The sequence below is a fragment of the Nicotiana tomentosiformis genome, chromosome 7, assembly GCF_000390325.3.
Source record: "Nicotiana tomentosiformis chromosome 7, ASM39032v3, whole genome shotgun sequence".
NCBI classification, from domain to species: Eukaryota; Viridiplantae; Streptophyta; class Magnoliopsida; order Solanales; family Solanaceae; genus Nicotiana; species Nicotiana tomentosiformis.
In genome coordinates this window covers 106,088,202-106,232,380 of record NC_090818.1, presented here as the reverse complement: position 1 = coordinate 106,232,380, position 144,179 = coordinate 106,088,202, and the positions used below count along the sequence as shown (strand labels likewise).

Genomic DNA, 144,179 nt, shown 5'->3' with positions numbered 1-144,179 from the left:
CAATAATTAAACTAGCAAAAATCTCATGAAAATGATCAAATAAACAATAATAACTTAAGCACGAATATCTTAATTAAATAGGTAATTATTCATAATAAACAAATTCCACCTGCATGCTTTGACTCAACCACAACACAAAAGTACTCGTCACCTCACATATACGTTGTACCCGCATATTAAATCAAGTAGCAAATAGACAAACAAGTCCTACTCCCTCAAGTCAAGGTTAACCACGATACTTACCTCGATTTGTAACCAACTCAAGATTCCAATACACATTTGCCTCGCGAATTAGTGTCTGAATGCCTCGAATCTAGTCACAAACAATTCAATATACTCAACACGAATTATAGAAACCAATTCTATATGAAAATACTAAATTTTCCAATTAAAAACCGAAATTCAATTCAAAAATAAATAGTGGGGCCCACGTCTCAAACCCTAACAAACGTTACAAAATGTGAATGCTCATTCAACCACGAGTCCAACTATACAAATTTTACCAAATTCCGACATCAACTCGACCTTCAAATCCCAAAATCTTTTTTTCAAATCCCTAGGGCCTTATCCTCAAATTTCACCTCAAAAATACGTAATCTAGTCGGAATAATCGATGATAATTCAATATTTTTGACTAACAATGATCACAAGTGACTTACCTCAAATTTTTCCGTGAATTCCCTCTGAAAAATCGCCCAAACCGTGCTTGAAATGTTAGAAATGAAGTTAAAATCGCGAAACCTTATTTTTAACATTCTCCCCAGGATTTTCATTTCTGCGGCTCACTAAGATGCTTCTGCGGCTAATCACGCTTCTGAGAAATTCAGTCCGCTTCTGTGGACACGCTTCTGCGAAGAAGCTGTCCGCTTCTGCGATGGAGCTTGCCCCTCATACGTTCCGCTTCTGCGATCACAAAGCCGCTTCTGCTGCTTCGCAGATGAAGCGAAATCTCTGCACCTGCGTACACTACCTAGCCATACCCTCCCCTCTTCCACGCTTTCCCATCTCACTTCTGCGAGCTCACACGTACGAGAAAATGTCCGCAGGTGTGATTACACTAGAAGGGAAAATTTTTAGATTTTTCCTTATGTCCAAATTTCGATTCGTTAACCATACGAAACTCACCCGAGGCCCCCGGGACCTCAACCAAACATACAAACAAGTCCTAAAATATCATACGACTTAGACAAAACTTCAAATCATATTAAACAACGCTAAAACGATGAATCATACCCCAATTCAAGCTTAAGGAACTTAAGAAGTTTCAGCTTATACATTCAATGCCGAAACCTATCAAATCAAGTCCGGTTGACATCAAATTTTTCACTCAAGTCATAAATGATATAACTAACCTATTCAAATTTTCAGAACCGGATTTCGACCCCGATATCAAAAAGCCAACTCCCCGGTCAAACTTCCAAACTTAAAATTTCTATTTTAGTCATTTCAGGCCTAATTTAAGTACGGACTTCCAAATAATTTTTCGGACATGCTCCTAAGTCCAAAATAACTATATGGAGATATTGAAATTATCAGAACACTGGTCCGAGTCCGTTTTCTCAAAATATTTTAATCACATTTTAATCAATTTTTCAGACAAAACTTTTCGAAAAAATTTACAGACTACACACGCAAGTCGAGGAAAGCTGAATGGTGTTATTTGAGGTTTTAGAACACAAAAATAATTATTAAATTTAAAGATGACCTTTCAAGTCATCACAATGGTATAACCACCCTGAAATTCTCCCTATTGTACAAGATAGTTTCTCTACTGAGTACAACATTCATAGGGCAACTGAGATCTTCAAAAGTAGGGTGACCATCTAGAATAAGAATGTGTTTGGCAACATATTCCATAAGAAAAATGCATATCCCTGCTAGATTAAATGGCATTCAAAAATCCAATGAATACCCTTTTAGCGCATTTCTCCAGACTCTAGAAGCTAACCTGCAGCAGGAGTTTAATGTTGTCCTAAAGAATGAAGAGGACTTCTGTAAACTCAAATCTAGGATTAACTGGTTGAGTGAGGGAGATGCCAACACCAGGTTTTTCCACACTTCAACACTCAACAGAAGAATGAGGAACATAATCCTATATTTGAAAGATGAGGTAGGAAACCTAATCCAAGAACCTCACCACATAAAAGAGGCCATCCCTAAGTACTTTTCCAATACCTTCACCTCTGAACATCATCACTCCAGTAGGAATCCCTCCTATAGTGAAGATAGACCTCATGTCCTTGATAACAATGAGAAAGAAACCTTGGATTCCCCCTGAGATTGTCTGAAATTAAATGTGCCCTAAACTCCTTTAAGCCTATGAAGGCTCCAGGTCCAGATGGGCTTCATTCTTTCTTCTATCAGAAGCATTGGCATATTCTGTCCAACTAGATAAATAATTACTGCATGTTAGTATTTTCATCGGGTGCCATGCCCTCTAAGGTTAGAAGAACCTACCTCTGCCTAATCCCCAAATGTCCTAATGCTAATATGTTGAGAAACTTCAGACCTATAGGACTGTATAACACTATGTAAAAGCTAGTCACTAAGATCATTGTCAATAGAATCAAGCATGTCCTTAACAATATCATTGGTCCAACTCAAGCCAGTTTCCTATCCAACAAAAGAGCTGGTGATAATACAATAGTGGTTCAGGAGTACATAAATCACTTTCAGAAGTTGAAGGGGGGAAATGTTAACATGATCTTAAAAGTAGACCTAGAGAAAGTATTTGATAGACTGGAATGGTCATTCATCAGAGAATCCCTGTTCTTCTTTAATTTTTCAAGTAGACTAATCACCCTGATTATATCTTGCATAAATACCAGTTCTATCTCTGTCCTGGTAAATAGAGACCATACTAATTTTTTCAACCTAACTAGGGGTATTAGGCAGGGTGGCCTTATCTCCCCTACCTCTTCATCATTTGCATGGAGAGACTCTCAATGAATATATAAGAGGCTATTAGGAATAACTCATGGTTCCCAATCAGCATCAGCAGGACTGGGCCTAAGAACTCTCACTTGTTTTTTGCTGCTGAACTCACTCTATTTGCTAGGGCAAACAATAAAAAACTGACATGCTATTTTAAGTGCACTAGGGGAATTCAACAATGCCGCAAGTTAGAAGATCAACATCCTTAAGTCTAAGGTCTTTTTCTCTGCCAACTGTAAAGAGGAATGGGCTAGTCAATGCAGCTCAATCCTAGACATCAAGACTGGCCCAAAAATAAAAATTTCCAATTCATCTTGGACAACCTTAACACCAAGCTGACAGGTTGGAAAACAAAATTCCCTAACATGGCTGGCCATACTACTCTAGCTAAAGCTAGTCTGAGTAGCATCCCCACCCATGTAATGTAATACATTAAGTTTCCCTCAAAATTAACCAACCAGATAGATAAAGTTAAAAGGGATTTTATCTGGGGCACTACTGCTGAAAAAAGGAAACTTCACATGGTAAAATGGGTCACAATCACAAAGCCTAATAACATGGGGGGCCTGGGTTTGCAACAAGCTCATATGAAGAATAAAACTTGACATACTAGCCTAGCATGAAGAATGTACAATAACACCAATTCCATCTAGGCTAGAGTGTTCATGGGTAAGCACTACAGTAAGACTGGTAACAGGGGAAAGCCCAAGTGTCACGACCCAAAATTCACTAATCGTGATGATACCTAACCCAACCCGCTAGGTAATCCCAATAACAGTCAACGCAGTCCAAATGAGATTTATAAGAAAAAAGTGAAGAATTATCTGAACATTTATACAATAACCCAAGGACTAATAATATAAATCATGAGCTTCTAAGACTTAGAATTTACAAAAGTTGGTTGAATAAATACATCACATGTTTGAAGTTTACATAAACAGATTAGCAAAATCTAAAGTTACCAAGGACAAGTGGCAGTTATAACCGAAACGCATGTACATATTCAATGCCAGCTCCCGCCATACACAGCGACTCCAGCTCCAAAATTTGCACGCAAGATGCAAAAGTAGTATGAGTACAACTGACCCCATGTACCCAGTAAGTATATTGTCCAATCTCGTTGAAGTAGTGACAAGGCTTTTTAGTTAAAAGATACTCACGGTTATAACCTGTGTAGTAGAATAGTAATAGAAACAGTTCTAGAACATAATAGATAAGAGCACAAGAAAATAACTATGCGAGGCAGTAAATGATTACTAGAAGAAATCACTGTAGTAAATTTATAACTTTCATAGTATGAGAAATGTATTCAATATATCAAATCAAATGACACGGCAACACCCTTCGTGCATTTATCTCATCCTCACCAAATATATGACTATAGGTCAAATCAATTGGTACGACAACACCCTTCATGCATTTATATCTTCCTCACCAAGCACACGTATAACAGTACCAACTAGGTAAAAGAAATGCCCATAACAATAACGATAAAGTGGGAGATACACAGGAAGCAATAACGAGCAATGCAGTGCATATGGGAAACAATAACAGACTATATAGAAGGCATAGAAATAATGATAGCATTTAAGATAAAGGAACATAAATTTTACTAGCTAACAGGGTAGAAGTCTTAAATGTAGTTATAACAGCCGTGAAGGAAAGCATGATCTTTATAAGCTAAACAAATAGAAGGCATGATAACTAACATGGTAGAAGGCTTATACGAAAGTGCAACAAATGAGAAATGGCATATATGTAGATATAACAAACAATAAGAAAAGCATGATATTTGCAAGTTAAACAGATAGAAAGCATGGACAACACAACAACAATTGAGATAGAGGATAAAGATAGAACAACAACAATAAGTCACATAGATGACGTAGATGCAAAAGTAACACCTCAAGATAAAGGCATGTATGTATACACAAGGAAAATATATCACCATATAATGCATGTCTCGTCCTCGTCTGCACGGAAACACCCTTCATGCCATGAAAAAAATAATAACATAAAAATATGATAATGCAAATAAAATGGCATGGCATCACCCTTCATGCTTTTACTATCGTCCTCACATGATAATGTAAACAAAATGGCACAGTATCACCCTTCGTGATTTACATTCTTCCTCGCATGATAATGTATATGCATTGGAACTGCATCACCCTTCGTGCTTTACACTCTTCCTCATATGATAATGTATATGCAATGGCATGGCATGACCCTTCGTGTTTTACACTCTTTATCACCAAGCACATGTATATCAATAACAAGCAAGGTAGGAAGCATGAATAACATCAAAGAGTTTGATTAAGCGAATATTCCAAATGAACACCAATCACAACTTTCAAGCCAATAACAATTCAATAAACCTTAAGAACCTTATTATTCAAGTATTTCAACAAGTCTCAAATATGATCTTTAACTCAAGTATAGAATCCAATATCTCAAGAATAGTAGTCGTAACGATGTATTTCTGATTAAGTATAATAACAACCTAATTTAGCACATCAATAATTTTACAAAAGTCCTTCAAATTTTAATCAAATTACAATAAGATAAATCATGGTTTCTAGCATTTAATTTCATATTCATAGTAATCTAGAAGTCAAGGAAGACATGAAATAAGAAGGTCACATAATTCTACAAGGCACAATTAATCGTATAATTTACCCCGAGCATAATTAATCCTAGCACATGCATATACGCCCGTCACCTCATATATGCATTACCCCCGCATGTCACAAACAATATCAATTAGTATCAAACACACTTACCTCAAACAAGCCAAATCGATACACTAGAAGCGCCATCCCAGTCAAATCATCCTCTAAACGGCTTGAAACTAGCCAAAAGCAACTCAAAATCATAAAATAATGCCATAGGAAGCAAACTCAATAGATAAAGGTCGAATCTTTACACATTTAGTCAAAGTCAACCAAAAAGTCAAACCCGGGCTCACACCTCAAAACCCAACAAAACTCACAAAATCCGACAACTCATTCAATTACGAGTCCAACCATACTAATTTCACTCAAATCTGACTCTGAATCATTATTCAAAACTCAAAATTTCACTTTAGGAAAGTTTAGACAAAACCCCCCAATTTCCCTTTTGAAATCATCAATCAAATGCCAAAAATTAAGATGGAATCACGAAATATAATCAAAACCGAGTAAAAAATACTTACCCCAATCCATGTGGTAAAACTTCTCTCCAAAATCGCCCAAATTCGAGCTCCAAAATCAAGTGGAAAAAGTGACTAAATTCTGGTATAAGTAAAACAATGCAGCAGTAGTTATAGCTCGAATTATATGCTATATGACCTCAAAACTCAGATTTGATAAGCCCAATATAATTTTTGCGATATTACACCCAAGATAGCCTTTTGAATCATCAAATTTGGCCTTAAAATAAGGGAGATATGATGTATTGAAATTTTAAAGAAAGTATGAAAATTTAAGAGACAAAAATGATATTTTTGTAATTATTTTACACTAAAAAATCAGCAACAAAAGAATCTTCGTTTTAGCATCCAAAAATCATTCGGGACCTCCCGGACACAAATTATATATGCATTTCAATCATAAAATGAACTATTAATCTGCTCGTGCGCTCAAAACACCGAAAAGATGTCATCTTGATTAACTAGTTTCTCGACCAATGATCCAAATCACACTTGATCCCCTCGACCAAGTACAAATACATTATCCAAACTTATCCTAAGCCTTAAAATACCCACATGAATATCACAACAAAGAACCGAGACTCAAACTGAATAGAATTTCTCTTAAGTTGTCAAATCTTCATTCTTTCAAAAGAGTGTCCGAATCACACTTAAACACTTCGGATTATATCTAAATTTTGCACATAAGTTCAATTCAACTATAGAGACCTCTCCAATAACATCAAAGTCAACTCTTGGTCAAACTTATTAACTCTTAAGTTCTTCAAATTGTCAATTTACAAATAGTGTCGAATCCTTCTAGGAACCTCCAAAACCGAATCCGAACATACGTACAAGTCCAAAATCATCATACGAACCTATCGGAATCATCAAAACTCTATTCCGAATCCATTTACCCAAAAATCAAACATTGGTCAACTCTTCCAACTTAAAGCTTCCAAATCGATAGTCATTCTTCCAAATCAATCCTGAATCACTCGAAAACTAAAACTAACCATAAACGCAAGTCATAATATAGCATATGAAGCTATTCAAAGTTTCAAACTATCGAACAAAACACTAGAGCTCAAAACGATCGATCGGGTCGTTACATTCTCCCTCACTTAAACATATGTTCATCCTCGAACGTGCCAAGAGTCGTTCCAAAGCCATCAAATAACTGTGTAAACTCACCATGGACAAACCTGAGGGTGATCCTACATCACCCTAATCCATATAAGCCTGTCAACACAACATAACTAATGATCATTACTTCAACCTTAGTCCGGAAACCTTAGAACCAAATTTCCAACATCCGAAATTCATTACAAGACCCGAATCTCACATCTACATATTGTATAAGTCTGAACAAGTTGTGTCAAGCCATAACTATAACCCAAGATGTAATCACATAATATACCACAAACCTTGCATACTCGTAGCAGTAATTTTCGATCACAGTAGTTTCCCAAAGGACAAATATGGTATCGGTAGTAAACCTCATATCAAATAAAACCTTGTTCAAAATCTTCGTACACTGCCGATAATGAAAGAAACACGCAGAAACTCATAGCACTCATCAGATCAAAAAGTCAAGAAACTCACTCATCCTACAAGGACTATTGCCTAATTCTGAGCGGAAATATGGTATCATTCTCCCAAACAGTCCTCATCCAAATACGATAGTGCAAATCTCAGGTCTAGAAACCACATATCCGCCAATACAAGCAGCCCAACCGACAAGTCACACCAGAAGCCATACGGAACCCCACAAAATGCGATCGTACACCAAACAAGTAATAATTCAGACATGACAGATAATAGTAAGAAAGTTAAATAGAAGGTTACTAAGCAAGTTAAGCACGCGGGGTAATATTAACATCTTCCCATGAACTATTTTCCACAAAGTAGAAGCAAAATACACGAAATAAGCATAAGGAATTATATCTTATTATTATATCATTGCGGCGTGCAACCTGATCCCACAAACTACCGTTGGGCATGCAACCCGATCCAATCATATAACTCCACATAGGGGTACTCATCGAGACATAATGCTCGGGCTCACTTATCACATGTGTGTCAACATCAAGCACAATAGAGTAAACAAATATAACCGTGGAAAGATTATTAGCCATAAATAAATACTGATAAAGAAAAGCACAACTATGGTGGAATAAGCAAATCATCATCACGAGGGCCATCTCGCCCACAACGCCATAAGGTCAAAATAAAATTACAATATGCTTGCGAATAATCATGTAATCCCCACAACTCGTCATAGCATAAGAGAGAAACACATAACATAGACCAAGGCATGAATAACATCCATTACGCCAGATGATATACCTGTGGAAACAGTTGCGCAAGAGCAAGCAAGTCTGATCCGATATAGAATACACATTCTCATTAGGCTCACAAATAATTCCGAAACCAAATTTCGATCATTCCCAAATAGGTAAATAACCTTTTAAAAGTCCATAGCAACCTATCCATAATACATATGATCAACTATCTAATCTTCATCATTTCTTCACAATTCGCAATCAAGTATTAGTCTACCTACGAGAACATCAGTCTCTGAATCTCATGAATACCAGAATATCTATATCTGATCTCAACACCGCTACTCAAATGGCTGATACGTCACTCACACTCCATCATCTTACAAAAAAATACCCGCAAGCCAAAACACAATGCACCTGCCAACATGCGCACTCTCCTCATGTGACATCAAATAGTGTCAGCATTCTCTTAAATACATGAAATCATCTGTGTCATCAAGAAATCATATCCTTCCCTTCAAAACTAAATAGCAACCTTGAATTCGCAACTTTCAACCCCACACGGCGCACTGCCACTAATATGCTAACTCATGAAAATACACAAATCTCATAATCAATTCTAAACCACAAGCAAGTTGAACACCTCATCAACCGAGACCTTTCATTGAACTCAATCCAGGAGAATATCACCACGTGCAATATATTTTCTATACTTGTAGAAAACATCAACTCCGGGTTGTGTCCATAACCATGGTGAATTCTTCGGAACTCCTTAACTCATAATCAAGTCATCAGAACTAATCTCCTATAACTTAACCGAGTCAAGCAGACTGCCAACCCGAAAGTAACTCAATCTGATATGCTCGCTCTGAAGGAGCCTTCTGCAAATTCGAAGTCGTTTCTTGCATCTATATAATCTTGCCATGTAGAATCATTCTTAACATAGAAATGTCGCAGATACGGTCTCCATTCACTATCGATCTCAAGCCCTATTCTTTCACAGATTTAGGAGTCCTTAAATGCCATATATGATATGGAACTCATCAGAACCTTCTCGATAACCACTCACCTTACTATGATCTTTAATACACAGCCAATATGCACCGAGTAACCTGCGATTCACCAGTACATGACTATTCAAAGAAACAACCGAGCAATCCTTTAGTCTGAAAACTGATACAACGTATGATCCTGCAATTTGATCGTCCATAGCATACTCCTTCACTAATCTCGAAGCCATAGAACACACCATCGGTAATCCAAAGAACCATATCTTCATAGCTGCCCCGATCTCGCACAACTATTTAGTTGAATACTTCAAAAACTCATGCAATACACTCCGAAGACACTGCCAAGCGCATACCCATCCTTGCAATAGTAAAGCAAAGTTCCCCAAATGCTCTAAAATGATAATATATCTATTCTACCAATGGAAACCTGGTATGAAACACACGATCCAAACTCATCACGTAGGAAATAACCCTCCTGTTGTACTCAAATCAACACCTTACCATGAACCCACCATAATCACAATAACTAGGCCACCAGCTAGTCTTCCTAAGTCTGTGCTTACCAACCAGATACAAGAATCTGCTCTGTATCACAAATGAACGATTGAAATATCTATCACTACATCACCTCCCAAGACTAGACAGTACATCGCGACGATAATCAAGCATCCATATCCCTTCGTAATCCATCTGTAGCATCACAAACCGTCGGCGCATAGATGATACCGAGTGCGCACCATCACATATGAGTGAATAGGAAGAAATCAAAGATATAGGTGCCAAGCTGATACAAAGTCGCACGATGAGGAAAGAAAGGGCAAGTTTCCTTGATGCCATGTAGCCTCTCGAAGATAGGTATGGACATCATCATACCGATCTGCAAGACTCTACTAGACACTTGCTCATGATATATAGAACCTACGAACCTAGTGCTCTCATACTAACTTGTCATGACCCAAAATCCACTAATCATGATGGCGCCAAACCCAACCCTCTAGGTAAGCCCAAAAACAATCGACGTAGTCCAAATGAGATTTATAAGAAAACATTGAACAATTATCTGAACATTTACACAATAATCGAATGACTGGTAGTACAAATCATTAGCTTCTAAGACTTAGAATTTAAAAAAGCTGGTACGAATAAATACATCATCTGTTTGAAGTTTACATAAATAGATTAGCAAAATCTAAAGCTACCAAGGACAAGTGGCAGCTATAGCCGGAATGTAGGTACATCTTCAATTCCAGCTCCCGCCATACACATCGACTCCAGCTCCAAACTCTGCATGCAAGGTGAAAAAGTGTAGTATGAGTACAATTGACCCCATGTACCTAGTAAGTACATTGTCTAACCTCGTTAAAGTAGTGACGAGGATTTTAGTTAAAAGATACTCACGGTTATAACCTATGTAGTAGACTAGCATTAGAAACAGTTTTAGAATAAAACAAATAAGAGTACAAGAAAACAACTATACGAGGCCATAAATGATTACTAGAAGAAATCACGGTAGTAATTCATAACTTTCATAGTGTGAGAAATGTAATCAAGATATCAAATAAAATGGCATGGCAATACCCTTCGCGTATTTATCTCATCCTCGCCAAATATATGAATGTATGTCAAATCAATTGGCACGATAACACCCTTCGTGCATTTATCTCTTCCTCATCGAGCACACGTATAACAGTATCAACCATGTGAAAGAAATGCTAATAACAATGACGATAAAGTAGGAGATATACAGGAAGTAATAACGAGCAACGTAGTGCATATGGGCAACATTACCAGACTAGATATAAGACATAGAAGTAATGATAGAATTTAAGATAGAGGAACATAAATTTTACTAGCTAACATGGTAGAAATCTTAGATGTAGTTATAGCAGCCGTGAAGGAAAGCATGATATTTATAAGCTAAACAAATAGAAGGCATGAATAACTTACATAGTAGAAGGCTTATACGAAAGTGCAACAAGTGAGAAACGGCATAGATGTAGATATGACAAACAATAAGGAAAGCATGATATTTGCAAGTTAAAAAGATAGAACGCATGGACAACGTAACAATAATTGAGATAGAGGATAAATACAAAACAACAACAATAAGTCACATAGATGACGTAGGTGCAAAAGTAACAGCTCAAGATAAAGGCATGTATGTATACACAAGGAAAAGATATCACCACATAACACATGTCTCTCGTCCTCGCCTACACGGAAATACCATTCGTGCCATGAACACATGATACTATAACAACATACTAATGTAAATGAAATGGAACGGCATCACCCTTCGTGCTCTTACTCTCATCCTCACATGATAATGTAAATGAAAACATGATAATGTAAATAAAAAGGCACAACATCACCCTCCGTGATTTTACTCTCATCCTCACATGATAATGTAAATAAAATGGCACAACATCACCCTTCATGATTTACACTCTTCCTCACATGATAATGTATATGCATTGGAACTGCATCACCCTTCGTGCTTTACACTCTTCCTCATATGTTAATGTATATGCAATGGCACAGCATGACCCTTCGTGCTTACACTCTTTCTTACCAAGCACATGTATATCAATAACAAGCAAGGTAGGAAGCGAGAATAACATCAAGGAGAGTGAATAAGTGAATATTCCAAATGAACACCAATCACAACTTTCAAGCCAATAACAATTCAATAAACCTCAAGAACCTTATTATTCAAGTATTTCAACAAGTCTCAAAGATGATCTTCAACTCAAGTAAAGAATCCAATATCTCAAGAATAAAATTCGTAACGATGTATTTGTGATTAAGTATAATAACGACCTAATTTAGCACATCAATAATTTCACAAAAGTCCTTCAAATTTTAATAAAATTATAATAAGATAAATCATGGTTTCTAGCATTTAATTTCATAATCATAGTAATCTAGAAGTCAAGGAAGACATGAAATAAGAAGGTCACATAATTCTACAAGGCATAATTAATCGTATAATTTACCCCGAGCATAATTAATCCTAGCACATGCATATACGCTCATAATCTCATATATGCATCACCCCCGCATGTCACAAACAATATCAATTAATAGGAAAACTCCCCCTAACAAAGTTAGGCAACACACTTACCTCAGACAAGCCAAATCGATACACTAGAAGTGCCATCCCGCTCAAATCATCCTCTAAACGGCTTGAAACTAGCCAAAAGCAACTCAAAATCATCAAATAATTTCATAGGAAGCAAACTCAATCGATAAAGGTCGAATCTTTACACATTTACTCAAAGTCAACCAAAAAGTCAAACCTTGACCCGCACCTCAGAACCTAACAAAACTCACAAAATCTGACAACTCATTCAATTATGATTCCAACCACACTAATTTCACTCAAATCTGACTCTGAATCGTTGTTCAAAACTCAAAAATTCACTTTAGGAAAGTTTAGACAAAAACCTTCAATTTCTTTTTTGAAATCATCAATCAAATGCCAAAAATTAAGATGGAATCACGAAATATAATCAAAACCGAGTAGAAAATACTTACCTCAATCCATGTGGTAAACCTTCTCTCCATAATCGCCCAAATTCGAACTCCAAAACCATGTGAAAAGTTGACAAATTTCAGGTACAAGTAAAACAATGCAGTAGTTATTATAGGCCGAATTAGATCCTATATGACCTCAAAGCTCAGATTTGATAAGGCCAATATAATCTTTGCGAGATTACACCCAAGATAGCCTTTTGAATCACACAATTTGGCCTTAAAATAAGGGAGATATGATGTATTGAAGTTTTAAAGAAAGTATGAAAATTTAAGAGACAAAAATAATATTTTTGTAATTATTTTACACTAAAAAACCAGCAACAAAAGAATCTTCGTTTTAGCATCCAAAACTCATTCGGAACCTCAAGGACACAAACCATATATGCATTTCAATCATAAAATGAACTATGAATCTGCTCGTGCACTCAAAACACCGAAAAGATGTCATCTTAATTAACTAGTTTCTCGACCAAAAATCCAAAACACACTTGATCCCCTCGGGACCCATTCAATCATACAACAAGTACAAATATATTATCCAAACTTATCCTAAGCCTCAAAATACTCACAGGAATGTTACAACAAAGAACCGAGACTCAAACCGAATAGAATTTCTCTTAAGTTGTTAAATCTTCATTCTTTCAAATGAGTGTTCGAATCACACTTAAACACTTCGGATTACATCTAAATTTTGCACACAAGTTCAATTCAACTATATAGACCTATATAAATTCTCAAAACAGCAATTGGTGTCCAATAACATCAAAGTCAACTCTTGGTCAAACTTATGAACTCTTAAGTTCTTCAAATTGCCAGTTTACAAATAGAGTCGAATCCTTCTAGGAACCTCCAAAACCGAATCCAAACATACGTACAAGTCCAAAATCATCATACGAACCTATCGGAATCATCATACGAACCTATCGGAATCATCAAAACTCTATTCTGAATCCATTTACCCAAAAATCAATCCTTGTCAACTCTTCCAACTTAAAGCTTCCAAATCGATATTCATTCTTCCAAATCAATCCCGAATCACTCGAAAACTAAAACTGACCATAAACGCAAGTCATAATATAGCATATAAAGCTATTCAAAGTCTGAAACTACCGAACATAACACTGGAGCTCAAAACGATTGATCGGGTCATTACATTCTCCCTCACTTAAACATTTGTTCGTCCTCGAACATGCCAAGAGTCGTTCCAAAGCCATCAAATCACTGTGTAAACTCATCATGGACAAACCTGGGAGTGATCCTACATCACCCTAATCCATATAAGCATGTCAACACAACATAACTGATGATCCTTACTTCAACCTTAGTCCGTAATCCTTAGAACCAAATTTCCAACATCCGAAATTCATTACAAGACCCAAATCTCCCATTTACACACTGTATAAGTTTGAACAAGTTGTTTCAAGCAATAACTATAACCCAAGATGTAATCACATGATATACCACAAACCTCGCATACTCGTAGCAGTAATTTTCGATCACAGTGGTTGCCCAAAAGACAAATCTGGTATCGGTAGTAAACCTCATATCAAATAAAACCTCGTTCAAAACCTTCGTACGCTGCCGATAATGAAAGAAACACACAGAAACTCACAGCACTCATCAGATCAAAAAGTCAAGAAACTCACTCATCCTACAAGGACTATTGCCTAATTTTGAGCTGAAATATGGTATCATTCCCCCAAGCATTCCTCATCCCAATACGATAGTGCAAATCTCAGGTCTAGAAACCTCATATCCGCCAATACAAGCAGCCCAACCGACAAGTCACACTAGAAGCCATACGGGGCCCACACAATGCGGTCCGTACACCAAACAAGTAATAATTCAGATATGATAGATAATAGTAAGAAAGTTAAATAGAAGGCTACTAAGCAAGTTAAGTAGGCGGGGTAATACTAACATCTTCCCATGAACTATTTTCCACAAAGTAGAATCAAAACACACGAAATAAGCATAAGGAATTACATCTTATTATTGTACCATTGTGGCGCGCAACCTGATCTCACACATTACCATTGCGGTACGCAACCCGATCCAATCATATCAATCTACATAGAGGTACCCATCGAGCCATAATGCCCGGGCTCACTAATCACATGTGTTTCAACATCAAGCACAATAGAGTGCACAAATATAACCGTGGGAAGATTATTAGCCATAAAAGAATACTGAGAAAGACAAGCACAACTATGGTGCAATAAGCAAATCATCATAACAATGGCCATCTCGCCCATGATTCCATAAGGCCAAAACAAAATTACAATATTCTTGCGAATAATCATGTAATCCGCACAACCGGCATAGCATAAGAGAGAAACACATAACATAGACCAAGGTGCGAATAACATCCATTACGCCTGATGATATACTTGTGGCAACAGTTGCGCAAGAGCAAGCAAGTCCGATCCGATATAAATACACATTCTCATGAGGCTCACAAATAACTCTGAAACCAAATTTCGATCATTCCTAAATAGGTAAATAACCTTCCAAAAGTCCATAGCAACCTATCCATAATACATATCATCAGCTATCCAATCCTCAACATTTCTTCACAATTCGCAATCAAGTATTAGTCTACCTACGAGAACATCCAGTCTTTGAATCGTATTAATACCAGAATCTCCATATCTGTATCTCAACACCGCTACTCAAATGGCTGATACGTCACTCACACTCCATCATCTTACAGAAAAATACCTGCAAGCCAAAACACAATGCACCTGCCAACATGCGCACTCTCCTCATGTGACATCAAATAGTGTCAGCATTTTCTTAAACACATGAAATCATCTGTCTCATCAAGAAATCATATCCTTCCCTTCAAAACTAAATTGCAACCTTGAATTAGCAACTTTCAACCCCACACGGTGCACTGCCACTAATATGCTAACTCGTGAAAATACAAAAATCTCATAATCAATTCTAAACCACAAGCAAGTTGAACACCTCATCAACCGAGACCTTTCATTGAACTCCATCCAGGAGAATATCACCACGCGCAATATATCTTCTATACCTATAGAAAACATCAACTCCGGGTTGTGGCCATAACCATGGTGAATTCTTCTAAGCTCATTAACTCATAATCAAGTCATCAGAACTAATCTCCTATAACTTAATCGAGTTACGCAGACTGCCAACCCGAAAGTAACTCAATCTGATATGCTTGATCTGAAGGAACCTTCTGCAAATTCGAAGTCATTTCTTGCATCTATATAATATTACCATGTAGAATCATTCTTGACATAGAAATATCGCAGATCCGGTCTCCATTCACTATCGATCTCAAGCCCTATTCATTCAAAAATTCAGGAGTCCTTAAATGCCACATATGATCTGGAACTCATCAGAACCTTCTCGATAACCACTCACCTTACTTTGATCTTCAATACACAGCCAATACGCACCGAGTAACCCGCGCTTCACCGGTACATGACTATTCAAAGAAATAACTGAGCAATCCCTCAGCCCGGAAACTGATATAACGCATGATCCTGCAATTCGATCATCCATAGCATACTCCGTCACTAATCTCGAAGCCATAGAACATATCGTCGGTAATCCAAAGTACCATATCTTCATAGCTGCCCCGATCCCGCACGACTATTTAGTTGAATACTTCAAAAACTCGTGCAATACACTCTGAAGACTCTGACAAACATATACCCATCCTTGCAATAGTCAAGAAAACTTCCCCAAATGCTCTAAAATGATAATATATCCATTCTACCAATGGAAACCTCATATGAAACACACGATCCAAACTCATCACGTCGGAAATAACCCTCCTGTTGTACTCAAATCAACACCTTACTATGAACCCACCATAATCACAATAACTAGGGCACCAGCTAGTCTTCCTAAGTCCGTGCTTACCAACCAGATACAAGAATCTGCTTTGTATCACAAATGAACGATTGAAATATCTATCACTATATCTCTTCCCAAGACTAGACAGCACATCGCGACGATAATCAAGCATCCATATCCCTTCGTAATCCATCTGCAACATCACAAACCGTCAGCGCATAGATGATACCGAGTGCGCACCATCACATACGAGTGAATAGGAAGAAATCAAAGATATAGGTGCCAAGCTGAAACAAAGTCGCACGATGAGGAAAGAAAGGGGAAGTTTCCTAGATGCCATGTAGCCTCTCGAAGATAGGTCTGGACATCATCATACCGATCTGCAAGACTCTACTAGACACTTGCTCATGACACGTAGAACCTACAAACCTAGTGCTCTCATACTAACTTGTCTCAACCCAAAACCCAACTCGTTAAGTAATCCCAATAAAAGTCAACGCAGTCCAAATGAGATTTATAAGAAAATAGTGAACAATTATCTGAACATTTATACAATAATCCAAAGATTAATAGTACAAATCATGAGTTTCTAAGACTTAGAATTTACAAAAGTTGGTACGAATAAATACATCATCTGTTTAAAGTTTACATAAGTAGATTAGCAAAATCTAAAGCTACCAAGGACAAGTGGCAGCTATAGCCGGAATGCAGGTACATCTTCAATTCCATCTCCCGCCATACACAGCGACTCCAGCTCTAAAATCTGCATGCAAGGTGCAAAAGTATAGTATGAGTACAACTGACCCCATGTACCTAGTAAGTACATTGTCTAACCTCGTTAAAGTAGTGACGAGGATTTTAGTTAAAAGATACTCACGGTTATAACCTATGTAGTAGACTAGCATTAGAAACAGTTCTAGAATAAAAGAAATAAGAGTACAAGAAAACAACTATACGAGGTCGTAAATGATTACTAAAAGAAATCACGGTAGTAATTCATAACTTTCATAGTGTGAGAAATGTAATCAAGATATCAAATAAAATGGCACGGCAATACCCTTCGCGTATTTATCTCATCCTCGCCAAATATATGAATGTATGTCAAATCAATTGGCACGATAACACCCTTCGTGCATTTATCTCTTCCTCACCGAGCACACGTATAACAGTATCAACCATGTGAAAGAAATGCTAATAACAATGACGATAAAGTAGGAGATATGCAGGAAGTAATAACGAGCAACGTAGTGCATATGGGCAACATTACCAGACTAGATAAAAGACATAGAAGTAATGATAGAATTTAAGATAGAGGAACATAAATTTTACTAGCTAACATGGTAGAAATCTTAGATGTAGTTATAGCAGCCGTGAAGGAAAGCATGATATTTATAAGCTAAACAAATAGAAGGCATGAATAACTTACATGGTAGAAGGCTTATACGAAAGTGCAACAAGTGAGAAACGGCATAGATGTAGATATGAAAAACAATAAGGAAAGCATGATATTTGCAAGTTAAAAAGATAGAACGCATGGACAACGTAACAATAATTGAGATAGAGGATAAAGACAGAACAACAATAATAAGTCACATAGATGACGTAGGTGCAAAAGTAACAGCTCAAGATAAAGGCATGTATGTATACACAAGGAAAAGATATCACCACATAACACATGTCTCTCGTCCTCGCCTACACGGAAATACCATTCGTACCATGAACACATGATAATATAACAACATACTAATGTAAATGAAATGGAACGGCATCACCCTTCGTGCTCTTACTCTCATCCTCACATGATAATGTAAATGAAAACATGATAATGTAAATAAAAAGGCACAACATCACCCTCCGTGATTTTACTCTCATCCTCACATGATAATGTAAATGAAATGGCACAACATCACCCTTCATGATTTACACTCTTCCTCACATGATAATGTATATGCATTGGAACTGCATCACCCTTCGTGCTTTACACTCTTCCTCATATGTTAATGTATATGCAATGGCACAGTATGACCCTTCGTGCTTTACACTCTTTCTTACCAAGTACATGTATATCAATAACAAGCAAGGTAGGAAGTGAGAATAACATCAAGGAGAGTGATTAAGCGAATATTCCAAATGAACACGAATCACAGCTTTCAAGCCAATAACAATTCAATAAACGTCAAGAACCTTATTATTCAAGTATTTCAACAAGTCTCAAAGATGATCTTCAACTCAAGTAAAGAATCCAATATCTCAAGAATAACAGTCGTAATGATGTATTTGTGATTAAGTATAATAACGACCTAATTTAGCACATCAATAATTTCACAAAAGTCCTTCAAATTTTAATCAAATTACAATAAGATAAATCATGGTTTCTAGCATTTAATTTCATATTCATAGTAATCTAGAAGTCAAGGAAGACATGAAATAAGAAGGTCACATAATTCTACAAGGCATAATTAATCGTATAATTTACCCCGAGCATAATTAATCCTAGCACATGCATATACACTCGTCACCACATATATGCATCACCTCCGCATGTCACAAACAATATCAATTAGTAGGAAAACTTCCCCCTAACAAAGTTAGGCAACACACTTACATCAAATAAGCCAAATCGATACACTAAAAGTGAGATCCTGCTCAAATCATCCTTTAAACGGCTCGAAACTAGCCAAAGGCAACTCAAAATCATCAAATAATGCCATAGGAAGCAAACTCAATCGATAAAGGTCGAATCTTTACACATTTACTAAAAGACAACCAAAAAGTCAAACCCGGGCTCGCACCTCAGAACCCAACCAAACTCACAAAATCCGACAACCCATTCAATTACGAGTCCAGCCATACTAATTTCACTCAAATCCAACTCCGAATCATTGTTCAAAACTCAAAAATTCACTTTAGGAAAGTTTAGACAAAAAATCCCAATTTATCTTTTGAAATCATCAAACAAATGCCAAAAATTAAGATGGAATCACGAAATATAATAAAAATTGAGTAAAAAGCACTTATCCCAATCCATGTGGTAAAAATTCTCTCCAAAATCATCCAAATTCGAGCTTCAAAACCATGTGAAAAAAATGACTAAATTCTGGTACAAGTAAAACAATACAGCAGTTGTTATAGCTCGAATCAGAGCCTAGATGACCCCGAAACTCAGATTTGATAAGTCCAATATAATCCTTGCGAGATTACACCCAAGATAGCCTTTTGAATCACTCAATATGGCCGTAAATGAGGGAGATATGATGTTTTGAAGTTTGAAAGTAAGTCTTAAAATTTAAGAGACAAAATAGCATTTTAGTAATTATTTTACACCAAAAAATCAACAACAAATGAATCTTCATTTTAGCACCCAAAACTCATTCGGAACCTCCCGTACACAAACCGTATATGCATTTCAATCATAAAATACACTATGAACCTGCTCGCACACTCAAAACACCGAAAAGAGGTCATCTTGACTAACTCGTTTATCAACCAATGATCCAAAATACACCTGAGCCCCTCGGGACCCCATTCAATCATACAACAAGTACTAATACATTATCCAAACTTATCTTAAGCCTCAAAACACCTACGTGAATATCACAAAAAAGAATCGAGGCTCAAACCGAATATAATTTCTCTTAAGTTATTAAATCTTCATTCTTTCAAAAGAGTGTCTGAATCACACTTAAGCACTTCAGATTACTTCTAAATTTTGTACACAAGTTCAATACAACTATGTAGACCATACAAAGTCTCGGAACATCAACTGGTGTTCAATAACATCAAAGTCAACTTTTTGTCAAACTTATGAACTCTTAAGTTCTTCAAATTGCCAATTTACAAATAGTGTCGAATCCTTCTAGGGATCTCCAAAACCGAATCCAAAAATACGTACAAGTCCAAAATCATCATACGAACCTATCGGAATCATCAAAACTCTATTCCGAGTCCGTTTACCTAAAAATCAAACTTTGGTCAACTCTTCTAACTTAAAGCTTCCAAATGGATAGTCATTCTTCCAAATCAATCCGGAATCACTCGAAGACTAAAAGTGACCATACACGCAAGTCATAATATATCATATGAAGCTATTTAAAGTCTCAAACTACCGAACGGAATACTAGACCTCAAAACGATCGATCGGATCATTACACCAAGACTAGGGTCTAGCAATACATTCAAAAGGGTTGGAAATTGTGCACTAAAGCCTCCAGGTGGATTGTCCCCAAAGGGGACAGGATCTAATTTTTGGAAGACAATTGGTTACCCAATATACATCCTCTTAATTCTATCCTAAGAGGGCCTTGGCAACTGACTAACTTGAACAGGAAAGTCAATATTGTGCATTGTAATGGGATCTGGGACCTCAACTCAATCAGCTACCGCATTCCCCATGATATATCTATTATTATCCAAAGCACTTTCATCCTTGTCAATGCAAGGGCCAATGATAAACTAATATGGAAACCCACACCTACTGGGATGTTCTCCTCTAGGTCAACTTATGATTTCATTGCCTCTAACTTCACCAGCAATCCTGGTCAACAAGACCTCTATGGCTGGATATGAAAACTGAAGTTTCCAAATAAGATCAAGTTCTTCACATGGTTGATGCATCAGAATAGACTTCCCACTGGAAGTTACCTCCATCATATTGGTCTGAATATTAACCCAAATTGCTCATACTCTGGAGTACATGTGGAAGACATCAACCACATTTTCTTTGAGTATCCTAATGCCAAGGTATTCTGGCTCAACCCGGTAATGACTAGCACTAACAGTCAATCCATTCCACCGTCTTCCTTCACTATGCAAAACTGGGAGGATACTTGGCATACGCTCCAACATATCCCCTTTAATGCTTGTATTGATTGGAAGATGCTACTCCCCTTCTGTTTTTTGAGCATCTGGAAAACTAGAAACACCAACGTGTTCGAGAAGAGAAAGACCCACACCTCTATCCGCCAAATAATTGCTATGGCAATTGAGTACTGTCATGTAGCTGCTAATCAAAAACTAAATCCTAGAAAAGTTATCCACCACTTCAAATGGCAACCACAAAGGCTGGGACTCTCAAGCTTAACATTGATGGGGCTGCTTGTGCTTCAACTGGGCCAGGGTGAATATGTGGTGTCTTTAGGAACAATAGAGGGTATGTTTTAAGAACAATAGAGGCGATTGGGTTATGGGCTACATGAAAGGGATACCCCCATACAAATAGCATTAGAGTTGAGCTTCAAGCTCTATGGCAGGGCTTAAGAATTGATATTGATCAAATGCTTGTTCCCCTTTGTGATAGATACATACTCCACAAAGGTAATAAACATGACAAGAAATGGTAACTTGACTCACAACCCTATAATCCATGATTGCAGGTGAATGATGGAGTAGCTAGGGAATCCAGCCATGGGGCATAGCTACAGGGAACACAACCAAGTGGTGGATCTCCTCGCAAAGGAAGGAGCGAAACTTTGAAAAAACACAGTTTTTGACAATTTCTCCGGTGTTTGCTAACGAATCAGTGTTGGCATACATCTTAGGATCTGTTTTCAAAAGGAAAATCAATATTTGCAATATTGACACATTTTCTGTTAATACTACTACTCAGGGGAACTCACATTCCCTTACTAATAATGTAATTTTTTTGACAAACGCCTTTAATATATTAAATATATCCAGTTTACCAAAAAAATGATTAGTTTAACCAAATGATATGTGCGTGTGTATATAAAGTATATATTAAATTTGATAAAAATGGTTAAAGTTAACTAAGTCAAATTAAAGTGATTTTTCCATGATTATTGATCATATAAGCATGGGCTACTTTTAAACTTGGCACAATTTTCTCATTGTTCCACTCTTATAATATGTTGATAATTAATTTTTTATTCTTGTGACTGAAATCCCCACTAAAGATGTTTAATCAAGCACCCGACGAGAATAATTCGAAATTCTGAATTGAGTTTGAATCTACAGAAAATACCTCATAACTTCACAACCCATAGTTTCACCAAATAGTTGTGATGAAAAGCTAAATAGTTTAAAACTATAGAGTTGGACTCATATAATGCCTTTAGTTCGAGCTCTCTCTTTATATATATATATATATATATATATATATATATATATATATGATGTATGGCTATAATTCAATATTTTTGTACATTATATGCCTTGCATTTTACATGCTTTAATGAATAATTACACTTTATTTGCGCATAATGGAATCTATTTTATGTGTAGGTGAATTGGAGATGAAAGTAGAGGAAAAGGGATACTTAAACGTTGAAAGTGTGCTCGAGAATAGTGAAAAGGAGAGACCTGGCGAGGCCAGCCAAAGGCCAGGCTGAACCAGGCTTTAGCCTAGCGAGGCCAGCCAAAATCCAGGCGTTAGGCTGGCAACGCCAGGTCCAATCCGAGTTTTGAAGACTTAATTCATTTTCGAGTTTGACTAGAACTTGGGCTACACGTTTAGGGTTTCTTCTACACATATAAATAGACCTAAAAATATCACTTGGGGGGACTTTGCCAGCCAGTGGCAAGAAGAGCTGGTGGAATCACCCCTTGGGAGTTAGAATCATCAATTTCTACATCTTTTCATCTTTACTCTGTATTTTAATTATGCAAAATATTTGGGATATTGTTACTATGAGTATGAGTAGCTAAATTCCTAGTCTAGGTTTTTTATGTAACCTATTGAAGGATGATTTTCTTGTTACGTTAATATAGATTTGCCGTAGTATTTTCTCTATTTATTCAACTATATTATTCTTGTGGTTGATTGAAGGGCCCTCAATTAGCTGTGCCTATTTAGTATGTATTACTCTGGAGAGACTGCATATTTAGGTAGTTGTTGAACAATATCACTCCTAAATGTATATGAGGGATCAATGCGGAGGTTTAAAGGTGGGATTAGGGATAACGAAACCTTGGTGCGATCTGAGTGAGATGTACTTAATGCCAGCTAGCGTAATTTGGGAGAATATGTCTAGTAAATTGTGGTAATTATTGGGGAGAGAGTTACGACAGTTAGAGTGTTCATGGTCGATAGATAAGACTTAGGCAAATTTGTATAAAATGTAACGGAAAAGATTCCGACAATAGGGAAAATCACAACCTTAGATCATTCCAATTCTTGCTTACAACCCATTCGTAGTTAGTTATTAATTATTACATTTTTATTACGTAATATTTAGTTAATAAAAAACCTAAATTGTTACTTAAATATTTCTGAAGATTGATTGTGTGAATTTTTGCGAGTCTAGTAGGTGTGTTTGATAGGTTAATTCCCTGTGGGATTCGACTCCGGACGTTTACACCGGAATATATTTGCAACGACCGCTTAGTCCTTTTTATAAGGAATAGTTGGTCGTGATCAAATTTTGGCGTCGCTGCCGGGGAATTAACGGTGTTATTAATTGCAGCTAAAAGAAGTGCTAGAATTCTTATAGTCAATTTTCTCCATTCTAAATCAAATACATTGAAATTTTAACGTTTGTAGTCTTGGGTGTTACAGGTGCATGCCTAGGAACTCCTCAAGAACTGTATGAATTGCTTGAAGCGTTATCAGATCCTCAAAAAGTTTTCAAGGCACTAAATCGTGCAAACAAGAAAAGCAAACAGCAACGAAACTCGACAGAACAAATCGAACCAAACATAGTTGACGGAATAGAAAATCCAATCAACAACAGAAACAATTAGAATGAACCAAACATTCGGGGTGTGGTGCCTCTTGTACTGGAAACAGCATTATATGATTGGGCACAGCCCACCGCCGACAATCTGGCAACCGCAATTGCAGTCCCTCAGATAGAAGCAGAATCATTCCAAATCACAAATAACATGCTACATTTGTTGCAGAACAAAAGACTGTTCTCAGGGTCACACATTGAAGATCCTCAACAGCACCTGAAGAATTTCCTGTCAATATGTTTAACGCAAAGGCAACCTAACGTAACACCGAACGCAATAAAGCTTTAGTTGTTCCCATTCTCGCTGACAGGAGAAGCTCAGACTTGGCTTAATTCACTCCCCGTAAATACCATCACTACTTGGGAGGAATTAGTCAAGCAATTATTGAACAAATTCTACCCACCAAATAAAATTGCCCAACAGATTGATGATATATTGAGCTATAGGTAGAGACCAACAGAATCACTACAAGAAATGTGGGAGAGGTTCAAGGGTATGCTGGTTAAGTGTCCACATCATGGTATTCCAGATCAGATGTTGGGGTAGAGATTCTACATGGGACTGGCTAACAGCTTAAAAGCCAATGTTGATGCTTCAGCAGGTGGAGCATTTCTGCGTAAAACATTCGCAAAATGCAAGATCCTACTTGATAAGATGGCACAAAACTTAGGATGGATGACAAGAGCCTTCACGATCACTCTGGTAGTTCACTCAGTGGCGTTGGGCCAAAACAACTCTATAGCTGAGAATGTGGCCACTCTAATGACACAAATGAGTATCCTCACCAAAAGGATTGATGAATTAGGCCAGAAGCAGCAGGTTCACATAGTTGACACAACTAATGGGGGCTTACGTACACCATGCATTAACCAACCATATGTTTGCTCGTGGAGTACGGAAGGTGACAACCAGCAATATCAGGAAGAAATGAATTATGTAGCCAGTTATGGGGGACAGAAGCAAGGTGGTCAGAATTGGGGTCAACATAATCAACAATATAGACCAACACAGCAGTAGTACAATAACAACAACAATCATGGAGCTATGCGACCACTCGGTCAAGTTGCGCCTTACCAAAGGTAACAGGGCTACATTCGGCAAAATCAGCAGCTGACTTATCAACAACCTCAATAACAACAGATTATGAAACCAGATGATGGGTTTACTAAACTTGAGGGAATGCTGGACAGCAACAACAAAATGCTGCAACAATTGATTGGGTCCACAGGAAAAATACAACAGAGGGTAGACTCACATGAATCAGCGATAAAGGGTATTGAGATTCAATTAGGACAGATTTCTGTGGCCCTAAACAATCATCCCCAAGGGACGTTACCTGCAGATACACAAGTCAATCCAAAAGAACAGGGCCCGAAATAGCTTATGGCAGTGAGTTTACGAAATAGTAGAGACCTAGATCTGGAGCAAGAGATGGATTGCAAAAGACGGCCTACTAAAATACTTGTGCCAGTACCCATCGAGATAGATGACTCAACAGGGTTAACAGAGGTGACGGTACAACATGCGCCAGCTCAAACAAGCAAAGAAAAAGAAGTCGCGAAGGAAACTGAGTCAGATCAAGAGAAGGCAGCAGAAACAGTACCAAAGCAGGTTCAAAATCAAACCACATTAAAGAAGCGGGCTCCAGCACCCTTCCCCCAAAGATTGGCCAAATATCAAAAAGATGAGAAATATAAGAAATTCTTAGAGATGTTGAAGCAAATTCAGGTAAACATTCCATTGATTGACGCCTTAAAGGAAATGCCTGGTTATGCAAAAATGATGAAGGACTTGATGTCTCGTAAGTTCGACTTTCAAGACTTGGCCACGGTTACACTAACTCAGACATGTAGTGTTGTTGTGACAAGACCCATAGCTGAGAAGTTATCTGATCCAGGGAGTTTCACAATCCCATGCACAATAGGCAACTATACGTTTGCTAAGGCACTTTGTGATTTGGGGGCAAGCATAAACTTGATGCCCTTGGCTATCTACAAAAGGTTAGGCATTGGAAGAGCTAGACCCATGTCTATGTTATTACAGTTGGCCGACCGGACAGTGAAGAGGCCATCTGGTATCCTTGATGATGTATTAGTACATGTGGGGAAGTTTGTTTTCCCAGCAGATTTTGTCATTTTAGACTGCCGGGTTGACGAGGAGATTCCCATAATTTTGGGAAGGCCATTCTTGGCCATTGGGAGAGCCCTAATTTATTGTGAAACTGGAGAGCTAAAGATGAGACTGAACGATGAAGAGATAACGTTTAATGTGCAAAAATCTATGCAGCGACCCAGTGAGTTTGCTAACTGCTCTCTAATAGAAGATGTGATCTTGGAGGAGGAAGATGAGACTCTGAATGAAAAAGACCCTCTAGCAGCATGCCTCGTGAACTTAGAAGAAATGAATGGTAAAAACTTGGCAGAGTGGGTTTTGGCCCTTAAAGGGCGAGGGTACTGGAAAAGAGAGCTCGAATTCAAGCCCTTACACTTAGAAGAAAAAAAAACACCTTCAGCTAAGCCGTCAATTGAAGAGCCACCACAGTTAGAACTAAAACCGTTACCGTCTCACCTCAAGTACACTTTCTTGGGACCTAAATCCACTTTACATGTTATTATCTCATCCAGTTTGTTAGATGTGCAGGCAAAACAGCTTTTGCAGGTGTTAATGGAATGCAAGACTGTAATTGGCTGGACCATTTCATATATTAGGGGGATCAGCCCGACATTTTGTATGCATAAGATTCTTATGGAAGATGGGAACAAACCTTCCAGAGAACATCAAAGAAGGCTAAACCCCAACATGAAAGAAGTGGTGAAGAAAGAAGTGATCAAGTGGTTAGATGCGGGAATCATCTTCCCAATCTCTGACAGTAACTGGGTTAGCCCAGTTCAATGTGTGCCAAAGAAGGGTGGAATGACTGTAGTGCCCAAAGAGAATAATAAGTTAATCTCAACTCGTATAGTTACGGGTTGGCGAATTTTTATGGATTATAGAAAACTGAACGCAGTCACCCGGAAAGACCATTTTCCTTTACCACTCATTGACCAAATGTTGGATAGACTGGCAGGGAGGTCTCACTTCTGCTTTTTGGATGGGTATTCGGGGAACAATCAGATTTCCATAGCCCCTGAGGATAGAGAGAAGACATCATTCACTTGTCTGTATGACATCTTTGCCTTTCGGAGAATGCTGTTTGGCTTATGCAATGCACCGGCCACAATTCAGAGGTGTATGTTAGCCATTTTCACTGACACGGTTGAAGATATTATGGAAGTCTTTATGGATGATTTCTCTGTGGTGGGGGATTCGTTCGAAGACTATCTGCACAATTTAAGAAGAGTGTTGTAAAGGTGTGTGGAGACAAATTTAATGCTGAACTGGGAGAGGTGCCATTTTATGATACAAGAAGGTATAGTGTTGGGGCATCGAGTGTCCAGTAAGGGTATTGAGGTTGACCATGCTAAGGTTGAGGTGATTGAGAAGTTTCCACCGCCCACTTCAGTTAAGGCAGTAAGAAGTTTCCTCGGGCACGCCGGGTTATACTGGCGATTATAAAGGATTTCTCTAAAATTGCTAACCCCTTATGTAAACTCATTGAAAAGGATCATTCTTTTGTGTTTTTTGATGACTGCAGGTTAGCATTTGAGGAGCTGAAGAGGAGACTGGTGACTGCACCCATCATCGTTGCACCCAACTGGGAGCAACCATTTGAGTTCATGTGTGATGCGAGTGACTATGCTATAGGAGCAGTCCTGGGGCAGCGGAAGGACAAACTGGTGCACCCAATTTACTATGCAAGCAGAACGCTAAGCGGTGCACAACTCAATTATACCGTAACTGAGAAAGAGATGTTGGATGTGGTGTTTGCATTCGACAAATTCAAGTCTTATTTGATTGGTTCAAAAGTGATTGTTTATACTGACCATGCAGCACTTAGTTACCTCATAGTAAAGAAGGAGTCAAATCCACACTTGATCCGTTGGGTTCTTTTGCTACAAGAATTTTATTTGGAGATCCGCGATAGAAAAGGGGCAGAGAACCAAGTGGTAGACCACCTTTCAAGGTTGGAGGGAGCTGAAAAGAAAGTCGAGGTAGAAGATACTGCCCAGATGAACAATTGCTAGCAGTGACATTGGAGGAAGCGCCATGGTATGCAGACATTGCAAACTACCTGGCAAGCGGTATTGTCCCATATCATCTTTCCTCTGTTCAAAAGAAAAAGTTCTTTCATGATTGTCACATGTATTAATGGGATGAGCCTTACCTATTCAGGATTTGTGTTGATAACATGATCCGGAGATGTATCCCCTAGATAGACCAATCTTCTGTTTTGCAGGCTTGTCATGCATCACCATATGGTGGCCACATCAGAGGAGTAAGGACCACCGCGAAAGTGCTGGAATCGGGCTTCTACTGGCCGACAGTGTTCAAAGATGCACACTTATGGGTGAAAGGTTGTGACGAATGCCAACAAACCGGGAATATTTCCCGCCGACATGAGATGCCTATGAACCCAATTCAAGAGGTTGAAGTGTTTGACGTGTGGGGAATAGATTTCATGGGGCCTTTCGTCAGCTCATATAGCAACAAATACATACTTGTAGATGTGGACTACGTGTCGAAAAGGGAAGAGGCTGCAGCGCTCCCGACAAATGATGCTAAGGGGGTAATTGGTTTTTTGAGAAAGAACATATTCACCCGATTTGGCACACCAAGGGCGATAATCAGTAATGGAGGCACTCACTTCTGTAATCGAGCCTTCGCAAAACTGTTAAAACTGTATGGTGTACGTCACAAAGTTGCCACCCCATATCATCCACAAACGAGTGGGCAAGTAGAAGTGTCGAACAGAGAGATAAAGAGTGTTTTGACAAAGACTGTGAATGCTACAAGAACGGATTGGGCAAGAAAGTTAGATGATGCACTCTGGTCTTATCGTACCGCTTTCAAAACTCCGATTGGTATGACGCCATATAAATTGGTATTTGGGAAGGCATGTCACCTACCAGTGGAGTTGGAGCATAGAGCTTTATGGGCACTGCGACAGTTGAATCTCGATATAGAAGCTGCGAGCACAAGTAGAGTCACAGAGCTGCACGAGCTTGATAAATTTCGTTACCAAGCTTTTGAGAGCACAAGATTATACAAGGAGAGAATGAAAATAATGCATGATAAAAATATTCTTGAGCGGAGTTTGAAACCCAGAGATAAGGTATTGCTATACAACTCAAGGTTGAGGTTATTCCCGGGTAAGTTAAAGTCACGACGGTTGGGACCATTTAGTGTGGTGGAGATTCACCCCACCAGAGCCATAGAGATTGCTGCATCAAATGACTCTCGCACGTTTAGAGTCAATGGGCACAGGTTAAAACATTATTTGGGCATGAAAGAGGCAAAAGTAGTGTTGCTGACTCATTTGCTCGAGCCACCAAGGTTAAGCAAGCCTTATGTGCAATTATCTGCGTCGTGCCACGATGTTAAATCAGGAGCTCGTTGGGAGGCAACCCAATTTGTAGTTGATTTTTAGTGTAGTTAGAATTTTTCTTTGTTTTGTTTTGTTTGTAGGTACTAACAAGTTTGCATGCGAGTTTGGGCAAGTCAAATAGGGTTTCAGCATCACCTGACGTATACCAGGCGATGGGGCTAGCGAAGCCTGGCTAACGCCAGGTTCTGCTTTGCCTTAGGTTGGCGACGCCTGGCTAACGCCAGGTTCTGCTTGGCCTTAGGCTGGCGATGCCTGGCTAATGCCAGGTTCTGCTTGGCCTTAGGATAGCGACGCCTGGCTAACGCTAGGTACTGGGCAAGGTGATGTCAGGTAAGTTATTTCGGCCTAGATTAAGTTATTTTAGTCGAACCTCCTCACATTACACTCCCTAAACACTGAACACAATACAGACAACCCTAACCTCACTTAAACCAAACACACATCAAGCTTTAGAAAAGAAATTCACAAGCACACACATCTTCTCATCAGCGTTGCTCTCAACCAAACACATTGCATGAATTGCCCTCACCCACAAACACTCAACAACACATTGTCATAGTGGTCTCCCCCATACCCATTGAAGTCAAGTTTAGTCTTGCTATTCTTTCACACTCATCAAAAATTCTCAGGTAGCTCCCTCCTCTCAAAAGCTTCAAAGGTATGATTTGATCTCTTTCCTTTGTAATTTCGAGCGAGGTACATGTATACAATTACACACAAAAATTGGTGGTTGTTCTTCATTGTAGTATTGAGTTTGTGTGCCCCCAACCCCATGAAACCCCATAGGAATGGTGTTGCGATTGGGGAAACATGTGGTAGTACGGTACCCCCAAGCCGATTTGGGAGGATGAGGCAATCCCTCATTTCCATAAGAACACCCATGGCACTAATGCATGTTAAGTGTTTGATATAATGACTCAATGGCATTCCTTGTCCCCATTGGAGCTCGTGTCTCCGGGATTAATAGACTAGTATTATGAAGTCATACACCACGATAAAATCTTAAGTGTGGGGTGGCTCGCGGGTAGCCCATGTATTGTTCTTTGATTCTAATATTAAGAAAATACGAGGTGAAGTTTGAGTAACCTCAGAAAGTCGGGAAAACTTATGTGTGTAGTGTGTAATGTAGTTTTATCTGACAACTGCTTATTTGTGTAGGAACAACGATGCCTCCCAGAAAAGACACAGGCAAAGCCAAGGCTACTTCCACTACGCCGACTAAAGTAAAGGCGACCTCAACACCTCCCCCAAAGAAGAGAAAATGGGGAGAAGCTACCTCCAATATAAGTGGAGTACAAGTTGTGGCAGCTATAGCAGCCATGCGTCAACAACCACACGGCATACGGGAGTTTGGCATCAACAGCATACCACCGCATACTAAGGATTGGTACAGGCGTTGTAGGCCTAAACATGTACACCCGGAAGCAGCTATCAATGAACGCAGCTTGAAAGCAAAGTATCAGGCAATTTGGAGGGGCATTCAGGATATGGGGTTGAGTTATGTATTCAAGAACACATGGAACAATAATCTCAACTTAGTCCGAGAATTCTTTGCAGGGTTTGATCCGCAGAGTACTAAACAGCTGGTGCCGATTCGTGGACGATTGATAGATTTTTCACCCACGGCCATATGTAACTTTCTAGGTGCTTCGGATGTTACTGTGGAGCCATTGGACCACTTCATTCGCCGGCCTACATACAGAGAGTTGAGACACATGCTTTGTGGTGCCGATTCTATGGCAACATGGGTCCGGGATAAGATAAATAATCGGCACAAGAGGTTTCCCAAGAAGAAGATGAGGGCATAGGCTCAAGTGTGGTTTAAACTGATAAATGCACGGCTCTTACCGTGCAATCATGACACACTCATTAGCCGTGATAGGACCTGGGTACTCTACTTCCTCATGATGGGTCAAAGGGTAAATGTGGGTCATCTGATCCACTACCAGATGTCAGTAGTAAGAACGAGTAAAAAGATCGATCGAATGCCATTTGCCAATTTTCTAACTCAGTACTTAAGACACGAGGAGGTTGAGGAGGAGTCAGAGTTTGACCACACCATCGATTAGCCCCTACGACAAACGGACATCACTAGCCTCCGGCTGAAAGAAGAGACTGCCATGACATCGTTGATAAGTACCAAGTGCAATGCTCGGGATGATAGTTGTATGGCCTATCTCTATGGGATGATGGATTTGAAGCTAAGGATAGGAGGTCGACAGGTCACATCTGAGGAGAGGACTGAATTGGAGCACCGGTACCCGCTCAATGCTCATGCTCAGCAGCTGGTTGGGTTAGGAGATGGATATAAACTCCCCGATGATGAGGATATCAACACACCGGAGCAGTCTGAGGCTGATCCAGAGTAGTCAGATGGTGAGGAAGATGATGAGGAGGAGGAGGATGAACATGATGAGGAGTGGAGAGCGTCAGAGGATGAAGGAGTTGCTTGATCATGGAGTTTCTTTTACATCCCACAATACATGAGCTAAGTGTGGGGTGGGGACTTGTACATAGTTAATTTTAGTTATTTAGTTATTTAGTGTTAATTGTTTTAGTATGTGTTTTAGTAGTTTATTAAATGATTTGGCTATGTGTTTTAGTTATTTAGTGTCGTTAAAAAAATAGAAAAATTGGACTCATCCCGACGATGGATCCCCCAGACAATTTTCTTAAGGGAAGTAAGTCAAAAAAAAATACTAAAAAGATTTTTTTTTATGTAGGTAGTGTAGTAATTCCCCCTTGGTTTTTCTTTGGGCCGCGGTTCTTTTCTAGGGGTATTTAGTTGAATCGGGTGTAGTTAGTTTTAATTTTTAGGAGTAGAAACCATGAAGCTATGCATTTAATTGTAGCAATATCTCTTAACTTTGTTATGCCTTGAGAATAGTTAGTACTATGGTTGTGACGCTTAGGCTCGGTTTTTGACTCTCGCATAAGTACCTTAAATCGTAAATTCCTAATTTTGCTTAACTGCTTTGACTGGAGTGTCGCGATGAAACCAATCATGAGTGAGTTATGTTCCATGTGTGTGTGAGTTTTGTATGTATTATGTGCATTGCATTTGATGTCTAGAACTTGCCATGTGTGTGTGCAAAGCGAAATAGTAGTCTTGTACAGTTTGAGAAGTGATATAGGTGTTTCTTTGTTAAGCCAGATATATATAGTCTACCCACCTAAAAGTTATGTAACGTAGTTAACCCCTTTGAGCATGTAATCATGTTTCTTTGGAAACCACACTACAAGCCTTTCCCAATTATTTGAAGTAGCCATCTATTTGAACCTTTTCACATCTAATGAGCACTTGAATTGTTATGAACTTTATAAAAGTTAAAGTGTGGGGTGGTTGGTTTGGTTTTTGCGTGGAACTAATGAAATAAGGAGAAAGGTGAATTGTTTTGAAAAGAAAAAAAGTAAGAGCCCTTTGAATTGAAAAAGAAAGAAAGAAAGAAAAAAAAAATTGTATTGCTGGGAAAAAGAATATTCTTTGATAAGTGGAGACTCTTAATGTAATTATGCTTAAAGAAATATGGGGTAATATAAATTGAAGTGAAGGTGGAATATTTGGTTTGGCATAAGTATGGGATGTGTGTCAAAGTATATGTATTGAAGTGCTTAAGGGAGGTGTAATCACTCATATCCAAATGTATCCTACCCGACCCGCAGCCTACATTACAACCAACGAAAGTCCTACTTGATCTTAGACTGGATGAACTCGATTAGTAGAGTATTACACTACGGGCAAGCCTATGGTGCTTCATTTGTGGCATATGAATGTTATTTTCTGAGAGCGAGTGAATTTTGTCTATCTTGAGTTCCTATGTTCTTAAAATTCATTGTGTGTGGAACTAAGCTCTTTGATTGAGTGAGGGCATATGATTCATGAAGGAAAGGTAATGTTGTTGACATCTATGTTAGAGTAAGTAAGTGAATTGTGAATAAGGCATGGTATTTGTGAGTCGAATCTTGAGGCGAGGATGCCACACTTGTGTACTTAAACTATTTTATTTTAAAAAAACAAATCTTGGTATAATGAGTTAGGAGAATTGCTTAAAAAGGTCGTGTCTATAAGTGTAGTTTGATTGCTCGAGTACGAGCAATGTTTAAGTGTGGGATATTGATGTGTGGCTATAATTCCATAGTTTTGAGCATTATGTGCCTTGCATTTTACATGCTTTAATGATAAATTATACTTTATTTGCGCATAATGGAATTTATTTTACGTGTAGGTGAATTGGAGATGAAAGTAGAGCAAAAGGGATACTTAAACGTTGAAAGTGTGCTCGAGAATAGTGAAAATGAGAGACCTGGTGAGGCCAGCCAAAAGCCAGATTGAACCAGGCTTTAGCCTGGCGAGGCCAGCCAAAAGCCAGGCTGAACCAGGCTTTAGCCTAGCGAGACCAGCCAAAATCCAGTCGTTAGGTCGGCGACGTCAGGCCTGAGGCTATGAGTTTTGAAGACTTAATTCGTTTCCGGGTTTGACTAGGACTTGGCCTACACGTTTAGGGTTTCTTCTACACATATAAATAGACCTAAAAACACCACTTGGGGGGACTTTGGCAGGCAGAGGCAAGAAGAGCTGGTGGAATCACCCTTTGGGAGTTAGAATCATCAATTTCTACATCTTTTTATCTTTACTCTGTATTTTAATTAAGCAAAATATTTGGGATATTGTTACTATGAGTATGAGTAGCTAAATTCCTAATCTATGGTTTTGATGTAACCTAGTGAAGGATGATTTTCTTGTTACGTTATTATAGATTTGTCGTAGTACTTTATCTATTTGTTCAACTATATTATTCTTGTGGTTGATTGAAGGGCCCTCAATTAGTTATGCCTATTTAGTATGTATTACTCGGGAGAGAGTGCATATTTAGGTAGTTGTTGAACAATATCACTCCTAAACGTATATGAGGGATCAATACGGAGGTTTAAAGGTGGGATTAGGGATAACGAAACCTTGGTGCGATCTGAGTGAGCTGTACTTAATGCCAGCTAGCGTAATTCGGGAGAATATGTCTAGTAAATTGTGGTAATTACTCGGGCGAGAGTTACGACAGTTAGAGTGTTCATGGTCGATAGAGAAGACTTAGGCAAATTTGTAGAAAACGTAGGGGAAAAGATTCCGACAATAGAGAAAATCACAACCTTAAATCATTCCAATTCTTGTTTACAACTCGTTCGTAGTTAGTTATTAATTATTACATTTTCATTACGTAATATTTAGTTAATAAAAAACCTAAATTGTTACTTAAATATTTCTGTAGATTGATTGTGTGAATTTTTGCGAGTCTAGTAGCTGTGTTTGATAGGTTAATTCCCTGTGGAATTCGACACCGGACTTATACACCGGAATATATTTGCAACGACCGCTTAGTCCTTTTTATAAGGCATAGTTGGGCGTGATCAATATATATAGAAATTTTTTAAAAATATACATCCAAATATTAAATCTGAATTGTTTGTCACAATAGTGGGCAATTGGATACTCACATACTTAAAATTCTAAATCTGCGATTTTTTCTTTAGAGTTCTCTATCCTATTGATTCTAAATCTTTTCCATTTTCAATTTTTATTTTCTTTTGAGGGATGACAAGCAGACTCAACTTAGGCGTTAAGTCTAGCCAACAAGAAACTGACCAGGATTGTGCAGTTGGGAAATATTATAGTACTATTTTCTCTTGTAACACAAATGTAAAACCTACGTGATTTATTCTTCTTTCTCCTCCACCTGTGACTTCATTATTAAGGTGTTATATTTTTAATTTTTTTCTTATCCATACATTTGTCAAATTATTATTTATAACGTACAAAAATGGGAAAATCCTCTCTCTCTCTCTCTTGCTTAATGTACTAGTTTTCACAACAATAGCTATTTTTCTATCTCTCTTACATCAGAGATAAATTTCAGATAAACACACCAGCTAATTCAAAATTAAGTGTATACCTAACTATATATCTCCAACAACGTCTATCTTGACTTTAATCAGGGTTCAGAATTAGATATCGTGAATTTGAGTTATATATATATAGAGAAGTAAGTATACACTTGTTTTTTACACAAGTACGTATACAGAATCCAAGTTGAAAGTCGGGAGTTTCGCATAAAATCTACGGAAAAGGTTCAAATGTGCTATCGAACTTTAAGAAATGATATATCTATACCATCAGTTAAAAATTGGATGTATTCATGCCACTAACATTACATTATTGGCTCATATATGCCCTTTTTACTAACGGAACTCTACTACTACCGGATTTTGCCATGTGGCATCATCTAAACCTTTTATCACTTACCAGCCCGCTCCACTCTCAAGCCCCCTTACGAGTGGCATATATGAGCAATGTTATTAAGTTCAGTGGCATATTTGAGCCTTTTTATTAAGTTAAGTGGTATATTTCAGCCTTTTCCCAAGCCACAACTACGTCATAACCATTGTAATACCCCAAATTTCACCATAAAAATAAATAATACTCTTAATTCACACACTCATATGTACTTGCCATACGCGGCTACACCTCATTAGTGTTCTTTGAAGCCCGACGCTTTTTTTTCTAAATAAATTTTATGTCATTTTCCCAAGCCATCACCATGTCTCATGCACTTTAACACTCCAAATTCCACCATAAAAACACATACATACTCTTAATTCACACACTCATATATACTTTCATGCTCAAACATACCTCACTAATGTACTCTCTTTTATGCTCGTCTCTTTTTAAAATAAAATAAAAATTATGTGTTTTTTAAATCTTTTTAAGAGCTAATGTACGAGCAATTTTTGATGATGTAAAATAGGATTAGATTCCTACTCCAATTAAATTAAATAACAACTTATAGTTTTTCATGTAAAATAATAATGTTATAGTACAAGGACTAACTTGTCCTTATAAGTTTGTTATATAAAAATATAAGTTTATTACATTAAATTAGAAAAAATGAAGGTTTCATATAGGAATATGATTCTAAAAGGTTGAATGTCATACATCAAATGATAAATAAAAAATTTTACCCAAGAGAGTTATGTAATATAGGAATAGAAAAAAAGTTTAAATATGCCGTTGAACTTAATGAAATGACTCATATGCACCACTCGTAGAAGGGGTGAAAGAGGAGGGGCTGGTAAGTGATGAAAGGTTTAGATAATGTCACGTGGCAAAAACTGATAGTAGTAGGATTCGGTTAGTAGATAATGGCATATGAGCCAATAGTGTAACATTAATAGCATAAATATGTCCAACTTTTAGTGGACGGCATAAATAAGCTATTTATTAAAATTTAATGGCATATTTAAGCCATTTCCATAAAATCTATTACTATGGGTTAGTCTTAATACGTATACAGATAGATTAAAAAGTGGCTTTCTGATGCTCAGACGAAGCAGCACTAAAAGTAAAGTCCTGTGTATTTGGATTGGGACTTTTCAACTACTCCAAAAACTTTCCATTTGACACTTCAAAAATCCTAACTTTATTTTAGGAGGGACCTTTGTATTCTACAGTGATGAGGAGTTATCTTAGAGCTGAGAAATCATAATCAATCACCTTTATCAGTATTTGAAAGTTGCTCTTTTCCAGGTATTAAAACGGTCTGAGAATAATTTTTAAATTTTAATAAATATTAAATTTTGATTTAATAATTTTAAAAGTATAATAAGTTCGGTAGTAAAAGTATTTTAAAAGTCACATCAAATTAACAACTGCATCGTGGAGTGTAACGTTTTACTTCTTTTGGTTATAAAACATTCATTTAAATAAATAATTGTGATGAACTTTTAAGTTTCCAAAAAAATGCAATATGCAGCAGTGATATTGTATTTTTTGTTGACAAGAGTCATTGATCATGATATATATTATTGGACCCATCAAAATCTTAATTCGTTTTCTAGGACCAATAGTCACACTCCAAAAACATAACAGGTATATATTAGGACCCATTGATAGATTTCATAATCTGCAATTCAATTAAGTTGGCCAGAAAAAAAGTTATGATTTGGTCCATACGCAGTGGCGCAGGTACATTATTCAAAAGGTGGTCAAGCGAACACCCTCAAAAAATTATATTGTGTATATAGGTCAAATATCATATATGAGTAAATATTATATTTTGAACACCCTTGAAATAGTTAAGAGAGGCAGCCGCCCGTGAATGTTAAAGTGAGGTGGAGTTCTTGGGTTTGAATCCCTATCTTAACATTTCTATATGCTCATTTTGTTTTCTAAAACTAAACTCTCTATTTTCTTTGGCTCTATAATTACTTTTATTAGTAATTAAATTTCTTGTTATTGTCTTTTTTATGTTAGTTTTGATTTATAAACTATAGTTCTATCACAAGTATTTTTATGATTTAGCCAAATATTGCATAGTTTGTTTTAATTGTTGCACTCATTCATCAAAAAAAATATTAACTTTTTAAAAGTTTGAACACCATTTGCAAGATTTCTCTCTACACCACTATTGCTGACACGATGTACCATGACCCATTTTGGAGCAAAAAGCTTTTTTTCTCTTTGGCATAATATAGCGGTACAGCCTGAACTTGATACTTCTTATTTATGTGCAAACTTAATTATTTTTAGTCTTAATTACCCCCTGCAATTGTCAGTTTGATAGCCTCCGCCCCCTCCCGAACAATGATACGGAAAGAAAGTGGATACATGCTTTTTTTAAGAGCGTGAGAGTGACTAAAAATTAAAAAAATCAGCTTCCAAGTGGGGTATTTTTTAATTAGTGATGGCAAAATGATTTTTAAAAAATAGTTATCCATTCATATTATACACAAATAAATGGGTTGGATAATAAATTTTTTAAAAACGGGTCAAACATGAATAAGAACTGTATTATCCATTTAGAAAATGAATAACTAATGAGTTTAATGTTTACATTTGTAAAGCCTCAAATTGGAGATTCCTCTTGGGGGTAAATTTCACAAATGATCATATAACTATAACTTGTTTTTATCAAAGTCATATAACTTTGTTTTCTCACACAAAAATCATACTATAACTATGACTTTTTTTCATCAAAGTCATATAACTTTGTTTTCTCGTACAAAAATCATAAAACTTTCACTAAATCATACAAAAATCATAGTGGTCAAAAAATAAATTTTTCGGTAGTATTTTCTTATTTTAGGTTTTTTTTGTTTTTTATTTTCAGTCTAATAAATAATTATCCAATTAAAATAGGAGAAATATGAGTATATTTTTGGTCGTTCCCAAAAATAATAACATATATATATATATATATATATATATATATATATATATATATATATATATATATATATATATATATATATATATGCTAGAAAATGCAATTAATTTCGGACGGCCGATTAATTTAATATTTTTCCTTAAAATAGGAATGACCCAACCCAGCTTAATCCAATACTCATATACGTAAGTTAAAGTAATACTAAAAATGAATTCTTCCCCCATAAGAAACTTATTTCAGAATGCATGGGATTCTGACCAAAAAAAAAAGGAAATAAAAGGAATAATTAGAGAGCACTTGAAATAAAAATGCTATCGATTTGAATAAAAATCTTGAAAAGAAAAATAAAAGATAGAAGTATCATGTTTTGAAGGATATACTATTCACTTTTAGTATTATTTTAATTTTTATATATGAGTATTGGGTTGAGTGGATCAGGTCGGGTTGGCTCATCCCTATTTTAATTAGATTATTATTTATTAGACTGAAAATAAGAAAATGCTACTGAATAATTATATTTTTCAATCACTATGATTTTTTTGTGAGTTAGTAAAAGTTTTATGATTTTTGTGTGAGAAAACAAGGTTATATAACTTTGGTGAAAATAAATCATAGTTATATTATTTTTTGTGTGAGAAAATAAAGTTATATGACTAGTTATCCATATTGTGTGAAAAAACAAAAGTGATCATATTCAAGAAGTCATAGATAATATAGATATCCATATTATCTGCTAGTTAACCCATTTTTTAATCGTATTAAATATGAATCGGGTTGAATAATTTATCCGTTTTTGCATTACTCATTTTCGACCCAAACGATATCCGACCCGCCGTTTGCCACCCTACTTTCAACCATTAATTGTCGCATAGTTATACACAATGATTTTTTTTTTCTAGTTGTATTTCTTGCTTCTTCTTAATATGCCACACATTTACCTCAAATTTGTGATTTTTAATTTTTTTCTTTTGGTGCAATGACTTTGTTCTTATTGTATATTTCTTCTTTTTCGTGTCAAATATATAAATAAAACTTGATTAAATTTAATTATTTTTAGCCAGATAAAAAGTTTCGCCAAATTAATGATGTTCGAAGTATGTATTTTCATTTTATTTTCTTCTTTATATGCAAGATATTTAATCTAATTGTATAATTTTTTCTTTATCGCACCAACTATGTACTCTTTTCCAGCAAATTTCATTAAAAAAATCGGGTGAAACTTCATTATGTTTAGTCAAATAAAAAAGCCCAAAAAACAAAGTTCTTAACATGTTTTTACAAATTTGACTCGAAAAAATAATTTAAAAAATTAATGAATTTTAAAAGATAAAAATATACTTTTATTATTAAAAAATACCACATAAAAAGTTATATCCACGTGAAAGTGAATGTATCACATCTCCTTAGGCTGAGGTCGTCCATCGAGGCAAAGGCTATCAAACTGCCAAGTTGATAGGAGTAATTAGGATTAGAACGAGTTTAGGTGTATATCTAATAAAAGGTGTCAAATTCAATAGGATTCAGATACATTATACCTTTTTCTTTTGAGTTTTTAAGAAAAACTCAAGTAAAGGTGCCGCTAAATACATAGATCCCACTTAAAGTTGACACCAATTTTTATTGGATACTAAACTAAAATATTTACCTATTGAACACTCTAATCTTATGTGTGTCTATTAAACACGAATTTGACAATCTCACAAAAAACAGAGAGCATGATTCACGAATGTATCTGATGTGGCAGATGAGCCAATAAGTAAATAAAGCGTCGCTAATCATAAATAAACTAAAAAAAAGAGGAAAAGTTCTCAAAATAATTTTTCCCTTTTATCCTCCCAGTTTGGAAGGAAACCTTGAACATCGATTAAGTTGTCTTCATCTGACCTATAGGTCATGATTTTGAATCGTAAAATCAATTATTGATTCTTGTATCAGAGATTGTTGCCTACGTCAAACCCCACAAGACCTCCTTCTTGCTTGAAGCTTTATCAAAGAAGCATTCTACTCCAAAAAGGATTAAGTTATCTCCATCTGACATGTAGGTTACGATTTTGAGTCGTGAAATCAGTCATTGATTCTTGCATCAGGATAGGTTGCCTACATCATACCCCCACGAGGCCTCCTTCTTGCTTGAAGCTTTATCAAAGAAGCATTCTATTCCAAAAAGGATTAAGTTGTCTCCATCTGACCTTTAGGTCACGATTTTGAGTCGTGAAATCAGTCATTGATACTTGTATCACGGTAGGTTGCTTACATCATATCCCACGAGGCCTCCTTCTTGCTTGAAGCTTTATCAAATAAGCATTATATTCCAAAAAGGTTTAAGACTAGGCTAAACCTCCCTCAAAGCCATGAAGTCCCACGGGATAACAGCCTCTCACGCCGGGCTTGCCCATCAATCTACTTTGCCAAGAGGTGGCAAGAGCGCAACGACCTTAGTCCAAATCTACTTAAACAACCCAAAGGCTAGGCATGGGCTGCCCTTCTCCGAACCCTACATAAACGCGAGATACTTTGTGCACCGGACTACCCTTTTTACCCTCTCTGTTTGTCTTCCTCAGAATTTCCCATGGTAAATAACTATATATACAAAAGTTTAGCATCTCAATTTAACCCAATACTGAAACTTTTTTCATCCGAAAAGCAAAGTAATGATATAGTCTTTCCTCTGTAATTCTATGTTTTGTGAGTGATGATATTCTGAATTAAAATGACTAGTTCAGGAAGAGAAGAAGAAGAAAGAAAGAAAAAAACGTAGCAGATCCGTTGGGGTACTACCCGTAGATCTCGTTTTTTGTAACAGAGTCATCGACATTGATAAATGCTGATGTTAAGATATTTTGATACTTGAGATTTTAATGTGGAGATTTAAACATTTTAATATTTATTTATATGATAAACAAACCTCGGTTCCTTTGTCCAAGTTTTATCAAAAAGCCTTTTCAAAAGAAACAAAAATTCAGAATTTTCTTACAAAAAACTCTTTCTTACTCACATAACCATAGTAAGTTTTTTTTTTTTTGAAAATCCTCAAGAGACCTAAAGCCTCTATTCTTCGGGTGTGCAATGAGTAATCTGTTCATTGTGCAATAGCTTGTAAACCACACATGAGATGTAAACCGCACTAGGCATACCCGGTACGACGAGTTCTGACTGAGAAGGCTGCTGGTGAGTGGAATTGATCTCAGGTCTCCTATGTGAAAAACCACTCATTCAATCAACTCAATCAACACTTACGAGTTAACCATTGTAAGTTTTACAACCATCCAAACAGCACAATATTTTTCTTTTCTCTAAGAAGTTCATTGAAAAAACCCTTTTCCGATAATTTCCAAACGGCTCAAAATTAGCATCTTCGAAAAGAAAGGAATATGGAAAAAAAGTCGTGGTCACGTTGAAGAAACCGCCTAGGCGGCCAAGACCAGTCTCCACATTCCAAAATCCAAACTCTACAAAATATTCTTTGGAATTTAAGTCTAACTTATTAAGAGCCTGTTTGGATATAAGAAGATTTTTTTTTAAAAAAAAATAAATTACTTTTTTTTGAAATAAACGTTTGTTCATAAAATTTCCAATTTTTATTTGAAGATGCATTTTGAAAATTTTCGAAAATTTAAAAAAACTCCAAAAAACTGTTTTTCAAAATTTTAACTCAAATCACTCACAAAACTTAAAAAACAACCCAAAATTATATTCATATCCAAACACAACTCTAAATTTCAAATACCATTTTCAATTGAAAATTTTTTTTCTTTTATTTTGAAATTTTACAATTCTTACTTCCAAACGCCCACTAATAATGTGTATTGTCCTTTTCGATTCGGTGACACTGCCATCCGGAAACGAGTCGGCTCGTGGAATTAACGTCCATTTTGACCATTGACTCCTTCAACTTGGCTGTCATTTAAAAAGAAATTACAATCGAATTAAACAAAAAATACTTGTGGCTTAGTGTAACATGCCATCATGTTGCATGATCAGTGTGTATCTAAATCTCTGTCTCTCTAACGACTTCTACTATTTTAATTTCTTTTGCTAATCCAAAAACGTCATCAATGAGGTTTAGCAGTAATGTCACAATCAATAAATCCTAGGCCTCTTTAGGTATAAGGTTCATTTTCTTCCTATGATATCATAATTAAATTAATTTGACTCTTAAATCTTGATATATTTTAATATTAGACGGTGATGTTATATTATACATACTCCAGTATCCGTCCTTGAATGTGCGAGTGTTAAAATATCGCACACTCCAGTATCCGTCCTTGAATATGCGAGTGTTAAAATATCGCACACTAGTTGATAGAATGAGTTGTCTACTTACATGTTATTGAAAAATTGTCGCGTCGATCATAAATGAGCTTTTTAAGGTGAAGTGGATTCAATGGCAATTTCGATCGCATGATACTATTATTTCGTTGATTTTTTCCCTTTTTGTCGTTAACAATATTAAAGAAAATATCCAGTACTGCATCTTAACAAATAATTGATTACAAGAAGTTGAGGGAATATTATCGAAGGTGTCATTTAACTTTATCGAGTCATCCAATTGCCAAATTACGTAAATTTAAATAAAAACCACATGCTTATTGTCGGTCCAAAGAAAGACCACTTGTCACCTTAATAACATTGGCCTTGCACGTACATTTCACATATTCAGACATAATTATCCATCTAAATCATAATAATCCAGTCATTGTTTCTTTATTCATAATATAGGAAAAAAATGTCCTCTTCTTTTAAGTTTTAGTCATAGTTTACGTATAAATTATGAAGAAACTTTGATTTCACATGTCAAATGTCTTATTCATCAATTGAGGTACCAATGGAAACTTCCTTAGTTCCCTAGAACTTTCTTGCCATTTGAGTACATTTTGTTCAAATTTCAATCTGGAAGCTGAGATTGACGTCTTATTTGTGTTTATTAAAGAAATTTCAAGAGAGAGATGGAAAGATATTGAAAAAACAAAAACAAAAAGTAAAATGAGGCACCCATGTAACGACGTAATGGGATTTTAAAATAGACCCCATGAAAATGAAAGTTGTTTGCCTATCCCCCCCACAGATTTAGCCTTCACCATCGAATAAGATCGCAATTATTCCTTTTTAATTTAGACTATATATCTGTATAAAAAATGTTAAAATAAAATAAATTTAAAATTTTATTAATATTAAATTATATTTGACTTTGCTTTTATATTTCAGTCGATTTGGTCAAAAATGATTTCTTTTCAATCGGAGTTTAATAAACAGATTGTATTTGATAAATTTTTTAGAAAATATTCTGAGTGACGAATTAGTACAATTAGCGTTATTATTCTGAATTTGTGTATATTATACTTGCTCGGAGTCATATTAATACTTTCTAGCCTTTGGATTGGATTAATAACACAAAACCCTAGAAGACAAGAAATTCTTAAAAAAGATAAGGTATATAGAAAATTCTTGATTTCATGTGATGATAAAAGTATGAGTTGACGCCACCACTAGTTTGACCATGGAACCCAATTTAGACTTTTTAGGTTTCGGAAAATGTGCTTTCTTTGAAAATCTTTAGCACTTCAAAATTTCAACCCAACTATTTCACTTCAAAGCATTTGAGCGCGCAGACATTTGGTGCTCTTTTCCGTTTCATTATAGTTGAAACTCAATACTACTCCGATCCATAATAAGTGATGTTTTAGCTAAATTTTTTTGTTCAAAATAAGTAATTTTTTTAGATTTCAAGAATAAATTAATTATTTTTTTCCTATATTGCACTTGGACTAAATAGTATTGGAGTATGTGTTATGAGTGTTTATGTGAAATGATAGTACAGATTAATATGGTCAATTTCATTACTAATTAATGTTAAAAGATGGATTTCTTAATTTGTGTGAAAATAATCAAAAAATTTAATTATTGTAGACCGAAATAAGTACTTTATTAATCATATAATTGGTGACAATACACTCAAAATAAAATAATGTCATAAAACTTTGACTACTCAACTTTGCTACAAACCATGAAACCAACTTAAGGCAAAATAGTAAATCAATTCTCTGTGAGAGGAGGAGGATACCAATTTCCCATTTGGTTTCAACCTTTCCTACAAGAAAACCGGGGAACACATGAAAATTATTGGAAGAAATAATCTAAGTCATACTAGTTATTTTATTAATAGAAAAAAAAACTCCATTTCTTAACACTTGTATGGACGAAAATTATTCCAGTTATGTGAGGACCACGTCAACATTAAGAGAGCCTTTGAAGGCTAACACGCGTCATCCATATAATTTTAACAAAAGACGAAGACGGGGTCGAAGTGATCTAACAAAGGATGAAGGCGAGGTCGAGGAATCAACAGAGATCCAAGTCGAGGATGAGTACTCTCCTTAACAGAGTAGTAACGGCTAGTTTAAAGGATAAAACTGTAAAAAGAATATTCCAGCGAATATTTCCAGAATATGTATTATTAGCGTTTTGTGGCCTGTATCCCTTATAAATAGAAAGATATGTAGTTAAAGGAGGGGATTGGACACTCGTTAAAAATAACGATACATTGATATTCTCCAAATTCTTGTTTTATTACATACATATAAAATACACCTTTTCTTGATATCTTTGTCTAACTTTTTCCCTACAAGCCGAGGAGAATTTGAATATTCAAAGGCTCATTAATCATTTATCATTGTTAGAAGAAATATCATAAGATTTCATCCCTTTACGGTTATCTCACTTGCATTTATTTACATAAATACCATTATATTTTATTTATTAACATTGAATACTATCTTCTTAGTTCTTGGGTCATTAAATATTGTTGTTGTTGCAAATTTATTGATATTTGACGGAACTAGCTACATTTCATCACGAAATCAGTTAAACTACCATTTGGATATTAATATTGGCTAACATAAACTCTATTTTATTAGAAAATCTAATTGTTTAAACCTAAATCTAAATTTTGGGTCAAACAGTTTGGCGTTGTCTATGAGGATTTTCTCAACCAATTTTTTTAGTTTTCACTAGATCTACAACTCACGTGACTTATTAATCTAACAAACCACAAAGTTTATCTCTCTTCTATGTGCGTACAAAGTTTTCATGGCAGGTAACTAAGGAAACGAAACGAGGGCAACAGATAATATTCCCCTCAACCTCATGAACGCTATCAACGAAGACTATGACACACATGGTGAGGGGATAAATCCCACGGCCTTCCCCACACGAGAAAGATCACCTCCACCTTTCTGCAGTACGATAAAACCAAATGGGAAAGGACCCTCCACGTCCGCGGGAGAGGGGATGCCATCCACTATCAAAAAGCTCCTCGAAGCATGGATAACTGATACCCTAGTAAGCATGCTCAATAAACAAGCTCCATGTACGACCACAGAAATCACGAGACCCCGAGCAGTACAGCGAGGGGACGAACAGGGCGACCAACCAGATCCTCCGGCTTCAGGTAAAACTCACAATGTTACTGACAAATGCAGGTGACAACGTCCTCGCCGCCGTGCTAAAAAGAATGGAAGAAATGAAAAACGGAAATAAGGCGCTCAAAGACCAAATGAAAGAGCACCAGAAATAAGTAGACAAGATACCATGCGCCCCCAAATTACTGCAGAAAGGGATGCCGATAGATTAATAGAGCAGCCATATAGCGAGGAAACGCCTTCACACGCCATACCAAATACTTTCAAGATGCCCTCATATCTCAGAAAATACGATGGGACAACAGACCCTGAAGACCATGTGACTTACTATGTCACAGTTGTGAAGGGCAACGACCTCACCAAGGAGCAGGTGTCCTCTATTTTGCTGAAATAATTTAGCGAAACCCTCACTGGAGGGACATTAACATGGTATTCATAGCTGCCATCCTGTTCCATAGAAACGTTCGAAGAGATGGCCGATAAGTTCATGACAGCACATGCTGGGGCCAAGAAAGTCGAATCAAAAGTGAACGAGACTTTTGCCATCTAATAATCTCCAGGAGACGGACTGAGGGACTTCCTCGCCCAGTTCAATAGGGTAAGGATGACCTTACCAAATGTCTCCGAATGAATGGTCATCGCAAGGACGAAATCCATAATGCCTATTGTGCCGAGGTCACAGCTGACGACGACGACCTCAATGGACCAACTCGACGACTCATCTCGGTACAATATGAGCCCAGGAAATAACACAAAGATAACATGAGGAGAGATTACCCAGTCTCGCGGTCAGGCAGGGAACGATACCAGTCGTATGTCAGGATGCCCGCTCTTCTGCCCTTTCGTTATGAAGATGGCCCATCTAAGCCGAGATGAGGAACTCACAAGAACGATAGAGGTATGCCCCCCTATTATTTGCTCAAATTTGTGTGTTTCACCTACAGAGGTGGTCTACGCCTCGAGAAGCTAGGAACAAAGGTGAAATAGACACCAAAGATGAGGTCCCACCCCAACACCAGGAAATCTGACGCCCTCTGCGAATTCCACCAAGAACACAGACACAAAACAGAAGATTGCATCATCCTACGACTAGAGGTAACGAACCTACTACAGCAAGGGAACCTCAAGGAACTGCTCAGTGACAAGGGCAGGAACACCTTAGCAAGGGGTCGAGAACGTCCAAGCCCGTCGAAAGCACATTCACTAACTCATACCATCAATATGATTATTGGTGGTAGCGACGACGCCTCCATCAATGGCATCAAGTTCACCTCCACCCACAAACTATAAAGATCGATCACCCACAAATGATATGATGGACTCGATTAAAGTATCATCTTCGATGAGTCAGATGCTGACAGTTTGACTTTTTCTCACAATGATGCATTTGTCATTACTTTACGAATTTTAGATACTTGTGTTAAAAGAATCATGGTAAATGACAAAAGTGGAGCGTGCATCATCCATCCCCGAGTCCTCACACAGATGAGGCTCGAAGATAAGATAGTGCCACACAGCATAACACTAACCGGGTTTAACAATGAAGTTGAACGGACTTAGGAAGAAATTACACTCCTCGTCCTCGCCGGTGGGGTGACTTTAGAGACAACATTCCACATCATGGACCAGGCACCGCATATGCTATCGTGGGACAACCATGGATACACCCTATGAGAGTCGTCCCCTCCAGTTTATGAGGGGAACAACGCACGTCTCAGGAGTGCTATCGAATCGTCATGGATAGTCTGACAACTCAACAAAAAAAAAGGAGAGGAAAAAGAAGCGTATTAATCAGCAGTGTCGAGGTCGCCACAAGATGAAGTTAAGGAAGTCATCATGGACCCCGAAATGGTCGAAGTCGCAGAGTCAACCATAAAAGACCTCGACCCCCTCCATTTAGATCATAAAGACCATATCAAAAAGGCCTACATCGGCTCCAAACTCCGAGAACCATGTAAATTTAGTCAATTCTTAATAACTAACGCGAATTTGTTTGCTTTTAGTCATGCACACATGCCAGGTATCCTCAAAGAATTCGCCACGCATAAGCTGAATGTCGACCCCTTCTACCCACCGGTAAGGCAGGTCCAACAAAAGTTCAACCCCGCCATCAACGAGGCTATCAACAAAGAAGTGGAGAAGTTATTGGCGAACGGCTCCATCAAGGAAGCGAAGTACCCCAAATGGATCGCCAATGTGGTGTTGGTTAAAAAAAAGGGAAATGGAGGATGTGTGTGGACTTCACATACCTAAACAAGGCATGCCCAAAGGATTCATTCCCACTAACACACATCAACCAACTCATTGATGCGACGGCCGAGCACGAACTGTTGAGTTTTTTGGACGTTTATTCTGGTTACAACCAAATACTCATGGAGGAAGAGGACCAGGAGAAAACCACGTTCATCACCCACATGGGGGTGATTGTTATAGGGTCATGCCGTTCGGGTTAAAGAACGTGTGGGCCACCTATCAAAGGTTGGTCAAAAAGATGTTCAAAGACCAACTAGGCAAAACCATGGAGGTGCATATCGATGACATGATGGTCAAGTCCGTAAAGGCAGAAGATCATATCGACCACCTAAAGGAAGCTTTCGATATTCTGAGGCAGTACGGGATGAAACTAAACCCCGAGAAATGCGTGTTTGTCATAGCCTCGGGAAACTTTGTTGGCTTCTTAGTGTCGCAGTAAGGAATTGAAGTTAACCCATATCAAATCAAGGCTATTGACGGGATACTTGAACTATTGACTACTAAGAAACAAGTCCAAAGATTGACTGGTCGGATTGTCGCTTTGTCTAGAATTATCTCGCGATCATCCAATAGATGCCACAGGTTTTTTAACGTACTCAAAAACAATAACAGCCTCGAATGGACACCAGAATGCGTACAAGCATCGCGAGAGCTGAAGGCATACTTGCCATCACCGCCCATACTCTCGAAGCTCGAGCCCAGGGAGCACCTCCTCGTTTACCTTGCCATCTCCGAAGTAGCAGTAAGTGCAGTCTTAGATCGAAAAAATAAAGGTACACAATCTCCTATTTATTATATCAATAAAACACTTATCGATGCCGAGACGAGGTACCCACACCTCGAGAAATTGGTCCTGGCTCTGGTCGTAGCTTCACAAAAGCTTAGACCCTATTTCCAGTGCCACCCTATCTCGGTCGTCACCATTTTTCCTTTAAGAAGTATTTTACATAAACCTGAGTTGTCGGGGAGGCTGCCCAAATGGGCCAACGAGTTAAGTGAGCACAACTTCATATATTAGCCTCGAACAACGATAAATTCTTAAGTGCTCATCGTCTTCGTCACAGACTTCAGCGTAAAGGTAATGCTTGAGTCCGAGAAGGAAGCCACTCAAGCTTCTCTTCCAACACGGGACCTCTGGGTCCTATACACCGATAGCGCATCCAATGCTTTCGGGTCCGGAATGGGACTTGTACTTGACGTCCCTACCGACGAAGTTATCGCCAGTCCATAAGGTGCACGGATATGACTAACAATTAGACCGAGTACGAGACCTTAATCGCAGGGCTGAGACTAGCACTTAAATATGAGGCGAAGCGGTTGAAACTCCGCTGTGATTCTCAACCGTAGTCAACCAAGTTACAGAGACTTTCCAAATAAAAGAACAAAGGTTGCAAAGATATCAAACCGAGATCTACAAACTGCTGCCCAGTTTCGACGAATGCCAACTCGACCAAATCCCCCGAACTCACAACATCGAAGCAAACAGCCTTGCCAAATTGGTCGCCGCCACCAAAAGCATAACATCATGCGGTAGGAGCGTACTCCACCTCCTCAACTCATCATTAGACCAAATCGAGGTAAAGATCTGTAAACATAACGTAGGATTGGCACAATTATATTATTTCGTATTTGCAGGATGACACCCTCCCAAACGACAAAAAGGAAGCTAAAAAACTAAGAATGCATGCGGCTAGATACAACCTCATTCATAACAACTTATACAAAAGAACGTATGGCGGACCTTTGGCAAAATGCTTAGGCCCAAACCAGACCCAACGCGTTCTCGAAGAAGTCTACGAAGGCCATTGCGGTAGTCACTCCGGCGATCGAGCACTAGTTAGGTGCCTCATACGGGTCGGATATTATTGTCCCACCATGAAAACAATGTTAATAGGATTTGTAAAGAAATGCGAGCAATGTCAAAAGTATGCTCCGATAATTCACCAAGCAGGCAAGCACCTTCACTCCGTCACTTCCCCATGGCCTTTCATTAAATGGGCGATGGCACTAGGACGAGGTAACATAAAATTTCTTTTAGTTTTAATTGACTATTTCTCTGAATGGGTGGAAGCAGGAGCATTCACCCAAGTGTGCGCATAAGAACTAATAGCCTTTATATGGAAAAATATCATTTGCCGATTTGGCCTTCCCAAAGAAATAAGCTGCGACAACGGCCCCCAGTTCACAGGGACAAAAATCACTGAGCTCTTCGAAAAATGGCACATTAAGAGAATACTTTCAACTTCCTATCACCCAGCTAGCAACGGACAAGCAGAATCCTCTAATAAGTCCATACTGAACATCGTGAAAAAAAGCTCGAAGAAGCCAAGGGACTGTGGCCAGAAATACTCCCAAAAGTATTATGGGCGCACAGATTCACCCCGAAATCGAGCACAAGATAGACCCCTTATTCCCTTGTCTACGGAAAAGAAGTAGTTATACCGGTCGAGGTCGGAGAACCCAGCATGAGGTACTCCCATAAAAGCGGCACCAACAACGACGAGAGTAGGAAGGAAATATCATAGGATTTCATTGTAATAACCCCCTCGTATGCTGAATATTCCCAAGGGTGTCAGGAATTTGATCAGTTGGTATAAACTATAGGGGACGACTCTCATAAGGTGTATCCATGGTCGTCCCACGATGGCATTGTATGTGGTGTCCTGGTCCATGATGTGGAACGTTGTCTCTAAAGTCACCCCACCGGCGAAGACGGATAATCTAATTTCTCTCGAAGTCCGTTCAACTGCATTATTAAACTCGGTTAGTGTTATGCAGCATGGCACTATCTTATTTTCGAGCCTCATTTGTACGAGGACTCGGGGATGGATGATGCACGCTCCACTTTCGTCATCTACCATGATTCTTTTAACATCAGTATCTAAAATTCGTTAAGTAACGGCAAGTGCATCATTCTGAGGGAAAGTCAAATCGTCGGCATCTGACTCGTCGAAAATGATACTTTATTCGAGTCTGTCATACCGTTCGCGGGTGATCGATCTTTTGAGCTTGTGAGTGGCGGTGAACTTGATGCCGTTAATGGAGGAGTCGTCGCTGCCACCAATAATCATATTGACGGTACAAGCTGGTGAATGTGGTTTAATGGTGAAGGGGAATATCATAAAAGCGGCACCAACAATACATTGACATTCTCTATATTCTTACTTTATTACATACATACAAAATACACTTTTTTCTTGAGATCTTTATCTAACTTTTTTATCACAATCCGAGAAGAATCCGAATATTCAAAGGCTCATTAATCATTTATCATTATTAGAAGAAATATCATAGGATTTCATCCCTTTACGGTTATCTCATTTGCATTTATTTACATAAATACCATAATATTTCATTTACTACCATTGAATATTGTCTTCTTAGTTCTTGGGTCACTAAATATTGTTGTTGTTACATATTTATTGATATTTAACGAAATTAGCGACATTTCATCACGAAATCAGTTAAATGACCTTTTAGATATTAATATTGGCTAAGATTAACTCTATTTTATTAGAAAATCTAATTGTTTAAACATATACCTAAATTTTGAGTCAAACAATACTTAAATTATTTTCCACGAAGATGGCGTGAGCTATTCTCTTTATGTTACATGACACTCTTCTTCCTCTGCTCAATGCTATGTTTTTATAACCATATAAGTATCCTTGATGGTTTAAAATTACATGTTTCAAATTATAAAATCCTTTTTTAAAGTTTATGTTAATTCAAATAATATCGTATAAAATGAGACGAAATAAATATTCAATTATTAGTTTTGCAAGGGAATGTGGATAATTTCCCTAGCACGTATCGTTTAACGAATGAAAGGGTCAAATGCTTTCCCCCTCCACATTAACCTGCAAATGTTTACTTCTTTTGAGATGGTGAAAACCCAAAAATTGGAGAATACACATGTTTAAATCTTTGAGCTTTTAATTCCTAAACTTTCAATAGCAAAAATGAACACTTTTGTTAAGAAATACTCCACAACTTATTTGGTTTGTGAACCGACCAAATTGATTGAAAGCCAAACTTCTTAAATGTTGAATTGAGTTCTCCGACTTTTAGAAAATTTAATTTTCATTAATCCTGATATAGAAATGTTAAAAACTGAAAAAGGAAAAGGTGAAACGCAAAATAATTTCTTTAGGAGATAATTCATTAATTTAAAATAGATATTTCATTATTTTCGAGAAAGATACTTTTTTTGAGCCGAAGACTTTCCGGAAATAGTTTCTCTACCTCCACAAGGTGTAAGTCAGAGACGGATTCAGAATTTAAACTTTACGGATTTAACTTTTAAGGGTTTTTAGCATTGAACTAATTATATTTTTACAGTTATGAGTTCATATTTAATATTTTTGCAACTTTAACAAATTTTATATATAAATTTTTATTTTCCGTCGAAAGTTATAAGTTCAATTAACCCGGCATTAACACACTACATCCGCCTCTGTGGTAAAATTTGCGTACACATCATTATATCCGAACCACAATATGTAAGAATACAGTTGGTATTGTTATTAGTGTTGATGTATTCCATTATTTCCGGTCAAGCTCAATAAACATTCCAAGATGTTTATTGAAAAAGAGAAGGCAAAACAGATAGATAAATAATTTAAAATAGTATTATTCTGCTGGCCGGCTTTATTTGAACTTTCAAGTTTTGTAGATTCCTTTACATTAGGTGCCAGAGAGATTGGACTTCTTTTTGAAATGCCATTTAATTTATTTACATTAATTGTGCAAAGTATAAAATCATTTTTTGGCTTTTTTTGAGTGGGACACAACGTTTCATCAATTTGTGCCCAAAAGAATAGTAAAAAATTTGCAGAAATGCAGAGACAGACATGCCAAAAAGTGGAAGATTAACGTAGTGGCCCCAGAATTAAAGCTTTAATCTTATCAGTTAAAACGGTTTTTAAAGTAAATTAATGATGCCCACGTGGACCTCAATTGGTCTCAGCATTTCTGAGTTGTCTCGTGCCTGGCTTCTAGGCTGTTTGTTCCCTTCCTCCGCACTATAGATAGGCTCAAATAATATTTGAAATTTTTGAAATTGAAAAGAAAAAAAAAACCACTTATTCTGGAGTAACGACGGTATTCAGCCAGTTTGGCAACTCAAATAATTTGGCGAATATTTATTATATTTTCCTAGCACAAATATCATGTAGCTTTATCAACGTGAGATGAAAAAAGTCGCGAGCTATCACCTATAACATGTGAAAATAATTTAAATATCTTATTAAAAATATTTGTGTTTAATGTCAGATCTTGGTAAAATCTCTTGAAATATTTGTAATTATAGTGGACCACGAAATCAATTGACTCCCACCTAAGCTTATTTGCCAAAACAGCTTTTTATAATGTCAAATTAAATTTTTCTAAAAAATATTTTCAATATTAAATATTTTAATGCCGTATTTTAATTTTATATTAGTCTTAATTAGGGATGTCAATGTCGACTGCAGTTTGTACAAAGCAACCATTCCTCTTCTATTTTTCTCGCATTACTTTTTAGCTACAACTTGTAAGCATTTTCTTGTTTAATTTTACTTCTTTGTTTTTAAACCTTTTTAAGTAAAGATTTCTTTTATCATTAACCCATGATTATATTATTTAAATTTTTTTCAATGTGCTATGTAAAGTATCTTGATATCAAGAAAATCGAATATCGGTATATTAAGAAAATTCAAAAAAAAGTAGTACGTATATTTTAGTTGTAAAAGATGCGGCATTTAGAAATATGAGTTAGCACTATATGACACAAATTTATAATTTGTTAGCACAAGTTTTTGTTTGATTTCCTTCATAAAAAAAGTATTTCCACTGAAAGTAGAAAAAATGAGAAGAATAACTATTTGACTATTGTATCATAAGACAAAAAAAAAAAAATCACCATCGAATAAATAAAGAGTTGAGTCATAGCATACGAGGGATTTAACAATTCGGAGAAAAAAAATATTAACTTGTGCTAGTTCATTATTTTGGTATAGGGCGGGTTGAAAACATAAAACTTTGTTATGCGGGGCGGGTTAAAGTCTTTGCGGGTTAAGGCTAAACCCGCCCCATTGCCAGGTCTTAATACACACCAAATATTTGAATATCTCATTGAATATTCATAAACAACATATTAGTTTATGTTGTGTTCCCACTCTTTTAATTTATATTATTTTTCTGGTTTCTGTTGTCATTACGGATTTATTGTCTCTTTTCGTTATTTTTTAGTCGATGATCTTCCGGAAATAGTTTATCTATCCCTTGGGGGTAGGGATAATATTTATGTATAATTTATTATTCTCAGACTCCACTGATAAAATTATACTGAGTTTTGTTGTTGTCGCTGCTTATTGATAAATTAGAAAAAAGAAAAGACGAAAACGACGAAGAAATGATAAAATTGGTCAGTTCTGATCTGTTAGAAAATTTGAGTTTTTTCTCTCGGTCGTCGGGCCGTGAGCCTCGTGACTCCGAATTCCGCCAAAACCATTACAAACAAATTACTTTTATTTTATTTTATTTTTGCTAAGAACACTTTTCCTACTTTAATTATTTCTTATTTCCCTCGAATTTAACGTTTTATTATATTTTATTTGAAGAAACAGAAACAAGTTGGTCAATCATCCCTTCCATGTGCAATGTTTATAAAGCGTTAAAAAAGGATTTATTATATTTTTTTAGTTACAAAGATTTGAGGAGATCATGCTTGTACTAAAATTAATTAACTAGCACGTCATACCTAAATGTATCACCATTAACTTGTTAATGAGTACTTATCAAAACTTGCTGTTTTTTTTAAATAATGTTTTAGTTATATATGGAGGTAGGGTAAGGGAAAATAGGTGTTGCAATAGAAAGTAACAAGCGTCATGCGAAAGCTAACAAAATAAATTTTGATGATACTAAATCAGACAATAAAAGAAAATTATGCTGAAAGAGGCATAATATACTACTATAATATAATTGATCAATTGATCTACATTAATTTTTACTAATATAAAAGAGAAAAGTAACTTATTCGAAAGAATTAATTCTCCCACTAAACAAAAATCTCTTAACTGCTATATTGTGGATGCTATTATGTTATTTTATGAATGAGGAATTCTCAATATATAGAGTTCCACAATCTTTTCCTCCAAGAAAATGAACTATCAAATATAAAAAATATTTATATTTCCTTTAAGGAAAAGTAAAATCAATCATGGTAAATATTTTATCTTTCCTTCCATCTTGCTTGAATTTTCTTGGCAAAACTTGATCCGCCTTCTTCACATAATCTTCATCAATATTTCTTGCCATGGTTAAAAGTAGATATGGGTTGAAAATAGGAAAAAGGGTCAAATATACCCCTATACCTTGGTATATTATTCACATCTATCATTTGTTATACTATTGGGTCATATTTACCCTTACCGTTAACCAAACTTTTTAAAAATACCCTTCACCTAACGGAAAGCTACCAGATTAAAAATAATGACCCGTTTTCTATTTTAAAAAGCCCATTAACTCATAACCCACGACCTTTGAGCTCTAATACCATAATGTTGAAAATTAAAGCTCAACACGTGTTGGTACTGGATTCCTATATATATATATATATATATTATTTAAATTGAAGGCATTATTATGGGAGGAGATTAGAAATTATTTTCATTTTATAAATGATGTTGAACCAAAACTCAACTAATTGTATATGGACTGGTTTTTATCTTATCCAAGATGACTAATAATTCTTCAGATTCAATATTCAAATGTAGAAATAAGTTCCTCTCTAGCTCTGGCTGCCACCTCAACACGTTGAGAGAAATTTAAGTGCTTGTAGCATTTTCTCATTGTTACTAAAAGTTTTAATATAATATACAAAGATGAATTAGAAGAAATCATCTATAAGTGTGACTCATTTCTAATGTGTTGGTCCATCAATTATGAGCCTGATTTTTTCGACTTTGTTCTTGCAAATATGGTATTTTCTATCTCTCGATTGAAGTTTCAAAAAAATGGTATTTATTCGAGTCATTTAGGTTAATGAATTTTATAAAAAAGAAAACGGATCTTTTTTTTAAATATGGTAGCTTTCTGTTAGGTCGGGGGTATTTTTAAAAAGGTTGGTTAACGGTAAGGATAAATATAACCCAATAGTATAACAAAGGGTAGATGTGAATAATATACCAAAGTAGAAGGGCAATTTTGGCCCTTTTCCCTTGAAAATAAGAGCATGTGCGTTAAAAGTGAGCACCGGTTAAAAATCATAGAGCCCTGCATTAAAAGCGCGTAGGGTTAAAAGTCGAGTCATGCGTTAAAAGTGAGCAGAGTTAAAGTGAAAGTCCATACAGTAGAAGTAAGCATGAGTTGAAAATAGGAGCTCATGCGTTAAAAATGATTTTTTGTTTTTAAAAGATGTAACAAGAAGAATGTTAAAAATATAGTTCAAAATTTTATCTCCACATGTAGCACTCGGGATTTTTTCTTTGACAAAAATCTTCATTATCGTCAAATTAAACGTTACTTGATCTGAACCCGATTTGAACCTGTCTTCAAGCTCGCTTTGAACCATTAGTTCTAATACCACTTGTTGGAATCAAAAGTAACAAGGAATCATTCGAAAGCTAACAAAGCAAAACTTTGATAACGATAAATGAGACAACGAAAAAAATTATACTAAAAGAGACATAATATACTACTATAATATAGTTTTGATCAGTTGATCCACATCAATCTACTAATATAAAAGAGAAAAAATAACTTATTCAAGAGAATAAATTCTCTCCCTAAATAAAACTATCTTAAAGACTACATTTTGAATGCTATTATATGTTTTATAAAGGAATGATTCTCAAATTATATAAGTCCGAAATGATAATCTATCAAATATGAAACATAACAATAACAACCACATATTCAATATAATTCTACGAGTGATGATTTGGGAAGTGTAGTGTGTGTGCAAATCTTACTCCAAGAACAATATATGCTTTTTGTGAATTTTATTCAAAATATTCAATAGTCACAATTCAAAATGTAGTGTATAAGTTCAAATCCCACAAATTGCTGCTCAATCAGATATTTCTTATTTTCCCGTTATTTGCATGATTTTATATTTTTTTTCATGTTTTCGAACAAATAATATAGTTTATGGAAGGTCTTTATCAGTCTCCAATTTCCTTCCCTTTTCGCGAAGGGAGAATTTTCTTTATTTCTCTTCTTTTGAAATAAGGGGAGGGGCAAAGGCTTTATATATATATATATATATATTTGTTTCAATCTCTCTTCTTTCTTCTCAACTGTCCTCCGTGTTCAACTCGCGTTTTAGCAGCCACTGGAGAAATCAAATAGGAGAGAGAAGGTAGTTTCTAGAGAGAGAAACCAAACAAAACAACACCAGTTTTTAGAGAGAGAAAAAAAGTAAACCGGACTATTCTCGAAGAAAATTTTCCGGTGACTGTATAAATTATTTTCAAGTGAAGTTTCCATATTTGTACACTCATTGTCAATTGATTGCGTTGCCGTCTCCAGATTCTCCATTACCGATTTGGTAATTAGGTTTTCGAGATCGGTTGGTTATCATCCTTCGATTCGTTAATTCGGGTTAACAGGAATTTTTTGGTTTCGATTCGATAATCGGGTTCAAGTATTTCAGAAAGAGAACAGAAAAAGGAAAAAGGAGGTCTTAAATCTGTTTGGAAGTGAAGGGGGTTTTGGTTGAAAGATGTTGACCACCATGGTTGGTTTGTGATGTAATATGGCACGGGTTGTTACAGATAAAGATATGTCGTTTTACATTGGTCGCGAGGCTTCAAAGGTTCGTTTTTTATTTGTTCTCTCTTTTTGCTTCTGGAAGTTTCTTAATTTGGATTTCTGGAGATCCTTTTTTCCCCTGATTGTGTTGTTGTTGTTATGGAGAGCAGTTGTGGAAGAGATTTTGTGCGGAGATAACAACAGAGATCAATCTTCTTGCTGAGAATTGGAAATATATTCTTGGCGGTTTGATTTGTCAGGTTTTTACATGTTCTTCCTTTCCATCAATTTCAGTTTCTTTTTTCTTTTTCATACTTTTTTAATGGTTATTTGAGGGTGCCTGATTTCATGTATTTTACAGTGCTGCTACAAAAATTCTTCAATTTGTAGTCAATTAGCTTTTAAAATTTGGGTTACAAAATCTTATTCGTCTTAGCTTTTGGCAGTGCACCGGGCTGCCCAAGTCTTAGCTTTAGGCAAAATGCTTAGTTTTTCTGCTTTGGACTTGCAGGAGTAGCAAGTACTGTAAGTTTAGGTTGAAATATAACTGCTTTCGATTTGTAAGAGTAGCTAGGTGGTATAAGTTATGTTGAAATTCACTGCTTTTACACAAGGCTCGATGTTTCTTTTAGCAATATGCTATGTTTCCCCTGTCTAGGCTGGGACGAAGGTTGAGCAGAGAGACGGGAGGTTGGGAGCTGCCAATTTTTTTCTTGCCAACCTCTTACTGAATTATAGCGTTTGTTATTAGTTTTTTTATGGTTGTTGAATATGATTTTTGGCGAATAAATGAGGATTTATGTTCCTTTGTTTGATCATCGTTTTTTGTTCCTGTTCTTATTGCTTTTTGGGTTCCTGAGTTATGAAATCTCTATATTCATTTCTTCAGTACATCCATGGACTTGCGGCTAGAGGGGTGCATTACTTTCATCGGCCTGGACCAATTCTTCAGGACGTCGGCTTCTATCTTCTTCCGGTTGGTTTTCTTGTTTTTTTTCTCATCTCCCCCACTATTATGGTAGATGCAAACTGACCTTTTCTCTTTGGATTGAAATTCCAGGAGCTTGGACAAGATAGAGCTTACATAAGTGAAACTTTATTTACCACCATCTTTCTATCTTTTGTCTTGGTGAGTTTGTTTCTCTATAATTTTTCTCATCTTTTGTCTTTTGTCTTTGGCAAGATTGAGCTTACATAAGTGAAACTGGATTCTTTGTCTGTCATTACTGTATTTATTCCCTTGACATTTAAGTGTATAAAAGCACACATGCATTACTTTTAGGCAAACCCTGAGGCCAAGCTGCTTCAGGCTTTGGAATCAGGGAAATCCTTGATATTAGTTTAAGTTATGTTGATGTGGTGGTCAAACCAGTGTTTCCTTTATCCATGAATGGATGTTGGAGATGTAGTGGTTGGTCTTAATCTTTTTTTACTTGCTGCAGAGTTAATTTAGCATCTTTTATTCTAATGGTTTTCTCTTGCTTTGCTGCAGTGGACCTTCCATCCTTTTATTTTTAAGACCAAAAAGATCTATACAGTTCTGATATGGTGCAGGGTCCTGGCATTCTTAGTCGTAAGTGCCCCCTTTTCTTGGCCAGGATTACTTTTCTCTTGTACCCCTTCAATTACTATTCATTCTTATCTACAAATAACAAACATTTGGAGAGAAATCCTAGATATCCATTACATTTTCTAAGTTGGTTAATTGTTTGCCACAGGGTTGTCAATTCCTTCGGATCATAACATTCTATTCTACGCAGCTTCCTGGTCCAAATTATCACTGTCGTGAGGTAAAAGCTGTTCTCCTTTAATTGATGCTCTTTTTGTTTCAGCTTTTGCTGTTTTGCTGTCTGTCAGCTGTGCCTCAGCTTACTTCATTCTCTTTTTTGTCATTGCCTCAACTAATTTTACTCTGCAAATTACCAGGGTTCAAAGCTTGCCACGCTTCCTCCTCCTGACAATATTTTAGAAGTGCTATTGATTGGTAAGTTGCAGTCTCTTTTACTAAATGCTCCTTCTGGTTCCAAAGTGACATTCTTTAATTTAGACACTTACATGGCGTTTATGAAAGTGCAGTTCCTCGGGGCGTGCTTTATGGTTGTGGTGATCTCATATTTTCTTCTCATATGATATTCTCTCTCGTCTTTGTGCGGACATACCAGAAATATGGAACACGAAGGTACTGCGGTAGTGCTGATTAAATGACTTTTGATATCTGTGGGTATTGGGGTGATAATCATTCTAGTATTAGCTCTGGTGACAATGAAACTATGCAAATCATCCATTACTTGGTAGGGAAGGGAGTTCAGTGTGCGGGTAATGAAAGTACTCAACCTAGTTAATGGATGGTGCTCCAACTCCCTCTCTCTCCTTTTGCTTTGTTTTCTCCTGTTATTTCAATCATCTACCTAGAAGATAAGTTCTTCGAGGGTTCTGTAAGTTCATTTTTCTAAGGGCGACTTTTGAACCTTTTTCTATTTTTGTGTTACAATAATTAATTTTATTTGTATGGTACAGAAATTTTATGTTTTAACTGAGTGACTGGAACTTTCTCCTTTCCTTGCATATGCTGCATTGCTATATTTTCTTAAGTGTCTTGGCGCAGCTTGTATTTGTAACTGATTGCTAGAGTTTATTCTGCAGGTTCATAAAACAGTGTGCTTGGTTAGCTGTTATTGCACAAAGCTTATTGATTCTTGCATCGCGCAAACATTACACTGTTGATGTTGTGGTGGCATGGTGAGTTGGTGTTTGTGCTTGCTGTGCTCTTTGGTGCATTCTTGTTCACAACCAAGCGTGTGACTTGATTGAGTCTCTTTTATTTTTTCTGAGAAAGGGTAATCGCAACTTAATTGAGCCATATTAATTTGCTACAGGTACACAGTCAACCTTGTAGTGTTCTTCATTGATAAAACGTTGCCAGGTTAGTTTTCAGTTTACAGATGAGTTACTTTATCTGATTTTCATCCTCTTGTTATTACACAAAAGAAATGTTAAAAAAGCTAAAGCGCTGAGGTGTATCTTGCAGAACTTCCTGATCGCACTAGTGCCTTGTTGCTTCCAGTGACCAAGGATAGCAAGTCCAAAGAAGAGAATCACAAACTGCTGAACGGAAATTCTGGAGATCCTGCAGAATGGGTATAGAGATTTATGCATTTCCATCTTAGGGATCATAGCTTTGTCACTACTGAGATTAGTTTTGACACTGTTTTCTGCATTATGTGCAGAGGCCTCGAAACGGGAAGATCGTGGAAGATGGGAAAACAGTGCACGTTGAAGCAGTAATTAATGGTGCATAGACGATAAACTTCATGCAACACCACTAACTGATGCTTGCGACCTTGGTACAGAGATTGGTAACAATGCCATTATAAGTTGTGTTAATATAAATCGTTCCGGGTGTTCTTCCAAGTTCAATAGTTTTGGTTTTAGCGTAGGATACGAAATCAAAGATTGAGATGCTATCGATGTCTCCACGGTCCTCTGATTTTATCAAATGTATCATGGAATTTATTTTATTTTTTGGTTAATGCAATTATTTCCTCATTCTGTTAGCGCATTTCTTTATTTCCAAAAGAGTATGTGTTGTTCCTTTATGCGGCAGTAGCATGGGCGTGAGCTGGTGTGTAGTAGATCCAACTGAATACTTTCGGTCCCTAGGACCACACGCATTCGCATTCCCTTTGTCCATTGTCAAATTCTCCGCCCATTACCTGTTTGTACATTTATTTTAAAGGAGACTGCACCACAGCACGTTGCTGCCTGCCCTTTCCTTCTCTGGGACACAACTAGCGTTGCCTAGTTGTCCTTTATAATGACACAAGAAGCTTCTCCCTCTTCCAACAACATTATGGTTGTTGCCATGTTACGCACTGGCGGAGCCACCAATTGAAGTTACTTTGTTCTAAATTAATAAAATGTATATATTTAATGAATTTCTTAAGATAAATACAGGTTTTGATCAAAAGCTATTTTGGCCGAACCCACATTCCATACTTTGGCTCCGCCCTTGATGTTACGCTTATGGGTGTACAAAGAAAATCGATAAACCGCACCAAACCGATAATTCGAGTCAAACCGGAAAAAAAAAAAACCAATGTGGTTTGGTATTGGAAAATAAAACCCGATCATAATTGGTTTGGTTTGGTTTTAACTAAAAAAAGTCAAACCGAAACCAAACCAACCCGATAGTACATTTATATAATTTTTCAAAATATTATATACATATAAATATTTATTGTAATATAATTTATAAATATTTCTTAAACTTTTTCACAATTTTATCTTTTAACGTATTATTTCAAGTTTAGACTTAACATTCTTGAATGGTAAATAAATTTTATAGCCCATAAATGTAGTAACTCAAACAAAGTTCAAATCAATACTAATGCTAACAAAAGAAATTCAATTCAATACTAGTATTAGGAATGACGAGAGTGTTGAATAATTATTTTAGTTTTACATTGGATTATAATGAAAATGCATAACTTAGTTTATCTTTTTCTTTAGTGTTTAATTATGTAATTAATATTAGTACTTATTAGCTATACTTATTTTAGCATGACCTATATAGTATTTTTAGATTATGTTAATTTTTATTATGGCTTATTAATTAGCAATATTTGTTTAATGTAATTTTATTATTTTATCTTTGTTATTGAATATTTTAGTATAATGCTATGACTTATCTCATGTGTTAGTTTCTTGAAAAATATATTATATAGTTGTATTTTACTAGGACTTGAGAAATATTTGGAGTACAAGTTATATATTTTATGCTATGAAAACTTTACTGGGAAAAAATCCGAAAAATCCGAGAAAAATCGAGATTGAAAAACTCGACTTTGTTGGTTTGATTTGGTTTATAAATTTAAAAATCCGACACCATTGATTTGGTTTTATAATTGAAAAATCCGAACTAACCCGACCTATGTACACCCGTAAGTCCCTATTAATGAACAATCACAAACTAGCCCATGTGCCATTGGTTCCTGTTAGGTGAAGCTTCAAAAATGTTTACGCTTTGGGTTTTACTTTACTCAAGAAAACAGTAATTTTCCGGATACTCCTGCAACTTAAGCGGGAGCCAGATTCAAGAATTGAACTTTACGGAATTTTACCACAAGTCACTTGTTAGAATTTGTACTTACTTAAGATTAATTTTTAATAAATATACAAGATTTGAATCGAAATTAAGGTATATGTACTATAATCGTACATAACACATCCGTCGATAATTGGTAAGGGATCTCGGCACATGGAAGATTTTGTTCGTTAACAGCAACACCACTAGAAAGTAGAAACTGTTGAGGTTTGATTTTAAGATGTAATATTTTTAAAATGAGGGTGAATGGGAAATGGAGGAAAAATGAAATTTTGAGTAAAATTTTAAGTTTCCCCCTCTTAACAATGAGACATTGTCCCATATTGGAAGTGGAAGACATTTTTGGTGGGTATATATATAATTGCTCTTCTTGTAGCTCTTAAAGAGTTAAGAAGAAAGCAAGCCTCGCGCCGTCGTCGTCGCTCGCTCGGCTACGGCTTCGGCTTCGGCTTCGGCTTCGGTCAAATGATTGATTGATTTGGATTTGGTCAAATGATTGATTGATTAATTTTTTGGACCAAATTTATTTGTTAATAGTAAATATTAACGTAAGATTATCCGTATTTGTAAACGGATATTTTCCAATCCGTGTATTGATAATTTGGCAGCCGGATAATGGTCTTCCCACCATGAAGTGCTTGCTCCACAAACATGAAGTGCTTGCTCCACAAACATGTAATGCTTGCTCCACCATGAAGGGTGGACGTTTGGTCTTGCACTCCTTCTTGGCTGCTATATATATGAGCAGCAAATGTTGAAGAAAGATACTCAACTCAACATACAATTCGCTCAACAAATTGGCTATACATTGCACTCCTTCCTCTCAGAACTTCCATACGTTTTTCTGAGTATATACTCCTTCGTTCTGCATTGTTTTTTAACTTCAAACAAAGCAACTGTAAGTGTGATTTGCTACCGAACTTTGTGTTCGCCGAAACACTGGGGTTTGAAGTACCGCTACACCAGTGTGTTATTCGTTCTATCCTGGGAGGAAATAATCCATTACCTTGGGTACTAGGAGGGGATTAAATTCCTTAAGGAAACACTGTGAATTCAGTGGGCTCGAATTTATTATTATTGTTTCATTACGTTAACTTATATTTTGCAGAATTAATATTTACAAATACAGGAATATTGACGGGAATAACAGAAACAATGTGCTGAAATCAAGAATCAGAAGGAAACTGAAAATAAGAATAAGAACGTATAGAATGAGACAATTGATGGAGTAAATCATCTTATTAGCGCATGTTAATCCTATTTTTTTTCTTCACTAATTATATGAAGGGTAGTACATTTAGCATCTCACACATACCATAGGGTTTGAACATTACATGTGAAAGTCCAATTTGTTTTGTATAAAGATATGAAACAATTCTTAAAAGAACTTGTCGGATTTTCAAATAACCCTTTTATGCTCCCTTTGCTTCGAATTAGTATGATCTTTCTAAGGCTCCTCGTCCGAATGAAATTCAATGGGATTCAGAAAGACCATGTCTTCGTCCATAGGATCCAAAATACCCAGATCCGCCAGATCAATCCAAAGGTCAATATCTGAACTATTCATTTTCAAATAATATCCATATTGTTCACAAATATTCATCTTTTTTTTCAATAATCTTAGTACTTCGCGAAAAATCAAATTATCGAAACATTAACAAAAAAATTAGAATCTTAGGAAAATCAAGACAAAAAAGAACATTAAAAGATTTCTTTATATATGTTATGTACACGCAAACTGATCAGACATCACTATGATAAAGTGATAAGAATGAATAACTCTTTTGAGACTTCACATCACATCAATTAGAGGAATTTAAATGATTTTGTGCTATATTTATTCTCTGTCTTGTTCGGTAATCATCTTTCACGATATGTAATAGCCTGTTCACAGCTAGTTTTGCTTGGTTATAGTAAAAGTCTTATTTCTGTCTATTATGCTATTTAATCTTTGTTGATACTCTTGACAGCCAATTCGATCGGTCCCATTCTTTTGTTCATTAAAATATTTACTATTATTAAACAAGTCATATAACGTAAGATCTGGACCACCAATTATAAAATAAAATAAAATAAAAATAGAAGAAAAAGCCCATGTTGGCGCAATTTAAGCTGTAAAAGTCAGCCAAAAAAAGAAAGAGAGCCTAAAAAATCTAAGTCTGTAGACATGTTAGTGTCTGATATGATTAAATAATGCTATTATCATCATTAGTGTATGTGAATATAACGACCACTTTTCTTTATCTTTTGCATGCTTATTTTTGGGGTCCTCTTTGATACCTTTGTATGGTACAAATTATTAGAGGCACACACAAAATTGGCCTACTTATGAGTTACTTTGCGATGTGGAATGAATGGCGATGATCATAATTGATTTGGCCATGTTTTTTAGAGGGATTAACCATTTTTCTTTAACGTACTTGGTATTCAGAATTTATTGATTCGATTTATTCAAATTTATTCCTGATAAGTGGTTCTTTAAGAGGACTAAAACGCTCCTTTTATCTGGAGGTTCTCCAACTGATGGGACGTGATTATAAAATGTGGATAATCCAAATTCAACCAAATTTAACGTAAAAGAAGAAATGGACAATCGTGCATTTAGCACAAAAAGAAGAATAAGTAGTGTAGATTTGTCAAAATGTCAAGGTTCGAGAACTCCTCACCTGGATAATTATACTTCATAGCAGAGACGGACCTATGTTGTAAAGAAAGGGGCCACAACACTTGAAAAGTTCGGCAAAAATTCTACTTATACATATATATGTATTCTACTTATACATATATATATATATATATATATATATATATTCTACGTACACATACATATATATATTCTACGTACACACACAGACCTTCAAGTCCTGGGTTCTTCCTCTACTAAAGAGTGCTTTATCTGTCCAAAATATCCCCTTATGGACAATTAAACTAAATGAACTTTGGCTAACGTATTAAGTGAGCAAACTTGAAACTTATAGATTTATACATTTTGCATAGTTTCTGTATGTCTAATTTTTGTAAAAGAAAAAAAAGAGAGAAAAGAATGAGAGGCTACAAAAGAAGAAAAGAGAAAAAAAATAAGCCAAAATATTTATCTTAAACGGTTGAGAAGGTTTACGTCAGGGAAGACTGACAGAATCTGGTATTTGAAGCAGTCCAAGATTCAGTATTGTAAAATCTCAAATTCCAGTTTACTAATTTGGAATTATTCAGCTCCATTCTCAAGTCTCAACTATATATGTTCTTGAATGAGTCAATTTCCCCATTATTTGACCCCATTTTTCCTTCTTTACGTAAAACATTTTATAAAATGGAGGTGAAAACTCATCAGCATTGACCAGTACTGACCCCTACTCCAAATTTTCAATTTGACTGGAGTGTTAAAATATACCTATACAAAGAATGTGTAATTTTAGTTCCATACGTTAACGTATAACAAAGATTTATACAAGGGAAAATGCTAAATATACCCATCTACTTTAAAAAATAGTTCACATTCAACCTTCATGATACTTTACGGACAAAGATGCCCCTGCCGTTAGCAAAGTTGATGAAAATACCCCTATTTTAACGGAGGTCCACAGCGGCAATCTGAGATAAATTTTTAGTTCAAACTATACACAGTATCATGTTCTAATTGGATGTCTTTATTTATTTATTATTTAATAATATTTGTTTTTCATTTGAGAATTTTATTTATTTCCTTTCTTCTTCTTTTTCCTTTCTCTTTCTTTCTTTCTTTTTTTTCTTTCCTTCTTTTCTAACTACTTTGTAGGTTGTCACTTCCATTTTCCCTTCCGCCATTTTTCTTTACTTCTTTCTTCTTCTTTTCCTTTATAGAGAGATCTGATGGGGGACTGATATTAAACATAATGAAGGAAGGAAAAGAAAAGAGAAACTGAAGTAGATTAAAGGTTGAGAGAAAATTTTGGTTGGTCGGAAAGCTTGAGGATCGCTGGCACCATTATTTCCGGCAAAATTTAAAGTGTAGTGAGGATGACTTTTTTCTCATTTTCAAAAGAAACAAGATTTCCAACTAGAAAAAAAAACTACCAGATCATAAGTATCCAATGACATTCATTAACACCCAATAAAAATATATAGCAAAATGTATTAGTAATATTTATCTTTGACAAAGAGCTTAACTTTACTGCAATTTCCCATAAAGTGTGAGCCCCAACTTTGCTAATATTAGATTTTCTCTGTAGTGCTTCTGATATCATAGTTGAGAATTGAGATAGACAAAAAAAAGATAAAAAAGAATAAAAGAAGAAAAGAAAAAAATGGTGGAAGGAGAAATGGCTTGTCACGGTGGACCTCCGTTAAAAACTAGGGGTATTTTCATCAACTTTGCTGACGTTAGGGGTATCTTTGTCCCTAAAGTATAACGGAGGTTACATATAAACTATTTTTAAAAATAGAGGGGTATATCTGACCCTTTTTCCTTTATACAATCAGGTTAATTATTAAATAATTATAAATATATAATTTAATAAATATTAATTGATAATCTAATAAAATAATAACTAACATGCTATCCTAGGTTAAAATTCATTTAAAGTGGAATTTGTTTTACATACAACTCAAATTCAAGAATGTAACTTAGTAATAAATATCACATATTTTATGACTTGTCTCATCTAGAGTTAGAACTTGATAAGCAATTGGCTATACCAAATTATGTACATTTTTCATTTGTTTTCATATGTTTGGAAATATCTTAATTATACTATTAAATGACTAAGATATAACTGCATACCATCAAACGTATAAGCTGGTGCAATTCTAACAGCTTTACCTACCACTCGAGTTTGAATCTCAATGTTTCTTGGTGGGGCTAAACTTACTCTTTAATTCTTATACTAGTTGACAACTTTGTGTAACAATTTTACATACATTCCTAGTTTGTGCCCGAACAACGACGACGACAACAGCAAAAAACCCAATATAATTTCTCAAGCAGGGTCTGAGGAGAATAGTGTGTACGCAAACCTTACATTTACCTTGTGAAAATAGAGAGGTTATTTCCAATAGACACTCGGCTCAAGAAAAACATAATTACAACATTGTTGAAATAAAATATAGTACTGAATAAGACATGAAAAAAGAAGCACTAATTAACAACATCATGATAATAAGATAATCAAAGCAAAAAGAGACAAGCGGTAATACTAGAAATCTACAACAACAAACCAGTAGTTTCTCACAAGTGGGGTCTGGGGAGGGTAAGATGTACGCAACCTTACCCCTACCCCTGGAAGGGCAGGGAGGCTGTTTCCGATAGACCCTCGGCTAGAGAACGACTGAAAAAGAAAAAGTAATTGCAATAAGTAGGAATAACAGCAAGATGAAATAAGATCGAATCCAAGAATGCAGTCAAACTCTAGGTAGTAATAGCCATCTATGGATAAAAGATATCATACTAACACTAATGCTAGCGAACTGAGTAAGACAAAAAGAAACACTCGACTACCTGCGAACCTTCTACCCTAATCTTTGACCTCCACACCCTCCTGTCTAGGGCCATATCCTCAGTCAGCTCTAGCTGCGCCATATCCTGCCTAATAACCTCTCCCGAAGACTTCTTACGCCTACCTCTACCCTTCTTGCTACCCACCGAGGCTAACCGCTCGCAGCTTCTAACTAGAGCTTCTATACTTCTCCTCTTAACATGCCCGAACCATCTCATCCTCGCCTCCCGCATCTTATCCTCCACAGGGGTCACTCTAATCCTTTATCGAATAAATTTATTCCTAATCTTATCCAACCGGGTATGCCTACACATCCACCTCAACATCCTCATCTCAGCTGCTTTTAGCTTCTAGATACGAGAGTTCTTGACTGTCCAAAACTCTGCTCCATACAACATAGTCAGTCTAACTACAACCTTGTAGAACTTACCTTTAAGTCTCAGCGGGACATTCTTATCACATAAGATACCGGAAGCGAGTCTCTACTTCATCCATCCTATTCCGATACGATGCGTGGCATCTTCATCAATCTCCCAGTTACCTTGTATTATAGATCTAAGATACTTGAAACTACCTCTCTTGGAGATGACTTGTGTATCAAGCCTCACCTCCATATCCCCTTCCTGGGTACTGTTGCCGAACTTGCACTCCAAGTATTCCGTCTTGGTCCTGCTCAACTTGAAACCATTAGACTCTAAGGTCTGCCTCCAAACCTCCAGCCTCTCGTTAACACCACCCCGCATCTCGTTAATTAAAACTATGTCATCATCAAATAACATATACCATGGCATCTCACCTTAAATGTGTCTCGTCAATGCGTCTATCGCCAAGAAAAATAGGAATGGACTAAGAGCCGATCCCTGTTGCAACCCCATCATAATCAAAAAGTATTCCGAGTCTCCTCCCGCTATCCTAAAATGAGTTTTAGCTTCATCATACATGTCCTTAATCACCCTATGTAGGCTATTGGGACCCCTTTAGCCTCCAAGCATCGCCAGAGCACCTCTCTCGGGACTTTGTCATATGCTTTCTCTAGGTCAATGAACACGATGTGCAAGTCCTTCTTCATCTCCCTATACCTCTCCACCAATCTCTTCACAATGTAAATGGCTTCCATAGTCGAACGCCCCGGCATGAAACCGAACTAGTTCTCAAAAATGGACACACTGGTCCTCACCCTCACTTCAACCACCATTTTTCAAACTTTCATAGTATGGCTCACCAGCTTAATCCCCCTATAATTATTGCAACTTTGGATATCACCATTGTTTTTATATAGATGAATCATCATATGCCACCTCCATTCATCGGGTATCTTCTTCGTCCTAAAAATGATATTGAACAGCCTAGTGAGCCACTCCAAACCTACCCTACCTGCATTCTTCTAAAATTCCACAGGTATTTCATCTGGCTTGTAGCTCTACCCTGTGCATCTTACGCATAGCTCCCTCGACTTCCTCTACTCTTATGCGCCTACAATACCCGAAATTCCGGCGCATCTCGGAGTGCTCCAAGTCGACCAGAACAATGTCCCTATCACCTTCTTCGTTCAGGAGTTTATGAAAACATGTCTGCCATCTTCGTCTAACCTGAGCCTCTTCCATCAAAACTCTACCTTCCTCATCTTTGATACACTTAACTTGAACCAGATTACGGGCCTTCCTCTCTCTCACCTTGGCTAGCCTGTATAGCTTCTTGTCCCCGCCTTTGGCCCCAAACTCTTCATACAAACGCCCAAACGTCGCAGTCTTAGCCGCAGTAACCACTAACTTCGCCTCCTTCTTAGCCCTCATATACCCCTCCATGTTTATCCTCTTCGTCTCCTCACCCATGCTCTCTATAAGCGTCAAATACGCCGTTTGCTTCGCTTCCACTTTCTCTTGTACCTCCTCACTCCACCACCAGTCACCTTTGTGGCCGCCAGAGAAACCCTTCGAGACCCCTAACACTTTTCTCGCAGCTACTCTAATACACTCTGCTATCGTGGTCCGCATATAGCTCGCGTCCCCATTGCTCCTCCATGCTCCCATAGCCAACAACTCCCCCCCCCCCAACTTCTGCGCTTTGTCACTAGTCAAAGCACCCCACCTGATCCTGGATTGACCATGCACGACCCTCTTCCTCCTGTTCCTCACGATCTCTAAGTCCATCACCAATAATCTATGCTCAGTTGTGAGATTCTCGCTAGGTATAACCTTGCAGTCCATGCACAGACTCCTATCGCACTTCGAGAGGAGTAGATAATCAATTTGAGTCTTGGCCAACGAACTCCGAAATATAACCAAGTGCTCCTCCCTTTTCGGAAAATACGAGTTGGCAATCACCATATCAAAGGCTTTAGCACACAGTCCAACAACGAAGTAGCTCCTCTATTCCTAACTCCAAAGCCAAAGCCGCCATGCACGCCATCATACCCCCCAAATGTCGCCCCAATGTGACCATTGAAGTCCTCTCTTATGTATAGAAATCTAAGTATAACAAAGTACGAGAATAGTATTGATACTACAAGTATGAAAAAGAAATGCGCTCAACTACCTGTTAATGTTTTACCCTAGTTCTCAACCTCCACATCCTCCTATTAAGGATCATGTCCTTGATAAGCTGCAGATATGTGATGTCCTGAAAAATAAGCTAAATAATCATAAGAAAACTAATTGGAGTTGTCTCAAAATTACTGATTACGAGTTTGAATTCAGTAATCGCATAATCATATCGTTCAATTGAGTTCTTCTTCTTCTTCTTTTTTATTTTTTATTTTTTATTTTTTAATACAGTTTAGCTATACCATAATAAAAATATCGGAGTCTAAACAAGAGAAAATCCTAGGCAACTGAAATTAGCTAAGTAGAAGAAAAGAAAAACTGAAATATAATTAGCTATGGGCACCCAATCATGCAAATAGTGAAAACTCGGACACAAATAAGGATCTCTCATAATTACTAAATTCATATGGTATATACTCCACTATATGATTTATGACAAATTGGAGTACGAGAATATATTGTATAGATTTTTACTAAAGTAATACCATATCCGAATAGTCGTAACACTATTCAAACTGCAAAATGTACCAGTCTCAAGCAAACTATGATAATTTTGGCTTTTCGCACTACCTTTAATTTATACCATTTGGTTGTCTTTTCCAGAATTCACATTAGAAAAGAATATGACCAACGAGAGGTGAAAATTATTCTTTATTTGGAAAGGAGGAGAAGGAAGGACAGGTAGGAAAAATGGCAATGATTTTTCATTTCCCATTTTAGCTTGGCAAAGAAAAGATGAATGGGAATTGAACAGAGGAAAACAAATTTATGAGCCAACAAATATTTCTTCAGGCACGTTTGAACAGTTTTTCCTTTTTCTTTTTTAAAAAAATCAGATGTGGGATATGAGAAAATGAAGAGAATTTCATAATTTTAAAACAATTATCACATCTATTTGAAACAAGAGAAAGGAAATTCTTTTAGTGCTTAAAATTTATTAAAGATAAGAAATACTAGGCGGTTACTTTCTAATCTAAAGCTTTCATGATCAACAGAGTTATCCGATATTTATTCTTACGGGAAATAATATATATCCAATAAAATAATTGAGGGTGCATTATTTGAACATCATCATTATGATAAGGAAAAACACAAAAACACAGAAGAGGTGATATTTTTTTCTTATCTTCTACCGACCTCTCGATAATAATGATCCTCTAAATAGCACTTCACTATAGAGACCTAGTTTTTTTGGAACCAACTTTTTATGTAATGTTTTCTATAACAGTACTTCAATATAATAATAAAAAATATTAAAACAAATAAGTCTGTTATAAAAAAGTTTGACCGTATATTTTCCTTTACATTCTAATGAGTTTGGCATTTGTCACGGGGCAGGGAAATGCATCTTATATTTTAAAATCAGCTGAAGGTGATTTGTTATTAAATCTTTCTTATTCTACAAGTTTCTAATAGTGGAAATCATAGATTGCAATATAATAATGATGAAACTCCATAATATCTTAATTAATGATCAAAATTTATCCAATAAAAGTAGAACAAGTAATCCAAGGTCTAAAACAGAATAAAGTGAAAATGACTTGACAAGGTCTCAAAATTAATTAACACTACTTTTGTTACTTAATTAATGAAACTTCACCTAAACTTCAAGAGTAGGATAATATTATGCGTCAAACCAAAAACCTTTTTTTGACTCTGACCTTCGAAAATGACTTTCATGCCCTACAAAACTCCTTATCCTAATTTTGCCGCGTAATGGTCCGTTCTACCGTATCAATGAAATTATGAAAGGGAAAGTGGAGAACTGGAAATTCAGTTAAAAGTCTCTTCTTCTTTTCTTCTTCTTCTCTTTTTCGAATAAAAAGATAAAATTATTGTTCGCAAAAATAAAAAGAGATATAAGCTAAATTTCCCTAAATTTACGGTTGCAACACTTTTGATTGTCTTCTCCTCAATTTGTTTTGTTTTCATATAGTCAATGCTCAACAGAAATAGGAAATGACTAGAATAGCTGGGATTCATGCATTTCGTCTCGAATTGTAATCTTTTGACAACTAGATTGTCTCTTTAGAACCTCATTCTCACTTTTTTTTCCCACCAAATTTACTATGGTATTTAGTAGGCGTTTGGACATAAAAAATATAATTTTTTTAAAAAAATTATATTTTTAGTTAAGTTGAAAATTGGTATTTTAAATTTGAAATTATATCTGGACATGTATTTCTCTTGTAAAATTGTTGCAGTTTTGTGAGCGGGGAAAAATTTTTTTTTGATAATTTTGAAAAAGTGGTCAAAAACACTTTTTGATTTTTGAAAAACTCATTTCGGAAAATATTTAAAAACTTACAAAATTTCATGGATAAACACATTTTTGAAAAAAGATTTTGAAAAAGGGGAATTCTTTTATGGACAAACGGTAACTTACTGATAGTATTTAATTAGTTTTCTTAATCATTTCTTTTACAAAAATATTGTTGATAGAAAAAAGAAAAAGTATTTTTAAGTGATAAGTTTCTAATAAAATCTGAATTATCAATTCTCAATTATATAAATGTAGCCCATAATATTTGTTGAATTTTTCTAGTGCTTTAAATGGAGTAATACATACTTAGGGCATGTCCAACGCCAACTGCATTTGCTATAATGCAGGTGGTTTTTGGATTAATTGGTCTCCAACGCTGCTGTATTTTTGGATGCAAAATGGGGATGAATAGTGTCACTCCAAATTTGGAGTGGCACTATTCATCTCCTCCATTAATATTCCCTATCACTTTATTATTTTTATTATTTAACTCTTTTAATTTATCTCTTTATATATACCTAATTATGTTTATGTAATATCTTTATAATATTAATTTATATTTTAACTTTGACGTATAATTTTGATAAATTAATTTTTGTGCATTTATTATTTTTATGTAAAATTATAAGTTAATTTAATTATAAGTTATAATTGCACAAAAATATATAATCATCTCAAAAAATGAATGGTGCAAATATAAAATACTAGATATTGCTAAAATTGAAAGGTGTGTATAAAATATTTTCGATCTTGCTGCACGTATTGCTCATCTCGCGCATTATGTTATTCAATGAAAAGAATATGATATGGGTTATTATTTAGCTGATGGTATATATGCAAAATGGTCAACCCTTGTGCAAACTATTCGTGACCCACGTTCGTCACAGAAGAAATATTTTTTCCGTTAATATATATAATCTAAAATATTTACTTACAAATTATATTATTTAAAATTTATGGTATAAAATAATTTTATATTAAATAGTTATATAAGAAAAGAATATAAATTATATGTGATGAATATGTAAAAAAGAAAAAAAGATAGAATTTTTTTAATAGAAATAAAAATAGAAAATTTAAATAAAAGATAATAGTATAATATTAAAGAAAGAGAAAAATATAAAATGAAATATTACTTTTTAGAGTAAAAATAGAGCAATGATTCGAATAACCTTACTCTATTTTGAGAAAGAAAATGGAGAAAAGGGTTTAAGATGCCTTAGATCTTTTCTATTCCCACAAAAAATTTCAATTCTGCAAAAGAGAAGTTGTGGGGTCCCATTAGGACCATAAGGTGGGGCCCATGAGGAGTGGGGGAAGGATTAGTGAGAGAAAACAGACAGTGGGAAGCACAAAAGAGGAAATGATGAGCAAGTTGAAACTTAGCAAAAAAGCAGAAATTTAAACCACAAATTACAAATACAAAAACAGAGAGAAAGAGATTTATGATGAAAAAAGGCCATTCTCTTTAGCAGTAACAACACATGTATTCCTCTCAAAAGAAAGACACATGAAGAAAAAAAAAACCAACACAATGTGTGTTGTGTTCTCTCTATCTTTCATTCATACACCCCATACTTCCTATAATACTTTTTGTATTCTATTACTGCATCCGTCTTAATTTATGTGACAGTGTTTAATTAAATATAAAAGAATAATTTTTTTAAAACACTATAGTTTATAGTCTAATGATTATTGTTTGGCTAATAACTCAATTGTTACCAGTTTGTATTACTTGTGTTCAGACGCGCAACGAATACAATATGTATCAATTGTATTTGTTATTAGTCAAACTCAAGACCTTCGCATACTAAGTGCGCACTCTAATCGACGGAGCTACGAGAGTTTGTTGCTCTTTTGTTTCAGTTCAAAATAATTGATCTCTTGATTCATGGATTTACTATAAAATTTAAATATATTCGCGAATAGTAAATTTGCTAAAAATATAGCTACAAATAGTAAATACAGTGTATATATTTGATGTATCATGTAATTTTTATAATATAAAATTATAAATATTTATTTGACTATATCACTAAGGTTAAAATAATAAGTTTAAAGTTAAAATTATTTTTTACATAAAAAAAAAGTATGACATTTTGTTGAGACAAACTAAAAACCCTTATTCCATATAACTAGGGACAGAGGGAGTAAAACATACTCTCCTCTTTTCTTCATTTCTGCATGCTCTTAAAAAGACCTTACAACGCAAACAGAATCACCAAAAGGGAACTGCAAATTCTGCAAAAAGCTTCAAAAACAAAATCCTTTCTTTGGATTCCCACAAAAATTGGGTCACTGTTTGTTCCCTTAGAAAAAAATAGCTATAAAACTTCCTCCTTTTTCTTTCTCCGCATTTGCCTACTTGTGTTCTGTCATAGTTAAAATGCTTGTTCACTAAAGAGAACTGCAAAAGCTTTAAAAATTTATCCTTTTTTTGGGATCCCTATAAATTGCCATTCTCTGTTTTGTTTCTTGAAAAAAGTAGCCATAAAGGTTCCTCTTTTTTCTTCATTTTCCCTGTAAAATGGGTGCTCGTTGCTCAAAATTCTCTTTTTGCTGGTGGCATTCTCACCTCAAACCATCACTTCTTGATTCTTCTGATATGGGTATTTATTTTCTTGGCAAGTTTCTCTGACTTTTGTGCTTTTTGTGCAATTTTTTCATGAGATTTTACTCTTTTTTTGGCAGAGAATGGAGGGAAAAATGAGAAAAATGCATTGCCAAGTTTTACTGAGTTCAGTCTTGATGAGTTAAAGATTGCTACAAGTGGATTTTCTCCAGAAAACATTGTATCAGAACATGGTGAAAAAGCTCCAAATGTTGTTTATAAAGGCTTGCTTGAAAATGGTCGTTGGGTTGCTGTTAAAAGATTCAATAGGTCTGCTTGGCCTGATTCTCGCCAATTTTTGGTTAGTATTGTTCATTAAATTGTGTTGCTCCATTTCCCAATTTTGTAACTTTTTTTTTTGGAAGGGGAGCCTTGGCGTCATGGTTCGAGCTGTTGATCTCACTCTCACTCTTGTGGTCCGGTCCTGGATCCCAGGCATTGCGGGAGCTTAGTACACCCGGCGGCCCTTTAATTGATTTTATTGTAATTTGGACAATGTTTGTGTTGTTGTAAAGGATGAGGCAAAGGCAGTGGGGAATCTGAGGAGTGAGAGATTGGCAAATCTAATTGGATGTTGCTGTGAAGGGGAAGAAAAATTGCTGGTGGCTGAATTCATGCCTAATGAAACCCTTGCAAAGCATTTGTTTCACTGTAAGTAATAATGTTAAAATTTTGTATTTAGAAATTTAGATTGTAGGAACATTATGTTGTAACTGACGGGATTTGTTTGTGATTACTAGATTGACTGTTATTTTGTGTTGTTGTGGTTGTATGGTCAATTGCATCCATGTGTTTTTATCAACTTTAATTGAATGAATCTATGAGTCTGTGATTAATGCCTTATATTTAATAACTTTGAAATGGAAAAGGGGAGAATCAACCTATGAAATGGGCGATGAGGTTGAGGGTTGCTTTTTACCTATCACAAGCTTTGGAATACTGCAGTAGCAAGGGTCGGGCACTATATCACGATCTTAATGCTTACAGAATCTTATTTGATCTGGTAACGATTGATTCTACCGCAGCTTTCGTTATGCTTAAATGGTTGCTGTAGGTGTAGTGCTCTTAACATTGGGTAGCATTTTTACAGGATGGTAATCCTAGACTCTCTTGCTTTGGCCTGATGAAGAACAGTAGAGATGGAAAGAGTTACAGTACAAACTTGGCTTTCACTCCCCCTGAGTACTTGAAAACAGGTCAAATATGATTTCTCTAAGCTATTATTTTCTCAATCCAAGTTGCATGTTCTGCATTGGGGACTTAAGATGGCTTTTTGTTTTTCACCGTTAAAGCTTTAGCCTTTAGAAAGATCTGCTTAAATAATTTATAAATTAGTTCAATCTGGCATATCTTTTAGTATTTTGCTATGGTACTGTACTTAATTCAGCTAAAGCGAAAGTTGAAACGAGTTTATGATTGGCAGGAAGAGTGACCCCTGAAAGTGTAGTTTACAGCTTTGGAACAATGTTGCTAGATCTTTTGAGCGGAAAGCATATTCCTCCGAGCCATGTAAGTTGCAAAAGATTCTGATGTGCACTATATGAAATCCTTTATAAATGAAACTTTGTTTGTTAACTCTATAAACTTTGTTTATAGGCTCTTGATCTAATTCGTGGGAAGAATTTTTTGATGCTTATGGATTCTTGTTTGGAGGGTCATTTTTCTAATGATGATGGAACAGAGCTTGTTCGTCTAGCCACACGCTGTTTACAGTATGAAGCACGAGAGAGGCCTAATGCAAAATCTCTTGTCACTTCTCTTATGTCTCTTCAGAAAGAAACAGAGGTATGACCAACTGATAGGATTATGTGTCCCTTGACTTGCGTATAGATTATTTTAAAAACTGCTATGTATCTTCATTTATGAGATTGAAAATGGATTAATGCCTTACAGAAGAAATAGAAATATCTCTTTCCCTTTTCTTCTCAAAAAAAAAGAGAAGAAATAATCTCCTTCCTTTTTGCATTTTGTATTTGGCTGTCTAGGATCACACTTTAGCAAGGTTGATTCTCTTACTATAATGTGGACATATCTCCCATGTCTTTCGCCGTCTCGTTTTTTCTATTTAGTTAACAAGAAACCTTGGTGGAATTATTTGACTTATGGGAAAGATGCATATTGTATTTTAATTGCAATATATTCCTCAGATGAACCACCTAGGTTTCTGCTTTATTTTGTTTTGAGTAGTGCTTGAAGCCCATGTTTATTATTGATATAATCCAGGTGCCATCACATGTTTTGCTGGGCATTCCACATGGAACTGCAACCCCACCTCAACCGCTATTGTTGACGCCAATGGGTGAAGCATGTTTGAGAAAAGATCTTACTGCCCTTCATGAAATATTGGAGAAGACTGGATACAAGGATGATGAAGGAATTGCCAATGAGGTTTTCCTTTTCTCTACAAAATTTCACTACTCATATAGCAGTATCGATTATCTTTGTTTCTCAATGTCAAATAAACTATGTCTTCTGGCTGAGGTATTAATCGCACAACCTACTATAATTAACCTGCTTCCCCTTTCTTTAGCACCTTAGGTGAAAGACAAGTTTCTATTTCCTTAAATAACTTTTTGACATGGTAATCTTGATAAGCAACCACTTTTAAAATGTGACTTTAGATATAGAACATTTGCCCTCTCCTTCCCCCTCCTGCCAAAAGAAGATTGAGTAGAATAATGCCTCATTGAGAGAGGTAAGTACGAGGTAAATGATCCAACTTTAGTATCATGCTTCTTCCTCTGATTATTACCATGCAAGAGCCCACTATGTTTTTCCTTTTAAATTTACTCATTCTATTTTTATTTCCATCAAATAGCAATGGGACCTACCTGGCTGTCATTATTAAGCCCATGTGTTATCCTTTCAGATATGATAGTAAAGTTTAGATCTTTTGTCTCTTGATTGTAAAACAAGGAGATTACAATAAGCCAACATAAGATACCCAATGTTCTATGATGATTTTTCATATATGTGTTTTCATCTCCATATCTCAATAGCCCCACCATAAAGATCATGTCTCATATTTATTAATACAACTTGATCCTGATTTTGTTATTTTGTGATTCCATTTCAGCTTTCATTCCAAATGTGGACAAATCAGATGCAGGAAACCTTGAACTCTAAGAAGCATGGTGATGCTGCTTTTCGAGCCAAGGATTTCATTACTGCCATTGACTGCTATACACAGGTTTGACCATCTAAAATATGTTCGTTGTCTTAATGGCTAAAATTGGCTGCTTCTATCATAGTCGTAAAAAGAATTATAGGCATGTTCTGTAAAAGTTCAAATGAAATATGTCACATAAGTATTCGTCTATTTAACAACAGAAGGAGGGCTTACACGCTGTTCTGTTTAATATAGTTCATTGATGGAGGGACCATGGTATCACCAACTGTATTTGCGAGGCGTTGCTTGTGTTATCTGATGAGCGACATGCCACAAGAGGCTCTAGGGGATGCAATGCAAGCTCAGGTGGTTTTCGCTGAGTGGCCAACTGCCTTTTACCTCCAAGCTGCTGGCCTCTTTATCCTTGGGATTGAGAATGATGCCCAAGAAGCTCTTAAAGAAGCCACAAAGTTGGAAGCAAAAAGGAGCAAAAACTGAAACTGTATAGATGTGCATTTCTTTGATATTTATTGTCTTAAGTTTCTTGTATTTATAAACAAAAGCAACACTAAAGGGCTTATGAACAAAATTGGTTGTTGAATGTTAATATTCAATTTTTGTTCTTTCCTTTTCGGAAGTAGTTTTTCACATTTGGTGAAAGATTATCTCCTATCCTCGGATGCACTTTCTATTCTTTATTGTTTATTTTGAAAGTAATGGAATTCAGCTTTCATCATTGTCATTTATCAATGTGACTAGGCCAAGAATTCATATTGAAGGCAGAGAGCCAGAAGAAAAGTTATCACTGAATGGCATTGTGATAGCAAAATGAAAATGGATACACCTCTTTTACTAAGTTAAGGAACTCTAATACAGATCATAATCTCAATGACACAATTAACCATTCAAGATATGTAATATAAAGATTCAAAAATACAGAACTCGGCAAGGTGATTTCAACACCTTATATAGAAGGAAAGCTAAGGAGTGAGGTAGAGAGTGAAGTGAATAATTGTTTCTACACCATCAGTTGTATGTTGATCCACATGAGGAAGAGTCTCAATGGTAGCATATCCTTTGGCATTCTCATATTTGCCAGTTCCTCCAATGATGGCAATGTGAGAAATTGGTGTGGCTGTCCTGTGAATTCCAAAGAAACTAATTGTGTCTTCCACTTCATGATCATGTTCTCCATGAAAAAGTGCTGTCAAGGCTAAAGTGTGACTTGTGCCATCCCAAGAGCTTGTCAAGTAAAATCCTTGTGCCTTGCCAAGAACAGCTGATCCCAGCTCATGCCCCTCGGTTATCTCATTGTCAACAACAGTAATGGAACCAAACATGAGCTGCTGAAGGGATAGGCCAGCAGGAAGCTGCCCGGCTGTTACAAAAGGTTGGTTGTTCCCACCATTTACTATGTTGTTATTACCAGTATTTTGGAGGACTGTGTTACCTTGCTGTTGACCGTTTAGGCCTACGAGGAATGGATAGTTATTGTTGTTGACAATGTTATTAATAGTGTTCACAGGAACTCCACCATTGATTGGGAAGATTTGATTATTGGGCTTGGAGAAAGGCAAATTGTTGGTATCTGAATTGGCACTCTTCCTGAAGGGCGTGAACCACCAAGAATGTCATGCATGAAGAAGGAGAACATGGGATGATCCGGAACAGGATTTGCCTCTGTGGCACCAGAAGTAGCAGCTGCTACATTGGTGACGGGGGTTGCCCCGTTGTTTGTTAAGTCATCAGGTGGAGCTACTGAGGCAGCAGGGGCGATAACGGGGGTTGAATCTGGTTCAGGGTCAGTTGATAAATCTGCTGGAGGATCAGCAACAGGCGCCACGTTGGAATCAGGAGTGGTGACAGTAGCTGGTAATTGGCCGGCCACTTGGCAATGTGGCAACGGGGCCACCACTGGAGCCACAACGTGCTCGTCGGATGATGAGCTCAATTCATCAAGGATTCTTGCTGATTGAGCAGAGCCAAATGTGAGGGCTAGAAGCAGAATGCACAAGGTGGCTTGCAGTGTTTTAGAGGTGAGTTGGGAAAGTTGAGTCATTTTTTACCGTATGAGGAGAAACAAATCAAGAACTGAGTTAGGAAAGAGTGGAGGCTTGAATGGTATATATAGTTTTGTTTTCCTGATAAGAAGTGAAGCTGATGAGGTGGTTTAGGTAAGGAGCTGCAGATACCATGCGATCACCTTTTTTTTTTGTGTGGGTAAAATACCAAATCCAGAATAAAGGACATTTTGGTTTGGTTGAACAAACATCTAAATAGTATCTTACTGATTATCTAGGCAGTACGTAAAATATCTAGATAGTAATTGAGGGGTCAAGAATTACAGCCATTGATTTGTAGGTGTTTGGTTGTCTTAACAACGACATACCCAGTATAATCCCGCAATTGATTTTTAGGTATTTAGTGTGCACGGAGCCTTACCCCTATCTTGTGGAGGCAGAGAGACTGTTTCTGATAGACCCTCGGCTCAAGCAATCATGCATAATCAATCACAACAGAATAAAGAGAAACCCAATATGATTTAAATGAAATTTTTTTTATACACATGAGAGAATTAACTTAAGTTAAGGGGAGAAGAATTTTGTGCTACTACTATATACTAGGGACTTTCCCAACACTTGTTCACGTTTACCTTCCTTTTTTGTGGCTAAAGAACAAAATATAAATTGGAAGCAGCAGAATGTGATTTAAGTTTCCTTCTATAGCTGGCAAAATTAGACCATTTTGCATGATTAAGGGCAAATTTGGACATTTTCCTTTATATATGCCATATGTATTTCTCGTTCTATGACAAATTTCATATTACATTACATTACATAATATCTTCTCTAGTCCCATCAGTGTGAACAACCCATGCACAAAGGCACATCTTTATGTTCTCCACATGCACTATCCACTATATTTTATACGTGTAGATTTGATAATTTCCCATTGAAGGCACAAATCACAACTTTCAAGATTTCTCAAAGCCCCAAAATATTAGAATGTCGATGAATCAGTTTTTCTTGTGACACCTGAATCTTCAACATTCACTATCAAATGAGCTTATAAACTAAAGGAATAGCTAGATATATCCATACAGGATACTTATACACACCATATCAGAACATACCTGTATAAAATATCTTATTATAAACACATTATCACAACTCCCACACATTATCTATTTTGAAATTTCCCATATACCCACCACATGAGACGCGCTGCATACTTGTCGATTGAAGACAACAATACAGAATCAAAATCCAAAGAAATAGGGTGAACAAAAACCTAGCAACCTATTTACTAAACCATTGATATCTGCTTTATTGCAACACAAAAATCATTAATAGAGTCATTAGACATTGCTTCAGATCATCTTTCCTATTCAAGGAGTAAAAAAGTAACAGAATGCTAAATATATAGATAGTAAAACGTATTCGAGCTGTCACCACTCAATAAAACAAGCATTATCAATTTCTTCCTTCCTATTCTCGCTGACAGATTATGCAAACACCACGAGGTAGACAATGGAAAACTGTTACATAGGTCGAGTGTTCCCAAGAAGCTGCCCCACTAGGTTAGTCACCTGCAGAAAAAAATTAAAATGGTGTGCTTAGTAGTTATTGTTGGATCTTGAAGAGAAAAGAAATATAACCTCCACTAAATAACTTGAAGTTTCAGGAGCATAGATACCAACTACCACAAACTTTGGGCACTGTCTAAACGAGATGCAAAAGATATAAAGAATATCAAGATTATCGCCACCTCACATTCACTAAAATCTCGAGTGAAAAGGTTGGGCGGCATTAAAAATAGCAGTACATATATGGGAGTAGTGCTGGCAAATGGTCAGATTTGGATGTGGGCAAGTTGCAAAGGGGTTATCCAAAAATGGATAAAATATCCGACCCATGTGGAAGGTTATCAACTACAGAAAATGTCAAAGCAGTTAACAAATCATCAAAAGTCATGCTTATAACACAGGTAATAAGACCCATAAATCCCAAATAGTTAAAAGCTAAAATTGGAGCACAAAATTGAAATCAAATGAAGGGATAAATGTTAACTGAATGACGATAATATGCTTAAGGTAAATCTCAATGAATAACTTGGAAATTCCAACAAGACACTAACTGCCGAATTTTTGTATGAATTTAAGCTCAAAATTTCAATATATTTGTAACTTTAAGAATATAAAATATTTATTTATTTTGGTTAGGTCAAAAGCCAAAATGCATTTTTCCAAATGTTAAGTGTTTTTCATATCTGTCATATTATTGGAAAATTCCATACAAAAGTTTAGGCCCAGTATTTATTTAAGGATACAAGATCCATCTCACTTGTATCTTTTGTAAATCTCCAACAAGGATCACGATGAGAACCGAGAGCAATCTCAATTATTCTCTACGTGCTTTAGTACTTTGAAGTTGAGAAGCCATTATTCTGTTCCAACTGACTATATCAACGACATATTGTGTGATGAAAACATGAGTGGTAGCAATCGTGCTATATGTACTATGATGCGGATTAGGCTGAGAATGTCATTGATAGAGTCTCGACTATTGGTTATCTTCTGGTTGTTTTGCCATAATCCTATTAGTCATTTCTCAAGAACAAAACACGTAACTGGTTCCTCTTACAAAACTGAATATCGAGCTGTTGCAAGTGCACTTGGTGAAATGACCTGGGTAAAGAACCTTTTAGCAGAGCTGCAACTCAACTCAACAAAGTTGAGTTGGCTACCTGAACTTCCACCTTGTTGGTCGGAGTTTAATTCCCCACCTTGTAATCCCCTCCCCCTATACTTTGAAAAAAAAAAAAAGTTCCAACTATCTACTGTGATAATGTTGGTGCCACATACTTGTGTGAAAATCTCGTCTTCCACAGTCGAACATAACACATTGAAGTGGATTTCTTTATGTTCGAAAGCAATCGCAGCATAAATATCAAGTTGTACACATTGCAGATCAACTAGCGGACAATCTCACAAAGGCTCTTCCTAAACCATATTTTGACAGCAACATGTGCAAGCTAAGTGTTGTTGCACACTACTTACCTTGAGGGGGGCGTATTAGCACACATGTTACTGTTTGACCTTTTCCTTAGAAGTTTGTTAGGATTGCTTCTTTTATTGTTAGGTTGTTAAGTTGTTCATTCATGGTTTAGCTTTGAGAATAAGACTCCTTTATTGGAGGAGTTAGTTTAGGAAGTTTGTCCGTTCTTGTGTTCAAAAGTCGTCATCTGTTCAATAAAGATCAATAAACTCATCCACCTTCACTTTGGTGTTTCTAATTTGTAACCAGTACCCGGTGAGCCCGCCTAGAGGGGGTAAGCAAAGGTGCATGAACAAGTGTATATACCCTGATGTTTCTCGCATGAACTGCAAAGCAGTGCATATTTTTCTCCGGTCTAACCCGTTTGTTCCCTTCAAAAATTATAAAATGTCAAAATTCATATTTAATCCACTTTTAGTAGTGGGAGTCATCTGTTCTATTCTAGTAATTTGGTCAAGATATACCTTTTTAGCACTGACCGAAAATGTGAAACGGAGAAAAGAACTTTAAAAAAGTAAAAAACTTATCATGATTAAACCAAGGAAATCTTCCTAAAGCCAAATCATTTGTCAATTGAAAAGATTACTCATCTCTTCAAAGTTTATAACTACTCAATCTGTCCAGGAAAGGTTGACCAATTTGCATTAGACAGACCAGTGTTTAGAAAAGCGGCTGCTTCAACGCTTAAAAGCGCGAAGCCGTGTGAAGAAAGCAGGTAGACGCTTCAGCCGTTCAAAGCGTAGCAGGTAAACAAAAGCAAACGCTTCTGTCCAAGAAGCGCAAACCGCAATCAAAGCGAGGCGAGTGCACTTTAGGGGGGAAAATCAGTTTAATGGGTCGAATTTAAAGGAAAACAGAGGGGTCAATTTCTCTTTTACTGAAACGGACTAAACATTTAGGTTTTTCCAGCCTCGTCATCAAGCTTCTTCAAGGAATAATTTCTTTTCTTCTTCCGTGATGTCTGAAGCGTGAGGATATGTTGCCTAATTTTTTTTTCTTCTGTGATGTCTGAACCGTGGGGATATACCGCCCAATTTTTTTTCTTCTTTGATTCTTCTTCTGTGATGTCTGAACCGTGAGCTATGCTGCCCAAATTTTTCAAATTATCAATTTGAATTAAAGTAGCTAATTTTTATTTTTTTTGCTCTTAACAGATTGTAAATGACATCAAGAGATGATAAAAAAGACCCAACTTGGGCTTATGCAGCATGCGTTGATTTTAATGTTGAATTTTGATTTTTAAAAAAAGACCCAAAAAATAGATATAATGTTGAATTTGACAATCTCGTAGTTCATTTGTAATCTACATGTGTTGCCTCTATACAATATTTATTTTGATATATTTTTTTAAAAAAACCGCTTCACGTCGAGAAGGCGAGTCGAAAAGGTGAGCGCTTTGCTTCTCGCTTTAAGCGAAAAGGGCATTGTCGCTTTTTCTCGCTTCTCACTCTCTGAAACATTGAGATGGACAGACATAATTTAGTAAATTTAATTTCACCACTTGAATGTAATATCTGTATGTATTTCTCAAAAGAATGTAATTTATGTATTAATTAAGCCTTAGATACTTGATGATGTGATTAAAATGGAGATCTGGTATCGAATCTACTTTGACTACTATATCAGACATCCAAAATTGGAGGTGTCTAAAGTGCTACAAAGTGCACAAGTGCACATGGTAGTTTCTACTATATTTAGAGAAACAACACTTTCTCTCCACATGGCTCCCGGCAATAAAGCTCCTTTTGAAGTTCTGCCAGGCTCATCTCTAATCCCCACAATCCAAATATACCAGGCGATAAAAGTTTTGTCCAAATCATAACCTGCTTTTGGTTTATATGGATACAAATGCTCTTCTGAAGCCTAATTAGGCTTTTAAACCTAGTTTATTGCTTCATATCTTCTTTCAACAACAAAATCATTAAAGAAGTTAATGTTCCTTTCAACCATTTAAGAGGATCAGTTTGGTGTTCATTTTAACTTTTAAGAATCTTTTCTAGTTGACATGCCTGAAACTCCAAGTGTGAGGATATCTTAGACTGAACAAAGTAACTTTAAAGAGTAATCAATTCTATTTTGTTATAGTTGTAGTGGGCATAGTACAATTTGTCATGCAAACACAATTATACCTTTCTAATCCACATATTTTCTGATTAATCTAGGCAGATGAAACTTTGTAAAAGTAAGTTTGACCCAGTGTTTTGGAGAGAGAGAGAAGCGAGAAAAAATTACAAGGCCCTTTTCGCTTAAAGTGTGAAGCGAGAAGCGAAGCCAGTGTTTTGAATAGCGTGAGACGACAAAAAGCGATGAGGGCCCGCTTCACTGAGACGAGAAGCGAGAAGCGTAGGCTCGCCTTTTTGATGTGAAGTGCCACTTAATACAAAAAATAAAATATTAAATTTGCATATATAAATAACTAAAAACTCAATAACAACAGCATATTAATAAATATATCAATTCAAAAACTCAATAGATAGAAATCACATGTTTTAATAAACTGTTTATAGAGAGAAATTAATTGTAATTAGAGAAAGAAAATAATGTTTAATTGTAATTGTAATTATAGAGAAGTTAATATGCAAGTAATTGTTTACTAAACTGGAAAAAAAATCAAAAGAGAGAAACAGAAGAAGAAAGAAGAGTAGAAGCGAAAACAAAGGTGAAAGAAAAGAAAGAAAGAATATGTCTGCTGGAAATCAGTTGTTGCCGGAAAGAAGAAGAAGAACAAAGAAGACTTACTACCTGAAAAAGAAAGAAGAAAGAAGAGAGGCTTAATGCCGGAAAAACAGAGGCTTACTGCCGGAAAAATAGAAGCTTACTGCCGGGAAAAGAAAGAGAAAAAGAAAGAAGAAAGAAAAGAGGCTGACTGCCGGAAAAACAGAGCTTACTGTCGAAAAAGAAAGAGAAAAGAAAGAAAGAAAGAAGAAAGAACCTGAAAGTCGAAGAAAACCCTAAATTTTATTTAAGTCTCTTGTTTTCTTTCTTTTTTTAAAAAAGAAACGCCTCTGTCGCTACCCCGCCTCGCCGGCGCTACTTCGCCTCATCGGCGCTTTTTAAAAACGCACTGCAACAGACCAAAAAAAGCGCCTGAGCCTCGTTTCGCGTCGCTACTCGCTATTAGCGATGTAGCAAGCGTTATTTACAACCCTGAGCGAGCACTCGCTTTCCGGAAGTGAAGCGGATATTTAAAAAAAAATACCAGATATTGCATAGAGGCAACACATGTAAGCAAATGTTCAATTTAAAAAATAAAGAATAGAATCAGTAGATAGCACAAAATGAAGTACAAGATTGTCAAATTCAACATCAAAATATGTTATTTGGGTCTTTTTTTTTTAATCAAAATCAACATTGAAATACAGCACATGATGCATAAAGCCATAAACTCAAGTCAGGTTTTTTTAATCATCTTTTGATGCCATTAACAATCTGCTAAGAGCAACAAAATTCAAAAGATACTTTAATTCAAATTGATAATCTGAAAATTTTGGGACAGCATATCCCACAATTTAGACATTACAAAAGAAGAACAAGAACCAAAGAAAAAAAAATGGGCACTGTATCCCATGGTTCGGACATCACGAAAGAAAAAGAAGATTAGAAGAAGAAAATTGGGTAGCATAACTCCATGCTTAAGACATCACAGAAGAAGAAGAAGAAGAAAAGAAATCAAATCATACCTGGAAGAACCCTCAATAAGCTTGAAGAAGAAATAGAGAAGGGACTGAAAAAAAACCTAGCTGTGAAGTCTGTTTCAGTAAAAGAACTTGACCCCTTTGTTGTTTGCCTTAAATTCGACCCATTAAATTGATTTTCCCCTAAAGTGCATGCTCCCCTCGCTTCTCGCTTTGACTGCACTTCCATGTTTGCTTTTGTTTACCTGCTACGCTTCAAACAACCAGTGTTGTTAAAAGCGACTGCTTCCTCGCTTAAAGCGAGAAGCGATGCATAGCGGACCATCTGGCGCTTCTCTGATCTGAAGTGTATCAGGTATACTAAAGTGATCGCTTCCCATGAAAAAGCGAGGAAGCGAACAAAGCGATAGAAGCGAGCGCTTCTCTTTAACTGGCTACCAACGTTAATTAATTAGAAAGGCTCTCTTTTTTGTTAAGACCATCGAGCAGCAGCAACAAAGAACGGAGGCGACCTAGGGTTCAAATTTTCAACACTTTTCAGCGAGCGCTTGTCTTTTTTTTTAAGACCATCGAGTAGCAGCAACAGAGAACAACAGACGCGACCTAGGGTTCAAATTTTCTACACTTTTCAACTTCGAGATCATCAAGTTTGGTCACATGTTGTTCTTCTTCCTCCTCCTCCTCCTCCTCCTCCTCCCCCCCCCCCCTCCCCCTCAACATCAAGATCATCAAGTTTTGGCTTAGTTCGGTGGCGTTCTTAGGGCACGTGGTGTCCAATGAGGGAATTAAGGTAGATTCGAAGAAGATAAAGGCGGTTCAGAGTTGGCCCAGATCATCCACAGCTACGGAGATTCGAAGCTTTCTCGGCTTGGCCGGTTATTATCGTCGCTTCGTGGAGGATTTATCGTCTATTACATCGCCTTTGACCAAATTGACCCAGAAGGGTGCTACTTTCAGGTGGTCGGATGAGTGTGAAGAGAGCTTTCAGAAGCTCAAGACTGCCTTGACCACAGCTTCAGTTCTAGTTTTGCCTTCAGCTTCTGGCTCTTATACAGTGTATTGTGATGCTTCTCGGATCGGTATTGGGGTGTGTCCTGATGCAGGAGGGTAGAGTGATTGCTTATGTTTCATGTCAGTTGAAGCCTCATGAGAAGAACTACCCCGTCCACGATTTGGAGTTGGCTGCCATCATCCATGCATTGAAGATTTGGAGGCATTATCTCTACGGTGTGTCTTGTGAGGTATTTACGGATCATCAGTCTCCAACACTTGTTCAAACAAAAGGATCTAAATTTGAGGCAGCGGAGATGGTTGGAGCTGCTAAAGGACTATGATATTACTATTCTGTATCATCCCAGGATAGGCCAATGTGGTGGTCGATGCCTTAAGTAGAAAGGCGGTAAGTATGGGTAGCCTTGCATTCATTCATGTAGGTGAGAAACCACTTGCAGTTGATGTTCAGGCCTCGGAGTCCTCTTCTACCCTGTTCTTTTCTTATTTCTTTACATCTTTATAGACAGTGATGTATAGGAGTGTTCAGTACTGTATCTAGAGCTTGTGACTTATATTTTCACCGGATTTTGGGAAATGTACATGTTGAGTTGCAGATTTTATTTCATATAGTTGTTGATCTTTTTTTTTTTTTGATAATTATAGTTGTTGGTGTTTTTGAGATTTAAATTATCATTTAAGTTATTCCGCATGTTTATTAGGCTTACCTAGTCTTAGAGACTAGCTGCCGTCACGACATCCTACGGAGGAAAATTGGGGTTGTGACAAGTTTTCCTCCCCCTCCTCTTCTTTTTCTCATTCTTCTCTTCTTCTTCATTTTCTTTCACAGTTTCAGTGATAAATTGCAGCGAAATGCTGCCCATTTTTCGTTTCAGTTATAAATTGAAGAAGATGACGAGCAATATAATAATGATAATGGGATACAAGAATTTGCCAATCTTGTAGAAGAATAAGATGCTTATTTTGTGCTTTAATTGATGCTACTCTTTAGTTTTTACATTGAAGTATTGAACATTTGCTTGCAGTTACATGTGTTGTCTATGCAGTACTTATTTTAATATTTTTTTTTAAATTCCGCTTCACTTCAAAAAAGCGAGCGCTTCGCACCTCGCTTCTCGCTATAAGCGAAAAGGAGCTTGTCGTTTTTCCTCGCTCCACGCTCATTACAACACTGCGAACAACTGAAGAGCATGTCTGCTCGCTGAAGCAGTCACTTTTCGAAACACTGGTTTAATCTTGCACTTTCTTGTCAGAGACGTTATGTCGAGGTTGGATAATAGCCTATTTGGCCAACCTTTTAAGATACACTTATTTTGAAAAGTGCTTTTCACAAAAGCACTTTTCAAAAAGTACTTTTAGTGAGAAACATTTTGTGTTTGGCTAATCAATTTGAAAAGCACTTTTGAGCAGCAATTAGTGTTTGACCAAGCTTTTAAAAAGTGCTTCTAAGTGTATTTTCTCAAAAATGATTTTCAAAAAAGAGCTTTTGGGGAAAAGCTATTTTTTTCTGATTCTCAAAAACTACTTCTGTTTCTACTCAAAAACACTTTTTTTCCCTCTAAAAGCTTGACCAAACACCTCAACTTTGAAAAAAAAAGTACTTTTGACCTTGGAGAAGCTTGGCCAAACAGGCTATTAGTCTAAATGGTGAAAAAAAGTTTTTTTTTTTGGCAAAAGTGCTTTTTTAGCCAAAAGTGTTTTTTCCTCTAAAAGCTTGGGAAAAAACATTTTTGGCTAAAAAGAACTTTTGGCCAAAAAAAAACTTGGCCAAACAAGCTATAAGTTGGGCCTTACAGAAACTCTAGTTCAAAGAACTCCTAATTTGCCTTAAAAAGAAAATGTATTTAGTGTTAAATGAAATGGATATGCATAGAGCTCTAGTTGATTAAATCATATATCATGCACGCATGTTACATGAAAAACAAACATTACGCAGTACAAACTCAGACCATCGAAATTTCCACTCAAAAACATAAACAGTAACTTAAATAAACAAGTGCATATACGCATGTTATGTGAAACCATAGACACAAAAATCAATGTGTATTTATTACGTGGTATCAGGTCAACTTCAAGCTTTATCATTGTTTACCTGCCAGTACTTTGAAACACATTTGTCAATACAACTGTTTTCACCCATGTTCAACTCCGAGTCCTTGTACCTGAAAAGCCATTTACATGCAATGTCAGCCACGAAACGAAGTCCTGAGAAAATGATGCGCAAAACTTCATATTAGGCCAGAAGGATAAAGAAGAATGAGTAGAGTAACATACTTGTTCTCCACGCATTTGTTGAAACATGTATGTGTAAGCCTGAATTATAGTTTTAAAATGAAAATAGAGCAGGTAAGAAATTAAAGAAGTAGGCAGGATGAGAAGTAGGAAAAGAGCCCAACAAGTTAAAATCAAAACTAGACAACAGATAACAAAAATCAAAACTAGACAACAGATAACGCTACCTTCATGCAGAAGAAAAAAAAACTTCCAAACATCATATTAAGAGTTTTGTAGTATATCTTATACATTAGCATTTGTTGTGTTCCCACAGTACCTCTCGAGGGACTAGATCGGGGAATGTTTACACATTTAAAACCTAAAATAAACAAAGAAAAGTGTCCATTCCATGACAGTGCTTTCACATGAAGCGGTTTACCGAATTCGACATGGTATAGAGGTCCTGCGCTCGAACCTTGCACCACCCACCAACAAAATATTTTTGTGTGCTTGTCCCAAGAAAAAGAAATAGGTCACGTGAAAAGGGGTGTGTATAAAACTCAAAATAAATAAGCAGAAGTGTCCTCTCTCTAACTAGTTTAAGGTGGTTTACACAAATCACATCAGGTCTTCCCCTCCAATTTTATTTCTGGACTTTTTGATGTTCAATAGGACAGACACCACCGATCCCAGCTCACAATACAATCGTGTGGCAATCATCTAGTTCATTTAAATTACAAGTGTATAACTTCAGTTCATCAACACCACACATTGACTACACTTTTCTTTATGATCAAGTAAGTACCGGGGCCAGTTTGCACCATTTTGTGGGGTACTTAGTGCCTCCTACTAGCACAGGTACCGAGCAAAGGCACATCCAGTATTTGAAGTTTATGGGTTCATGTTGTAATCTCAAATTAATATACAATAATAATTGTGTTCACAGTTATATATTTATAGATATTTAATGGATTTATTTAGTAAAAATAAAGGATCTACACAAAAGTTAACGGTTCCCAGGAACCAAATAACTATACTCTAGATCCGTCATTGGTACCGAGTAACTCTGCCTACCAAGACGCAGTTGGCAAAAATCACTTAGTTTTTTTTAAATTTTGCTCCTTGTACAATTTGCTAGTATCAGCAAAATTATGCAAATGGTATACCTCAAAACATTCAAAAAAGCTAAAAGGTACATACTTGTTAAACATCTCCACTCTATATTCCATCTCTTTCTCTGCCATAGAAAATATCTGCGCTCACCCAAAAAATTAAAAAAATTAAAAGAGCCCAAGATTTAATAGATCAGAATAGACACCCTTTAAGGTGGATACAAAAATAGTACTAAGTGAAAGAAGAAAACAAAAACCTGTTCTTTTTCCATCTCGGAAGGAGCAGCCATTAGAACTGAAAGAGTAAAGAAAAGATTAGGTACATGTAGAAATTGAAACCCCACAAAAATATGAACTTTATAAGATATTTACATACCCTTTTGTACGTTTAAAGAAAGAAAATCTTGAAGTAAGCTGTTTACTGCGGGGAAAACGTAAAACCTATGAAGCAGAGGCGAAAGAATGAGAGGCGCAAGAACAGACTGAGGGTTTTGAGGTGTAACTAATGCTAATCTGATGGCGTTAACTTGTCTCCCAATACTACGAATGTTGCTACCTCGAGGAAATGACAAACCAGTCCCTTAAATTTGGGATTAGATTTACAGTAGTCCTTTAAATATACTTGTAACCGGTTTTAGTCCGTTAAGTTTGATAAAATTGAGCACCTTTGATCTTCATCAAATATATAACAAACACTGCCTGCTAGATTTAATAGGAACTAAGAAAAAAGGATTTAACTAGAAATACTAGGACAAATTGCAAAATAACAAACTGCACAAAACAATAGAATATACCAAAAATAATAAAAATTACACTTCAAGAAACTGCACTAGAGAAATATATCAAAATAGCAAAAAATATAAAAATTAGACCTCCAATTTTCTCTTCTATGTTAAATCTTTTTTACACCATTTTTGTTAAATCTAATAGCCATAATTTGTTAAATATTTGAGCAAAATCAAATATGCTCACTTTTGGCAAACTTAAGAGACCAAAATTGCTTAGAGTATATTTAAGGAACTATGTTAAATCTACTCCTAAACTTAATGGACCAATTTTGTCATATTTTTAAAGTTTTTTGTCCCAAAAGAATAATAATATCTAAAAGTTAAGTTTTTTAATGTAAAATTTTACTTGTATTGTTTTCTTAAAAAATGTAATTTCAAAAATAAAAATTGATCTGAGAATTAGATGTATTAACCACATCATCTTTTCAGGACGGAAGAAGTATCATTTTTACTAATTTTCATTGAAGTTTACACTGTTTCATAGTTTATACTTTATACGGTTCATGTTTTGAGCACGTCTCCGAACGAAGTTCGACAATGAAGCACAATATTATCTTGTTTGGCCTAGCTTCTCCAAATCCAAAAATACTTTTTTTTCAAAAAATTGTACTTTTTTTCAAAGTTAAAGTGTTTTACCAAGCTTTTAGAAGAAAAAATAATATTTTTTGAGGAGAAACAAAAGAAGATTTGGAGAAGCATAAAAAGTAGCTTCTTTTCAAAAATACACTTAGAAGCAGTTTTAAAAAATTTGACCAAACACTAATTGCTGCTCAGAAGTATTTTTCAAATTAATTAGACAAACACAAACCGATTCTCACCAAAAGTACTTTTGAGAAAAAACACTTCTCAAAACAAGCTGATTTTTGCAGCTTGGCCAAACAAGCTATATATACTTGTAGAGTAGGTGCTGAAAATGCACATTCGGAAAGAAAAAGAAAAAAAAGGACAATAATTACACAAACTCTTTAAACTAACTAAATTAGCGTTTGGACATAGATTTGGTTGAAACTTGAAAAAGGAGTTTTTGAAGTTGTATTGAAAAATAATTTTTCAAAGTTGAATTTGTGTTTGGATATGCATTTTATTTGAAAAATTACTGAAAGTTTTATGAGTGGAAGAAAAAATTTCACCCAAAAATTGACTTAAACCAGTTTTTGGGAACTTGAAAAAAAAATAATTTTTTTCAAAAACTAATCATATTTTATGAACAAATAATATTTTTAATTTTTTTAAAAAAAAATATACCCAAAATCTATAGTCAAGCGGGCGCTAAATATCAAATATAAATTTTTTATTGATTGTCATTTGTGAGTGTTCAAACTTCACTTGTTCTTTTCGTCTTTGTTAAATAGTAAATGTTGGGAAGCATGTCAGGCTAATAGGAAGGAAAAAATATATTTAAAAGAGAAAAGCAATAAATTGCACAAGACAAAATAAGATTTACGCGGTTCTGTAATTTTGCCTACTCCACGGCTACACAAAGAAAACTCTCTATTAATTGGAGAGAAAGAAGAAGTTGAGGGATGGATTACAACTGAGATGCCTATTTATAGGCAGAGAAAGCAGCTGGAATCTTCAGCAAAATGTGAACATGCGGCAAGACGACACCGCGATTGTAAACCAATTTAGTTCATTCACATTTTGTAGTCTTTTAATTCCGACTTCCTTTCTTTCTTTGTCTTTTTCACGTATCATTTTCTTCTCTTTTCATTTACTTTTTCCTTTGACTTCCCACTTTTGTTTTGTCTTCTCTCTTTTCTTTCTTTTACAAATAATATGGTTTGCTACCATCAATCTCCCCTTCAAACTCATATTACATCAATAAAGGAAGAAAAAAATGATTTGCTAATCTCATGTGTGGCGCCTTCACATTATCAATCTTGAAGGCTAACTGAGGCAGTACACAACCTCAGTTTGTCAACACCGACAACTTTGGTCAACATGTCTGATGGATTCTTCAATCCTGGTATCTTCTGTAGGGAAAGAGTTCCTTCACTTATCAACTCTCGGATATGATGATACCTCAACTGGAAATGCTTCGATCTTGCATGAAACATTGGATTCTTAGCAAGATGAATTGCACTCTGGCTATCGCTGAAAAGCTCACAATTATCATGTTCTTTACCTAACTCTTTAAGAAAATTCTCGAGCCAAATCATCTCCTTTCCAGCTTCTGATATTGCCATGTACTCTGCTTTTGTGGTAGATAGAGCAACACTTTTATGAAGTCTGGATATCCAGCTAAGAGCAGTACCACCCAAGGTGAACACATAGCATGTGGTACTTTTTCGACTATCCAGATCGTCGCCAAAATTTGCATCAGCAAAACCTTCTAAGATAATATTACTCTTTTTAAAATAAAGTTTCATACCTGATGTGCCTTTGAGATATCGCAATATCCATTTTATACCTTTTCAATGTTCCTTTCCTGGATTTGACATGTATCTACTGACAACTCCAACTGCATGGGTTATGTCAGGTCTAGTACAAACCATAACATACATCAAACTCCATACTGCTGAGGCATATGGAACTTTGGACATGTACTTCCTTTCTTCGTCTGTCTTTGGTGATTAGTCCTTTGGCAGATTAAGATGGTTTCCGACTGGAGTGCTTCTGATCTTTGCATCATGAAGACTGAACCTGCTTAGTACCTTTTGTATGTACTTTTCTTGAGACAACTTTAAGGTTCCTTCAGACCTGTTTCTGCTAATCCTCATCCCAAGAATTTGCTTAACTGGTCCTAAGTCTTTCATTCCAAACTCCTCTGCTAGTTGTTGCTTAACCCTGCTGATCTTTTTTATGCTAGATCTTGTAATTAGCATATCATTAATGTGCAACAGTAAAATATTATAGGATTCATCGAGATTTTTGATGTAACAACAATGGTCCATCTCACATCGTGTGAAAATATTATTATGCATGAATCCACCAAATTTCTTGTACCATTACCGGGGAGATTGTTTCAAACCATACAAACTCTTCTTCAACTTACACATAAGGTTTTCTTTATCAGAAACTTGGTGACCTTCAGGTTGCTTCATATAAATGTCTTCTTCAAGGTCACTATGCAATAAAGCAATTTTAACATCTAGTTGCTCCAAATGCAATTTTTTTGTAGCTATGATACTTAGCACCAACCTGCTAGTAGTTAATTTGACTATAGGAAAGAAGATCTCGATGTAGTCCTTCCTTCTGCTGAAATCCTTTTACTACTAATCGTGCTTTGTATCTCTTCTTTCCGCCACGCTCTTCCTTGACCATGCACACCCACTTGTTTTGCAATACCTTCTTTCCTTTTGGTAACTTTGTAAGTATCCATGTTTTATTCTTTTGAAGAGAACTCATCTCTTCTTTCATGGCTAACTTCCACTTATTAGAGTTTATCACCTACATTGCTTCAACAAAATGCTATGGTTCTCCAATATCAGTCAGAAGTAAATAGTGGAGATATAGAGTTAACCTATCTAGAGCATTCGAGACTCTTTTATATCTCCTTAATGTATGTTCAAGAGTAACTGATCCCGAATTTGATTCAAGTCTTGACTTCATATTTAATTTTGCATCTAACTCTATCTCTTGTTCTTATTCTGGTTCTAGTTCTGGTTCTGATATAGATTCAGCTTCTGGTTCTGCATCTTTAATTTCAGAATCAATTGTAATCCCTATAAACACTCCATTTTCTGAGATTTCTTTTAAATTTCTTTTAACTCAACTGTTTTGAATATTTGTATGCTAGTGTTGGTTGGTTATAGTCCAAGCTTGTCCTTGTATGTCACATTTTTATTGAATGTGACATTCATATGTCTTAAGATCTTTCTATTATGATCATCCCAAAATAGATAATCAAATTTATCATTATCATAGCCAATAAAGAAATATTTCTTGGCTTTAGGATCAAGCTTATCTCTATCATTAGAGTTTACATGCACATAAGCAACACAACCAAAGATTTTCAGATGCGAGAGAGTTACCTCATTTCTTGTCCATATCTCATCGGGAATTTCAAAATTCAGCGGTACATAAGGTCCCATGTTTATGAGGTAAGATGTCGTGTGAACAATCTCGACCCAAAAATATTTCGGCAACCCATAATGTATTCTCATACTTCTGGCTCGTTCATTCAGGGTTCTGTTCATCCTCTCAACAACTCTATTTTGTTTCGGTGTTCCAAGAACTGTCTTGATCATTCTGATCCCATTATCCAAACAGAATGCTTTGAACTCTTTACTATCATACCCTCCTCCATTGTCAGACTTCAAATATTTTAACTCTAGGCTTGTCTGATTTTTAACTTCAACTTTCCATCTTTTAAAGATAATAAACACATCAGATTTAATTTTTAAAAAATAAACCCATACCTTTCTCGTGGAATCATCAATGATAGTGACATAATAGCACGAGCCTCCCAGAGAAGTTACAGGAGCTGGTCCTCACACATCCGTACACACTAGTTCCAACTTTTTTTTCTTTAGCGTCCTTCCCGCCTTTGAGAAACTAACTCTCTTTTATTTTCCGTAAATGCAATCTTCGCATAAACCTAATTCAACATGCTTGATGTTTGGCAACTTTTCCTTGGATGCTAACAACTTCATTCCCTTCTCACTCATGTTCCCGAGCCTCCGGTGCCACAATATTGTGTCATGACCATGGTTAACTATTGCTATAGTATCTCTCATTGTGGTTGCATACAGTGTTCCTTTCTTGAAGCCTCGTGCCATAACTAAATTTTCTTTGGTTATGTTTCACGATCCGTTACCGAATACTATTGTGTATCCTTCGTTGTCAATCTGATCCATGGATATCAGATTTTTCTTGAGGCCTGGAACATTCCTGATATTTTGTAATTTTCACAGCGTGTCTTGTGAAGTCTTTATATGGACTTTACTTTTTTGAATTTTCTAGCAATATAATTATGCAATAATTCTTTGCATGAGGTAGAGTAGAAGGATGCACCTGAATCCAGAATCCAAGATTCGACACGACTTTCTGTACAAATAATTAGTGTATCACCGACTTGTTAAGCAATTGCATTTGCTAAATTATCATCCTTGTATTGATCGTTCTTCTTCTTCGTTGGCTCTCTACACTGACTACTGTTGTGACCCTTCTTATCGCAATTCCAATAAGTAATGTCTTTGCAATTCTGGATTACCATCTTCTCCTTGACTTTGATATGCCACAACCATGACTTTGTCCTCTTTGGCTGTTTCTCCCGTTGCTTTCAGTATTAAAAGCAAATCCTGGGGAATCATTTTATTCTCCCCGGCGAATATCTTCGCTTAGAACCAAGTCTCTAATATCATCCAATTTAAGTTTGGTACTACCCGATGAACTGCTAACTGCAATTACTATTGCAGACCAACTTTCCGGTATAGATGATAGTAGAATCAACGCCCTGACTTCGTCATCAAATGTTAATAGAACTCAACTGAGTTAATATTATATTAAACTCATTGATATGCTCCGTAACAGATCCACCTTCTGTCATCTTTAGGTTGAACAATTGACGCATCAAATAGACTTTATTTGAAGCAGATAACTTCTCGTTCATATTTGATAACGCCTTCATCAAGGCTGCAATGGTTTTCTCGTTAATAATGTTAGACGCTACATTTCGTGTTAGTGTCAAACGAATCACATCAAGAGCTTGGCAATCTAATAGATCCCAACCCGCTTTGGCCATATTCTCTGATTTTACCCAGTCAGAGGTAAATGTAATTTTTTCTGATATAAATAATCCTCTATTTGCATTTTTTAGAATCTAAAATCTTTGCCAATTGAACTCGTCAATCTTAACCTTCCCTTCTTCCGATACCATTTTTCACCCAAAAAAATGTGAACAGTGCCTATGAATAGTAACCGCAAATACTAGTCTGTGTAAGAAAATATGTCCCAACCGTATAAGGTAGACAACAATCACTATTGGTGAACAATACTATCACTATTAATGAATAATACCTCACTATTGTGAATAGTATTAATATTGATGATCAATAGCATCACACTAATATTGTGAATAGTACTTGCATAAATACCGTACTTTTCTATCAAAATTATACTATTGTGCTCTGATACCAATTGTTGGGAAGCGTGTCTGGCTAATAGAAAGAAAAAAATATATTTAAAAAAGAAAATAATAAATTACACCAGAAAAGAATTACGTGGTTCGATAATTTTTACCTACTCCACGGTTACACAAAGTATAACTCTTTATTAATTGAAGAGAAAGAAGAAGCTGAGGAATGGATTACAACTAAGAAGGAGATGCCTATTTATAGGAAGAGGAAGTAGCTGAAATCTTCAGCAAAATGTGAACATGCGACAGGAAAACACCGCGATTGTAAACCAATTTAAATCATTCACATTTTGTAGTCTTTTCATTATGACTTCCTTTCTTTCTTTGTCTTTTTCACGTATCTTTTTCTTCTCTTTTCATTTATTTCTTCCTTTGATTTTTCCACTTTTGTTTTGTCTTCTCTTTTATTTCTTTTACAAACAACATGGTTTGCTCCCATCATAAAAGTCCTTAAAGATTAAGAAAATATTTTGAATTGTAATAAGAAGGGACCAAAGTTACATTGCAGCTCAGAGAACACTGTTTTACATTTACTCTTTGGATAGATAAATTTGGAAAAGAAAAAGAAGAGACTGTCATTTGATAAGTTTAGACCCCGATTTACTAAGCTTATAATATTTTATTTTTAAAATCTTGAATAATTGAGATGAAATCACTTCATAATTAAAATCTGTCTCCAAAAGTAGAGCCACCAAAATGGGCTTGGTCCGTGAGACCAGCCCAACCCAGCCCGCTACTTGGGTAGGGTTGGGCTAGGAATTTTTGAGCCCATTTACAACTGAGGCTTATAAGCCCCGCCCAAGTCAGCCCGCTGGCCCTTGAGGCTTGATCGAGGCTGGGCCTAGGCCGGCCCGTGGGCCAAAAATTAATTAAAATTAAAATTAATTTCTATTAAATATTTAATATTTAAAAAATAAAAACTAGTAACTATAATCCCCATTCCCCAACCCTAGATTGCTCATTTACCCTTCCATATCAACTAGAATTTAGATTTTTGACATGCATGTAATATGACAAAATTAGTTTTTCTTTTGCTAAAATAATAACGAACTCGAAAAGTCTTAGGTGGCCAATATAATCTTTTTTCAAAAGAAAATATTACTTTAAGTGGCCAATGATCAGTTTGGATTAATTTAATATATTATTGATATTTAAACTGCTATTCAGTATAGAAAAAGATAAGTTTTAAATACACAAAAAAAAATTGACCACTAGCAAATTTCAGAAATTTTAATAATTTTATGGACTATAATGATGAAATAAGCAAATGATGTTAATCCTAAATTAAAAATCCTCAGCATATAAACTTATTGAAACAATCCCCGAGTCTGAGAAAAATGAAAGAAAAGTATTAAGAAAATATTTATGTAACTTTAAAAAAGAAGAGCAAGAGATATAGAGAATTTGCATTTCAATTAAAAGATTCCTCATCAAATATCAAGCTTTTTGTACGCTCTTAGCAAACAGAAGTTGTTTACATGATTAATCGATTATGTCACGAAAATATATTTAAGAATTTAAAGAAATTCTTTTTTTCGAAAAAAAATTGAAAGGCCGGCCCGCCCTAGCCTGCGACCCTCTTAGGGTTGGGTTGGACTGACCATTTTAAGGCCCATTCATATGGCGGGCCGACCCGTCCTAGCACACCAAATTTAAAAGTCCACGAGGCTTGGGCTGAGCTGGGTTGTGCTCGCCCGTTTTGACATATCTATCCAAAAGGATGAAATGACATTTGCTTTTAGAAAAAGGTATATTAAAGAATATGGGGAACTAGCACAAAGTCTCAGGATCCGTTTGTCCATAAAAAATTCCTTTTTTCGATATTTTTGTTTTAAAAATGTATTTGTCCAAAACAAATTACAATTTTTTGAAAAAAAATCGAAAATAAGTTTGTCAAAATTTTTATTTTTTTTCCTCTCACAAAGCTGCAATAATTTTTCAAATGAAATGTATATCCAAACATAATTACAAATTTCAAATACCATTTTTTAACTTAACTCCAAATATTACTTTTTTTAAAAAATTATAATTTTTATGTCCAAATGCCTGCTTAGAATATTGTGTACGAGAAATGAGGATTTACGATTGGATTGCAGGTTGAACTACATTAATTGCTTATAATAAAGTTTTAAATAAGTACTTTTAAAGTCGGTTTGGTTTGATTTTTTCAGTTATTTTTTTTACTTAAAACCAAAACCAAATCAAATTTGATCGGTTTTTAAATTTTAACATTAAAATTAAATCAAACCAAAATATTATCGTTTTTTTTTTGTGTCGATTTGATTCGGTTTTCGGGACACCCCTAGTTGCAATATATAAAACAAAAAATATCCTCAGAAATTCTTGAATTTTATGCTAGGTAGACCATGCATTCTCTACAAATTAAGTACAAGTGGATCTATCTATTCAGTGCACTTATAACTGTAAATGGAGCTCCAAGTTGGAAATCAATCTAAATCTTGAACTAATTTTGCCAACTTCAGATTCATTTACAAATCCTCTTCCTTGTTTGTCATTAACACCCCACTTCTCGAAAACCAAACAAGAACTGGGTATAAAGAAAATGCAGGAATCAACTACCTAATTTTGGATTAAAAGGGGTTCAGTTTATACTTGGAACATAACAAACTATAACAACTGCTGGCATTTTCATGAGATCAAAGGGCAATATAGTAAATAAATCGACGATGACACACTCACAAATTGGTTTCTAAATCTAGGTGTAGACAAATGAAATATTGCCCTGTAGGTAGATATATTGCCAAAGCTAGTCCGTAAAAACGTGTTAACATTTCTTTTTTACCACTTGGAATATACAGTAGCCTTCACTTGCCTTTACTGCCTTGGAATTTCATGGTCACATGAACTCTTTAGTCTTTACTATACTATCTATGATGGGATGTTAAAATGGAAGAGCCAAGAGATGACAAACGCGAACACCATACAAGCTAAGAGGAAATTCAAGAACCGATGGCCATTCAAACAAGTTCGAGTTTCTGAAGTGGCTGATGATACTGGTGCAGACGCTGCATTTGTAGCCAACGCATTGGATTCATTTGTTTGCTGTGCTGATTCAACATCATTTGGACCAACAACATTGCGCGCAATAGAACAACATATTTCACAAGTCCTGGGAAAACAATTTCAAATGTTTAAAAAGGGTCAGAACATAACAAGTAGTATTACAAATTCAATAAAAGGGGATATACTTCTCAAAAGGAACCAGTAGAAGAATCGTAAAAATTGTTTGAATTACCAAATGACGGAACAAATGAAACTGAGCTGGAATATCTCAAAGAACAAAAGTGATAAGGATTCCAATGTCACACAGAAGAATAAAGATGCAAGCATATAAATAAGGGCTAAGCCCGAATTGAATAAATGCCGGGCTATTTTGTCAGAAGACACCAATCTGTTAGAACATAAAAGAACTAAATTTGAAAACCTAGGACTACAACAAGATAATGGTGTCCTGTCCAAGTTTGTAGGACTTCCACGTTTTTAACTGGACATCTGTTCGTATAACTGGAGATACATTTGCATATTAACCTAGCTATTTTGGCAGGAGCAGAAGTTTAAGTGCTTAAGCAGTCATTTCTCATGATGGTGGAATTACCTATCAAGATCCTTGTCTAACTAGGTCTCCTTTGACTACTGAAAGTTGAGAATTTGTACCTTCTGCCAAGAGACATAATCTACAATTATCTGGTTTACATGAACCGGTCAAAAATTTGTTCAGAAAGATTACTGGGATGCATTTATCAGACAATTCATTTTGTCACTGAAAGAAAAAAACTATAACAAACAGGCCGAGAGTCAAATATTGATAGTAATATGCAACTATACTGAGGACAGGTGACAAGAAAAACAAAGGTAGTAAGAATATAACAAATTAACCCTTGTGAGAATGAATCAACGACTATCAGGTCATAAGAGAAGGTAATGGTGCTGTCATGTGGAACTGGACAGATCTCCAGAGATATTCTCTGTAACTTGATCTCATTTCTTTTGTTTTGGTTGGTTTTTTTTTTTTTTGGGGGGGGGGGATGAACTTGAGGGGCATTTCTGACTTATACAAGTTGTGATACAAAGTACAAGGTAAGGAAACATAAAGCAGCTCCTCTAGAGCCAGTACAGAGAATATTAAATATCAGTATACTATATAAGTGGATATTCATTCATATGGGACGAATATTTATGTATGTTAGTATGTATATACATATATAAATGCACCTATGGCCTCTTCAAGATATCGTATTGCCGTTAGATCTCACTGCACAGATCTATCAGTAACTAATCAACCTTATGAGATGAGAAAAATTACAACAGCAAAAATAAGGTGCAAATAAACCATGGAATGAAGTCACTAAACTGTAATGGCACAATTGAATGTATGACAGATTTTACACTTTTGGTTTTGGTGATTGGCATTACCACAGCAGTCTGTAGGAATAATGAACATTGGATTCCTGGCTTCATAGTTGAATAATGATCAAACATAAACAGAAAATTATTCAAGAGAACTGATATTCTCTGTATACTGATATTCAATCTCGTTGCCAATATGATATATCCAAGATGTCCAAAAAAATGTAGCAGTTCGTTGTCCAAATTCAGATAGCACATTTACAAGATTATCTGCTTTTTAATTCCATTTGATCCTTTCAATTACTTAGTTGTTATCAGGGCGAAAGGACGAATTTAAGTAGGAAAGAGGCCCAGACTGCATTTGGATCAAGCAAGCCTGAGATATGCATCTGATGCATCTTTTGTAATTCATTGGTCTGTGGTATTACTTTGAGTGCCTTGTTTTTATTAAATCTCAATCTCTAAAAATACAGTTCTCTTGACCTTCACCACATGTTATTATAGTACTCTTTTCCACTAATTTTTCATAGAATCTCCAGTTTCTAGATCTGTCTCTTTAAACCTTGAAATTTTGGCAGCTATAATTTTCAAATCATTTCCTTTCCAATGAGATCACACATTTGTACAGTGAGTACAAATAACGCGCATCACTAGTATGCACACATTAGAATCTTGACTGTGCACACATTACAAGTCATTGTCAGAGAATAGATAATCTAATTAAAGATCTGCTATCTAAGTAATAGAACATGCAGAGTGGAGGACAACAAAATATTATCTTTTGAGGGGGAAAATTAGAAGTAATTACTTTATCCACTAAGGTCAAATATCCACTTTGTTAAAGAAAAGTGAATGTTAAATATCAGGAAGAGCTTAGAAACTAAAGATTATTTAAAAGGCATGGTAGTAGGAAGAATTGTCGGTGTAATTAGAAATCCTAATCCTAATTCTTTTTAAAAAGTAATTAAAGAGCCTAATTATACTTGTCAAGTTACCATTGCTTTAGTCTCTCACTTTTCAATTTAATTATTCCCTTCAGATTCTTTATTTAACTTTTTCTTATTTCCCATAAAATACATCATGCTATCTCTTTCCCAAGAGAACAAATATCACAAAAACCAAACTTTTACGTTACCCTACCAAAAAAAGGTTATTCTGACAGATCATGTACTGTAAAAAATCAAACAATTCCAACAGAAGTATCACCAAATCATTTCCACTGCAACCACTAAGGGCAAAATCTAACATATAAGCCAAGCCATAGAAGATAATATGCAGAGTAATTACACTTGAAAACCAGCAAATTAAACAATAATTTGTTTCCAGATGGTAACATTACTACTTAAGCATTCAGATTAATCACATAGGCAATCTACTACAACAACATATACGAGTCAACAACAACAACATACAGTGTATTCTTACAAGTGGAATCTGAGGAGAATCCAAAATCACAAAGAACTAGGTAAAACGAAATAGTAACAACCGACAGAAAAAATAAATAAATAAAAACGAAGCAAAGGAAACATCAAAATTCAAAGACCATGACATCAATTAAAGGGAAAAATACTTACTTATTTCCTTTGATTTTGAACCAAGTCTCAGCACAATGCTTATGTGCAGCAGCCAAATCATCTTTACAAGAACATCCTAATTCAATAGCAATACCGGACTCAGGACCAGAACTCACCAAACTCAGATGACAAATCCTACAATCTCTTTCAATTTTCCCCACATGCAGCTTCGTTTCACCAACTCCATTTTCTAAATCCACTGAACAATCATCAGACTCAGCTACAGATGAGACTCTCCTTGACTCAGGACCTATCTCAGACTCAGTGCCACAAGCAAAGCTATAATCATCATTATTTGAACCGTCAGCTGTTGAATAAAACTGAGAATAACAAGAACCCTCATCAGCATCTGAGAAACAGACACTACCCTCTTCACTACTACCACTGCCGGAGCACCGGCGACTGTGTCCACCGGCGCCGGCACCGGCCTCTAAATCCACATTACACATATCTACTCTTGCCATTTTAACAACCCCACAATCAAGAAAGTGGAGTAGTTTTTTTGAGTAAAAAAAATATCACGAACACCTTCAAAATTGAAACTTTTGATGATTTCAACTACCAAGATTCATTTTTTAACAACCCATTAACAAGAAATGCTTTTCCAAAAGCAAAAAGATAGCATTAAAACCATCAAAAATAAAACTTTGGAGGATTTCAACTTCCAAGATTCAATTTCTCCACATTTTAACAACTCATAAACAAGAAAATACTTTTCTCAGAAAAGAAGAAGAAGATCGCATTACAACCTTCAAAACTGAAACTTTGGAGGATTTAACTACCAAGATTCAATTTTTGAGCCATTTTACCAACCCATAAACAAGAAAATGCTTTTCTCAGCAAAAAGATAGCATTAAAACCTTAAAAATTAAAACTTCGGAGGATTTCAACTTCCAAAATTCAAAAAAACTAAAAATAAAAATTTAACACACACTTGTGGTGCATGGGTTAAGTGGCTGAATTCTGGCTCTATTAATATGAAAGTTTTAAGGAAGTGGGGTGATGGATTAGGTGACCCATTTAACACCCCATTTCTAAAATTTAGCACCAAAGCAAAAGAAAGGAGAGAGAGAGAGAGAGTTACTAAATTTTGTTTTTCAAGTGTATGGAAAGTGATGAGAAGAGAGATAGCAGGGTTTAAGGAGGAAAAGAACAAGAACGTAAAAGCGAGAGAGGGGCTCATGGTTCTGTTAGAGTAGCTGTGTGACAGACTTTAGAAGGCAGGGCCCACCATTTTTTTAAAAGTTTAAGTTATATATTCTGTTTTGTGCCCAAAAAGACAAAAATTAAAGTAAAAAAATATCTAATATGTAATTTTTCCTTAAAATATAGGATTTATAATTTTAAAACTAAGATAAATTATGCACTATAACATATAAGAATAACTTGATGATGGAATTGTTTTAACATTAACAAGGTATAAAATTTAAAAATATTTTTTATAACCATTTTGTATCTGGTATCTATCGACTAATCAATTCAAATTCGTTTTACATAAATTGCCCATTAAAAATAAAGTGTTTCCTACTAGAAATTTCTTTATTTACAAAATCAGAAATCACTAATTATTGGTGAAAGAATATCATATTCTACCTTTGATGTGTGGCCCACATTTAAGATATGATATGATTGTACTGTAGTTGGTGAAGTAAGAAGTATCTTGCAGTTTCAAGATCAACTGATCTGAACCGTTCATTTGAGGCTTGGAGAAAGGTCTCTGCTTTTATTTTTTAACTTTTTTTGTGTGGAGAAAATGTGAAAAGTAAAAATAAAAATATATCATGGATTCTTTGTTTTTTTTTCTTTTCAATCTCTTTTTCTAGTTTTTCGTTCCTATATTTTGTGTGCGTGGTGAAAATGATTGTGGTTGGTGTAAGCAAATTATAAGCATTCGAGTATTGGCTCCTTTCCCCCCTATCTTTTTTTACTTTGTTTTCCATATCTCTTTGGAGTTGGTGAATGGAGCAAATGGCAATGATAATTTGACAAAATGATGGGCACTTTTTATGTGTTATTTGTTGAAATTGATATGAAACTAAGGAAAAAAATTATCTATCCCATTTTATTCCCCTCTCTCTATATATTTGTATAGTAACTTTTACCTAAAAAGATGGTTAAAGAGAAGTTTGTTAAGCGTCTGTAATTTTCCTGTTATAGTCATTGAATATATCTTAGTTAGAATACTACTAGGAAATCCTTTTCGGTATTGTATTGTCTTATTTGCAACCTTTAATATTCACAAAAACAAATTATAGACTAATATATAACGTTCTTGTTCTTCATTCTGACAATAGGGTCATTGTGTGGATCTTTTATCTCTTGTAAAATTATTATGTTTCTGTTTCAATTTAAATGACACATTTTACTTATTAAAATCAATATTTTAAAATATATATATTGTCATAATGATATGAGAAAAATTACAACTTAGAGTACTTTTCGTATAGTTTTTGAATATCTAAATTTTAATTTTAAAATACTGAATTGATCTAATTAAATTTAGCTTCAAATTTCAGTCAAATTGACTTTAGATAAGCGAAATGTATGGTATAAATTAAAACCGAAAGAGTATTACGTTTGGTAAGTATTGGCTATATTCTTCTTCTATAATTTATTACATTTGGTATTGTATTGGCTTGTCAATTGTCATTTACCATAGAAGAGAAGTAAACAACAATTAGTTTTTTAGTACTGAGAAAGTAAGTGCCGCTTAGATGGCAAGTTTCTAATTTTGTGGTGGAATTGCTTTTGCATAGTTCATTTAGTTACAATAGCATAGACTTGTAAAGTCCTCAAAGACTCAACTGATGACTCCCAAACCAAAATTTACGTCAAAGTTTTGTCTGATAAAGTAAGAGAATGAAACATTGAAACTTCCACTGAAAACATGAGTTATTTTTCCAACATATATAAGACATTATGTTGCCAACCTTAACAAATATTCTGTTACTAATCTAAATTGTCTTTTTGCTTCCACCTTAACACGGGGATGTGATTCTAGATAATTGCCTTGTTATAATTCTTGGGATTTGATAGCGGCAAGTAGGAGTGTAAATTGATATTTTAAAATCGACTAAATCGGTCGAACCGTATCGATTTTTAAGTTTCTTTTAATAAAATCGTAGGTTTTATATAAATCTATAAACGTATCGATAATTAGGGTAAGTTTTTTATTTTATGAAAATAAATCAAAAAAATACCGAACCGTACCGAATAAATTTACATGAAAAAAATATATTTATATATTAAGTTTAAAAATAATAAAATATTAATATTTTTCTTGGGCCTTGAAATTATGAAAAAGTTTACAAGCCAAGAAATAATTAAACTCAAAATCCTTAAACTAAATTATTTTCAGCATATTCACTAGCAAGACACAAGGTATTTTAGCGATTATGAGTAGCAAACTACAATGTATTGAATATTTTTTCTTTTGCATGATTTAAATTTATATTTTTGAATATTTAATCTTCTATACACTTTATTCTTGAGTCCCAGTTTACTTAATATCTTTCCACTCGTGTGATTTATATTTTCTTTGTCTTCATGATTTAAATTTATATTTTCGAATATTTAATCTTCTATACACTTTATTTTTGAGTCCCAGTTTACTTAATATCTTTCCACTCGTGTGATTTATATTTTTTTTGTCTTTGCTTAATTTCTTTTACGCTGTTGTAGAATAGTTGATGGATCTATACTCTGGCCATCTTTCATGTTTTCTTAATTCATCACCCTTTAAATAGTAAAAATGTCTAGAGAGTTTTGCTAAGTCGTATAAAAATAAAAGTATGTATGCTGTTGCATTTTGCTTCTACTAGTGACTTTTAAGTGACATTTAGAAAAAATCAAAAATTAATCGAACCGTACCGATACTGAAGAGAAACCGAATACGATTTCTAAAAGTTTAATTTTGGTTATACATAATAGAATAACCGAAAAATTTGTATGGTACAAATTTTATAAAATAACCGACCGAACCGAACCATTGACACCCATAATTGCACTCACTGCTTGTTCCAATTTGGATAAAAAAGAGAAGTGTGTTTAATGAAACCTTAACCCTAGAAACAAGATAAGAACTCTAGTGATGAACTATTACTTAATCTTGAAGCTCTTAAATTTTTATACTAGTTCTTATTTAGATAACATTTTTTTCCCTTTTTACTTTCATTAAAGTAGGAATATGAGTAAAATGTAGGATGATTTGGATTCCTCACTCTTAATTAAAGGTCTTTTAAGTCAAGTTTAGAAAGGAAACTGTTTTATCTTTTTACTGGCTTATCTATTGCGAAGTTCAATTAATTGAATTGAATCAATATGAATGCCTAAAAACATGCTCTAACAAAAATTAAGTGAAATGACTGTTGCCAGTCCTCTCTCCAATAAGAAAATACAGGACAAAAAAGAAGAAAAAAAGGATGTGCAGACAGGGAAAATAACAGTGGAATAAGAGAGGAGCAAATAAAAGGGACCAGGGTCTTCGGACTGACGTTTGTTTGTATGTGGCCTTTGCGTGATAAGTAGGAAAAGCTGAAACTACTCTCAATTTGGTTTAGACTCCATCCACCAAAACTTGAATCATACTACTGCTGTTAATTTTTGGGCAAAGATTACTTTAAACAATAGTCACAAAAACGTATAAAATTTATATATTTTTTTATATATAATATATCGACTATACAGTATTATTTTCCCTTAATTTTTTCCTTTCTTTTTCCTCATTCTCCCTAAGGAAAAAAGGAAAGAAATTTGTCGCTATGAAATTTTATTACATTATTTAAAGAAATGGTTTCACAGAAAATTATTTGCTTTATTGTTTTTGTTTTTCACTCCGCGTGAGGTCTAATTAATGCGAATTCATATTGTTGCTTAAACTCGAGACCTCTGATTAAAGATGAAAGAGTATTAATTATTATTGGAATTTACTTTCCACTTTTGCTGTTGATAGTTGTTTAACTACTAAAGCTGCTAAAAATTGTTTACTTGATTAACCACTTCTTTTAAGAATGTTCTTCAGTTCAATTCCAAACTAAATTCATGAAGAAGTATTAGGAAATTCGCATGAAATATCATAGACGTATTAAACCCAAAATACTTGTTTACTGGATGATCCTTTGGCTGGGGAGGATTCACTGTTTCTATATCGGGTTCGTTTGAACCCAGTACTTGATCATAAATTTATGAGTAAAAGTCTACTAAAATTGTAACAAATAGTAGATATGAACCTATAATTTTTTAAAAACATCACAAATTCATGTAAAAAATCTTAAAGGTTGAACCAATAGAGTTTAAATTCTGGATCCGCTTCTGCTCTTTGGGTTCATGACAAAACTTGTTGGTATTGTTTGCTATGACGTAAAAAATGGATCTCAAAATTATGCATGCAAAAGGCCAATTTCACCAAGTAGAAATATGTACTTATAATTTATATGTATTAATTTAGATGCGTCAATGCCAGTTGATCACTTGTATGAAAATGAAATCTAGCAGTCTATAGCCGTTATCCATCGCTTTCACATATCCAAATGTGAGTCAAAAGGCAATAAATGATAGGATTTGGAGAAAGAATAATACAACAGACAGATTTCTTTTGCTTTCATGGTACCAGTGGATCTGTGTCTGTGGTGGTGTTTTTGTTAGTCTTTACAATAAAGAATTGTCATTTCTCAGCTGCGTTGCTCGGGCTTTCCAAAAATGTCGATGGGTGCGATAGCTGTTTGGAGATTCCGCACAACATAGCTTCTCAGATCTAACTTCTGGCTTATTCACATAATACTTGGATAACCAATTCTATCATTGTATTGAGACCTCCCTTTTTGCAATAATAATAATTGCTTTAACCTTCAATTAGTGGATAATACAGCAAGTAGCCAGCAACAAGAATATATAATTATACATATACAATGCCACTAACACTGAAGTTCCAATAATTGCAAGACCAGCGTCCGTCCCTATGGTAACAGCTGCAAAAGCAGAAATGTACAAACAAAAGAAACTAATCAGAGTCCAGAGAGGAAGTAGCCATTGTCCAAAAGTGAGAAGATTGACTCATTTCTGTGATTTGAAGTTCATACAAAATCACCCCCACAAAGTAAACTGATATAGAAGAGAGGACATTATGTCTAGATACTTTACCAGAAGCTGCTGAAATACAACAATTTACTGTCTCTTTCCTTGTGCCATCTCCAACTGGGCTAATACCTCATTACTGATACAATTTTTGAGGACGATAAGTTAAGGGAACAAGGAACCACACTCTTAAAAAATCATCATTGTTGTTAAAATACAACATATTAGTTTCAAATCATAAAATTGGATTCATCTAACTAGGTTAAGAAAAATTCTCCAACACCTCTCATAAATGAATGCCTAAGGGAAAATAAATCATATACACCCTTTTCAACCAGAGTTCAGTTTCTAAACTAACTTAATCAGGTACCCAGCTTCTTCTCTTTATCCTATACTTCATATTCCAAATAAGAATTCAATAAATCAACTCCATGGTAGCTGTCCCTATTTGTCTCTGACACTAGATCCATCATTATTTCCAAGTAATATTTATATGGTTACTTATTTGAAAGATTAGAATGGTCTGCTTGGCAAGTGAGAGGTACCACGCGTTCCCCTGGTTGCTGGATTGAATATAACCTCGATGCTGCTGTTTTCCAACCCACTTTTACACCAAGCAACATTACTTATCTCTGTGGCTAATGTAGCCAACTCATGGCTTGAGATTAATGGAGGCTCTGCGTAGTCAACAAACTCAGGTCCCAACAATGAACTTCCGTTGTTTTCCTGACTGGCATTGCCAAAACAACCATGGCCGCACTGGTGAGGCACTAATCTCTCAGTGAAAGCTCCTTCAAGCAACTTGCTTACCCCAAGATCCGGCGCTTGGATAGGAGTTAGCCTTGGAGTTTGCAGTTGGGTTTCTGGGACATTCATAGAACCATATACGCTAAAAGCACTTATACGAGCCACAGGACGGAAGAGAGTAGGAGGATCATTTGCTACATCACTCCGTTGAATTTCTTCACGGGTCTTATCATCATAGTGATTATCTTCTTGGTTTTCGTGAGAGCTAACATCTTTTCCTTCTATAGCTCTCGAAGAATTCACATCTCCACATGATTGGGTTTCCTCAGAGGATGCTTTTGATTTTTCTGCACTAACGTCTTCCGGAACATTGCTGGAGTCACTTCTTAACTTACCAAGTTCGGCACAGCGGCGCCTCAAGGTTGAATTCCAATGATTTTTAATAGCATTATCTGTTCTACCTGGCAAAAGCCTTGCAATTGATGCCCATTTGTTCCCATGAACAGCATGGGCCTGAAGGATAATCCGATCTTCTTCATCTGTCAAGAGTGGCAGAATTGTTAGTTTCATTCACCAGCTAGTTGTATTGTGTAAGCTTGAATAACGATAATTGCTTCTTAGGATCAGAAGCTATGGGTGAAACAGCTGGAAACTAAGAAGTATATCTAGTTTGATGTAGCACAGCACCAAATCTTCACATATATGCAGAACGCCACATTTCACAGCAAGTATTATAGATGCTAAGAGGTTTAATTGTTAACCACGGGGAAGGACCTAAGTCCCCACTGTAGAGAAGATGCAACTTCGACACTTTTGTTTTCCCTCCTCAAACAAATAGGAAAGTAGCCCGTGCACTCCCTCTTTTACTTCCCAACCCAACTTAGCATAGGAGAAGTGGTCAATAACCAGCATGTCTGTTGGTCGGTATTATTAGCTTCTAAATAACCCCACATATAATTTTCTAAATTGCAAAATAAACTGTTATTACACAGACCACTGCTTTCAGTTAAGAGTCAAAGAAACAAAAATACTTCTTTTGTCCATTTTGTGTGACACCATATGGTTGGGAGAGAGGTAGAAAACATTAGAATGATTATTGAAAAGGTAGTTTGCTGAAAAACATCATCTCAAAATTTTGAATTTTAACATGTTAAGTAAGTTAAAATCTTAAAAACTTTGAAATTTGCATAGAATAGAGGAAGGCTGTAAAAAGTAATAGAGGCTGAGAAGAACCAGCAAAGGCATCATAACCTTGTTCACTAATTTGTTGCAACCTATCCGTAGTCAAGTTTTAGTCAGTATTTAGATGTGATCGTTTCGACGCTTAGAGCAATAAAGAGTTGCAAAGTGAGGGGCCTCGCTTTGAATGGATGACTCAAAGAAATTTCAATGAAGTGTACTCTTTGGACAGTAAGGCGCAAAGCGATTCAAAAAGAAATGGCTGGTTAACTGAAAATGAAGTCCTTCTGCAATCTCACTACTAGGATTTCTCTTAAGAAATACTTTAGTCTTCTCTAAAGGTGAGCTATTCTTAACGATCATTGTCTACTTCTCGAGAATGGGGGTAACGGGGTCACATGGCCAGTCACAGTGGTAAAGATACTTGGACTTGAGTGCGGCTGATCTGCTAAAACCCCTTGATCATGTCATGAGTATTTTCAGCTTGAATAGAGTTGAAATGAGCACAAACCTTATAATTATCAGGACACAAAGACTAGCTGGGGATGAAAATACAAGTGCAAGTTCAACCATTTTTGAGGTTGCACTTATGCACTTCAGACTGTCATCATCATTCAGATTCTTCATTATCCTGTTTCTAGATTTAGGATTTGACAGGCAGGGTCTCTGAAAACCACCCTTGCTTTTCTCCCTTAAATTTACACCAGTTCCACTGTAAAACAGCACTACTGAACTCTTGTGTAAGGAAAGTAGCGTACATAAGTTAGGATTTTGAGAAGATTTACACTCGTACCTTTCAAATTTAACCACGCTAAGTAGAGCTCTACTTTATGTACCTTTTAATCACAAAATAACACCGATCTTTTAATTTTTCAAGCACTGTCAATATGTTTTTGGGATTTCCTTCCCGGTCTATAAATATGTTGTTGACTCTATTTCGTTTCTTCTTTCTCCAAGACGTATAGGAAAAGGAACCAAAAGAATGGAAATAACAGTCTGTTTTACATGTCAAAAATGCATGTGGCATAGATGATCACTTGAATGATCCATAACTTAAACCTGAAGGCATTTGGACGTCGTTAACTGCATCAAACCCTGATCCAATCTTCACATCAAGGTAATTCAGCTTATGACTACATAATTTCCCAATCTAAAGATCATTAGAATTATCAAGTGCGGTTAATACCTTCTGTTAGGATTTTATTGACCTTAAGCTGAAAATTAGAACTTAAATTTTGACACAAACTAAAAATCCAAATCTTGTTCGAACTAAACATCAATACACTACAAAATCACAAGTGGAATACATTTCACCTAAATACGCAACCATGGTCAATACCTTTTGTTCAAGAATCCATTAACCTCAGGTTGAAAATCCAAACTTTGCTTGAACTAAACATCAATTAAATACAAAATCACAAGTGGAAACTACATTTTGCCAGAACAGTCAACTATGCTTACTATCTTCTGTTCAAGATTCTTCTGACCTCAGATTGAAAATCCAAACATTAGTTTTGACCACCCCCAGAAAAATCTGAACTATACTCGAACTAAAACCAGTACACTAGAAAATTATAAGTCCAAACTACATTTTACCAGAATACTCAACTATGGTTAATAACTTCTGTTCAAGACTTCATTTCAGTCTCATTAAGATAAAAAAAAGAACCCCAGTCCAAAATGCAAACATTAATCTTTTTTACCTCAGGTTAAAAACCCAAACTTTGCTCGAATAGAAAGTCTAATGCTACACAAAAGCACAAGTACAAACTAAATTGCAGTATACTCAACTATGCTCAAGACTTTCTGTTCAGTATTTTACTTCCATCAGCTTAAAAAATCCAAACTTCCTGACCCAGATTTTTTTTTAAAAAACTACTTTCCTAAATTTAAGCATCAATGCTGTACAAAAACACATTAGTAGAAACCAAAATTTTAGTATCAGAAATAAAACCTTTTTACCAAATGATCACACACACACAAAAAAAGAAATCACCAAGTAGAAACTACATTTCACCAGAATACTCAACTATGGTGAATACCTTCTGTTCAGTATTTTAATGCCCTCAGTTTAAAAATCCAAACTTTAATCTTGATCCAGGTTAAACATCCAAACTTTGCTTGAACTAAAAATATACACTACAAAACCACATTTATCAAAATACACAACTATGGTCAATACCTTCTGTTCAAGATTTTATTAACCTCAGGTTAAAAATCCAAACTTTGCTCGAACTAAACATCAATGCTGTACAAAAGACACAAGTAGAAACTAAATTTCCATATAAAAAATAAAACCATTTCACCAAATGGTCACACACACACAAATTAAAAAAGAAAAAAGAAAAACATGGCAGTTGAAAGTTACCGGAGAAGGGTTTGCGTTTAACAGCGGGGTCAAGCTGATTACACCATCTTAGGCGACACGATTTACCCGATCTACCGGGAATTCCTCGGGCGATCAAACTCCAATTCCTCGCCCCAAAATTACTTACTAAACGACTAAGTATAGCATCTTCTTCAGGTGACCACGGTCCTTTTACACGGTCTGCTGTTTTCTTTCTATCACTGCTTCCACTTCCATCTTCCAGCATCAACGCTTCCTCGTCGTCTCCGCCGACGCTACCGTCGGCGTCGCCACTTCCGCCGCCGTAACAACCTTCAAGATTTTCCAGGATATTGTTTTCCATTTTTGAATTTTTTCTTTAGTAGTACAACTGTTTTTTCGTTTTTGTTTTTGGGTTTTTAATTATTTTCTCTTTTTTGGGTTGAAGGGCGTTTTGAATTTGATGTTTGTGTAGTTTTGAGTACCCGCCTATAGTGCAACTGCAAAACAGCAAAAAGGTAGGTATAGCAAGTCAAGGCATGTCTTTGGTTAACTTCTATTTTTCTCTTTTTATCCTTGTAAAATTTTACATTAAGAGCTGTTTGGACATAAGAAAATTTTCCTTTTTTCAAAAAAAATAATTTCAAAATAATGTTTGGTTATGAAAATTTTATATTTTTTCAAATTCAACTTGAAGAAGCATTTTCGAATTTGAAAAACTGTTGAGAACCAGTTTTTCAATTGAAAAATTGGAAAGTTGGTATTTTTAAATTTTACAAATTTACCCTATATTTTTTAAATTTATAAAAGGACCCCAATCAGTTATTAAACCTAGGTAACACCTGCAACTACCCACCATCTGATTGAGTGGCTTTGGACTATATTTTGATATACACTATTGAGATCTACAATTTATACTTTTACCTAAAGGGGCCACTACAACTTCTATTAGGGATTGTTCGTACAGTTAAACCATCAAGATGTTTGATTGTTTGTTTCAAGTAGGATATTCAAGTCTGGGTGGTTTTGATATTTTTTTTTTATAAATTGTGGGGTATAAATTATGTTTCATGGTTTTGAAAACATTACATCCAAATATGTTGCAAAAATTATAACCAAACACAACTTCACCTTCAAATCAAATTTTAGTGAAATTCTAAATTTGAAAAAAAATCTTGAAATTTATGTCCAAACGTCTGCTAAGTGCCATTGTTCCATGGTCAAAGCGGTGTAATTTTAGTAGGTGTTTGGACAATATTTGATTGAAATCGAGAAACAAAATGAAACTGTAGTTGATTTGGATATAAATTTCATTGAGAAAATAATTGAAATTTTGTGAGTTTGTTATTGTTTGACCAAAAAATAATTATCGTTGGCTAAACTAATTAAATATATTTAATAAGGGGTTAAACCTAGCTAATAATAATAACTTCAGATGTGTATGAAATAGAGAGGAATATCAAGCATTTAATGACAATAAATGACACTAAAGTAAATAAGGAGAATGATTCACCCAATATTGAATGAGGTGAATGATTCCTGTTCCGACTATGATGAATGACATATAGATACAAGAATATCCGAGCCTTTCTCGGATTTGATATAAAAGATATAGAACAATCAACAATCGAATATCTTTAGAAAGATAATCTTTTTATTTATCTATCGAGAGTCTGCTCTACCAAGAATGTTCTTGATAGAGGAAAAAAATCTCTCCCACATCTGATCTCTGACTTTCTATTTACAGAGACATGCCCCCAATTAACCCTAAAAGTACAAGTATAAAGAATATCCAATGGAATATTCTCTTAAATGTCCTATTACTAAACTGGTTGTTACTGCTCCCTCTGATACTTGATCTCGGCCATGACTGGCTGCTCGGCGGTAAATCCCATCACAGTTACTAGTCGACCTCGGCCAAACTACTTTTGGCCACATCTCTTCACGTTGAATGTCTTTAGGCGGATTTTGACCCATAGAGTTAGTCCCTCCGCTTATTGGGGTCGCCTTTCGGACGACCTCGATGAATGGACTTCGCTAGTCGTAGTTGAGAGATTTTAGGCGAGCGGGTCGAATAGTAACGCTCTTGGCGAGATGATAACGTGGCATTTCGTGAACCATAACTTATCGTTACGTCGATTCAGAATGACATCACGATACCACGCGTCATTATTACGTGTTTTCTCGATGTATTGCATCATTTCCCATGCCTCTATCGTTTCGACATCCGTGCTGGGCATCGACGGTTTGTATTCTCGATCGTGGTGCCCGGGTACCTATAAATAGGAATTCAAGACCTTTTGCCTGATTTTTTGTGCTTTTCAAACACTGAATCTTCATCTCTTCCTTCCTACTTACATTGTTCTTGCTTTTGTTACCTTTATTCTTACGTCCCTATTTTCATCGGTTCGGATAACTTCGGCCACTCATATATTTTTTGTGCTTGCGTCTTCTCCATATAAAAACGAGCAAAAATGGTTAATACAATTAATTCAGGGGGAGTACCTGATCCTACCCCCTTGGCTGTTTGCATGCCTCCTCGCGATGGTGGGGTGGCCATGGTTGCTGAAGATGACAACTTTCCCACGGTGGAGGAAATAATTCCCCCTTAGGAGAAGGCTAGGTCTGACTTCTCAAAGATGCATGAAGATGACCTCGAAATCTTGGAGTCGTTGATGACAAATAAGGCCATTGCCGAGTTTAGGGCTAAGTTCAAAATTTTCGCCCACATAGACCTTTTACCTGCGGGGCACGACGTGGTGCAAATACATCGCCCTGGATACTACGCCTTCTATGCATACCCCTTATTCGTAGGTTATTCTTTTCCTATATTTCCCATAGCCGAGGAATTTTGCCGCTACTACCGGTTGTGCCCGGCTCAACTCCCCCTTATATTTACAAGCTCATCCGCATGATTTCGAAGTTCGCGGAGTTGGCCGAGGTCGAGGTGGCCATCTGTCACTTGATGCATCTCTTCGCCCCCAGTTTTTACAAGGGGACGATGTTGCATCTTTGCCACCGGGGCAACAAGTGTCTTGTGGTAAAAATGGATGACAAGGCCAACCGCCAGTTTTGGCTTAACTACTTCTATGTCAGAACTGAGGATGTGGTGGCAAATGCAAACGGGTTTCCTGAGCTTTGGAACTATGCTCGTAAGTTCCTTTCTTACTTTTTCCTCTATTACATTTTGTGCTGGTCACCTTGGTTGTACTGTATCTTATCTCCTTTTATGTAGCGGAGGCTGAACCCCCTCCTTTGGTCGAGAATATTCACGAGTGGGTTAGCCGAGTCCTTCCTCATATAGTGGGGATTCGCGAATGGTCGGTCTTCCGCAATAAGTTTGGACCTAAATTTTTCGGTAAGCTTGCTCGTCTTCATTATTGAATTTTTCTGATAGGTCGCCTTATATCTTTGTAGGGGTTGATTCCGACCTTTTCTCTCTCTTGTTCAGTACGGGGAGGTCCGAGGAAGCCGAGAGCTCCTACTCTTGCGTTCCGCCAGGAGGCTGCCACAATAGAATCTGTTTCAACTGCTACTACGACCAATCCTGCCAGGTTGTCTACCTCCGTTTGATATCCAGTTTTGGCGAGATCAGCTCAGCCATCGGCGACATGAGCATCTGGGACATAGACTTTTCTTGTGCTGCATTTAGTGGATGAGTCGTCGTCAAGCGGGGAAGATTTGAATCCACAAAAAGGAGATTGGTGGATGTTGGCGATGGTACTGTTCGAGTAGTAGACTCTATAAGGGATGACTATGAGCCGACCATTGTTGTACCTGAAAGAGACGCGAATCCGTCATGTGGAGTTTCACTATCAACAAGAGTTGTGGAAGGTGCGCCCTTTCCTAGAGTTGGGGTTGAAGTTGGAGGAACGTCCGTGGAGGCCGGTGACAACGTACCGAGAAGTGATCCATCATCCTCGGTACCTGTTGATGTTCCCTCGTCGGCCGAGGTCAGAGGCAAAGGTATTGCCGAGGACGGCTACAAAACATGTTCTGATATTGATCTCGATGAGTTGCGGATGCTGAGCGAGTGGTTCACTCGAGTGGAAGTGAGGTTGGAAGGGTCCACTCGTACCATTGTGGTCCCCATGGACCGCGACCTACTGGTGAACACTGAAAATGTGGCCCCTTCCTTAGGTCCCCTTTGCTCTGATGTGGAGGGCAAGACCCTCGAGAAGTTGAACGATGCCACCCTGTCGTCGAGTATAGCCAGCCTCGCCCTTAGGGTAAATCTTCCGACCTTGGTAGTTTTTATGTCTTGTGCACTATTATCGATAAACTGATTTTCTTCCCCTTTTTTCTTTAGACAATTATCTTAGAGGCTGAGAGTGCTCGCCGAGAAGAGAGGCATAAAACCATTTTCAAGAAGATGGCAAGTAAGTATCATGAATACTGCAACAAGCATCACGAGATCTGTAGGCGATTTGGTGAGAGCGGTGACTTCCGATCCATCAGGGACGAGATGAAGCAGAAAGACGATAAGCTAATGAGAGTCATCGGTAAATGCAACATCCTTGAAGGGGCGCTTAGGGACAAAGAAGATGAGCTCGAAATGAGAAAGGGAGTTGAGGCCGAATGCACGGATCTTCAAGCCCAAGTGGTATTTCTGCGGGCCGAACTCGAGCAATGTTCGGTCAGGGCCGATGCTTTAAGTGATGAGGTCGCTGAGAAGACGACGGATTTGGAGAAGGCCAAGTTGTCTCGGTTGGTGGCTTTAACAAAGGCGAAGGCTTTGGGGGATGAAATCCGCATCCTTCGGTCTGAGCGGGCAAACAATTTGGAGACGGCCAGGCTTAGGGAAGAGCGGCTTGACGAGCAAATCGGGGGGCTAGAAAAAGAGGTCTCGAACCTTGGTGACCAAATCGTCACTCTCGAGGTCGAGAAGGTGCAGTTGTTGGCTCAATCATCCTCCTCTCACACTTCTGCTTATCCTGATGTTTCGCGGGATTTATATGAAAAGTGGATCCATGCTGAGGCCTAGCTAGACATATTCAGAGATATGATGACAACGGGGAGAGTTCCTTAGGCTAATTTTGAGGATTCTCGTGCCAAAATGCGTATAACTCGGATCGCCTGTGGCTACGACCCTGCTATACTGGGGACCATCGATGGCGAGGAGGATCTAGATGGGATTGAGCAGGATGCCTGGTACGAGGATGAATATCCTGATGGCGATGATGAAGATGGCGATGCTGGGTCGGGTGGAGAGTAGTTATCCCTTTGATTTGTAATATGTACATATTTTTGTGGGCGTCTGTTTAGCCCTTGTAAAGAATATTTTTGAAGTTTGAAATGCTATTTTTGTTGCTTGTTTCTGAATCTTTTATCTGTTCGGTCTTGTACGATCATTTCCTTAATTCTGCCATTTGGCTGCTTTTAGCTGTAGAAGCTCGATTTGTACATTTGAACGAGTTCAAACGCCGTACTTAGTAGTCGTGATCTGGGGACGATTAAGTGTTGTCTAACGAAGTTAAGCATAGTCGGAGCTTGATTTGAAATGTAACTTTGTTAATATAAGCGAGGTCGAATGTAACCTAAACCTAAAAATAGTCGAGGGCCGTATAAGCATAATTTGAGTGAAGATATAAGCCACAGTTGATCTGAACGAAGCCGAATGCGAATTCAAGTGAGGTCGATGTTATTTGATTCCAACGAGGTCGAGCGTTTGTCCAATTCGAACGAGGTCGAATGTTTTTTTTGTTCGAACGAGGTCAAATGTTGTTTAATTTGAACGAGGTCAAATATTTTTTAATTCGAACGAGGTCGAATGTCTTTTTTAATTCAAACGAGGTCAATGTTATTTGATTCGAACGGGGTCGAGCGTTTGTCCAATTCGAACGAGGTCGAATTTTTTTAGTTCGAACGAGGTCGAGTGTTGCTTAATTCGAACGAGGTCGAATGTTGTTTAATTCGAACGAGGTCAAATGTCTTTTAATTAAAACGAGATTGAATGTTGTTTAATTCGAACGAGGTCAAATGTTTTTAATTCGAACGAGGTCGAATGTAGCTTAATTCGAACGAGCTCGAATGTTGTTTAATTCGAACGAGGCCGAATGTCTTTTAATTCGAACGAGGTCGAATGTTGTTTAATTCGAACGAGGTCGAATGTCTTTTAATTCGAACGAAGTAGAATGTTGTTTAATTCGAACGGGGTCGAATGCTGTTTAATTCGAACGAGGCCGAATGTATTTTAATCAGAACGAGGCCGAATGTTGTTTAATTCGAACTAGGTCGAATGCTTTTTAATTCGAACAAGGTCGAATGTCTTTTAATTCGAACGAGGTCGAATGTTGTTTAATTCGAACGAGGCCGAATGTTGTTTAATTCGAACAAGGCCAAATGTCTTTTAATTCGAATGAGTTCGAATGTTATTTAATTCGAACGAGGTCGAATGCTTTTTAATTCGAACGAGGTCGAATGACTTTTAGTTCGAACGAGGTCGAGTGTTGCTTAATTCGAACGAGGTCGAATGTTGTTTAATTCGAACGAGGTCGAATGTCTTTTAATTCGAACGAGATTGAATGTTGTTTAATTCGATCGAGGTTGAATGTTGTTTAATTCGAACGAGGTCAAATGTCTTTTAATTAAAACGAGATCGAATGTTGTTTAATTCGAACGAGGTCAAATGTTTTTAATTCGAACGAGGTCGAATGCAGCTTAATTCGAACAAGCTCGAATGTTGTTTAATTCGAACGAGGCCGAATGTCTTTTAATTCGAACGAGGTCGAATGTTGTTTTATTCGAATGAGGTCGAATGTCTTTTAATTCGAACGAAGTAGAATGTTGTTTAATTCGAACGGGGTCGAATGCTATTTAATTCAAACGAGGCCGAATGTCTTCTAATCAAAACGAGGCCGAATGTTGTTTAATTCGAACTAGGTCGAATGCCTTTTAATTCGAACGAGGTCGAATGTCTTTTAATTCAAACGAGGTCAAATGTTGTTTAATTCGAACAAGGCCGAATGTTGTTTAATTCGAACAAGGCCAAATGTCTTTTAATTCGAATGAGGTCGAATGTTGTTTAATTCGAACGAGGTCGAATGACTTTTAATTCGAACAAGGTCAAATGTTGTTTAAATCGAACGAGGTTGAATGCTTTTTAATTCGAACGAGGTCGAATGTAGTTTGTTCAATTGCGGCCGTGGGTCGGGTAGATGTACATATGTTTTGCTCAATACTTAGAGAAATTTACATATTTTTTGGGCTGGCATTCCAGTCCCGGTCTATGTAGTCCCTTCATTGGGCGACCTGGAGATATGTCGAGAGGTTGAGCAATGAACCATGCCTTTTTCTTGTCCGTACTTCGACTTCGTTGAGGTCTTGCCTTCTATTTTCGTCGTTCCTCGGCCCGCTCTCATGGGAGTATCTCGAATTGGGCTCTTCGACTTTGACTTGTATTACTGCGTCAGTCCCAGACTAACGAGTAGGGCGTTTCCCCTGTGCTCGTCTTTGGCGTTGTGCGGTATGCCCATAGCACTTCTGGCTGAAGTCCCTTAGTGTCCTCGAGCTTTTTCTTCATGATGTTCAGTATTGATTTATTGGAGGACTCCGCTTAGCCGTTGCCCGCAGGGTGGTATGGGGTGGAAAGTATATATATATATATATATATATATATATATATATATATATATATATGCTACTTCTCGAAAAATTCGGCGACTTTTTTTCCAGTAAATCGGGGTCCATTGTCGCAACTGATCTCTTTGGGAAGGCCGAAGCGGCACACAATATTTTCCATACGAAGGTGATCACTTCCTGTTTGCGTATCTGAGCGAATGCTCCCGCTTCTACCCATTTAGAAAAATAGTCAGTCAAAACTAAAAGAAAACGTACGTTACCTCGTCCTGTAGGGAGGGGGCCGACGATGTCCATCCCCCACTTGATGAAAGGCCATGGGGAAATGGCCGAGTGGAGTTGCTCGCCCGCTTGGTGGATCATTGGGGCGTATTTTTGGCATTGCTCGCATCTTTTTACGAAGTCCGCAACCTTTTTTTTCATAGTAGGCCAGTAATATCTTGTTCGTATGAGGCATCTGACCAGAGCTCAGTTGCCGGAATGAGCCCCGCAGTGGCCTTCGTGGACTTCTTCTAGGACACGACGAGTTTGATTTGGGCCCAAGCATTTTGCTAGGGGCCGCCGCACGTCCTCTTGTACATATCGTTCTGGATGATGTTGTGCCTGGATGATTGCATCCGAAGTTTCTTGGCTTCTTTTTTATCATCTGGAAGTACGCCGTCCTGCAAGTATGTAATAATACGGTTGTGCTAGTCCCAATTTAGATTTATAGTCCTTACCTCAATTTGATCTATCGACGAGTGGATGATGACCATGTTTCCTTCGCCGATGATACTTTTGGCGGCTGCCACTAATTTGGCGAGGCCGTCGGTTTCGGTGTTTTGTGCTCGAGGGATTTGGTCGAGCTGATATTCATCAAACTCAGGCAGTAATTTGCAGATTTCGGCTTGGTACTTTTGCAGCCTTTGCTCTTTGATCTGGAAAGTCCATGTGACTCGGTTGACGACGAGGTGTGAGTCACAGCATAGGATGACCTGCCTCGCTCCATACTTGAGTGCTAGCCTTAATCCTGCAATCACGGCCTCATACTTGGCCTCATTGTTAATCATGTCCTAACACCTTATGGACTGGTGATTTATTTCGCTTGTTGGGACCTCGAGTACGTGTCCCAGTCTGGACCCTGATGCATTGGAGGCGCCATCGGTGTACAAAATCCATTGATCTTGTGTTTGCGGGGAAGCATGGGCGGCTTCTTTTGCTACTTCAGGCATTATTTTTGCGCTGAAGTCGGCGATAAAGTCGGCGAGGACTTGTGATTTTATCGCAGTCTGTGGTTGATACGTGATATCATGATCGCTCAATTATATAGCCCACTTAGCCAATCTTCCCGATATCTTATGTAAAATACTTCTCAAGGGGAAAGTTGTGACTACCGAGATGGGGTGGCACTGAAAGTAGGGTCTAAGCTTTCGTGAAGCTACGACCAAGGCCAACGCCAGCTTTTCGAGGTGAGGGTACCGCGTCTCGACGTCGATTAAGGTTTTGCTAATGCAATAGATGGGGGATTGCATACCTTTGTCTTCTCGGACCAAGACTGCGCTCACTACTACTTCGGATACGGCGAGGTAGACGAGGAGACGTTCTCCAAGTTCTACTTTGGCGAGCAATGGTGGTGATGATAGAAAAGCCTTTTAACTCCTCCAGGCCTTGAACGCACTCGGATGTCTATAGAAGATCATTGTCTTTCTTGAGTACGCTGAAAAATTTATGACACCTATCAGACGACCGTGAGATGAACCTTGACAGGGCGGCGATGCGGCCGGTCAGCCTTTGAACCGTATCGCCTGAGTATGTCGAAGGACTCTTTCAAGTGGTCAACGTGATCTTCTTTCCGTATGGATTTGACCAACATATCGTCTATATAGACCAATATGTGAGGTCGTCCACTGCCTTCATCCTTTCTTCTCTGTTACCTGCCATGTTAGGTCTGTGCGTACAAGAAAGCATGGGGGTTTTGTCCTTTTTTTTGCTAGTTATAGATCTAGAAGAAACTAAAATTTTAACTAGAAAAATCCCCCACAGACGGCGCCAAATTGTTTGACCAAAAAATAATTATCTTTGGCTAAACTAATTAAATATATTTAATAAAGGGTTAAGCCTAGCTAAGAATAATAACTTCAGATGTGTATGTAATGTATCGATATCAATAATGGAAGAGAAATATCAAGCATTTAATGACAATAAATGTCACTAAAGTAAATAAGGAGAATGATTCACCCAATATTGAATGAGGTGAATGATTCCTGTTCCGACTATGATGAATGACAGATAGATACAAGAATATCCGAGCCTTTATCGGATCTGATATAAAAGATATAGAACAATCAACAATCGAATCTCTTTAGAAAGACAATCGTTTTATTTATCTATCGAGAGTCTGCTCTATCAAGAATGTTCTTGATAGAGGAAAAAAAATCTCTCCCACATCTGATCTCTCACTTTCTATTTATAGGGACATGCCCCCAATTAACCCTAAAATTACAAGTATAAAGAATATCCAATGGAATATTCTCTTAAATGTCCTATTACTAAATTGTCCGTTACTGCTCCCTCTGATACTTGATTTCAGCCATGACTGGCTGCTCGGCGGTGAATCTCATCAGTTACTAGTCAACCTCTGCCAAACTACTTTTGGCCACATCTCTTCACGTTGAATGTCTTTAGGCGGATTTTGACCATACAATTATGTAATAAATGTGATTTATATACATAACAATAGCAAATAGATTCTATGGTTTAGTACACCTCCACAAAATAATGAATAGGCACCTAGATGGAAATTACATTAGAAATAAAGGTTGAAAATGAATACAATAAAATTATCAACATAAACTATTTATGGTTGTATGGTATCGTTAAATTTATCGTTACATAACGACGAAAAATATCCCTTTACGTAACGACTGATTTGGTGTGGTCGCGTCGTTATTTTGTCTTTTTCTCATCTTGTCATTTATTATTATTAAATAATTATTTACCCTACTTTTTATATAATAATTTTATCCCGTACCTTTTTTTTTGTAATATTGCAAGTTTATTCTTCATATTGTTGGTACGTGACATCATGAAATAACGGCAAACGATACACTTTATCCAAATATTGTATTTATCAAATGATACTATACAATATAATAAAATAACTATACGATACATTATGAAACGATATGTACGTGGGATTTTACTGAATTTTTAAAAATTAAGTATATATACAAAATTGCAAGTGATGCCATCGATGCAAAAAGACTTGCTATGAATTATGATTCCGTAAATTTGCCACTTGATGGATTGTCATTTGATCGAAATAACAAACATGGAATTAACACTAGGTGAAAGTAAAGTAAGCAAACAAGAAGTCGCATGTAAATGAAGTAGAAGCTTTATTCAATTCTCAGTGAAAAAAGAATTAGAGTACAATAGACTCAAGAATATCTCGGAAAAAAATTCCAACAAACCCAAAGAAACAATGAAAGCAAACTCTTTACAAACAACAAGCTGCTTGTAAAAACACAATGTATATAGTAATTAAAAAGGTGCAAATAGAATTTAGAAAGAAAGAGGAGAAGGAGCAGGAGCATCAGCAACATCTTCAGCAGCTCCACTGCTTTGCAACTCAATCATGGCACGGTGTGGGTTGGTCCTCTGCTTCTTGCATAGGTCTGGCAAGTACACTCCTGCACATTTCACCAAATAAATAAAGTTAAACATTAGTAAAGCCCTAAATTGACGTGATATGATGAGATAGAATGCAATTGAAATAATGAAATGAAATAGATTATTATAAGAGCCATAATTTTCTATTAAAAGAAAGTATCCACTTTCTTACTTTAGCATATGCCTTCGCTACTTCAAACACGCACTTTGCCCTTCCAAAGAGCAAGGTCTTACTTATTCGAGGGAAGAAAGAAAAATAAAGGGATCAAGGGACTTTATGATCGGAGAAAGAGAAGGGGCATGGTTGGTATGGAAAAGGGTGGATCAATCAAAGGGGATACTACGAGCCTTCTGCCCCACGCATCTACCAAGCTCGCGTGGTTCACCGATTCTACCGACTGGACCAAAAGAGTAATTCAATCGATAAAGAAGCATATTTAGAAGCAAGAAAAGTTAAATCTTTTGACCATAAGAGAAACTCAAGATTGAATTATAAGCTAGAGGGCGTCTAAAGATCGAGTGTATTAAAATCATAAAAGGTTGTGAATCTAAGTTCCACATAGTGTTTTTCTAAGATAAAAAAAATAGTAATTCTTTGATTCAACTTTAAGGTTTTATGTTGCAAGAAAGGCATCATTATTATTACCTTTTAAAGAATCAACTTTTCTTTTTCATATCCAAAAATCACGTCACACCTCAACAAGAAACACTCTAATTTGGGTTGAAAAAACTATCCAATTTATGCCTTTGTATTAAATTAATACCAAAGGAGTGCGAGTGCCAAAACATCAATTGAAATTGTATTCTTTTTTCTTTTGCTAGATCTTATGTCAGATTTCAACCTTATGAAACTTATAAATTTGTGGACAAAATATTAAAAATGAAGAACATATATTATGTAAAAGGGAAAGAATTTAACTTTTGTACACTGACAGTGTAAAAATAAGACAGGCTATGGTTACCTTCTCCGGCAGCCAAGTTGAAGTAAAGGTCAACAACATTGGGGCATTTGTGGTAGCAATCAGGGGAGCAGAGCTTAGAGGTAAACTGAGCCTCAAGCAAAGAATCAGAAGAAATTCCAACAGAGTTTCTATCAACTCCACATGCATTCACACATTCATCTGTCTCAATGTATTCCCTCATGTTTCCAACTATCACCTCTGATGTCTTGCATTGGTACTCACTTTTCCCATCTTCTAATGCTGATTTCTCTAACAAACACCTCTTCCCAGATGATGCAATTGAGAATGCACAAACATTTGTTGGCAAATTCTCACATATGATCTCCCCTATTATAAAGAAAGAAAATATTTAGACATAAAAATTAAATTATAAAGATATGTACTTCCAAAAAAATGGAATTAGATACGAATTTCATCGCTAATCCATCACTAAATCGATCATAGCTAACAAAATTTCTAGAGGTCGCTAATCTGTCGCTAAATAAGGATTAGCGGCATTTTCTTGTTTAGCTACAGAATTTGTCTGTCGCTAATTCTTGGTTTTTTAGTAGTGAATTATGTTAACATGCTTGATATGATCATCAAAATTGAATCTTTGCATGTACATGAACAGAAACGGATCTAGAGCGATTCAATTGGTTCAATTGAATCCATTATTTTCGAGTCGAACCATGCTAAATATATGTTAAATTTCCAATGCACATATAAGCAATCGTTCTAAATTCTGAATTCTCTTATGTGAATGAAAGAAAAGAAAATTAGATATAGATATACGTACCAAGAGCAACTTGGAGGAAAAGGGAACAGGTAAAGAAAAGAATCAAAGATGATTTCATTGAAGAGGCCATTTCTTCTTCTTGTTTTCTTTTTTATTTTTGGTGTGATTTTGTTTGTTTTTTGTTGTGTTGTTTGGAAAACTTGAAGAAGAAATGGAGAACTGTTTTTGTGAGTTTGTGAGATGAGTTTGAATGAAGGGGTTTCTTGACTTTATATAGGGAGTTTAGGAAGGGAGAGGAGAAATTCAAGATGTGTTATGACCTATGCAAATCATACAAATGGCTGGTCACCGGCTTAGTTAGTTTATTAACTTTTATTTTTATTTTTTGGGATTAATATTTATATTTGATGTTCTGTTATTAAATTTAAAAGTTTAGACTATTAATGCATGAATCAATGCTGAATTTTGACGGCTTCTCTTGTTTTGGGAGAGCACAGATGGAATGGGATGGGAGCTCGAAGGTTGATGGACAAGTTAGTGGATCCCACGAATTGCTTTTTTCTTTTTTATTTTATTTTAATTATTCTTATATATTTCGCCAATAAAAATTACTATTATTTCTTGTCTGTGAAAATTAGTTTGGAGAATAACAGTCAACCCTTTTTAATGTGAATTTGAACTTTAATTGTTTCTTTAAGATATACATGTCCAGAAACTATGTTAAACTTCTACAAATTAAGGGTCCTTTGGTTCGAAGACAAAATTATGCTTCGATTAATTATGCTGAGATTATTTATATATACTGAGATCAGTGGCGGGCCCAAAATTTTGAAACGGGTTCAATCTTAGAAGTATATAAATTTAGTCGTAAAATAGTAGTTGTCAAGTAGGTTCAAATAAAATATTTATGCAAAATTTAAACAGCTTTAATCCTAATTTATATATATACACAGTATAATTTTTTTATAAAGCGGGTTCAGTTGAACCCGCTAGCCACCATTTGGGTCTGCCACTGACTGAGATTAGTTATTCTGGTATTATTTCGTATTGAATGTTTGGCATGCTGTATTAACATGTGGATTGAGATAACTTATTTTGGAATTACTATTTCATCTTCTAAGATGTATAAGTTATCCTGGTACTATATTTAATTCTTATTCCAGGATAAGTAATCAAACAAGGGATAAAGCAGTACTAAATTTTATCCAGAATTATTTTTGCTACGACACGACCCCTAAATATCTTAATTTTATGTTTAACAATATGTTAAGCTTAAACTCAATAGACTAATATTTTGTTGTCGTGATTCTTTAGCTTAACCGATCGACTACTATAGGGTAGCTGCTTTTAGCTGCAATTCATTTGATTTTTCATGTTAGATTTGAGATAGGTTTGCTTCTTGCGTTGTAATTGACGGCTTGATGCCTAACACACCAAAAGACGTGTTTTGATGTCTGCGTGTTGAAAGATTCAATGTCCTCCTTATTAGAAAGTTTCTGTCGAAAATCATGAAGTTTGAGACCAATAAGTGGAAGGGAGATTCTTGGACCTTAAGAAACATATTATAAAGTACAGATGTTAGAAAATCGAACATAGGCAGACTAATAAAAGTCATACGTGCTAACCCATTGACTTCGTTGTTCACATCTTGACATCTACTTCATAACTTTATTGGTGAAACTTCAATATGAAAAGTATAGCTTAAACTTGTGTGGAAATTTAGGTAGCAAAGTTACAAACTTAAAAATTAAAGATGTTAAATTGCCGCGCCTTCTCAACGCTTAAAAGGGTTCTAGTTTGAGGTGTGATTTTATTAATGTATAGGGTAAAATTGGTTTATAATAAGTGGTCGAATAAGAGCATGATACGTGGAATCAAAAACAGGTATGAAACGAATCAAGTAACGATCGGTATCGGGAACAACTGTTGCAATTGACATCGGGTGAATCCTAAAGGGAGTGTGGTCAAAGGGAGCAGGTTGAATATTTGCCATCGGATATCATTCAATGAAAAATATTCTCTAACATTAAATGGGCAGCCGTTGCAGAGAATATTTGCATCCATGGCCTGCCGTTACATATTCATCAATGACTCATTTATTATCATTTAAGTGGGGCTTGATCCTAGAATCTTATTTCCCTAGGTATAGCTAAAAATAGCAGGCTCAGCAACCATTGTAAGGGAGGAAATTCTTGGCAAAACATATGTTGTATTTCATTTTCGCTCTTAATTAAACAACTTTATTTGCTCTTCAACATTGCTCTCATTTCTATCCTCGAAGACACCGCTTTTGGAGCCAGGCTTGTCATCTTCTTCAATTTTAATTGCTAAGTCTTAGTTTTAATCTTATTTCTTTATCATTTTTGGATCAAATCAGTTCGCGTGTCTATAAACCACGTAAAAAATTCAACTGTACCGTTTTACGAATAAACAGTTTGGCACCCACCGTGGGACAGACAGTTGCATAATTGCTTTGATCATCACATTTGTTACTAACTTGTTTGATTTTTCCCGTATCAAAAAATCAGCAACGGCAGCTAATGATGTCAACATCACGCACAATGTTGAGGGACACGAAAATTTTCCTCAACATGAAGATTCAACTAGCGACACCCGTAACGAGGGGCGAAACAACCCCGGTTCGTGAAGGACAGTACCCCCGGCATGTGCGGGAGCTAACTCCAGACGACGTGAAGGAGGAACATGTCGTGGAAATAGTGAAAATCTTGAGGGAGCAACATAAAGTTATCATGGGCCACCTCTCAAGGCAGGATCGGGTGATGACAGAGTTGAAGCAAACGTTGTCAGGCGCTTCCAATTATGCGAGTGGATGGGGCCCAATTCCTCCCAGCGTTCCTGCAAATCAAATGACTCAGAGAGTCGATAACAACAACCCAAGAGGCGAAGTTGGTTTTGACGAAGTCAGAGGGACCGGTAGCGGACCAGGAAACAACAACGGGAATGATCCCTTCAAAATTGAGTTTATGAGGTTTATAAGGGAAATAAACGAACGGATGGATCAAAATGCAAAGGGGTTTCACGCCCGAATGAATCAAGTTCCGGGCTCACCACCAATATTAAAAGGCCCGGATTCGAAAAAATACACATAGTTATCATTTAAACCAAGCGCAACACCAGAGTTGATTCTGAAGAGCTTCAAGATGCCGGATATACCAAAATACGATGGAACTTCGGATCTGTAGGAGTACATCACAACTTATACCACGACTGTAAATGGGAACGATTTGGCTCAACATGAGATAGAATTGGTCCTACTGAAGAAGTTTGGTGAAACCCTCACCAAGGGGGCTCTGACATGGTATTCACTCTTACCCGAGCATTCAATTGACTCTTTTAAAATGCTTACAGATTCATTCATTAAGGCCCATGTCAGGGCTAGGAAGGTCCAAGCCAGGAAGGCGGACATATTTAGAATTGCGCAAGGCGAGTCCGAATTATTGCGAGAATTTGTGATCCGGTTCCAAGAAGAGAGGATGCTGCTACCGGTTGTACCAGACGAGTGGGCAGTGGAGGCGTTCACAAAGAGTTTGAATCCTAGGAGCTCCGACACCTCCCAAAAGCTGAAGGAAAGCCTGCTCGAATTCGAAACTACCACATGGGCAAATAACCATAATCATTACTGATAAGTGGGGATTTTGACTACTTATTAACACCTTTTAGCTTTTGTTTTAGTCCAAAAGCGTTTAATTATATTCCCGAAAACTGATAAAATGTACTAAATTGCAAGAATATTGGAAGATGGACTCCCGATGTGATATCCAACTCAAAAAGAAGTAATCTAAACTTAAGGCCATAAAAGTCACAGAAGCTCATAAGTGCGGACCGCAGAATATCATCTACGGCTGCAGATGATGAAGGAAAGGCCAGCAAACCTTTGTAGAAAGTGCGGTCCGCACATGAATTATGCGGCCGCAAACGATGGCTAGGAACAAAGTTTAGGGAATGTGCATTTCAAGTACCTCAGATGTGCGGACCGCACAGGAATTGTGCGGCCGCAGACGAAGCGCCTTGCGACCGTAGGTGTAAAAGTGAAGACCGTAGAAGAACCAGTTGCGGCCGCAAATGTAAAAGTGTGGACCGTAGAAAGGATGCCGTACAGCCGCAGATCAGAATTATGCGGTCTTAGACCTCTAGTTCCTGACAAGTTGAAGAAATCTACAGACCACACATGGAATTGTGCGGCCGCAAAACCTCCCGAAGGGCATTTTTGTCCGAAATTTCCAGCCCTGTATAAATAAATGAGTTTCACAATTTTAGGTCAACTTTTGATATCAACAGCTACATTAGCCGTTTCTTTTTACTTCTTTTAGTAGTTTTATATATTTTGGGATATTTTAACATAGATTTTATCATTTTGATTTCACAATATGAGTTTATTTATCATTTCTTCTTCTATTTCTTCAATTTTAAGCATGAGTAGCTAGATTTTTACTAAGGTTGTGACCTAACCCTAGTGTGTAAACCTTATGGGTGTTTAATTTGATGCTTGTTTATGGTTGAGTGTTTATTATTTAGCCTTCTCATGCTTTAATTTGTGGAATTACTGGTTGCAAATATTAGTTCATGACCATTTGACTGAGTCTCTACTTGAGAAAGAAAGACTTAATCTAGGACAACTTGGCTAATAAGAAATTGGGTCAATCGAGAGATTGATAATCCCAATTAAAGGGTTCAACCTAGAGATAGTAATAACCCGACTTGAGCTTTTATCAACCCTTTTGTGCAATACCCATTTGGACTTGAGAAAGATAAATTGGGCAAAATCACTCTTTGACCGAGAGGTAATGAGTGGGTAATTGAGAGTTGATAGCTATTATACACCCCGATCAATAAAATAAGCATTAAGGTCTATATCCCATAAGGCAAATACCTAGGTGATGGTCATAGCCCTAGGCTTTCTATACAAATTAAAAAACAACAAAAATAATTCTCTTAGTTTTATTTCTCAACTTTTCAATCTTAGATTTAAATTAGACATAGAAACAATCCAAATTTGTGGAAGTGTAAATTGAGATAGTCAAACTCGCATACTATAATATATACTCCTAACTCCAATATATAACTCCCTGTGAAAATCCACCCCGACTCTTGTTGGGTACTATTATTGCAATCGACCATTTCATAACCTTGAATTGAGGTGTGAAATTGGATGAGATCAATTTTTGACGCCGTTGCCGGAGAGCTAAAAATGGTGTTAGCCATATATTTAGGTGTGTTTTTGGGAATATCTTCTTTTCCTTCCTTGTTACTGACGTGTTGAGTTATTGTAGGTGCAATCATGGTAAACAATGAGCTCGGAAACATAGCTTTGGGGGATGTGGACGTTGAGGATGATCAAATGGATGGGGTCCTTCTTGAACCTCAAGCCAATAGACGAGGCCGAGTGCCTCATGACAATGTGCATGCTCCACCCCCACCTCCACCATGAGCGGCTCCATACCGGGTATTTCCGAATGAAGGGTACACAAGTGCAATAGTCCCTCCCCGTATTAGGGTGCGCAACTTTCAAATAACCAATGTGATGCTCACTTTGCTCGAGCAACGGGGGTTCTTCACCGGTGCACCGGGTCAAAACGCATACAAATACTTGAAGGGGTTCGTAGATACGTGTTGGGGGAGTAAACAAATAAATGTCTCTGAGGATGCTTTGAGGCTAAGGCTTTTCCCTTCTCTCTACGGGGGAAAGCTTTAGATTGATTGGAACGTTTGCCAAATCATTCCATTCATACTTGGGATGAATTAGCGGAGAAATTTATTTCTAAGTACTTCTCTCCCGGGCACATGACTATTCTTCGGGATGAAATTCTAGCATTCAAGCAAGAGCCCAATGAACCACTACACGAGATATGAAAAAGGTATAGAACAATGGTGAAAGAGTGCCCCAACAATGATATGATGGAGAACATGATTCAACAAACTTTCTATCAGGGGATCAATACAACCAACCAATGTGTAGTGAATTAACTTGCCGGTGGGAACTTCATGACTACGCCCCTATGCGGAGGCATGCGATATTTTGGATGATATGGAGAATACTTCCTCGGTGTGTCAATCCCGAGCAAATATTCCACAAGGTGATCCCAATGTGATTCACATTCACAAAGAATTGCATGACCATGGGCAAGCCATAGCCGAGTTGACCACCACCATGAACCAATTGGCAAAGGCTCAACTTCAACAAGTGCAAAACCTGAGGCAAGTCAATGAAATTTAGGGAGTAAGTATGATGGTGAACAAGCGAAGAACAAGAAGTCCACAAGTGCAACAACGAGTGGAAAATTTTGTGCAATAATATAGTGGGTTTGAGCAAGAGGATTCTTACAATGACCAAGAAGAAGAGGTCCAATATGTGAACAATTTTCAAGGGCAAAGAAACAACTCCCAAGGCCCAAGCCAACAACAATGGAGACCTCAAAACAATCAAGAAAATTAGAATTCTCACAATCAAGGTAATTGGAGTGGTGGAAACAATCCAAGCAATTGGAATAACAACAACAATCAAGGTAATTGGAGTGGAGGAAATAATCAAGGTAATTGGCATAACAACAATAACCAAGGCAATTGGGGAGGTAACAATCAAGGCGGGTGAAATAACAATCAAGGAAATCGGGGGTCGGGTTTTCAAAGGCCCCCGATGTATCAACAACCGAGCAACTCACCTCCTTATCCTTCCCATGGTCCTAGTTTTTCCAATAATAAAATGGGCCGTATTGAGAACATATTCAATCAAATGATGGAGAAGAATGCCGATTTCGATGCCCAACTTGCTTCACACAACACATCGATCCGCAATTTACAAGTGCAAATGGGGCAAATCTCTCAAGCTTTAAATTCTCGTCCTAAGGGGGCACTACCAAGTGACACGGTGGTGAACCCAAAGGGTGGTAACAATACAGGGCATACCATGGCCGTTACTACAAGAAGTGGAAGAGGTGGGAATGTAACCACCTCAAGTCAAAGACAACTAGTGGATGCTGAGCAAGTGGTAGAAGAAGAAGAAGAGATCCCGAACAATATCGTGCAAGCAAATGATAAAGTGTGGATTGATATTGATGACACTGTGGAGGAGACTCAAGAGGAAGTGAACCCATATAGGGATTATGTTATTGACATACCAGAAACGGTAGTGCCAAAAGCTAAGGCACCATTGCCTAAGCCACCTCCTCCATATCCTCAAAGGCTCGCCAAGAAAAATGGCGAGAATTAATTTAAAAAGTTCATTGACATGATGATGAGTCTCTCAATAAATGTGCCATTAGTTGAAGCCTTGGAGCAAATTCTTGATTATGCAAAGTTTATGAAGGACTTGGTGACAAAGAAGCGGTAGATAAATTTTGAAACTATCAAAGTCACTCATCAAGTGAGTGCGATTGTGCATTCACTGGCTCCTAAATTGGAAGATTCTGGTGCTTTCACAATCCCTTGTACCATTGGAAGTGCCAAATTTTTAAAGCTCTTTGTGATCTTGGGGAAAGTATCAATTTGATGCCCTATTCGGTTTTCAAGACCTTGGGAATTGGGTAACCAAGACCCACATCTATGAGATTACAAATGGCCGATCGTACAATGAAGAGACCGTTGGGAGTGATTGAAGATGTATTGGTTCGAGTTGATAAGTTCATTCTTCTGGAGGATTTTGATATTCTTGATTGCGAAGTGGACTATGAGGTGCCGATTATTCTTGGAAGACCTTTCCTTTCTACGGGGAAGGCTCTTGTTGATGTGGAAGCCGGAGAACTCACTTTCCGGGTAGGTGATGAAAAGGTGGTATTCCACGTGTGCAAATCTATGCGGCAACCAAATAGCAATGCAGTGTGTTCTTTTGTGGACTTAGTGACCGATGTAATTATTGATGATACAAGTACCATGATTAATGTGGGTGATATGTCGGAGGCCGTCTTGCTCAAATTTGACGATGACAAGATGAATGGCTTCATGGAATGTGTGAGTTATTTGCAAGGAATGGGGTTGTACAACTATGTGGCCTGGAAACTTTCCTTGGATCTTGAAAATAGGAAAACGCATCCTACAAAGCCTTCAATTGAAGAGCCGCCTACCTTGGAGTTGAAGCCATCACCTCCACATCTTCGGTATGAATTTCTTAGTCCTTGTTCTACTTTACCGGTTATTCTTTCCTCTTATTTGACTAACGTGTATGTTAACTCTACATTGGCAGTGCTCTATAAGAGGAATAAGGCTATTGGATGGACTTTTGGTGGATATTAGGGGTATACGCCTCGCATTTTGCATACACAAGATTAACTTGGAGGAGGATGCCAAACCATCTATTAAACATCAAAGGAGACTCAATGAAGCTATGCAAGACGTGGTCAAAAAGGAGATTATAAAGTGGTTGGATACCGGGCTTGTCTAGCCCATTTTCGATAGTTCGTAGACTTCTCCGATGCAATGTGTCCCAAAGAAGGAGGGCATGATGGTGGTCACCAATGACAAGAATGAGTTTATTCTCACAAGAATGTTGACCTAGTAGAGAGTGTGTATGGACTATCGCAAGCTAAACAAAGTCACGAGGAGGGATCATTTTCCACTTTCCTTCCTTGACCAAATACTTGATAGGTTGGCCGGCCGTGATTTCTATTTCTTTCTAGATGGATATTCGGGATACAACCAAATTCTTATTGCTTCGGAAGATCAAGAGAAAATAACTTTCATATGTCCCTATGGAACTTTCGCTTTCAAGCGGATGTCGTTTGGCTTATGTAATGCACCGGCGAATTTTCAAAGGTGTATGATGGCGATCTTTAAGGATATGGTCGAGGACTACCTTGAAGTCTTCATAGATGACTTTTTGGTGGTCGGAGATTCCTTTGATGAGATTGCTTGGCAAATTTGGATAAAGTGCTGGCAAGGTGTGAAGAAACGAACTTGGTGCTAAATTGGGAGAAATGCCATTTCATGGTCGAGGAAGGCATTGTACTTGGCCACAAAATTTCAAAGAATGGCATAGAGGTAGACAAGGCAAAGATTGAGGTGATTTCTAAACTTCCACCTCCAACTTCAGTGAAAGGCGTGCGAAGTTTCTTAGGTCACGCGGGGTTCTACCGATGTTTCATCAAGGATTTTTCTAAAGTGGTGAACCCGTTGTGAAAACTCTTAGAGAAAGATGCTAAGTTTCACTTCAATGGCGATTACATAAAAGCCTTTGAATTGCTAAAGTTCAAGTTCACAACCACTCCCATTATCACCGCTCCTAACTGGAGTATCCCGCTTGAGCTGATGTGCGATGCTAGTAATGTAGCGGTTGGAGCCGTTTTGGGGCAACGCATCAACAAGATTTTTCATTCGGTCTACTATGCTAGTAAGACCATGAATGATTCCCAAGTCAATTACACCGTTACAGAGAAATAGCTCCTTGCCATTGTGTTTGCAATTGAGAAGTTTCGCCCATACTTGATGGTTGTAAAGGTTATTGTTCATACGGATCATGCGGCACTTCGCTATCGTATGAGCAAGAAAGACTCAAAATCTCGGTTGATGAGATGGGTGCTATTGTTGCAAGAGTTTGATATTGACATCCAAGATCAAAAAGGGAGTGAAAATCAAGTAGCGGACCACTTGTCTCATTTGGAGGAGGAGGGGAGGCCGCATGATGGCCTTGAAATCAATGACCCCTTCCCCGATGAGCAACTCTTGGCTATATCATTGAAGGAGGTGCCATGGTTTGCGGATATAGCAAACTTCCTTGTGTGTGGAATCATCCCGGATAAGCTCTCTTCAAATCAAAAGAAGAAGCTCAAACGGGATTGTCAAGATTATTACTGGGACGAGCCATACCTTTTTCGGATTTGCACGGATGTGGTAATTAGAAGATGTGTGCCAGACGAAGAGCAAAGTGATATTCTTGAGGCTTGCCATTCTTCACCTTATGGTGGTCACCATGGCGGAGCAAGAACGACGGCCAAAGTGCTAAGTTGCAATTTCTATTGGCCCACTCTTTACAAAGATGCAAGTGATGTGGTGAAAAGATGTGATGAATGTCACCCGGCCAGTGGAATCACAAAGAAGAATGAAATGCCTCTCACTACCATTTTGGAGATTGATATTTTTGATGTGTGGGGTATTGACTTCATGGGTCCTTTTATGAGTTCTTGTGGAAACACATACATCTTGGTCGCGGTTGATTATGTGTCTAAATGATTTGAGGCCATTGCTCTACCCAACAATGAAGCGAGAAGTGTGGTGGCGTTCTTGAAGAAGAATATTTTCACACAATTTGGTACTCTGCGGGCTATCATAAGTGATGGGGGTCGCATTTTCGTAACAAGGCTTTTGATACTTTACTTAGCAAGTATGGTGTCACTCATAAAGTTACGACTCCCTATCATCCACAAGCTAGCGGTCAAGTTAAAGTCTCCAACCGGGAGATAAAGAGTATCTTGTCCAAAACAGTGAATGCTAACCGGGCGGATTGGTCAAAGAAGCTTGATGATGCACTATGGGCTTATCAGATTGCTTTCAAAACTCCTATCGGGATGTCTCCATACCGGTTGGTGTTTAGACTTCCAGGGACCTTCAAAGGGGAGGGGTGAACCTTCCAGGGACCGAAGCAAAAGTACTTTAACCCTCACCCTCCAAAAGATACCCACAAAGAAGGCTACAGCCGGCCGAGGAAGAAATGTAGAGCCCTCCGAATCCAGTTCTTATGCCCCATCTAGGGAAACATCGGAGGGCAACTCAGTTCAAGAGCAGTCGGTTGTCCAATCAAATCCAACGTGAAGGTATCAACTCCGGGATGAGCCCTCTACGTCACATAGCACCTCCGAGGGTTCGGAGAGTGCCAGTTAGGCTTCTGAGCCCTCCTCTACACCTATCCCTGAGGCACGAATGACTACAGTTGATGATATTCCAGATGATGGTCGAGGGGGAGATACTGCAGTTGTCGGCCTTCAGCGGTCGAAGAAGAAAGAGGCTTGTGATGACTGGTTCGTCAGTCCGGCTGCTTTCACAAGTTTCAGTGGGTGGTGGCCAGTAAGATCGCTCACTCTTGAGCGGCAGTTCCAACTGAAAGACCTTGAAAAGTACAATGCAGCAGTCTTGAGGCAGTTCCGGGAGTGGAATGGGTGGATGTGGTTCACCCAAAGCGTAGTGGATGCAAAAGAATATCTTGTCCGGGAGTTCTACACCAATGTGGCGCACATAAAGAAAGGGACAAAAGGAACTAAAGTGAGGAATCTGAAGGTGCATTTTGACCAGCACACATGGAACACCTACTTGGGGTGTGATGATGTTGAGCCTACAAATACTTGGAGAAGTTGGCAATGGGGGATGCAGCTCGCCCATGGCTAGCTGAGATTCTTGCAGCTCTGGGGCCACCACTACCATGGATCACAGCAGGGGTTCCTATTCAGAGTAACACCCTAAGCTTTGAGGCGAAGGGATGGCAGACCTTTGTCTGCATTAGATTAGACCCGTGCGAGAATGAAACAAATCTTCCTATCCCGCGGGCAGTTCTAGTCGCCTCAATCATGGCCGGGTACCCGATCAATGTGGGTGCCATGATGTCGGCTAACATATCTGTGGTCGCCAGGCAAGCTGATACCTCATACCCGTATCCCAACACCATTACTGAGTATCTTACGGATGCACAGGTGGAGCCGAGAGATTTTGATACAAAGGTTCGGCCTACGAAGCCATTCTCATCATATTCTCTGATGGATGCACACAACCCTAAGAAAAAGGGTCAGCCGACTAACACCATAGGCCAGTCTGATGAGCCATCGGTAGTAGCTGTAGAGACAGTTGACATGCCATCCACTTTAGGAGAGCCTTCAGCTAGTGCAACAGCTATGCCCCCACCTTCAGCCTCAGTGCCTTCCACCTCGGCTTTGAAGCCAGTGTCGATGCCCACTACTCCACTATCTGCGCTGCGAGTCTCCCAGACACTGGCGAGCCTCAACAACTGGATGCAGACAGCTACTACAAAGCTATCTGACATCTCCAGTAATGTTGCAGCACAGTCATCCATTCCAGCACCCCAGATTCCCCCCACAGTTGATGAAACTTTGAAGAAGCTCTTGGAGAATCAAAACACAATTATGACCACTTTGGTGCAGCATGAGTCAGTAATAAAAGAGCTAGGAAAGGAAAGAAGATGCGGAAGTCCCAGGCCTCTAAGAAGTCAGTGGACAAGCTCCGGAGACAGATTACCAAGCTTGTAGCAGCCAGAGACATTCCATTTGATATGTTGATTGACCCGTACCACCCAGGCCCATATCCTACAGCACATACAACACCAGCTGGCCAGTCTGAGGATCCAGACATTGTTGCTGACACTACCGAGGCAGTACGTCAGATGTTCACCAACCCAGCCACTCTCGGAGTTGAGGATGATGAGATCTAGTTGGATGAGGCTGAGGTCGGTCACACTGCTAGGGACACAAAGATGGCCACAGAGCCATAGGGAGTTTTCTTCACTCTTACCCTTCATTTACCCTTATTTTGTTAAGCATTGGGGATAATGCTTATTTTTATTCAGGGGTGGGGGTGGGGGTGGGGTGGAGTTTATTTGATATATTTTGATGATTCTGAGACAAATTGGTTTGTAATAACTGACAGTATTGTCACGACCCAACTAGAGGGTCATGACTAGCACCCGGGCCATACTTGCCGAGCACCAACGTACATTTTATCTAACCTTCCTTATTATCTTTAAGGGCCGATAAGATCAATATAAATGGTAAACATGGATCATGAACATCCAACAATGAAAGATAATGTCATGAACATACATAACATGGGACGACAAGACTGTCAAGAAACTATATATAAGGTACGAGCTACCATGAGTCGACCCCTGTCTATGAGCCTCTAAAGGAACATATGTTCTACAACATTGCCGGAACAGGGCCCCGACATACCCATAATGTCTATAACAAAAATGCATACCAAGACCACGGCAAGTCCGGAGAAGGGATCTCGCCAATAACCGCTGAACTGGACAGCCTACTGTGGTGGGGGAGCTGCGTCTACCCGTTTATCAGGACCTGCAGCACGACATGCAGTGTCCACAAATAAAAGGGACGTCAGTACGAATAAAGTACTGAGTATGTAAGGCAGAAAAGCATAAGTAAGAACAGTAATGTAAATAGGGATATGGAATATACAACCTGTGACATCTGGGTACCTCTGAGGGCTACTGATATGAAACACATGATATATACATATATATATATATATATATACATAAACTTTTAAAACATATGCCTTTCTGTGTTAACTTAGTCAATGGTGCTGATATAGAGGAAAACCCTTCTACAAACCGCCTATAATATCCTGCTAGCCCCAGGAAGCTGCGGACTTCTGACGGTGTTGTAGGTCTCGGCCAATTCTTTACTGCATCGATCTTCTGAGTGTCGACACTAATACCCTCATCAGATATCACATGGCCAAGGAATGCTACTGAGTTTTGCAAGAATTCACATTTAGAGAGCTTAGCTTATAACTTATGATCCTGAAGGGTCTGGGCATAAGCCTGAATACGGGAAATATCCATGCCCTCTACCAAGGAGGCTGTTGTGCACTCATTTATCAGATGTGGTCCCAACCCGTTCACGAACAGGTGCACCCTATCACTTATCTCGGCCACCATATGGGGAGTATACCTTGCTAAAGAATCAAACTGTATACTATACTCGCGTACACTCATATTACCCTGTCGAAGGTTCAAGAACTTATCAGCTCTAGCTCGTCGTATCTCAGCTGGCAAGTAGTGACGAAGAAAGGCCTCAGAAAATTCCTTCCACACGGCTGGAGGAGCATTCGGACCCCTAGATCTCTCCCAACAATCATACTATAAAATCGCTAAATCCCATAACTGATAAGAAGCCAACTCTACTGCCTCCGTATCACTAGCATGCATAACCCGCAATGTATAATGAACCTGATCAATAAATGCTTGCGGGTCCTCCTTGGGGTCTGATCCGGTAAACACTGGAGGGTCTAGATTAATAAAATCACGAACTCTCGCACTAACCGGTTTATCAGCAGCACCGGTATTCTGCCTCTGAGCCTGAGCAGCTACCAAGCTAGTCAACAACTGCACCGCACTGCGCATATCGTGGTCTGTAGTGCCAGACGGAGGAACTGGATGTACTGGGTGCCTCCTAATATCCTCTGGAGGAGACAGAGAGGTATGAGACGGCATCTCACTCTGAGGCTCACTTTGGCCTGCTATGGCTGGAGGCACCTGAATGTTACCCTCTCCCACAGCTGTATCAAGCCGTTTACTAATCGCTTGCTTCCTAGTCGAAGGCATCGCTAAAAGAAAACAAGGTGAATATTAGATATGAACACTTACGACTCAACTCTACGCACGATCTAGATTCAGGAAGAAGGTAACAACCCTAGATGTCACGTAGCCTCCTGATTATAAATGTGGCGCGCTACACATCCATAATCAAAACTCTACTAGACACGGCTCATAGACAACCCCTAGGACAGACTTGCTCTGATACCAAGTTTGTCACGACCCAACTGGAGGGTCATGACTAGCACCCGGGCCATACTTGCCGAGCACCAACGTACATTTTATCTAACCTTCCTTATTATCTTTAAGGGCCGATAAGATCAATATAAATGGTAAACATGGATCATGAACATCCAACAATGAAAGATAATGTCATGAACATACATAACATGGGACGACAAGACTGTCAAGAAACTATATATAAGGTACGAGCTACCATGAGTCGACACCTGTCTATGAGCCTCTAAAGGAACATAAGTTCTACAACATTGCCGGAACAGGGCCCCGACATACCCATAATGTCTATAACAAAAATGCATACCAAGACCACGGCAAGTCCGGAGAAGGGATCTCGCCAATAACCGCTGAACTGGACAGCCTACTGTGGTGGGGGAGCTGCGTCTACCCGTTTATCAGGACCTGCAGCACGACATGCAGTGTCCACAAATAAAAGGGACGTCAGTACGAATAAAGTACTGAGTATGTAAGGCAGGAAAGCATAAGTAAGATTAGTAATGTAAACAGGGATAGGGAATATACAACCTGTGACATCTGGGTACCTCTGAGGGCTACTGATATGAAACACATGATATATACATATATATATATACATAAACTTTTAAAACATATGCCTTTGTGGGCATCACCATCATCATATCGTACCCGGCCGTAATAGGCTCGGTAAAACGTACCCGGCCATCATAGGGCTCGGTAGAATCATACCCGGCCACGTGGAGCTCGGTAAAACCCAACTGATCAGTGGTTGCACAATAGGTGCCATACCCGGCCGACTATAGCGTGGCTCGGTAGAGTAAAATAGATACATATATATGATGCATGCTGGACTCATTGGAATCACATTTTGAACCTTTCGGAGTGACGTAAGGTCGGTATCCTTCGTACACGTTATTAGGATTAACTCTTCATC

At 36.8% G+C, this 144,179-nt stretch overlaps 7 protein-coding genes and 1 pseudogene across 8 annotated transcripts; 2 read left to right on the top strand and 6 right to left on the bottom strand.

The window, feature by feature from the left end:
* Window positions 1–58,065: 58,065 nt before the first annotated feature.
* On the top strand, window positions 58,066–62,127 carry LOC104106746 (phosphatidylinositol:ceramide inositolphosphotransferase 2-like). Its single transcript, XM_009615359.4, has 12 exons — window positions 58,066–58,637; window positions 58,744–58,833; window positions 59,463–59,549; window positions 59,634–59,702; window positions 60,066–60,146; window positions 60,292–60,363; window positions 60,500–60,557; window positions 60,650–60,752; window positions 61,217–61,312; window positions 61,450–61,496; window positions 61,602–61,711; window positions 61,801–62,127. Exons 1-12 carry the CDS (start codon window positions 58,578–58,580, stop codon window positions 61,870–61,872), a joined length of 945 nt encoding a protein of 314 aa, XP_009613654.1. The 5' UTR covers window positions 58,066–58,577; the 3' UTR covers window positions 61,873–62,127.
* An 8,424-nt stretch (window positions 62,128–70,551) lies between these two features.
* Window positions 70,552–71,178, bottom strand: LOC104106747 (uncharacterized). The gene has a single exon (XM_070180935.1). The coding sequence runs from the start codon at window positions 71,176–71,178 to the stop codon at window positions 70,552–70,554; it is 627 nt and encodes a 208-aa protein (XP_070037036.1).
* Window positions 71,179–76,113: 4,935 nt separating this feature from the next.
* Window positions 76,114–80,346, top strand: LOC104106745 (serine/threonine-protein kinase BSK5). Its single transcript, XM_009615358.4, has 10 exons — window positions 76,114–76,563; window positions 76,646–76,866; window positions 77,081–77,216; window positions 77,435–77,568; window positions 77,656–77,761; window positions 77,989–78,074; window positions 78,162–78,350; window positions 78,789–78,953; window positions 79,642–79,755; window positions 79,930–80,346. The coding sequence occupies exons 1-10, from the start codon at window positions 76,482–76,484 to the stop codon at window positions 80,170–80,172; spliced, it is 1,476 nt and encodes a 491-aa protein (XP_009613653.1). The 5' UTR covers window positions 76,114–76,481; the 3' UTR covers window positions 80,173–80,346.
* A 279-nt stretch (window positions 80,347–80,625) lies between these two features.
* Window positions 80,626–81,868, bottom strand: LOC104106744 (dirigent protein 24-like; annotated as a pseudogene).
* A 1,108-nt stretch (window positions 81,869–82,976) lies between these two features.
* On the bottom strand, window positions 82,977–93,273 carry LOC104106743 (mitochondrial import inner membrane translocase subunit TIM10-like). The gene is made up of 6 exons (XM_009615357.4): window positions 93,080–93,273; window positions 92,961–92,998; window positions 92,792–92,844; window positions 91,652–91,690; window positions 91,470–91,539; window positions 82,977–83,263 (listed from the first exon to the last, which is right to left on the bottom strand). The coding sequence occupies exons 2-6, from the start codon at window positions 92,991–92,993 to the stop codon at window positions 83,216–83,218; spliced, it is 243 nt and encodes an 80-aa protein (XP_009613652.1). The 5' UTR covers window positions 92,994–92,998; window positions 93,080–93,273; the 3' UTR covers window positions 82,977–83,215.
* A 9,035-nt stretch (window positions 93,274–102,308) lies between these two features.
* On the bottom strand, window positions 102,309–106,674 carry LOC104106742 (uncharacterized). The gene is made up of 2 exons (XM_009615356.4): window positions 105,513–106,674; window positions 102,309–102,700 (listed from the first exon to the last, which is right to left on the bottom strand). The coding sequence occupies exons 1-2, from the start codon at window positions 105,974–105,976 to the stop codon at window positions 102,460–102,462; spliced, it is 705 nt and encodes a 234-aa protein (XP_009613651.1). The 5' UTR covers window positions 105,977–106,674; the 3' UTR covers window positions 102,309–102,459.
* Window positions 106,675–111,749: 5,075 nt separating this feature from the next.
* Window positions 111,750–116,327, bottom strand: LOC104106741 (transcription factor MYB1). Its single transcript, XM_009615354.4, has 2 exons — window positions 115,879–116,327; window positions 111,750–112,870 (listed from the first exon to the last, which is right to left on the bottom strand). Exons 1-2 carry the CDS (start codon window positions 116,198–116,200, stop codon window positions 112,098–112,100), a joined length of 1,095 nt encoding a protein of 364 aa, XP_009613649.1. The 5' UTR covers window positions 116,201–116,327; the 3' UTR covers window positions 111,750–112,097.
* Window positions 116,328–126,774: 10,447 nt separating this feature from the next.
* Window positions 126,775–128,995, bottom strand: LOC104106740 (uncharacterized). 2 transcript variants are annotated; one of them, XM_009615353.4, is made up of 3 exons: window positions 128,806–128,994; window positions 128,028–128,354; window positions 126,775–127,085 (listed from the first exon to the last, which is right to left on the bottom strand). In XM_009615353.4, exons 1-3 carry the CDS (start codon window positions 128,873–128,875, stop codon window positions 126,958–126,960), a joined length of 525 nt encoding a protein of 174 aa, XP_009613648.1. In that variant the 5' UTR covers window positions 128,876–128,994; the 3' UTR covers window positions 126,775–126,957. The 2 variants fall into 2 exon arrangements, with proteins under 2 accessions (XP_009613648.1, XP_070037908.1); XM_070181807.1 differs by having other exon boundaries at window positions 127,032–127,463; window positions 128,806–128,995.
* Window positions 128,996–144,179: the final 15,184 nt, after the last annotated feature.

Coding starts and splice junctions, on each gene's coding strand:
- LOC104106746 (XM_009615359.4), top strand. CDS start 58,578: ATGGCACGGGTTGTTACAGATAAAGATATGTCGTTTTACATTGGTCGC. Junction 59,550..59,633: donor TCGGCTTCTATCTTCTTCCG/GTTGGTTTTCTT, acceptor TTGAAATTCCAG/GAGCTTGGACAAGATAGAGC. Junction 60,558..60,649: donor TTTAGAAGTGCTATTGATTG/GTAAGTTGCAGT, acceptor ATGAAAGTGCAG/TTCCTCGGGGCGTGCTTTAT.
- LOC104106747 (XM_070180935.1), bottom strand. CDS start 71,178: ATGGGAGCATGGAGGAGCAATGGGGACGCGAGCTATATGCGGACCACG.
- LOC104106745 (XM_009615358.4), top strand. CDS start 76,482: ATGGGTGCTCGTTGCTCAAAATTCTCTTTTTGCTGGTGGCATTCTCAC. Junction 78,954..79,641: donor ATGAAGGAATTGCCAATGAG/GTTTTCCTTTTC, acceptor ATTCCATTTCAG/CTTTCATTCCAAATGTGGAC. Junction 79,756..79,929: donor CCATTGACTGCTATACACAG/GTTTGACCATCT, acceptor TGTTTAATATAG/TTCATTGATGGAGGGACCAT.
- LOC104106743 (XM_009615357.4), bottom strand. CDS start 92,993: ATGGCTGCTCCTTCCGAGATGGAAAAAGAACAG. Junction 92,845..92,960: donor CCGAGATGGAAAAAGAACAG/GTTTTTGTTTTC, acceptor GGGTGAGCGCAG/ATATTTTCTATGGCAGAGAA. Junction 91,691..92,791: donor AGAGTGGAGATGTTTAACAA/GTATGTACCTTT, acceptor ACTATAATTCAG/GCTTACACATACATGTTTCA.
- LOC104106742 (XM_009615356.4), bottom strand. CDS start 105,976: ATGGCAAGAGTAGATATGTGTAATGTGGATTTAGAGGCCGGTGCCGGC. Junction 102,701..105,512: donor TTCAAAATCAAAGGAAATAA/GTAAGTATTTTT, acceptor TTGTTTTCCCAG/GACTTGTGAAATATGTTGTT.
- LOC104106741 (XM_009615354.4), bottom strand. CDS start 116,200: ATGGAAAACAATATCCTGGAAAATCTTGAAGGTTGTTACGGCGGCGGA. Junction 112,871..115,878: donor TAAACGCAAACCCTTCTCCG/GTAACTTTCAAC, acceptor CACTCTTGACAG/ATGAAGAAGATCGGATTATC.
- LOC104106740 (XM_009615353.4), bottom strand. CDS start 128,875: ATGGCCTCTTCAATGAAATCATCTTTGATTCTTTTCTTTACCTGTTCC. Junction 128,355..128,805: donor TTTCCTCCAAGTTGCTCTTG/GTACGTATATCT, acceptor TCTTTATAATAG/GGGAGATCATATGTGAGAAT. Junction 127,086..128,027: donor CAACTTGGCTGCCGGAGAAG/GTAACCATAGCC, acceptor TGAAATGTGCAG/GAGTGTACTTGCCAGACCTA.